The sequence below is a fragment of the Ovis canadensis genome, chromosome 10, assembly GCF_042477335.2.
Source record: "Ovis canadensis isolate MfBH-ARS-UI-01 breed Bighorn chromosome 10, ARS-UI_OviCan_v2, whole genome shotgun sequence".
Taxonomy (NCBI): domain Eukaryota; kingdom Metazoa; phylum Chordata; class Mammalia; order Artiodactyla; family Bovidae; genus Ovis; species Ovis canadensis.
Genome location: NC_091254.1, coordinates 27563480 through 27707658, shown reverse-complemented (window position 1 = coordinate 27707658; position 144179 = coordinate 27563480). Strand labels below are relative to the sequence as shown.

Here is a 144179-nt window from a genome sequence, read left to right as displayed (position 1 = left end):
CCAGTCATTTGCTAATCCATGTGACTGTACCAACATGCATTACTCCATGAGGCTATCATGAGCAACATAGCCAAATGTCAGACTGATCTCCATAAGCACTTGTGAGGCATTCTCCCAATCTAGCTAATACATTAACTTTTTCCAAGAACAAATCGAAACAAAAGCCACATCACAAAACCTTAAAAGAGGAAGAAAAAAAAACAAACCCTGATATGTCTTTCATACAATCTTGGGAAAATCTTTTCCATCGCTATTAGCTCAATGGGAAGCAGCAGGAAGCAGCGGATAAAGGCCTGTATTTGGAGTCAGGAGACAGACCTGGGCTCTTCCTCGTATCCTGGTCGACCTTGGAAAAGTCCTTTAATTCTTCTCTCTCCTTATCTCTAAATGCTAAGAATAATGCTTTCCTTCTAATTAGGATCTAATTAGGAAAACATAATCCCCTTCAAATATTTACAACCAAGGGAATTGAATGCAAGGAGTTACTTAGTCAGGTGATGGAGGCTCTGAGACCCAGGAAAAGATGGTTAAGGTAACCAGAGATTTGCAACACAGGAAGCAGAAAGCAGAAGGAGGCAGGACTCTGGAGTCCAGGCACCGAGGCCTGTCTGGTGGGAGGTAGGGCCCAGAAAAGACACAGCCCCTCACAGCTTAACGGAGCAGCTCCCGCCTCCCACCAGTGCTCCCATTAACTGAACCCTATGAGAAACCAGCTGATAAGGAGGGGGGCCTGGCCTGCAGGAGGGGCTTCCCAGGTGGCACCAGCAGTAAAGAACCCGCCTGATGATGCAGGAGACCTAAGAGATGCTGGTTGGATCCCTGGGTGGGGAAGATCCCCTGGAGGAGGGCAGGGCAGCCCAATCCAGTAATCTTGCCTGGAGAACCCCGTGGACAGAGGAGCCTGGCAGGATATACGCTATATAGGTTCGCAAAGAGTTGGACACAACTGAGTGACTGAGGGCTCACCTGGCCTGCAGGGTCAGGGCCCTGGGGATCCAGGGCAGAGCAGAAAACCAGCGAGGAATAAATCTGAGGACAAGTAAGCACCTCTACAGGTTATCGTGAGAATGAACATAGACCAGAAATTTCACAGGAAAGACCTTTGTAAACTGTTAAGCTCTGTAAACACGATCGGGTATTGATTCGGAAGATGCATTTCACTGAAAACACCAAACACGTCTCTCCGCCTGATCTCCTCTAACATGACTTTTACTCGCCTTCCGCTTATTATTTTCTGCCCAGTCCTCTTGTTTCTAAGCACATGTCGTCTCTCTTCTCGCATGACTCTGCTCCCTGAGGCCAAGTTCCTGGCTGATTCATCTTCATAGCCTTCCATATAGATTTCTTGTAGTAGATGTTTAATAAGTTTTGGAAGAAGGAATGGGAGGTGGGAAGAAAGAAAATACATTTTTTAAAAAAAAGGAAGAGGGAGTTCTTTGGTGGTCCAGGGGCTACATCTCCGCTCTTGCAATGCAGGGAGGCCAGGTTTAATCCCTGGTCAGAGAACTAGATCCCTGCATGTTATAGTGAAGACCTGGCACAGTCAAATAAAAATACAGATTTTTTTCAAAAAGAAGAAAAAGGAAGAAAAGTGTGAAGGAAAGAAATGTCATATCCTGAAATTAAACTTACAACATAAAAGATGACTCCCTGTTATGGCACGAAGGGCACTGGGACAAATTCTTCCTTACAGGGACCAACCCAAATGTTAGAGGATGTTTAGCATCCTTGAGCCCCACCCATTAAGGGCTGCTCGTTCTCTCTCCTCCTGACAAACACATTTCAAACTGCCCCTGGGAGCTGGCTGTGCATACACTCCATCAGGCCTGGCCTCAGGATGAGCTTAGGCGTCTCTTCTCCCAAGGTCCCAATCCCTCATGCCTCCCTTTGACTTCGTTTTTTTTTTTTTTTTAAACTTCTTATATTATACTGGAGTATAGCTGATTGGCTATTAATCGATGATTATTAGTTGACAACATCACTGACTCAATCAACATGAGTTTGAGCAAACTCTGGGAGATACTGAAGAACAGAGAAGCCTGGCATGCCAGCAGTCCATGGGGTCCACACAACTTAGCAACTGAACAAAAACAACAACATTGTTGATTAACAATGTTGTGTTAGTTTCAAGTGTACAACAAAGTGATTTAGTTATACACATCTATGCAGAGTATCTATTCATTTTCAATTTCTTTTCCCAATTAAGTTGTTACAGAATATTAAGAGTTTCCTGTGCTATACAGTAGGTCCTTGTTGGTTATTAATTTTAAATAGAGCAGTGTGTACATGTCCACCCCAAACTCCCTAACTCTCTCTTTCCTCCCTCCTCGCCCCTGCACCCCCAACCCTAAGTTCATTTCTCCAAGTCTGAGTCTGTTTCTGTTTCATAAATAAGTTCATTTGTATCCTTCTTTTTTTTTTAAGATTCTGCGTATAAGCAATATCACATGATATTTCTCTTTCTCTGTCTGACTTACTTCACGCAGTATGTCACCCTAGGTTTGATCTTGCATTTGATTTTATGACAAAATTATTCATTATCATGTCAGTTGAGGGAGAGAGTGAATAAGTAAAGTGTAAGTGTTCTCAATCAATATTCATTACCTATGTGCAGCTGTCAACTGAAAAAAAAAAAAAAACATGAGAGCTGTGAGCCAAGTTTTATTTGGGGCCTAATGAGGACTGTAGCCTGGGAGACAGCCTCTCAGAGAGCTCTGGGGCACTGCTCTGAAGAGGCGTCGGGGAGGCCAGTATATACATATATATGTGAGTTTAATGAAGGGGGGATACATGCAATCACGCACACACTTTAGCAGAAAATTGCTGCTAGTCACAAGGAGGTTGTATTAATCACATGGAGCAGATGCCTCCAGTAATGCCTTTGGTGCTTTTCTAGATAGAAGATGCAAGAAATTGGGTTCATAAAACTTTCTCCTAGAAATATCTAACTACCTGAAGTCCTGTCCTGCAAGTTTTTCCAGAGCACTGTGTGCCTCCTTTCTGACTTCTGCCCTGAACTCTTTTCAGAGTGCGCTCATGGTCACTGGCTGCGGTGACTAGAAAGAGACTTAATCCTTGTAGAACCAGATGGCAACTGACAACTTCTAGTTGGCACAAGAGACATAAAGTGATCCAAAGGAAACTAGGAGAAGTGAGCACTGTCATAGCAGAATCATTCAATTCAGAGAAAACTAATTTCACTGTCCTCTTGGCATAGGGCCATTCATTTATTCAATCAACAAACCTGTTAATCCATTACTCTAATAAGGTAATTATGTTAGATGCTGGATTATTATTGTTGTTCAGTCACTCAGTCATGTCCAACTCTCTGCAGCCCCAAGGACTGCAGTACACCAGGCTCTCCTGTCCTTCACTACCTGGAGTCTGCTGAAACTCATGTCCATTGATTGAGTCAGTGATGCCATCTAACCATCTCATCCTCTTTTACTCCTTTCTCCTCCTGCCCTCAATCTTTCCCAGCATCAGGGTCTTTTCCAGTGAGTCAGCTCTTTGCATCAGGTGGCCAAAGTATTGGAGCTTCAGTATCAGTTCTTCCAATGAACATTCAGAGTTGATTTCCTTTAGGATTGAAACTGGTTTGATTTCTTTGCAATCCAAGGGACTCTCAAGAGTCTTCTCCAGCTTCACAATTTGAAAGCATCAATTCTTTGGTGCTCAGCCTTCTTTATTGTCCAACTCTCACATGCGCATATGATTACTGGAAAAAACCAAAGCTTTGACTATACGGACCTTTGTCAGCAAAGTGATGTTTGCTTTTTAGATGCTCGATATATGGAGATAAATAGGATACAGTCTCTGCCTGGAGCTTTTGATCCAGTGATGGAGACTGAAAACTGATCAGTCAACTACAACATTAGATGTATGTTAAAAGCTCTGATGGTAGCAAAGGGCCTTAAGGACATTCCAGACCAGTCATTGTGCTCCATTTCTGCAACTATTCAGGGATGCTCTGAAAAGGGCTGGCAATGACTGATCCAAGCTGTAGGCTTCTAGAAGCTTTCCATCCCATCCACGCAGCGACACTGGGGTAGGGACAGAGAGAAGCTTCTAAGTTGCCTGAGGTCACGAGATACCTTAAGTCACAGGTTAAATTCAAGTCCTGGAACTGCGAAACCCAGAAATAAGCAGGCAGATCACTCCAGAGCACAGTCCATCTCATGACTTGACAAGATGATCTCTGTCTTCTCCACGCGGCCAGCTGAAACATTAGCCTCTCTGTGGCTTAATGACGCAGTTGTTATTGTTGCTTTCCAAAATGAGGCATCACAGATACACAAACATGTGTGCCGAAAGTATTTATGGCCTCTGCCAATGAAATACATGTCAAAGCAGGCTCCCTCACTGAGTGAAGATACTTACAAGTGTCACGCCACCCACCAATTATTAAGAAATAAGGGTCCAGGAAAGGCAACCTGACCCTACAGAGATGTATAAAATACACACTGTGAATTAGTCCTTGAAGATGAAAGGGTATGTGCTCGGAAGTACTTAAATTTCCACTCGAATTTCAGATTTCTCCTGCTTGAACTGTGGATGTCGAGTGTGATTCATCAAGGCCTCGCTCTTGTTTCAGGCTGCAGACATGCTGAGCAATGACCCAATAATCCCAGAGGAAGATGGGCCCATCCGTCCTCTGAATTCTCAGAAACTCAGTACGTGTATCCACCAGGAGAGCAAGGTTGTAATAGCTCCTCATGGTGGCCCGCGGCGTCAGGAGTTTCCAGCCCAGGACTTGGGATGAAACAACACTGTGTCAATGACTTTGTCTATTAATTGATCTGGGGCCTTGCCCCTTACGGAGCTTTATGTGAGCATCCCAGAGTCCACACAGAACAGGGAGCTGGGCACACATGTGCGTGTGTCTTCAAGGGAAATTTTGGGATTCCCTCCTCTGCTACGAAGCCTGTATTTATAAACCCTTCAGGCATAAACAGAAAAGAAACTTCATCCAAGTGAGACAATGTGAAATTTGAACTTATTCTGTAAATTGTAAAATGCGTGCTAATGATGGTTGTTAGTTACCATTTTCTTATTAGTGCCCATTAAAAATATCTCTGCTTGTCACCATCAGTTATTATGATCAACATATAAACAGCATAATATTTTTTTTAGTTAAGAAGCTGCAACTTGAGTTCCTCTAAGGGCAAAAGAGCTATCTTTGTTCAAGAAAAAACAAAAAAAAAACTTACTGGGAATATTCAGGGCAGAGGTAAAGCCTCAAGGACTTTGTCATAAGCAGACAGAGGGATAAAGGTAAGGGAAAAGGCAATCAGAAATGAGAGACGAGGAGGGGGCTGGAGGCTAGGGACTGCAGAGTTCAAAGAACTTTTAAGAACTGGACGTATTATATTTTGATCTAAGTTGTGCAGCACTGTATTACAAATCCCGCTCCTTGGCCTACAACTTCAGAAAGCTGTCTACCTACCCAACCTTAGAGATCAGAGGTATTTGGAGAGCAAACAAAGCAGGGCTGAGAACTTCCACGGTGGTCTAGTGGTTAAGCCTCTGCATTTCCAGTGCAGATGGCATGAGGTCAATCGTTGGTCGTGGACCCTGCATGCCAGATGGAGCAGCCAAAAAGAAAACAGGGAAGAACAAACGAAAAGTGGGTGGCACCCAGCATGGGGTGGCTCTGTATCGAAAACCACCAGGGAGCACGAGGCAGCAAGACGGCCCCGGAACAGGCCCCTGAGCCACAGCAGAGCTGCAGGCCATGGCTGCCAGGGGAAAGGGGCGGAGCTAATGGCGACCCCGGAGGTCTGGCCCGGTTCTGCAGGCTTTGCTTGCAACAGCTCCTTGAATCGTCCCATCAACTGTAAAAAGAGCATGATTATGCCTAGTCTACAGATGAAGGAACAGAGGGGTTCAGTCACCTGCCCAGGATCACACAGGGAGTCCCAGAGGACCCAGATGCGGAATCTGGGCACATGGACTCCTGGGTCCCTGCCTTTGTTCACTGTGCCCTGAAGCCAATGTCAATCACGACTCAAAAAGTCAATAGGATTCCAGCTGACATCTGGGCTGCAAATTCCTTGTGACTGTTTTCAAACTGATGCAATCAGAGGCCAGCCCACGCTTAAATGTTGTCCTGAGTCTGCTGGCACTTCTGGAAACCAGATGCCAAGTCAGGCCTCCCCAACAAGCCCCAGGAGCCTGTGGGGGTGGCAGTCCATTGGGATGACCTTTACATGAAGACCACGCAGCACTGCCATTTCCGGGAGCCAGAGCAGAGTATGAGGGGCAACAGACGAACAGATCGTGGCGCAGGAAAAAGGCAGACCAGACACAGAAAACTCTCGGGGAAGCCTGTTCACGTCTAACCTCCAAGGTGCAGGCCGTGTTTATAGTCAGCTTCTCTTTTCTTGGCTTGGAACGATGGACCTGGGAAACCTAAGTAGGCCAGCTGGAGCAGGGTGGGTCCCCAGGGGCCTGGAGTGGTCAGTGCAGGCCTCTGCCTGTGCCCCCCAAACACCAGGGAGCAGGAAACAGATTCTGTCAGAGAGAGAAAGCAGAGTCAGGTCCGCAAAGCAGTGAGGCTCTGAGGAGGGAAAATAAAGACAGGAGTGTGCGTGAGCCTCGGGAGAGAGACCTGCAGAGGGCAAGGGCTGTCTGTGTTTGTGGCTCGAGCCCTGTGGCATAGGAAGCCTGGGCCAGCTTAAGAGGCTCAGGCCCACAGTGAGAGTGGAGATTCTATGGCTATAGGTGATTCTTCAGGAAGCTTGCCTTGCTCGGCCTCTGGGACGCTCAAGCTCTCCAGGGGAGACCTGTGGGTCTACACTGCTGCTTCCAGAGCAAATGTCCTCTGGAAATGACACTTTCTTAAAGCCCCTTTAAGAATCCTGAGATGAAGAGACTTGGGAAGATGAAATCAGAGTGCATGGGAGGCAGGGAGGTGACTTGACACACGTTATTTCAGGGCCGTGTGAAGGCCTAGGGCTCCCCAACACTTCCAACTTCCTTGCTGGCGCCTGAAGCTGCTCTCTCAGCAATGTCTCCTCTCCCCAGTGGCCTTCTCCAGGGTCTAGCACAGTTTCTGGAACGTATCAATCCCCCTACTATGAACCTGTAGCCTTAGCTCCCTGGTTAACCAGACATGGCTGGAATACCTGGAGTCTAATGTGTATTCAGCACTGGGGAGAGGGGCTGGAACACTGGATGTGAGGGACAGTTCTTCCCTTCTCCTCCACTGCCAATCCTTCCCATCCTAGGGAGCAATCAGAAGCCATCAAATGAGCAACACAAACTAATATGGGTTTAATGAAATGAGGACCTTGGATTGACAGTATTTTGCTTTAAGGACTCTCTGGGCTCTGGCAGCATAATTTATTCATAACTTGCTACTCCCCAGGAAGGGAAAACAGATGGTTTATCTGTTTCCAAGTCGGAGGTTGAAGGACTAAGATCAACAAGCATGATCATGGCAAACACCGCTGTAGGGTTCCACTCCAAATCCCACTTCCCTTTTGCCTGCCTCCCACTATGAAGAGTGAAAATGCTAGAGACTCATGTCCCAAGCCTCCTGTGCAATGGAAGGTGGTGCTAAACGGAACTATGCTTGGAGGTATCTGGGAAGTATTTTCCCTTCCTGATCAAAGGAGGGAGGCACACAAGGAGAACACTCTCATGTGACCCTACTTTCCACCTTTTGTCCAGGATCAGGTGAGCAGGTAGTGCCTAGAGATGTGGCAGCTATGTTGTGGCCATGAGGAGGAGAAGGCCAGAGAAACATACGAGATGACAATCTGATGTCTTTATGTCACGGAAATTCTAAACTTAGCCAGAAATCACCTACCTCCAGATTTCTTGGTGAGTAAATTAAAAACATACTTATTGCTTAAGCCCCTGGTATTTAGGTTTACTTTTACTTGTAACAAAATATATCCTTTTTAAATTTAGTGGCAGTATATAGAGCAGCACAAATAATATATTCAGTTCAGTTCAGTTCAGTCCCTCAGTCGTGTCCGACTCCCTGCGACCCCATGAATCGCAGCATGACAGGCCTCCCTGTCCATTGAGTCGGTGATGCCACCCAGCTATCTCATCCTCTGTTGTCCCCTTCTCCTCCTGACCCCAATCCCTCACAGCATCAGAGTCTTTTCCAATGAGTCAACTCTTTGCATCAGGTGGCCAAAGTACTGGAGTTTCAGCTTTAGCATCATTTCTTCCAAAGAAATCCCAGGGTTGATCTCCTTCAGAATGGACTGGTTGGATCTCCTTGCAGTCCAAGGGACTCTCAAGTCTTCTCCAACATCACAGTGCAAAAGCATCCATTCTTTGGCACTCATGTTTCTTCACAGTCCAACTCTCACATCCATATATGACCACTGGAAAAACCATAGCCTTGCCTAGACGGACTTTTGTTGGCAAAGTAATGCCTCTGCTTTTGAATATGCTATCTAGGTTGGTCATAATTTTCCTTCCAAGGAGTAAGCGTCTTTTAATTTCATGGCTGCAATCACCATCTGCAGTGATTCTGGAGCCCAAAAAAATAAAGTCTGACACTGCTTCCACTGTTTCCCCATCTATTTCCCATGAAGTGATGGGACTGGATGCCATGATCTTCATTTTCTGAATGTTGAGATTTAAGCCAACTTTTTCACTCTCCTCTTTCACTTTCATCAAGAGGCTTTTTAGTTCCTCTTCACTTTCTGCCAGAATGGTGGTGTCATCTGCGCATCTGATGTTATTGATATTTCTCCCAGAAATCTTGATTCCAGCTTGTACTTCCTCCAGCCCAGCGTTTCTCATGATGTACTCTGCATATAAGTTAAATAAGCAGGGTGACAATATACAGCCTTGACATACTCCTTTTCCTATTTGTAACCAGTCTGTTGTTCCATGTCCAGTTCTAACTTTTGCTTCCTGACCTGCATATAGCTTTCTCAAGAGCAGGTCAGGTGGTCTGGTATTCCCATCTCTTTCAGAATTTTCCACAGTTTCTTGTGACCCACACAGTCAAAGGCTTTGGCATAGTCAATAAAGCAGAAATAGATATTTTTCTGGAATTCTCTTGCTTTTTCAATGATCCAGCAGGAAGAAAATAAAAATAAGACTGTGAGTTTTAGTTCCACAAAGTTTCATAACTACTAGTTAAGAAATATAGTATCTATTCACTCTCAAGCCAAACCCCAAATCACTGGTCTACTTGAAAATGCTAAATGTCCAGTCCTATGCATTAGATCCTTAAGAGTGTGCTAGGCTTTGAGATGTTTTTCCAGCCTGAAAGGTGCTGAAGGCAAACATGGATGGATCTAGAGATTGTCATATTGAGTGAGTTAAGTCAGACAGAGAAGGAGAAATATCGTAGGACCTCCCTTATATGTGGAATCGAAAAAGAAATGATACAAATGAGTTTACTTATGAAACAGAAATTGACTCACAGACTGAGAGAATGAACTTATGGCTATGGAGGTGGGGGGCAGGGCTAGTTAGGGAGTTCGGGATGGTCATGCATACACTGCTGTATTTAAATGGACAGCCAACAAGGAGCTACTGTAGAGCACAGGGAACTCTGCTCCCTGTTATCTGGCAGCCTGGATGGGAGAGGAGTCCAGGTGAGAATGGATACCTGTATATGTATGGCTAAGTCCCTTCGATGTTAATTGGCTATACTCCAATAGAAGAGAAAAAACTGTAGAGAAAAAAGAAAAGAGGTGCAAAGCCATTTAAAAATTTAAATTAAATGGTGCTTTAACAAGGGGTGTTTTCATTCTGGTCTTGCGCCCTCTGCAGTGAAAGCTCAAAGTCCTAACCACTGAACTGCCAGGGAACTCCCTTTTCTGTGTATCTTAAAATGCTTGGTATTGACTTAAGGCTGAGATTATTTAACTGCCTTGGCAAGCTAGCAGTAGAATTGGGAGACTGGTGACAGACTCTGAGATCTCTTCTAGAAAAGGATTCCTTCCCCAGATCTGATGGTTGTGAAAAATTCCCCAGGCCCCTGTGCTGTGTATCATCCACAAACACTTGAGGATCCCTGACAGTGATCTGGATGTGGATCTGGGCTGGAAAGCAGTCTAGTGCTGTGCTTGTATCATAACAGATGTAATATATGCTGACTCACAGCATCAGCGCTTTATCAGAGGAATAAATGGAAGGTGATTCTGGGATGAGAGGGTAAAGGGATCAGTTTATGGAAAAGAGAGCCTGCTTAGGCACATATTCTGAAAACTACAGACCAAGAGCCAGAAGAGGAGTGCCTGCTACTGCTGCTAAGTCGCTTCAGTCATGTCTGACTCTGCGACCGCATAGACAGCAGCCCACCAGGCTCCCCCATCCCTGGGATTCTCCAAGCAAGAACACCGGAGTGGGTTGCCATTTCCTTCTCCAATGCATGAAAGTGAAAAGTGAAACTGAAGTCACTCAGTCGTGTCCGACTCTTGGCGACCCCATGGACTGCAGCCTACCAGGCTCCTCCGTCCATGGGATTTTCCAGGCAAGAGTACTGGAGTGGGGTGCCATCGCCTTCTCCAAGAGGAGTGCCAACCATGAACAATGAGATCACACATCCAGACGTCTGGATGGAATCAGACATTCTGATGATTTCCTTTTAAGGAAAATCAAGGTTTCTGCCTGGTGCTGAATACTTTGAAGATAAGTGTTCTGAAGGCAGAGCGAGGTAGCGGTCCTATTCAGTGGAATTAGGTGAACTTTCAAAACTGGGTTCATTTAAAAAGCATGCCCCAGAGTTTCCCACCAGCCAAGGAGGGTTGAGTGGCTTTCCCTGCCTTTGAGGAACATTTTGATCTCCCATAACTTGGTTGTTCCATGATGTCAGGTGGTTATAGAGACTGAAATGGCCTTACCTGAAGACTTCATTGGGGACTAAACATCCCAGTCCACATTCTAACCAAGAAAATTCCCACTGTGGCAAAAATTCTCTGAAAAACAAAACTCAGCCACCATCAGGGCCACAACCACCCCCTAGGAAGTACACATCTGAGTTCCCACTCACTTCCCAATTCATTAGGCTGCATCCCTGCCTTCTCTGCACCCTCAGCTCTAAATAATGGCAGGTGGTGAGTGGGTGGGGAAGCAGGGAGACTCCCTGTCCAGGTGGGCCTGGTTCCATCCACATTTAGCAAAGCAAGTCCTACATCCAAGGCAGCTCTGCCAGTCAGGGGTAAACTGGGATGGCTGGTCCCCCACTGAGGTTCCCAGTACCCTCTGATGGATACTTGCCCTCTCGGCAGCGCTGGATGTGAGTTAGCCCCTGTGCTTCGAGAAGACTCTCTGCCCCCTTGGCTTCCATTTATTGCATTTAATTTGGGGCTGTGCTGGGTCTTCACTGCTGCGTGCAGGCTTTCTCGAGTTGCACCAAGCGGGGGCTACTCTCTAGCTGCGGTGTGTGGCCTTCTCAGTGTGCTGGCTCCTCTGGTTTGGAGCACAGGCTTAGTTGCCCAAAGCATGTGGGATCTTCCAAGGCCAGGGATTAAACCAGCATCCCTGCATTGTCAGGTGGGATTCCCAACCACTGGACCACAGAGAAACGCCACCTTGGCTTTCTTTCCACTTTTATCTCCTTTCTTCACCTCTCATTTCTCTGCTGACACCTTCCTTCCAGCCTCTACAGTGTCAGCGCTTCTCACAGTTCTGTCCTTAGCTTGCCTTTTCTCTTCCTAACATGCTGGGTTGAATAGTGTCCCCCTAAATTTATATCCTCCCAGAACCTCAGAATGTGACCTTTTATGGAACTAGAGTTTTGGCAGATATAACTGGTTAAGTTAAAATTTTAGTTGCTCAGTCGTATCCGACTCTCTGTGACCTCATGGACTGCAGCCTGCCAGACTCCTCTGTCCATGGAATTCACCAGGCAGGTGGGTTGCCACTGGCTTCTGCAAAGGAAGTTAAGATAAGGTTGTGGGCAAAGAATGTTGCCTGCCATCAAGCCATCAGCCACTGCTGACAGCCAGATGGTGCACCCTGAGGGGGATTCAGGATGGAGAAAAACAGGATACTGGCCCTAGAGAGTTAAGATACATATCAAAGGAATAACTTCAATGAACACAGACTCTTGCATCTTCCCACACTCAGGAAAGCACTCAAACCATTAACTTGAGGTGTCTATTTTTTGCAACTAGCATCAATCTGCATCAATCTTTTAATGTCCAACTGCATGTTTGTTTTTTTTTTTTCCGGCAAATATTCCTATATATTGTGGCTCCTTCCTTACCTCTGGGGAGCAGTTCCTCAGAGCTGTCTGAGAGGCTGTCTCCCAAGCTATAGTCCTCAGTATGGTCCCCAAATAACATATAATTTGCAGCTTTTAGGTTGTACATTTTTTTTCAGTTGATTAGGAAAGATCTTAAATTCAGTATGATTAATGTCCTTAAATGTTGGAGAAGACTCTTGAGAGTCCCTTGGACTCAAGGAGATCCAACCAGTCCATTCTGAAGGAGATCAGCCCTGGGATTTCTTTGGAAGGAATGATGCTAAAGCTGAAACTCCAGTACTTTGGCCACCTCATGTGAAGAGTTGACTCATTGGAAAAGACTCTGATGCTGGGAGGGATTGGGGCAGAAGGAGAAGGGGACGACAGAGGATGAGATGGCTGGATGGCATCACTGACTCTATGGACATGGGTCTGAGTGAACTCCCGGAGTTGGTGATAGACAGGGAGGCCTGGTGTGCTGCGATTCATGGGGTCGCAAAGAGTCGTACACGACTGAGCGACTGAACTGAACTGAACTGAATATCCTTATAGTCAAGGAGACAACCCACAAAGACACAAAAGGAAGAAGGCCACATGACAAATAGAGGCAGGGATTGCAGCAATGTCATTGCAAGCCAAGGAACACCAACATTGCCAGTGTTAAAACAACAGGCCTAAAATGGAGTCACTTATGCTCAACTCCATGTCGCTAAACTAAGATCTAATAATTATAGTTGCAGCCTCTTCCAGAGAAGGAATTTTAAACCAGTCAATCAGGAATCAGCTGTTCACTCTAGTGAGGTCTTCTGTTACGCAGACACGTGCCTTCCCCTAAAGGACAGCAACCTTGCAACAACCCGCTGCTTCTTTTGTCTAGTATAACCTCCTTGTTCCCACATCCTTCTGCCTATGAGTCTTCTATTTTATGCAGCTCCTCAGAGCTCCTTTCTGAGGCACTGCTCAATTCATGAATCATTGACTACAGTCAATAAAGGTCTTTAAACTTTAGTTTGAGAGGTTTTTTTTTTTCTTTTAAGTACAGCAGCTATCAGAAGGTAGGGAGCAGCATGGAAGAATTCAGGAGTTCTCAGAGGGAACATGGCCCTGGTAACAGCTTGATTTCAGACTTCTAGCCTCCTGAACTGGGGAGGTTGGGCGGGGGGAGTTTCTACCTCTTTATGCCACCGAGTCTGTGATAATTTGTTACAGTAAACCTAGGAGTCATCACAACCATCATCTTAAGTAACGTAATTTAGTCGCTAAGGTTTCAAGTCCGTCTATAGGTCTGTGACCTTTAGCTCTTAAGTGCCAGCTGGGAGCTCTCTCTCCCTTGAGTTCTAGGTCTGGTTTCCAAGCACCAGCTTCAGCAGCAGACACCCTGGATCTCTGTGTCCTGCCTGCTCTGCCCTTGCAATGTGTCCAACTTTGAATTGATCTCTGCCATGTACCTGGTCTCCCTCGACATTTTTTTTAACATTGGCCATGCTGGGTCTTAGTTGTAGCATGCAGGGTCTTAGTGGTTGCAGGCAAACTCTTAGTTGCAGCAAGTGGGATCTAGTCCCCTGACCAGGCATCTAACCCAGGCCCCCTGCAATGGGAGTGAGAAGTCTTACCCACTGGACCACCAGGAAGTCCCCAGCCCCCAATAAGTTTTTAAATCTAGGTTAGTGGCATCACCAAAACCTGCCTCCCCAACCTTAAACCTTGACATTACCCTTGATTATTCCTCCTCCTCCTCTCTCTCCTGGCGGAGGAACTGGTACCCTCTCCAGGATTCTTGCCTGGAAAATCCCATGACAGGGGAGTCTGGAGGGCTGGAGTCCGTGGGGTCTCCAGAGTCGGACATGACTAAGTGACTACCACCTCCTCTCTCTACATTGTTGTTGTTTAGTTGCTCAGTTGTATCTGACTCTTTGTGATCCCATGACCTGAAGCCTGCCAGGCTCCTCTGTCCATGGTGTTTCCCAGACAAAAATACTAGAGTGGGTTGCCATGCCCTTCTCCAGGGGATCTTCTCAACTTAGGGTTCGAAACCATGTCTCCTGCATTTGCAGGCAAATTCTTTACCAATGAGCACCTCTTTACACCAATCTTACCATTAAAACCTCACAATTCTACCTTGAAAGTCCCTCTCTGAAGACTGTTGAGTGAAACAGAGGGTGTCCAGTCAGAACCCAAGTGACCACCACAGCTACATTTCAGATTTGTGTCTGATCTTGTCTGAGATCCTAGAGCACCAGGCAGGTGGCAAAGATCCAGCATGCACCAGTTTGGCTAAGAGGTTTGCATGACTTTGTGAGGGTATTCTTGGCTTCCTTAGCCTGTGGGGCTTCCCAGGAGGCACAGTGGTAAAGAATCTGCCTGCCAATGCAAGAGGCACAGGTTTGATCCCTGGGTCAGGCAGATCCCCTGGAGAAGGGCATGGCAGCCCAATCCAGTATTCTTGCCTGGAAAATTCCATGCACAGAGGAGCCTGGCGGGCCACAGTCCACGGGGTCACAAAGAGTCAGACATGACTGAGCATGCGTGCATGCACAACAGCCTGCGATTACAGAGCAAGGTCATATTTCCTTTTCAGAATCCAAATTCTTACTGCAGGAGACCTCATCCTGCTTGCCTGCAGGAAATGGTTCTTGCTCAAAGTGTCCTCCTGCTATTTCCAGAAGTCCCTAGAGGGTGTCTCATCTGCATTCACAAATCAAGCTGGCACCTGCTGGCACCAGGATGTGCACTAGCCAGGGCCAGCCTGTCCACGTGTGTCAGAGGCCATCAAAAACGAGCCTCTACAAGAGAATAATAGACTCCCATGGCTAAGAAGGAGACGGAGGCTCCAAGCCTTAGCACCACCTTCTGAGAAACCGCCGCATCATGAGAGCGAAGCAGAGGAAGAAGCAAACACACAAGCTGAAGTGCAAAAGAAGAAAGATGAGGCAGAGGGCCAAGGAGACTTTATACCCACGGAAGCCACAGGAGCAGAAACAAGGGGAGCCAGAGGCCAGGAATGCTGGTACAAACTGTTGGACTATGGGGCTTCCCTGATGTCTCAGACAGTGAAGAATCTGCCTGCAATGCAGGAGACCTGGGTTCAATCCCTGGGTCGGGAAGATCCCCTGGAGAAGGAAATGGCTACCCACTCCAGTATTCTTGCCTGGAGAATCCTATGGACAGAGGAGTCTGATGGACTACAGTCCATGAGGTCCCAAAGAGCTGGAAAAGACTGAAGCGACTTGGCATGCATACATGCATGTCTATAGTCTAGAACTTGTCTCAATGGGTTTGGAACATCTAGAGCTGTTGTGATGGCCTCAACTGCCTTTGAGAGACCTACTTTGCTCATATCAAAGCAGTCCCTTTTGGTCCTTTACCCTGGAACTATGACATTCTAGACCGTTCTCAGCTGTGGCTGCATGTAACACACGTACAATGAACCATCTCTCTTGCCAGTCAGGCAGAAACGAGGAGGATGCTGTGGATTTTCATGTAACTGAAGTAGTAGTGGAGGCGGCCGGACCTAAAGGACTAAAACCAATGCTCAGCGCCTCCACAACACTTCTCTTTACTGCTCTCTCTCATTCTCTCATTTCCGCTGTCTTTGCTCTCCTTTATGTACAGCCTCATTTTTCTCTTCATCTGCATGGCCCAGAGCATAGCTATGTGAGTCAACCCCACGGATGTATGTTCAGTTCAGTCGCTCAGTCGTGTCCAACTCTTTGCGACCCTGCAGCACGCCAGGCCTCCCTGTCCACCACCAACTCCCGAACTTCACTCAGACTCACGTCCATCGAGTCTGTGATGCCATCCAGCCATCTCATCCTCAGTTGTCCCCTTCTCCTCCTGCCCCCAATCCCTCCCAGCATCAGACTCCTTTACAATGAGTCAACTCTTCACATGAGGCGGCCAAAGTACTGGAGTTTCAGCCTGAGCATCATTCCCTCTAAAGAAATCCCAGGGTTGGTCTCCTTCAGAATGGACTGGTTGGATCTCCTTGCAGTCCAAGGGACTTTCAAGAGTCTTCTCCAACACCACAGTTCAAAAGCATCAATTCTTTGGCACTCAGCTTTCTTCACAGTCCAACTCTCACATCCATACATGACTACTGGAAAAACTGTAGCCTTGACTAGACGGACCTTTGTTGGCAAAGTAATGTCTCTGCTTTTGAATATGCTATCTAGGTTGGTCATAACTTTTCTTCCAAGGAGTAAGCGTCTTTTAATTTCATGGCTGCAGTCACCATCTGCAGTGATTTTGGAGCCCCAAAAAATAAAGTCTGACACTGTTTCCACTGTTTCCCCATCTATTTCCCGTGAAGTGATGGGACCAGATGCCATGATCTTAGTTTTCTGAATGTTGAGCTTTAAGCCAACTTTTTCACTCTCCTCTTTCACTTTCATCAAGAGGCTTTTTAGTTCCTCTTCACTTTCTGCCATAGGGTGGTGTCATCTGCATATGTGAGGTTATTGATATTTCTCCCGGCAATCTTGATTCCAGCTTGTGTTTCTTCCAGTCCAGCATTTCTCATGATGTACTCTGCATAGAAGTTAAATAAGAAGGGTGACAATATACAGCCTTGACGTACTCCTTTCCCTATTTGGAACCAGTCTGTTGTTCCATGTCCAGTTCTAACTGTTGCTTCCTGACCTGCATATAGGTTTCTCAAGAACAGGTCAGGTGGTCTGGTATTCCCATCTTTCAGAATTTTCCACAGTTTCTTGTGATCCACACAGTCAAAGGCTTTGGCATAGTCAATAAAATAGAAATAGATGTTTTTCTGGAATTCTCTTGCTTTTTCCATGATCCAATGGATGTTGGCAATTTGATCTCTGGTTCCTCTGCCTTTTCTAAAACCAGCTTGAACATCAGGAAGTTCACGGTTCACGTATTGCTGAAGCCTGGCTTGGAGAATTTTGAGCATTACTGTACTAGCATGTGAGATGAGTGCAATCGTGCGGTAGTTTGAGCCTTCTTTGGCATTGCCTTTCTTTGAGATTGGAATGAAAACTGACCTTTTCCAGTCCTGTGGCCACTGCTGAGTTTTCCAAATGTGCTGGCATATTGAGTGCAGCACTTTCACAGCATCATCTTTCAGGATTTGAAACAGCTCAACTGGAATTCCATCACCTTCACTAGCTTTGTTCATAGTGATGCTTCCTAAGGCCCACTTGACTTCACATTCCAGGATGTCTGGCTCTAGGTGAGTGATCACACCATCATGATTATCCAGGTCATGAAGATCTTTTTTGTACAGTTCTTCTCTGTATTCTTGCCACCTCTTCTTAATATCTTCTGCTTCTGTTAGGTCCATATGATTTCTGTCCCTTATCGAGCCCATCTTTGCATGAAATGTTCCCTTGGTATCTCTAATTTTCTTGAAGAGATCTCGAGTGTTTCCTATTCTGTTCTTTTCCTCTATTTCTGTGCACTGATCACTGAAGAAGGCTTTCTTATCTCTTCTTGCTATTTTTTGGAACTCTGCATTCAAATGCTTATATCTTTCCTTTTCTCCTGTGCTTTTCACTTCTCTTCTTTTCACAGCTATTTGTAAGGCCTCCTCAGACAGCCATTTTGCTTTTTTGCATATCTTTTCCATGGGGATGGTCTTGATCCCTGTCTCCTGTACAATGTCACGAATCTCAGTCCATAGTTCATTAGGCACTCTATCTATCAGATCTAGGCCCTTAAATCTATTTCTCACTTCCACTGTATAATCATAAGGGATTTGATTTAGGTCATACCTGAATGGTCTAGCAGTTTTCCCTACTTTCTTCAATTTGAGTCTGAATTTGGTAATAAGGAGTTCATGATCTGAGCCACAGTCAGCTTCTGGTCTTGTTTTTGTTGACTGTTGATGGATAGAGCTTCTCCATCTTTGGCAAAGAATATAATCTATCTGATTTTGGTGTTGACTATCTGGTGATGTCCATGTGTAGAGTCTTCTCTTGTGTTGTTGGAAGAGGGTGTTTGCTGTGACCAGTGCATTTTCTTGGCAAAACTCTATTAGTCTTTGCCCTGCTTCATTCTGCATTCCAAGGCCAAATTTGCCTGTTACTCCAGGTGTTTCTTGACTCCCTACTTTTGCATTCCAGTCCCCTATAACAAAAAGGACATCTTTTGGGGGTATTAGTTCTAAAAGGTCTTGTAGGTCTTCACAGAACCGTTCAACTTCAGCTTCTTCAGTGTTACTGGTTGGGGCATAGACTTGGATTACCATGATATTGAATGGTTTGCCTTGGAAACAAACAGAGATCATTCTGTCATTTTTGAGACTGCATCCAAGTACTGCATTTTGGACTCTTTTGTTGACCATGATGGCTACTCCATTTCTTCTGAGGGATTCCTGCCCACAGTAGTAGCTATAATGGTCATCTGAGTTAAATTCACCCATTCCAGTCCATTTTAGTTTGCTGATTCCTAGAATGACAATGTTCACTCATGCCATCTCTTATTTAACCACTTCCAATTTGCCTTGATTCATGGACCTGACATTCCAGGTTCCTATGCAATATTGCTCTTTACAGCATCAGACCTTGCTTCTATCACCAGTCACATCCACAGCTGGGTGCTGTTTTTGCTTTGGCTCCATCCCTTCATTCTCTCTGGAGTTATTTCTCCACTGATCTCCAGTAGTATATTGGGCACCTACTGACCTGGGGAGTTCCTCTTTCAGTATCCTATCATTTTACCTTTTCATACTGTTCATGGGGTTCTCAAGGCAAGAATACTGAAGTGGTTTGCCATTACCTTCTTCAGTGGACCACATTCTGTCAGACCTCTCCACAATGACCTGCCCGTCTTGGGTTGCCCCACGGGCATGGCTTAGTTTCATTGAGTTAGACAAGGCTGTGGTCCTAGTGTGATTAGATTGACTAGTTTTCTGTGAGTATGGTTTCAGTGTGTCTGCCCTCTGATGCCCTCTTGCAACACCTACCATCTTACTTGGGTTTCTCTTACCTTGGGCGTGGGGTATCTCTTCACGGCTGCTCCAGCAAAGCACAGCCGCTGCTCCTTACCTTGGATGCGGGGTATCTCCTCGCCACCGCCCCTCCTGACCTTCAATGTGAGATAGTTCCCACGCCCAAGGTAACAGAAACCCAAGTAAGATGGTAGGTGTTGCAAGAGGGCATCAGAGGGCAGAGACAATGAAACCATACTCGCAGAAAACTAGTCAATCTAATCACACTAGGACCACAGCCTACATACGGCTGTACGTATGTGTGCTTATTTGTTCAATCATGTCTGACTCTGTGACCCTGTGGACTGTAGCCCATCAGGCGCCTCTATACATGGGATTCTCCAGGCAAGAAGACTGGAGTGGGTTGCCATGCCCTCCTCCGGGGGATCTTCCCCACCCAGAGATAGAACCCAGGTCTCCCAACCCCAGGGATAGCCTCTGATTAACTCTGTATGGGTCTCAGATCCAAGCCTAGGCTGAGTGCTGGGTCCAGGAAGGGGGCGGGGGGCACATGGCCATTTTTGCAGCTTGGACGCAAAGTCTGTACTGGGAGAAAGCGAGTGACAGCCGAATCCAACAGCTACCATGAGGCACCACGTGTCTGCCTTTGTCGTCCTCTCTTGTGTGTTTTTCTCCACCACCTCTAAAGCCACAGGGAGGTAAAGCCGCATCACTGCCAATACCACTGGAAGACGCAGGGCATACGCAGCACCGCTTAAGGTCCAGGGGACTAAGCGCAGCACCGAGAAGAGGGCATTCTTTTATGTGACAATTCAGTCTGCTCTCCAAGGACACCACAGTGAAGACGGCAGTCACATACAGCACAGGATGTGGGAGGAAGTAAGACGTTGCCAGTGTCCAGGGTGTGGATCTATGGCAGGAGGAGGAGGTGGAAGTTATTAGAACAAGGTCAAAGACCATGGGCCAAGGCTGTCCTTAAAAACAGCTGTTCAGGCAACACTATATGAGACAGAGAATTGGCTGAATCCTATTGGCCCACGAGTTCTTCTAAGGAGTTGGACTCGTGTGTGTGTGTGTGTGTGTGTGTGTGTGTGTGTATGTGTGTACTTAAAGGAGTGGATAATCCAAGTAAGTAGGCCCATCAGCTCCGGGTGGATTCAAGATTCTGTAACGTTAGAATCTCTGGCTCTGGCTGTCCTCACAGCACCGCTGTGATGACTCCCCAGAAACACACTGTAATTGTATCACGCCGTCCAGATACGCTGGGATGAGCATTTATGTGTCTGGACAGAAGTCAAGGCAGATTAAGAAGGGCTTATGCCAGAGGCAGCTTCCCTGACCAGCACAAGGAGGCAAGACATGAGAGGAACTAGAAGGGGCTGGTCAAGTAAATAAATCCACAGCCAGACAATAGAACATGATACATAATTAGGAGATACACTGCAGGAGAACATATAATGATACAGGACATGTCAACAATATAACATGAAAAGAGCAGGACATGAAAACGGAAGCAGCAGCATAATCTTAGGACTCTCAATATTTATTATCTTTTTGCATGCTTTTTTGTATTTATAGAATTTTTCTTTGGGGATTTCCCTGGCTGTCCAGTGGTTAGGGGGGCCTTCCAGGTGGCACAGTGGTAAAGAACCTGCCTGCTAATGCAGGTGGAGAAGGCAATGGCACCCCATTCCAGTACTCTTGCCTGGAAAATCCCATGGATGGAGGAGCCTGGTGGGCTGCAGTCCATGGGGTCGCTAAGAGTAGGACACGACTGAGGGACTTCACTTTGACTTTTCACTTTTATGCACTGGAGAAGGAAATGGCAACCCACTCTGGTGTTCTTGCCTGGAGAATCCCAGGGCCGGAGAAGCCTGGTGGGCTGCCGTCTATGGGGTCGCACAGAGTCAGACACGACTGAAGTGACTTAGCAGCAGCAGCTAATGCAGGAGACGCAGGAGATGTGGGTTTGATCCCTGACTCAGGAAGATCCCCTGGAGGAGGAAATGGCAACCCACTCCAGTACTCCTGCCTGGAAAACTTCATGGACAGAGAGCCTGGCAGGCTACAATCCATGGGGTTGTAAAGAGTCAGACACGACTGAGTGACTGAACACACACACACACACACTAGTGGTTAGGACTCCATGTGCCTAGGGATCAGGTTCAATCCCTGGTCCGGGAACTAAGATCCTGTAACCTGGATGGCACAGCCAAAAAATAAACCAAAAAAATTAATAAAAATTTTCTTTGGACCTGGTTACTTGAAAAAGGAAGAAATCTTGATTGGCACTATTTAGGAAAAAAAAAAACACTAAAGGTCAGAAAGATGTTTCTCAAGCTGGGAAATATTTTTAAAAATTATTCCTGCCCTTCCCATCCCCTGGCACTAAATCCAGTCCAAGAGTTATGCCAGAAAAGTCAAGTCCTTTTTCCCTTTCCTGCCGCTACTAATAGGGCCACCACGGACAGAAAGTCCCAGGGTGGAATGGGATATGGGACGGACACACACACACACACACACACACACACACATTGTAAAGAGAGAGGCATTTTCACGGGGACTTGAAAAACAAACTCCTTACCTTAATGGTGTTCTATAAAAACTGATTACTGAAGAAAATAAATCATAACAAAAGCAACATGACAAAGGATGGCCATCTGTTGTGAACATCATAAAGGAGATTTCTGCGTGGGGAAGGAGGTTGAGCCTAATTATCTCTAAAGACTCTTCTGAAACTCAAATTCTCTGAAATAGTGAGCCCATAAAAAAAGGAAGCACAGAGGGGGAAGGGAAGAAAAACACTCCACTCTGCTTTAGCATACATTCTGTGACTTCTGACACCCCTGTCTCTCAGGTTGGTAAACCGGCCCCCTTTAAGTTCCAAAATACATATGCGGTTATGTAGTCTGTTTCTCCTTGAAGAAAAACTGGTCATCACCCTGCTTCAGTCCCCTTCTCTCTCTCTCTCTCAGTCCCTTGGACAGTTCTGATGGCAAATCCCGCCTCCCTTCCCTCTGCCCGGCAACCCAGCCTGATTTGCTGTGTTGTTATTCTTCAGTCACTAAGCTGTGTCTGACTCTGTGACGCCATGGACTGCAGCACACCAGGCTTCCCTGTCCTTCGCCATCTCCCGGAGTTTGCTCAAACTCATGTCCATTGAGTTGATGATGTCATCCAACCATCTCGTCCTCCGTCTCCTCCTTCTCCTCTTGCCCTCAATCTTTACCAGCATCAGGGTCTTTCCCAATGAGCTGGCTCTTCTCATCAGGTGGCCAAAACACCAGTCCTTCCATTCACCATGACCAAGCTGTGGTCCATGGAGGGGGTTTTTAGTATGAAGCTTCTATTAACCACCAGATGCCCAAAGGAGCACGTTCCCTGAGCCTTTGAAAAGGGCTCAGCTTCACTCCTTCTCACTCCTGGACCCTGGTCCCCTGGAAAGTGAAAGTAGTGAAAAAGTTGCTCACTCGTGTCTGACTCTTTGTGACCCCATGGTATACAGTCAGTGGAATTCTCCAGGCCAGAACACTGGAGTGGGTAGCCGTTCCCTTCTCCAGAGGATCTTCCCAACCCAGGGATTGAACCCAAGTCTGCCTCATCACAGGCAGATTCTTTACCAGCTGAACTACAAGGGGAGCCCAAACCAACAAGGCAGTCAGGAGCTCTGGTCCCCCGAGGGAGGCGTCAAGTTCCATGGAGCAGCTAGGGGCATCATCTCAGTGTACAGCACAACACGAAAGTCACAGAGCACAGCTCACGCTGGGATGGTCAGGACTTCATGCAGTGTGCACCACCTATCTATTTTAACCCAATATGTTTACATACGGTAGTGTGGGTTTGAAGAGTTATCAGATCTAAGATATTTTTTTCTGGCTTGTTTGCATAAAAGGATGGAGGAAGAGGGAGCTGGTACCCGCTGACAGTGAACAGGCATATTTGAGGTGCTTATCTTACCTCATCTCAGGCTTCTCAAGAGCTGCCTTTTGTAGAGTGGGATCTGAGTATCTTAGCTGCTTGAATATCTTGCCCAGGGTTATGCAGCCTATAAGTGGCAAAGCAAGGGTGAGAACCAGCGTTGTCCATTCCTTGCAGTTTCTTTAAGCAACTGAAAAACTAAGATTTTGTTAACTGTTTCTCAGTGTCTCATCATTTGGAAAAAAACAGGAATGAGTGGAAGTGAAGGTCAGGCTTATGCCTCAACAATGTTTCAGTTTAAATTTCAAGTTACATGTAATTAAATTGTATAATTCAGAATATAATGATGCCACTGTATTAGCAAGATAGACACACTTAGTGATGCTTACTACTGAACACAAAAGAGCCATTTAATTTAAACAAGATAATTCAAACGTTTGCTTGCCTAAAGCTCATAAAATGCCATTTCATTAAATCATGTTTTCATTTATGTGACTGTTATATCAAAGCTATTTTATTGTTACAGAAGTTGGAATCGTATGGTGGGTTATTTTTAAATGATGAACATATAATGAAAAATACTTTTAAGAATAAAATACATTTGGCTATATTAATTTATTGATTTAATGAATGATGATTGGGCACCTGCTATGTTCTAGGTATGTAGGATACAATAGATTTCTTCCACTGAGCAAGGGGAGGTAAACCGAAATTGTAGGAGGTTGAACAATGGCCCCCCAAAGATATCAGTTCCTAATCCCTAGACCAAAATATATGGCAAAGCAGAGTGGAGTGTCTTTCCTCATTTCCCTCTCTGTACGTTCCTTGTTTAATGGGCTCATTCTTTCATAGAATGTTCCGAGCAATCCTTAGAGATAATTAGGCTCAACCTCCTTCCCCATGCAGAATTCTCCATGTAAAGGTCACCTAATGTGGAAAGAATACCTTTGTGGATGTGATTAAGTTAATGGTGTTGACATGGGGAGATGATGTTGGATTATTAGAGTGGATCCCAAGTGCATTCGCATGTTTTCTTCTAAGACAGAAGGAGAGGGAGATTCTGACGCTGTCACACAAAAGAGGAAGTGATATGATGGCACAGAGAGACGTCGGCCTTGAAGACTGGAGTGATATGGCCACAAGCCAAGGGATGCCAGCAGCCATCAGGAAGTGGAGAGATAAGAAGAGAGCCTCCTAGAATGAAACACTGCCGTTTGCAGCAACATGAGTGGGCCTAGAGATTACCCTGCTAAGTGAAGACAGGCAGGTCATGGTGGAGCGTTCTGACAAAACGTGGTCCACTGGAGAAGGGAATGGCAAACCACCTCAGGATTCTTGCCTTGAGGACCCCCAAAAAGTATGAAGTAAGTAGGAAAGAAAGAGACGAATACCACGTGACATCACTTATACATAGAATCTAAAATATGACACAAATGAGCTTACCGATGAAACAGAAACACACTCAGAGACACAGAGAACAGACTTGTGGCTGCCAACGGGAGAGGCGGGTGGAGGAGGGATGGGCTGCAGTTTGGGATCAGCAGATGCAAAGCATTATACACAGAACAGATAAACAACAGGGTCCTACTGTACAGCACAGGGAACTACATTTAATATCCTGTGATAAAGCTAGTGGAAAAGAAGATGGAAAAGAATGTATATATAACCGAATCCCTTTGCTGAAAGCAGAAATTAACATGTAAATCAACTATACTTCCCTTGCCTTTGGGCTTCGTTGGTGGCTCATCAAATATATTTAAAAAAAAATAAATTAAAAAAAAATAAGAAGAACACAAATGGAAAAGTGATCAATAATACCTGTTTTAAAATTTTTTTCCAGGGACTTCCCTGGTGGTCCAATGGCTGAGACTCTGCGCTCCCAATGCAGGGCGCCCGGGGTTAATCCCTGGTCAGGGAACTAGATCCCACAGGCTGCGACTAAAGGATCCGGCATGCCGCAACTAAGACCTGGGGCAGCAAAAGAAAAAAAGAGAGAGTGAGAAAGTTTTCCAAATAAACAAAAACAATGCATTTTTTTTTTTTTTAAAGAACAAGATTCTCCTCTAGAACCTCCAGAGGAATGTAGCCCTGTCGACTGACACCTTGACTCTGGCCCCAGGATGCTTTTCCCGGATCTCTGCTCTGCATAACCGTGAGAGAACATATTTCTGTGTCACCAAGAGTGTGGTCACTTGTTTCCATAGCATTGGGAAGCCAATACATTCACGCGCACGTGAACGTGATGACATTGGTGGCGATCGATGAGACTGAGAAATGTGATAAACGGAGGAATCCCTTCAGAGGACACAGCCCAGGCAGGCGGCTCCGCGGTGAGGACTGCAGCACGGGCCTCCGCGCCTGGAACAAGGTGGAGGAAGCCGGCGGCCACGCGGAGGCTCAAGGTGGGCGGGGCTCCAGGGGCGTGGGGGGCACGTGGGGAGCCAGCGAGCTGGAAGCCAGGCGGCCGGGGCGCAGGGCTGTGGAGACTGCGGCCACCCGGACAGGGTAAGGAACCTGGGGTTTAGACTGATGAGCTGTGAAGACTGGAAGATTTCAGTAGAGCGATGCGACCTGCTTTCCATAGTGTAGACATCACCGTGTAGAGTGGATGGTGAGGACAAGCAGAAAGGAGAGACAGCGGTGGGATGACTGTTGCAGGATTTCCGGGGCTGGGGGCAGAAACGCGAGCGGCGACCGCAGTGCCCCATCTAGCTCTGGAAGCCAGCCCCGCCCCTGGGGGCCCCTAGCTCAGCGGCATTAGCCGTTTCCAGAGACTGTGGCGCCTCCTGTGTCACTACGTCAGGTGGCCTCTGATTCCGTGGCAGCCCAACTCTCTCTGCCTTTCTGGTGACCCCACTTTTGCTCTGGCTCCCCTTGTGGTTTGTCTAAATGAACAGATGACAGCCCCTGGCTGTATCTAGGGCTCCCTTTTTGTTGTTGTTCCATATTTCTGTAATTTTGTAGTTTCGTGAATCCATATTTTGAAAATTGCCTTTAACTGGAGTATAGTTGCCTTACAAAGCTGTGTTAGTTTCTGCTGTGCAGCAAAGTGAGTCAGCTATATATACACATATATCCCCTCTTTTGTGGATTTCCTTCCCATTTAAGTCACAGCAGAGCACTGAGTAGAGTTCCCTGTGTTGTACAGTCAGTTCTCATTAGCAGGTCTCTCCCTTATTAGCTGGGTGACCTGGTAAATTACCAAACTTACCTGTTCCTTACTTTCACTATCTGTAAAATAGAGAAAACAGTCATCTCTTTTCACAGGAGTGTTGAGGGGATTACAGAAGGTAATGGACACAAAGTGCTGAAAACCATGACTGTCTTCATAAATGTTACTATTAACGTCTTCTTCATTACCACCATCAGCATCCTCATCTGACCTCCAGGTCCGCCTCCACACCGCTGCGGGATTAATCTCTAAAGGTCTGCTTGGATCCGCGTGCTCTCTTCAGTCATCTTCCATTGCCGCGGGATGCCTTCCACATGAGCCTGGAGCTGCACAGCCTGCCTTTCAGCCCTGGTTCTCTGTCGGTCTTCCCACCTCCCTACACCCAGCCAAACGGTAAACCTCGCGTTCCCCCTCCCTTTCACTAAACCACACAGGCTGGATTTGCTTTTTCTCTTCCGAGCCTCTGCTCCTGGGGTTTCTTCCAACCCTACTTCCCTCCCCGGGGCGCGTCCTCTGGTGCCTGCCTACACTTAAGCTTTTCAACCACTGAAAGCTTCAAAACTCAATAATGTTTGTGCGGTTCTCAACCTTCTCTCCCCTGAATAAGCTCACTGATTTACATCTCTGTCATTGTTGCCCAATCACATCCGACTCTTTGGGACCCCACGGCCGCAGCACGCCAGGCTTCCCTGTCTGTACGTGAGAGTTCACCTGGAGAGCCTCCTTCCTACAAGCTCTCATTAGGAGAAAACCTGGATCAGAACACTTTAACCTGAGGCAGTGCACTGGGCCTGCCGCCACATCTTACGCCACGACAGTGAGCATCTCCCCATGGCCTCTTGAAGGTCTCAGGGTCTTGGAGGGACAGGACAGTGAGTGTTCACTCTTCCTAAGAGTCAAGGCCCAAAGCCAGCGATGGGAAACACGCCCCTCTCTCCATGCAGGGTTCTAGAATGAGGCCGTGTGCTCTCTGTGGAAAATCCGGGCTAGTCTCACCAAGCAAACTTCATGTATGACCTGCTGAGGTGGTCAGCCCACCGGCAGCTCCTCTGGGGCCACAGCGTGGAGTCCTTGGCCCACCCCATGCAGCAGTTGTGATGAAGAAGGAAACTTCGTCACACACCTAGGCTAAGATGTACGTTACCAGATTCTCAAAGAAACCCTCAGGCACAGTGTGGGCGTGGGGTCCCTGTGCTGACACCTGGGAGTATCACTGTAAGGATGGTTGCAGGGGGGATTCAAGGCCAGAGCTAGGCGAGTGGGGGTGGGGAGGTGTGACGGGACAGTTCTCTCATGCAGGTCTGAAAGGTGTAGGAGAAAGGAATGTCTACCTGGAGTTTCAGCTCTAATCTTCTTTCTGTTGTTTTTCAGTCACTAAATCATGTCTGACTCTTTGCAGCCCCATGGACTGCAGCACACCAGGCTTCTCTGACCTTCACTATCTCCTGGAGTTTGCTCAGACTCACGTCTACTGAGTCGGTGATGCCATCCAACTCAGAATATTCTGGAGGGTCTGTCTGGTCATTGTTTGTCTTGCCTCTCTTCCAGGAGTGTTTTCAGTTGTGCCGTCTATGGGGTCGCACAGAGTCGAACACGACTGAAGCGACTTAGCAGCAGCAGCAGCACCCAAAACATGTGCTCATTTTCATGGAGGGAAGGAAATTTCCACCCCAAGATCAGAAGGAAGGATTGGAATGCAGAGTTTAGTTCCCTTTCTCATCATCTGGGCCCTTTGACCAAAGGAGGGGGGACTGACCTGATGGATGAGCAGAGAAAGAAATTCCTGGGTGCACATCCCACATGCCAATGGGTGGGGGTGCTTCCCTTGAAAGTAGGGGACAGGTTCAGTCCCTCTCCTTCTCTCAGGCCAGTGGTCCATCGTGTTCCCAGGGGCTGGAGATGGGGGTCATAGACAGGCTTGCATTTGGGGAGGGCCAGCCAGCTATCTGTCCTCTGAGTCCCCTCTCCTCCTTCTGTGAATCACTAGGGAGGCTGGTCTGACCCTAGTTCTAGGGGAGGGCACAAAAGGGCACATTTTGGTCCTGGACACACACTGCTGCTGTCCAGAGTGACCCAGGAGCCCTGGATTTGTCACTGAGCCCTTGCTGGGCCCACAGACAAGTAGATCTCACCTTCTGTATCCCCGGGTAGCAATCTGTACCATCTCTGGAAAGGTTAGAACCCAAACGAGACCTCCACACTGTTAACCATTCAGGACAGAACTCCACATTGTCACCTGAGTTACTGGACTTAGTGGGGGCCGAAGCATCGAGTGGTCCAGGGAGAGGTGGATCTCGTCCAGCCCTTTGAGTAGGTGGCTTCTGAGTTTACCTGTTGACACAGCTGCAGAAAAGAGACTCACGAATAGGAGGTGGCAGGGAAAACTCCAGATCTGGGCGACAGTGTGACTCAACTTCCTGATTGCCCTCCAAGGGTTGGCCAAGATGACCCTTAAGAACAGAAAACGAAGGGACACTTTCATATCTACACGATGCATCTAATCCCTTCTCTAGATCATAAACTCTTCATAATCTGGAGCTCTGTTTGACTTATCTTTGCATTCAACTGTCAAGCACTGAGCCTGGCATAAGGCAGGAAGTTAAAACCTAGATTGAGTAAGATGTGTCTGTGGATGATAAACTTAAGGATGAGGCTGATGGTGTGCGCTCTCTCAGGGTCTAAAAAAAAGGAAATATCCCAAAATGTCACTGCTGATCTCCTTTGAATAAGAAATAAATGACAGCACCCAATGGAACCAGAATCTTTAAGTACAAAGAACAGATTAACTGAAAAGGACAAAGTCAGTAAAGGATTCGGGACCCTTTCTAATTCGTTTGTTTTTCTTTCTCTTATCTCCCATATATTTTCTTGTACATCTTCAATAAGTGATTGCAATATGGATCCTTACTAACCCTTTACCCTGCTGGTTTTGGCTCATTTAGGGACACACCTGCAAACATATATGTGCAATGGTCCCCCTCAACCGAGTACTGGAGAAGGCAATGGCACCCCACTCTAGTACTCTTGCCTGGAAAATCCCATGGACGGAGGAGCCTAGTAGGCTGCAGCCCATGGGGTCGCGAAGAGTTGGACATGACTGAAGCGACTTAGCAGCAGCAGCAGCAGCAGCAACTGAGTATCTGCTAAATTGCTACTGAGAAACAAAGATCCAATGAGATTAATATCATACATCTCTTCCAAGGCACAGGGTCCCTCCTGTTGTGGCCTCCTAGGTACCCAGGGGTTAACCAGATGTCAGCTGTTTCCCAGCCATTAAGAACCAGGTAAGTTAAATTGACGATCTGAGATTCTGCCTCGGGGCATTAACCTCAGTCAATTATTGAAGTTACTGCTAGTTTTGAAGTAGTGTTTGCTTTAAATCTTCACTAATGTAAATCTCACAGGCAGGGAGGGTCCCTCAGCAGCCATTCTAGCTCCAGTGAGAAACCAGAAAAGATGCTAAGAATTTAAAGAGGTGGTAAAGACCAAGGTCTCTTGTTTGACTAACACAGCAGTCATCTGCAGCCTCAGAGACAAGACACAGACTTTTGTTTCACTCATGTTGTGGAGGAAAGCCACTATTTAGGGTTTCAAAGTATGGCATAATATTCATTTCTGCAAATTGTAAATGAGATTATATAGTGTTATAAATAAAATACATACATCAATCTAGGCAGTCATGTCTCCCGTGTTAATTCTAACATTTTATTTGTATTTAATATACCACTGAGATCTAAACTCCTAAAATGTATTCATTCAACCCATATTTACTAGCGTGCACTGTGGTCTGTGTTAGGCAGTGGGCTCTAGGGATGCTTATGAGCTCCTAGACTCTTGAATGAGATCAACTTTGCTCACAAGTAAATGCAGTTGTGATTCTGCTGTACGGGTCATAAGGTCCAACCATTAGTTTGCTAGGGCTGCTGTAACAAGTACCACAAACTGGGAGGCTTAAAACAACAGAGGTTTGTTCTCTTAGAATTCTGCAGGCTACAGTCTAAACCCAAGGTTCCAGCAGGTCCATGCTCTCTCTGAAGCCCCTGGGGAGGGTCCATTTCTTTTTCTCCCTAATTTCTGTTTGCTGTGGGCAGTCCTCAGCACTCCTTAGCGTGGAGGTGCGTCGCTCCAGTCTCTGCCTTTATCATCACCTGGGGTTCTCCCTGCGTGTTTCTCTCTATACATGCCCTTTTTGGAAGAACATCAGTCGTATTACATTAGGGCCCACCCTACTCCAGTGAGACTCCATCTTAACTGATTTCATCTGCAATGACGCTTGTTTCCAAACAAGGTCACATCTGCGCCGGGGGGTTGGGACTTCAACACCCCTTTTGTGGGGGACACAGTTCAACCTGTAACACAGGGATCTTTAAAGCCTGATGCACTCATGTGAATGAGGAAAAAGCATTAACACCTTACTGTGTGTGTGTGAATCAGGGCATGAAGGCAATCTGGCCCATCTTGCCAACAGGTCAGGATTCCCCGCTGATTCTGGTGAGACCTCTGTCCTCTGAGCAGCAGGGAAGCCCTTCTAGAAAGCACTGGGGTCCACCCACTGGGACCATGGACCCCTCTCCTCTCTCTCTCTCCTTTTTTTCTACAATGACATCTTATTTCAAACCCTTGAATGTACTCTTTCAACATTAACCAATCCTTTCCCAGGGGCCTTGAAACGTTCCAATTCCAGTAACTACTAATTTGAACAAAACTGTGGGAGGAAGCCTGTTGTGGGCAGGCTCCTCAGACAGGTGACTGGAGACAAGGAGGTTTCCTGTGTGAACTAAAAGGCCACCCAGAGGGACCTGGCACTCACCCCCGCTCTTGAGCACACCAAAATCACAAATACCCGCCAAACAACCACTGACACAAAAGACTGGAAGCTGTCCCAAAAAAGATATATCCAAAGACATAATGCATACATCACAACAAGCTGGTGGGAGGGGTGCACGTGCCACCTAATCAGATTCTACGCCCCCCGGGTGGGTGACCCACAAACTAGAAAACAGTAATATCACAGAAGCTCTCCCACACAAGTGGGAATGCCGAGCCCCTCACAAGGCTCCCCAGCTGAGGGCTCTGGCCTTGGGAGTATGAGCCCCCGGAGCACTCGGCTCACAAGGTCAGTGGGGTTTGTGCGCAGGAGCACCGCGAGGCTGGGGGAAACAGACTTCACTCCTGGAGGTGCACCCCAGGCGCACTGGGCCAGCGAGAAGCAGTGGCCTCACGGGAGCCGGGCAGACACCTCTGCTGGCCTCAGGGGCTCCTGGTGGGGGAGCGGGGCACAGCTGTGCCTCTTCCCGGGGACACGGACACAGCTGATGGAGATACCAGGGAGCATCTGTCTACGTGAACTCTGGCCAAGGGCGTATGTCTTGCTTGGGTCCTGGACACTTTTTGGAGACCTGGCCCACCCAACAGCCTGTAGGCTCCAGTTCTGAGAAAACTCAGGTCAAACCACCAATGCAGTGGGAACCCAGCCCCACCCATGAGCAGACAGGCTGCTTAAAGACTTGCTAAACCCACAGCTGAGTCTAGACACAGACTTGCCCACCAGAAGGCCAAGAGTCAGCTCCACCCACAAGGCAGACACCAGAAGCAAGAGAACTACAGTCCAGTGGCACGCGGAACTGAGTCAGCAAACGCAGACCAGAACCTCCCCTGGGACCAGCTGGTCCCTGTCTCTTGGGTGATAAGAGGGCACAAGAGAGGAGTGCACTGCTAGGACACATAGGGCATCCCCTACAGAGAGTCACCTCTCCAAGGTCAAGAGACACAACTAACCTATTACATTCATAAAAATACACATAGACGTTGAAGCAAAATGAGATGGCAAAGGAATATGTTCCAAATGAAAGAACAAGATAAAACCCCAGAAGAACAACTAAATGAAGTGAACACAGTCAATCTACTCAAGAAAGAGTTTAGAGCAAAGATGATCTAAAACCTCAGGAAAAATTTGAATGGACGCACTGAGCAAGAAGTTACAAGGAGCCTTCAGCGAAGAGGGCTATCTGGACCTTCTAGCGGAGGGCCACCTTCAGGCTCAGAACTAGAGTTCTCCTTGAGGGAGAAGAGTTCATGAGATCAAGAATGAGGAAAGCCCTTTGCAAACTCTGATAACTGACAATGGGTTATTTTGATGATCTTCACGTCCTGTAGCACCTAGAACAGTGTGGTCATTACCAGCTAAAAGCTCCTGTTGAAATTCCCCACAAGGAACCAGGGGACAGTGAAGTTAGGACTCTGGCCACAGAGAGGGCCCTAAGAGCAAAGACCAAGAGCTCTCTAGCCTGCTGTCTGCTTCTGTCCCCACTCTCAGTCCAGCCTAATTCATCACATGTTTATGAATCTAACACATTAGTGTTTGAGAAGCAAAAACCAAAAAAGTGTTGACATCGGGATGACGATGTCCACGACTCCAGAGAGGAACACCAGGGCAGACGCCACTTCCTACAGCCCTTATGCTGAGTGTGAGACGGCATCTTCATGATAACCTCGTAGTCACTCTCTGAATAGCAGCTTCTCAAAATCTATGTGATGAGATATATGTATAAATATCCACAGATAATAAACATATACAGCTATAGATAGAATTATAGAATATAGTTATACAGTAACAATTATATGCAATTGTTGTTACAGTATGTATTATATATATATTTAATATATAGTTTAATCTAATTTTATTATGTTATTACAATACACAATTTAATAGAAATGTTAGTATGATATATATAATATATATTTATGGACATTATATATTATACTTTAAGGTACTATAAAAGTTAATACAATTTTATAATATGAACTTTTAATTTAAAACTACCTGGAGAAGGGAACGGGTACCCACTCCAGTGTTCTGGCCTGGAGAATTCCATGGACTGTATAGTCCATGTGGTCATAAATAGTCAGACATGACCGAGCGATTTTCACTCACTACAATTTTATATATATATATATATATTTTTTTTTTTTTTCAATTACTTTTTTTTCCTTTGGCCATGTTGAGTGGCTTGCAGGATCCTAGTTCCCTGACCAGGGATCAAACCTGGGCCCCAGTAGTGGAAGTATGGAGTCCTAACCACCAGACCACCAGGGAATTCCCTCTTCTTCTTCAATTTATAAAGATTTTGCAGTGTGCATGGCCAAGCACATGGCAGTAACAGACTCATAACCAAGTTCTGCCCAGGGCCTGAAGCCCCCATGACTGCACAGCAAGGCTGTCCCAAAGCTTTCTCTAGTAAGGTGCTCAAACCACACTCAGCTGCCTGCCAAGCTCAGGCCTTCAGAAACGGCAGGTTGTGGAAAACAAAGTCTGGGGCAGGATTAGCATCCCTGGTCTTGACTGGAAGTTTCTTCAACATTACTTAGAAACTTCTTGAAGTTTCTCCACTATTCCTTAGCCATATTTCACAGGCTAGCTTAAAAAATAAATTCAAACCTCTGGAGGAAAACATAACATTCTCCCAAATACAAAACATGTACAAAATATTAATCTCTGACTTTAATTGTTAGAAGTTCTTTTTCCCCCAGTAACTATCCATTAAGCTCTCAAGATGGGAATTAAGAACCCTTCTCCATTTCTTCCCAGCAGATTCCAGCACTTTATTTTAAAATTCTGAACTTTGCAGGGCCTTCTCCCTAGCAAGATACAGCATTAAACCAACAGCAGCAGCAGTTCAAGCGTCAAACCCCTCACGCGGGATGTGGAGACAAATACATCCAAAGCCTTTTCCATGACGGATCCTGCACAAGACCCCCGGAATGATCCATGCTCTCCTTCTCAAGGTGGCCTCTAACTAAATTTATGTCCAGGCATAACAAGCTCGTATTTTCTAATCCAAATTGCAGTGCAAGTCCAAAGAATGTATTCGTTTGCATGAAATATTCTTTCCAAGAAGTTCCTCCCAGGTGTGGAATTTTAACTGTGCTTCTCTCAACAGGCAAGGCAGACAAATGGCTTTGGCTGGTCAAGGGTTATATTTCACACAACCAAGATATTTCAAATGGTTTCTTATTTCATGGGATCAATAAACAGCCCGGCTCATATGCATAAACCTGTCTGAGCCTCACCAATGCTAACACAGGCCATTTCTTGAGCTTCTCCCAAGGTGGAGCCTTAAAAAATCCTGACACCATTGAAATATATACTGTAACGAAAACAATAAAAGGATGAAGATGAGAGAGACACACTCAGTGCTGGACATGCCCTCAAGACAGTTGTTCGGTGCAGTTCAGGCTCTGCTTCTTGTGCAGCAGAAACACAGACCAAATTTAACTCTGTCAGCAAGAGCAAGCCCCGATTTTTAACACAGTCATCTTTGCCCCAGATAGGACCTGAAAGAAAAATAGCCTGTGGGAGATTAATTAATGTGACAGGGCAATCATACTCATAAAACCCCTTGAAGGACCTCAGATCTGCAGAAGAGCACAAACGCCAGGAGCGTTTAAAGGCTGAATCTCCATATACACACTTCTTTCGTGTCTGAGCTCCTGGTGGCTAGGCTGGGAACGCATTCAACCCTCTTAGCCAATACCTGTCCAAGAATACCAGTTACCGGCTTCATGGCCTGTTCATCCCCGAAGGGACAGAGGACACGGGGACTCCCACATTTCCCTTGATCCGACATTTCCTTCTGGAAGCAGAATCATGGGACAATGCACCATCTACTTCCTGAAACAGGTTTTCTGGAAACATGTACTCTTTTCAAAAACAGGGTGACTTTCTAAGAAGTTTTTGTTGAGAAGACAGGATCAGAGCCAGTCTGCCATCCTCTTTCATTGGCATCTTTTTCGTTCTTCTCTTGACACTCCGTCCCTGTATGGCTGTGACTGAAAACATTGAGTTGGCCAATAAGGTGTTGTGGAAAGACCCAAACTTTTGGCCAACCCAATACATCAGCCTTAAGACCCTAAATCTGGGAAGTGAGGCCTTCCATTGGGCTCACTCTGCCTACTACCTTTCCATCAGAACACAAGGAAGAGCAGCTGAGAAGACCAGCTTGGACTTTTGCAAATATACGCATCCTGGCATCCCTGCTGCTCCAACCTTTTGACCCCAGAAGATTCCTTTATGAGTACCATGCTGTGCTTAGTCACTTAGTCATGTCCGAGTCTTTGTGACCCCATGGATTGTAGCCTGCCAGGCTCCTCTGTCCACAGAATTCTCCAGGCAAAAACACTGGAGTGGGTTGCCATGCTCTCTTCCAGGAGATCTTCCCAACCCAGGGATTGAACCCAGGTCGCCTGCATTACAGGCAGATTCTTTACCATTTGAGCCACCAGGGAAGCCGTTATCAGTATTGGTGTTGGCCAGTTAGTTGAGTGACCAGTGAAGATAGGAAAATAGAAAACTCAGTGTAAGAAAATAGATAGGAGTGCAGAAGGCCAGCGGTGACAAATGCCGCACACACACAACAGCATTCTTGGACTCCCTAAACAAATGGGAAAAGAGAATTGGAAATAAAAGTATCCAACAGCAGATACTTACTGAGAGTCTACTGTGTGCCAAACAAACAACACTCTGGGCCCTGAATGTAGAGAGACGCACACTTGATAGAAAGAAGGCTTTGACCTTGAGGACTTCGAGGATACGTAGACACCCAGCAGCTTGCAGGATCTTTGTTCCCTGACCAGGGATCAAACCCAGGCCCACCTCGAGGAGAGCACCAAGTCCTAACCACTGAACTACCAGGTAATTCAGAATTTTCAAGGACAAGCTGGCCTGATAAACCAGCTGTGTGCGTATGCAGCTTAACCAGCTCCTTAAGCCAACAGGAGTGTTACAAGTCAAACTGATCTGGGTTTAAACCAAGGCTCACTGGCAGGTTTCCCTGGTGGCTCAGATGGTAAAAAAAAAATCTGCCTGCAATGCAGGAGACATGGGTTCAGTCCCTTGGTTGGGACGATTCCCCTGGAGAAAGGAATAACTGCCCACTCCAGTGTTCTTACCTAGAAATTCTATGGACAGAGGAGCCTGGTGGGCTACAGTCCACCGGGTCACAAAGAGTCAGGACAGGACTGGGTAACGCTTAACACACTGGCAGGCTGTGTGGTCCTGAGCAAATCACTGAGCCTCAGTGGGTCCCTAGTTCTAAGTCTGCAGAATGAGGAGAATAATACCTTTCTCATAGAATTCTTCTAAGGATATGACCTCACAAAATGTACAAAATGCTCACTACAGAGTCCAACACATCCGAGGCTTTCAATGCACATTCTATTCTTTTTTCTGTCTTTGTGCTTTGGTTCTTGAACTGAATGGATCGCATTTAAAAGAGAGAGTCCCAAAGGAGAGAAGACCGCTAGAGATTTTTCCCCCCCTCTCAATTTTGCATTAAACACACACACACACACACACACACACACACACACACAGACCATGATGCTGCTCCCCAAGGCATTGCATTGGTGAAACGAAAGAACTCAAACTCAGTCTGAGGGGTGTTTGAAGAGTTCCCCCTGAAGAGGCAGGCTGCCACCAACATCTCATTTCAGTATGCCTGATTGGGTGATGACAGCCCGCTTGCACGATCAATACTGACTGAGGATGGTAGACTGTGTATTCCCCACTCTGCACATCAGGACCCGTATTGATTCTCAGGGCTACCACTGTTTTGCTGGCAAAATCAGGATTCCTATTCTATGCCTGGAGAGGCAGGTTTGGGGAAGCAGACGGGGGCCTGCTGGTAGTTCTCTGGGGCAACTCAGAGGCTGGAGCTATTAGCTGAGCCGGCACCGGGGGAGGCTAAGGAATCAGCTCCCTGGGGGCAGAGCTGCCCAGGCCAATTAGTGTAACAGGAAGGGATTCTGGCCTGGCGTCCATAGCATCGCAGAGCAGCATTGATTCAGCTTCACATCCTAGGCTTGACAGACTTAAATAAAAAGATACCTGATGTCAAGTTAAAATTTAATTTAATATAAAAAATGAATTTTCTAAAGTGTAAGTATATCCCCAACATTGCATGAGACATAACACTGCATTATACTAAAAACTGTCCATTGTCTATCTGAAATTTAAATGTACCTGTATTTAAGTCTCAAATATTTCGTGGGGCATATTTATATTGAAAATATTCACTGTTTATCTGAAATCCAAATTTAAGTGGGTCTCCTGTTATGTTACATCTGGCAAGGCTACCACCTGCACATACTCAAGCATGAAGGAAACTGACAGGGTTCTGTCTGAAGCACCCTGCCATCGAAAGCAGCGAAGCACCCTCAGGAAAACGTCCACACTTCTCCAGCTGGCACGCCAGGGGTTCCACGGTCTGGCTCACTCTTTGCCACCCTTTCCTCACTCTTTCCCAACAAGGTCCCTCCATTCCAGCTGAGATGGTCCTATTTCTGACCTCCGAATGGGTCCAAAATGTCTTACCATCCCTCACTCAGGGACACAGACTTGCAACGCCCTCCCAGCTCCCGTTCATAGACCCACATGGCCCCCCAGGTTTCAGGACCCGCTCCGATTTCCCCTCTTCTCTAAGGATTCTAACCACACACACCCTGCCCCCCATAACCCCAAGGCAACCACTTCCTTCTTGGAACTTGATGCTTTCTCCTTCATCACGTGGCCTTGGGTCACATGGTGAGTAAGTTTCCTGTTTCCTGGCAAATGTGAAAGGATGGCTGTAATCTATAAGGTAAGACATGACTCAAGCCTTTCTTCTTCCACGTCTGTTCTGCGCTCCCACGTGCCTGGCTGGTGGATCAAGTAATCCCAGATTCCGTGGGGGCTCCCAAGATGCGACCACATGTGACTCCCAGGCTTGCAGCACGTGGGGGTCAGGGTGGGGCAGGGAGTCACGCTCAGCCCTCAAGTCTGAAAATGCCCACCCATCACCGAGTCCCACCGTAGGAACGTGGATGAACACATTCATGTCGAGCTTTCACCGCCCTGCCCCAAAGCACCACCTTGGAGGAGCCTCCATCTTCAGAAAGAAACCAGAGCCCTTCCCAGTGCCCGTGGACCCTCCCTGGTCCCCCTCCTTCCCCTCTTTCTTGGGGCGTCTCCATTGCCAATCTTCACTCACTGCGGCGCCCCCAGTGCTTCCAACAACATGGCATGCACGGCCCTCGCCGCGGTCTGCACCGTCTCTCTCCCTCTGCCTGAGCCTTTCTCCACTCTGGTACCCGCACAGCTCAGTCTCCCCACTTTCAGGTCCTCACGTAGTATCACTTCAGTGAGGTCTGCGCTGACCGCCTTGTTTATAACCGCAGGATCCTCCCCAGAAACCTCCATCTCGGCTTCTTTCTCCTTGGCACTTATCATCAGGGAAAGTGAAGTCGCTCGGTCGTGTCCGACTCTGCGATCCCATGGACTGTAGTCTACCAGGCTTCTCTGTCCATGGGATTCTCCAGGCAAGAACACTGGAGTGGGTTGCCATTTCCTTCTCCAATGCATGAAAGTGAAAAGCGAAAGTGAAGTTGCTCAGTCGTGCCCGACTCTTCGCTACTCCATGGACTGCAGCCCACCAGGCTCCTCCGTCCATGGATTTTCCAGGCAAGAGTACTGGAGTGGGGTGCCACCGCCTTCTCTGGCCCCTCCCTCTAGGGGACTGTATTCTAGTGAATGAAGAACGGATGATCAAACAGACAAAGGGAGTGCCTCACCGTCCTAAATACATAACAGGTGCTTGGTGAGTACTCGCTGATGGCGTGAAAAAGGCAAATTCTGAAAACACATACATCCTTAGAGAGGAGAGAATCCTAGAGAAAATCGTGCTGACCTCTGCAGCAGTGAAGACACCACGGGGAGTAACTTCCTCCCAGAGAGGTCACCCACCCCCTTTGCCACGTGCCCTTGACTAGAAGTGAACACGGAGCTTCAGCCTCTGGCCGCAGAGCAGAGTGAACTGGTCCCGATGGGGATTGAACCCAGACGGTGGCCTTCTTAGCACCAGCTGCAAGCAACCAGCCCCACAGCGACTCTGCAACACAGAGAGAAAATCCTAGGATGCGGGGCCAGGAGCATGGCTCAACCAGCACGCCTGTAAACTGAAAACTTCACAGGGGCCGCAGGGTTTCGCGAGACTGCAAGAGGAGGGCACGGAGTGCGGGCGGGGCTTCGGCCTGCCTTCCTTGGTGCCCTGCGGCCCCGCCTCTGCGTGTGTTCAAGGTGGGCCTGAGGGCTCCCTGGCTGAGGACCATGCAATCTGCAGTTTCGCTGCTGTTGCTGTTGTTCTGTTGACTATTAAAAGAAAGTTCTGTTTTAGGAGAAACACCTTGCAAACACCTTGGACGCTAGAAGACTTAATTTTCTCCCTGTTTGACCCTTAGCTGATGTATCAAAGGCTCTTTATTTCTTTTTGGTCTTTTTGGCCAAGCCTCACAGCATTGGGGATCTTAGTGCCCGGAAGAGGAATGGAAGCTGGCCCCCTGCAGTGGAAGTGGGCATCTTAACCACTGGACCACCAGGGAAGCCTCCCCATTACCCTATTTCTAAAAAGTGGTTAAGGCAACCTTCTTCAGACCTCAACCTTGGCAGCTTCCCCAGGTGGCTGTAAAGTCAGGGATCATTTAGCAAGTGAAGGGGAGTCTTCAGATTCCCTCAGAGAGAAGGGCCATGCCCTTCACCACCCACTCCTTTGCCTATAAAGTGTTCAGAGAACCTTGCCCAACCCTGAATCTGATTAATCCAGGCGGTTTTCTTGGTACCCCACTCCATACAGATCCAGAGGCGAGGATGACATTGCAGCTACTTTGTTTGGAAAATGAAATCCTGGAGAGGTGGGTGTGAGAGGGCTAAAGGGGGACAAGGCAGGGAAGACAAGAAGCAGCGTGACACCGGGGTGCTGCCCTGCACACCGTTTCTCGGTGAGGGGCCGACTCTGGCTGCATCTTTGGAAATAAGGTGGTCACCAAGAGGGTCTTAGGAGGCCTGCAGTGTTTGTGTCCAGTACAGTGGGGATCTCAGAATTCTTTCTACTTCCAAACTTAGGATAAAACTGCTATACAGAATACTTTTTGGCATCCGTTTGTCATGCCTTCTGGCTATGAGTTTCATTTAACTGCAAATCAGGTCTGAGGTTCACCTGGAGTGATTCTGCTGGATGGCCACCCTCGCCCCCTTACGCCTCACATGATTTAGCTCTTTTAAGAAACCATTTTCCCAGATCCCTCTTCCTTTGACCCAAGAAGCACGTTTTTCCCTTCCCTCCTACTTGCTCTTCAGCAGAGGACCGAAGGTCTCCCAGGTTCCAGTGAGGTCCTGGTTTCAACACCGAGGCTCTGAGTCATACACAAGTGTGGAGAAAGACCACTCAGCCTCTCAAGGGAGGAACTGCAATCGAGGTGGCTCCAGTGGGAAATGGATCCCAGCTGGGACGGGAGATCGGGAGAATTTGGCAGTGGCCCATCTAGGGCTGTGGTCTGTCTGTCTTCATCACAGCCTCCATGTTCCCCGAGGCTTGAGTGCCATGATTTTCACCAAAGTCTCTGACTAGAAGTCCAGTTCAGGGATTTCCCTGGTGGTCTAGTGGCTAAGACTGTGCTCCCAGTGCAGAGGGCCCAGGTTCAGTCCCTGGTAGGGGAACTAGACCCCACATGCTGCAACTAAAGAGCCCACAATCCACAGCTAAGACCTGGGGCAGCCAAATAAATAAATATTAAAAAGAAAAAAGTCCAGTCCAGAAGGTTATCACAGCATCCCTGTGAGGGGCTGGTGAGATACTTCAGTGACATGGCAAGTCATTGATATCCATGGTTCTCTAGAAGAACACTAGATACAAGACAGGGGAGGTGGTTGCAGATCTATTTAGCAATTCCCTTTCAAAAAGATGATGGAATATGCATGTTTTTCTGGAGAGAATATATATTTTCCTACCATTTTCTACAACCATTCATTGCTTTGCACTGGATCACACCTAAGTAGGGATGTGTCTGTATGGTGTGTGTGTGTTATTAGGGATTATGAGCTCAAATAATGAAGTGTTAAAGTGAAAGTGTTGTGTTTGACTCTTTGCGACCCCATGGATTGTAGCCTTCCAGGCTCCTCTGTCCATGGAATTCTCCAGGCAAGAATACTGGAGTGGGTTGACATTCCCTTCTCCAGGGGATCTTCCCAACCCAGGGACTAAACCTGGGTCTCCCACATTGCAGGTAGAGTCTCTACCAGCTGAGCCACCAGGGAAGCCCCTCAAATAATGAAGCAGGAATAAAATCTAAAAAAAAAAAAAATTCTTTACCCTGGTCCCATGACAGCACAAAGCAAATCAATGCTGTAGGGTTATTTCAGAGGCAGCAGGTGAATAGAAATCTCTCTGCCATCACCCTGTGCTCAGAAGACACGGGGACCCTTCCTGCCCTTTAACTCTTCTGCCTACAAGACCCATTATAATGCTTTTTTCAGGAGGAATGTGAAATTAATTTGGTTTCCCTGCATCTTGTTCTATTTTTATCTAAGTTTGAACTGTTCATTCAAAAATAGAAACAAAGGATTACACAAGATGCATGCAACTGGCTCTTAAACTTACCGGTGAAAAACTGGTTATGAAAGAGGTTAATGTTGTTATTCCAGAGAGAGAACCCTGGTTGCTATGGCGAGGAATCTTCTGTCAATCATCCAGATGAAGTTGGCTCCTCTCACAAGAACAGCCTGTATTAGAGCTGCAGTTTGAATATATTTGCCACTGAGCTTTGACTCAAATGTTTAACTTAGTGGACAGGTCTGTATTTTATCAATTGGAATATTGTAGACTTTAAGTGTAGGGCTTGTAGAATGCAGCTAAGTGAAACTGTAAGCTCTCAGAATGGGCAAGTTTAACTACCAAGCTAGGTATCATTTTTAGGGAGGGGAATAGGTTCGATCACTAGTGGGGGAACTAAGATCCCACAAGGCACCAACATGACCAAAAAGAAAAAAAGCATTCTTTAATTCTGAAAATATATGGAAGGATTTGGACAAGTGTCAAACTAATCATGACCAGCAAAGGAGAAGCTCCAAAGAGAACACTAGAATGTGTGATGTGATTTGGTTTGTAAAATGGGAGTTCTTGATGGATTCCTTGATTGACTGATTTTTTGAAAAACTTTCTATGGTTTTGATCTGTAGTGTTTACAGCGTAATGATCTGCCATTCTTGTTGAAATTTATTCAGGCAATAATCCACAAGAAATTGGTTGTTTTCAACCGTTTATGACTTGTTATTTAACATTTAACAGAATGGCTATTTATTTTGGAAACAACCAATTGTGAGAGGTTTATTGCTATTGTAAACCATAATCAACTGCTTGTATCATTACTAGTTTCACAAGAGATAAAATGGGCAGCTGCAAGCGGAAAATTGTCAAGTAGCTTTAAACATTTGCATTTGTGATTGTACACGGGAGCTCCTTCACCTTGAAGTTCGCCTGCGTTTACAGCAACACTGCAGTTGCCTTCAGTAGGAAATGTTCCGCGTTCTGCTTAAAATCGGATCCAAATAAGATAACGCTCCTGAAGCTCTCTGCAATTTTTTTTCAATTACTTACATGAAAAAGGAAGACACGATTTGGATGAGCTAGGACAATGCTGTAGATTACTTTTTGTTTATCCCAGTATCACAGCAGGAATTGCGTTTCACTGCTTTTAGAGAAATCCAGCCGGTGGAGTCACTTATTCCACTGAAAACTCGGAGCTCATTCTGGCACCAGGGTTTACTGTGTAAGCTCTGCTGTAAGACTCACGGGCGGTGGACTAAGATCCAGAATGTGATTCGAGCTCTGAATGGCCCTTCAGCCCAGAGTCCCCAGGAGCATCTCATGGTGACCGTGATTTATAGAGGACACCACGTGCATCAGAGCCATACAGATTCTCTTGGGCAAGCTTGATCTGTGGTTTGGAATTTCTGGTGGTAACTGTAGAGTCCTAGGGTTGACAGGGCCGTGGAGGGAATGACAGGGGCTGAAAATCCATCCCTAGTAGATGAGTATCTCGGCCCTGGGGCAGTAAAAGCAAGTTTGCGACAGTGTGCCAATCACGATGGCTCTCTGAGCCCCAGTTCCCACTTTTAAAGATGGAGATAATAGGGCTGCCCTGTGGCTCAGTGGCAAACAATCCACCTGCCAATGCCGGAGACACAGGGTAGATCCCTGATCCAGGAAGATCCCGCATACCTTGGAGCAACTAAGCCATGAGCCACGACTACTGAGCCTGTGCTCTAGACCCCAGGAGCGGCAAGCACTGAAGCCCTCATGCTGGAGAGGCCATGCTCTGGGACAAGAAAAGCCACTGCCATCAGAAGCCCGTGCACCACAATTAGAGAGTAGCCTCTGCTGCTGCAACTCGAGAAAAGCCATGAAGACCCAGCAGAGCCAAAAGAAATAAATATATTTTTAAATGGAGATGATAATAGGACAGCCTCCCCTACTGTGGAAAGGTTATCCCGAGAAACAAAGAGGGAAAGATTATATACCAAAAAAAAGGATAATGAGTGGGTTCAGATAAAGTGCAGTGCTTTCATTATAATCATTTTATTCTTAGTTATTTCGCATGCTTAGAAGCAGACTGCATCTGTTAGACAGCTGCTGAGATTTTATTTCATTACCCTGGCTGTTCCAAAGTTTGTCTTGCAAGACTTGCCAGGTGACTTCCTCACCACCAGTTTTTTCAGGCGGGACCCCATATACGGTATTTGCTCTGTAGGAAAAAAGAGCTGGTAGAAGGGAGATGCAGTTTTATCTTGGGCCCAGGAACGAAGAATCCATTTACTGATGGGTGGCCCCGCCCTACGTCACCAACCAATGTCTGGTGACGCTGTGGTGGAGGCCTGGGGGGCATGATCCTTGGTAGTGGCTGCACTCCAGACCACAGCCCCTGGAGGGGTGGAGAGGATTCTAGGGACACAGAGAGCCCAAGACGAGGGAGAAGGGAGGGGCAGAAACACATGCACAGAAAGACAGAGACCTACAGAGAGAGCGGGGGATGGAGAAAAAGCAGCTCTTCGGGTTTTCCCAGGAATCTGAGAGAGGCCCTGGTTCCTGGCTGCAGGACTCACCAGAAGGAAGGAGGGGGAGCCACAGAAAGACAGCTGGAGGGTGTCTTTGTTTTGGGTAAAATTGCTGCAAAGGGCAAAGATGACAAGCCTGAAATTCTTTTTTTTTAATCCCTCCAAACCCGTAAGGCTTAAAGCCGAGAGACCTAAAAGAGCCTGAGAAGGTTGGCAGCATCCTCAGGCAGGGAGCATGCAGTGGAGGCTTAGCACAGCTCCCTGTGGGTAGAGGGCTGGGGGCTCTCAGGTGCCAGATGGGTCCCCAGGTCCAGAGCCTTCCCTGCCCTGCCCCACAGGAAAGGAGACCAAAGCCACAACATGAAGGGATGCCCAGGGTCCCTGATCTTTTATTATCCTACAGATTTCCAGGAGAATAAATAACAGCAAAAAATAACAGTAATCGCCACTTCATACTTAGTATTTAGCTGCCAAAGTGAAATGCAGGTTGTTCAGTCATGCCCAACTCTTTGCAACCCCATGGACTATACACATTCCATGGAATTCTTCAGGCCAGCATACTGGAGTGGGTAGCCTATCCCTTCTCCAGAGGATCTGCCCAACTGAGGGATCAAACCCAGGTCTCCTGCATTGCAGGAGGATTTTTCACCAGCTGAGCTACTGGGGAAGCCCATATTTAGGTGCCAAAGACCATCCCAAATGTTTTTCTTGCATTATCTCACTTAGTCCTTACACAATCCGTGAAAAGTGAAAGTGTTAGATGCTCAGTTGGGTCTGACTCTTTGCAACCCTATGGACCATAGCTGGCCAGGCTCCTCGGTCCATGGCATCTTCCAGGCAAGAATACAGGAGTGGATTGCCATTGTCTCCTCCAGGGGATTTTCCCTACCCAGGGATTGCACCTGGGTCTCCCGCACTGCAGGCAGATTCTTTACCATCTGAGCCACCAGGGTGGATAGTGGATAGTGAAAGTCGCTCAGTTTTGTCTACCTCTTTGCAACCCCATTGCCTATACAGTCCATGGAATTCTCCAGGCCGGAATACTGAATTCTCCGGCTGTTGTGTTCTCCAAGGGGATCTTCCCAACTCAGGGATTGAACCCAGGTCTCCTGCATTGCAGGTGGATTCTTTACCAGCTGAGCCATCAGGGAAACCCCTACTATATCCATGAGTAGGTACTAGTACTGCCGTTTCACAGAAGGAATCACCTCTATCTGAACATTCTTAACCCCTCTGATATCTATAACAATATTTAAGGAATTTTAAAAGAAAAACATTCCCATAGCACCAAACATATGTACCCTATTTTGCATAATTCCAGTTATAATGAGCTTGTATACTTTAGTCCCATCTTTTTCACACCTGCACCATCATATCATCATTATCTGTGTCTCCTTCACCCCTTGGGTGAAAGATGTCTGGGATGAAAATAATCTGACTGTCCTACATCAGGTCCCTTGGAGTTTGCATTAGATCCATGTCAACCCAGTGCATTTTGCTGGGTGCTTCCAGTACGCCGAGCACTACGCTAGGTCCTGGGTGAGCACATAGCCCCTGCCGCTAACACACACCCTGCATCCCTTAGGCAGACTCTGTCCTGGCCTGGGCTGCAGAGCATGGTCCAGGTCCCAGAAAGATGAGGATGATGGTGAGGACTAGATGCAAACACTGGACACAAAAGCCTTTACTTCTGTTTCCCCTGGGTCAACCTAAAAAAGCAGTATCAGTTCAGTTCAGTTCAGTCGCTCAGTCGTATCCGACTCTTTGCGACCCCATGAATCGCAGCACGCCAGGCCTCCCTGTTCATCACCATCTCCCAGAGTTCACTCAGACTCACGTCCATCGAGTCCGTGATGCCATCCAGCCATCTCATCCTCTGTCGTCCCCTTCTCTTCCTGCCCCCCAATCCCTCCCAGCATCAGAGTCTTTTCCAGTGAGTCAACTCTTCGCATGAGGTGGCCAAAGTACTGGAGTTTCAGCTTTAGCATTATTCCTTCCAAAGAAATCCCAGGGTTGATCTCCTTCAGAATGGACTGGTTGGATCTCCTTGCAGTCCAAGGGACTCTCAAGAGTCTTCTCCAACACCACAGTTCAAAAGCATCAATTCCTTAGCACTCAGCCTTCTTCACAGTTCAACTCTCACAAGCATGCATGACCACAGGAAAAACCATAGCCTTGATTAGAGGGACCTTAATCGGCAAAATAGTGTCTATGCTTTTGAATATGCTATCTAGGTTGGTCATAACTTTTCTTCCAAGGAGTAAGCGTCTTTTAATTTCATGGCTGCAGTCACCATCTGCAGTGATTTTGGAGCCCCCCAAAATAAAGCAGTATAAAGGGGCACAAAATGAAGACACAGGAGAGTAAAGGGGGCTCCCCGTGTCGCCGAGGCTTCTCACAGGGCACACCCAGGGCTTCCCGGTCCTGCCAGCTGGTGTGGATTTGAGGTCCATCAGGATGGAGAAGCATATGACTGCTGCTCCACTGTCTTTGTACTCTGACCATCAGCCACCAGAAAGGACGGGTGTGACCAAAGAAGGCAGCAGTCCTGCCACTGAGCCTGGAATTTCAAGGTTTTCAGCCAGTGTGGCCCAATGGAACTTTCTCTAATGATGAAAATTTTCTATCTCTTTGCTGTACAAAATGCTAGCCATGAGGTGAATGTGGCTATTGAATATTTGATACGTGGGTAGTACACCTGTGTGGATCACAACAAACTGGAAAGTTCTTAAAGAGATGGGAATACCAGATTACCTTACCTGTCTTCTGAGAAACCTGGATGTGAAGCAACAGTTGGAACCAGACATGGAACAACAGACTGGTTCAAAATTGGGAAAGGAGTACATCGAGGCTGTATATTGTCACCCTGCTTATTTAACTTTTTTGCAGAGTATATCATGCGAAATGCCAGGATGGATGAAGCACAAGCTGGGCTCACGAGTGCCAGGAGAAATATCAACAACCTCAGATATGCACATGCCACCACTTTAATGGCAGAAAGTGAAGAGGAACTAAAGAGCCTCCTGGTGAGGGTGAAAGAGGAGAGTGAAAAAGCTAGCTTGAAAATTAACATTGGAAAAATAAGACCATGGCATCCGGTCCCATCATTTCATGGCAAATAGCTGGGGAAAAATTGGAAACAGTGACAGATTTTATTTTCTTGGGCTCCAAAATCACTGCAGATGGTGACTGCAGCCATGGAATTAAAAGATGCTTGCTCCTTGGGAAGAAATGCTATGACAAACCTACACAGTGTATTAAAAAGCAGAGACATTACTTTGCTGACAAAGGTCTGTATAGTCAAAGCCATGGTTTTTCCAATAGTCATGTATGGATGTGAGAGTTGGACCATAAAGAAAGCTGAGCACCAAAGAATTGATGATTTCGACTCGTGGTGTTGGAGAAGACTCTTGAGAGTCCCTTGGACTGTAAGGAGATCCAACCAGTCCATCCTGAAGGAAATCAGCCCTGAATATTCATTGGAAGCACTGTTGCTGAAGCTGAAGCTCTAATATTTTGGCCACCTGATGCAAAGAGCTGACTCATTAGAAAAGACCCTGATGCTGGGAAAGATTGAGGGCAGGAAGAGAAGGCGGTGACGGAGGATGAGATGGTTAGAGAGCATCACTGACTCAACGCACATGAGTTTCAACAAACTCCGGGAGTTGGTGATGAACAGGGAAGCCTGGTGTGCTGCAGTCCAGGGTGGGTCTCAAAGAGTCAGACACTACTTAGCGACTGAACAACAATAACAACTTTTAATTTAATTGCATATAACTTAAGTTTCTATTTAAACGGCCACATGTAGCCACTGCCTACCATATTGGACGGCACTTTCCAGGCTTTGAGATTCCTGGAGGCCAGCACTAGAATAGCCTCCCTTTGTCCCATTTGCCCGGCTGTGCCTCTCGGTCTCTGTCTGTGGACAGACCTGGACTGTGTCCTTACGTGCTTGTGCAGCCCTGATTTTTGCAGCAGTTTGACTTCCCTTCCCTCTGTGTGTAGGTGGCGGGAGGCAGAGTAGAAAAGCTCTGTATGTCAGGCAGGTTCTTTCTTTAATGACTAGAACCAACTCAGGCTGATCTAAGCAGAAAAGGAACTCATTACAGGGATGTTGACAGGCGCACAGAATCAGAGAAGGCAGAAGAGCCAGGTTCAGCATCCTGCAGCAAGCACCGTGACTTGGATGGACTTGGAGGGGCGGGGGGTATGGTGGGGGATGGGGTGAGGTGGTCACAGCCTCCATTACTGATGTTTCTGACATTAACCACCAGCTAGCAGAGGCCAGGGTGCCAGTGCTGCCCTCGGAAAGTTAGCTGCTGCCAGTGCGCTCATCTGGGGGCGGGCTGGTGGAGGCTGGGTCATTTGCCCATCTGCTGGCTACAGAGGAGTCTGGCAAAGCAAGGGGTTGCCACTTGCAGTTTCTACAAGGGGAGGCAGGATCCACCTTAGGTCAGGGAAGTCCACAAAGCTAAGAAGGGGCTCAGATGCTTGATGATGAAAAGAAATGAATATTCCTTCACAAACACCATGCGCCACTACAAGATGTATCCAGATTATCAAGATCTGCAATTACCCCGATTCAGTGGATGAAGCCCATCTGTGAATCTAACCAAGCCAACACTTACTGGCCGCCCTGCAGAACTGCTTTCTCCAAAGGGCACTCCAGGGTGACGCCATGACTGAACAGGAAAGGATGCTTTATGACACTGCCCCGTGCAGTGTATGATGTCTTCTCTAAAGATATTGTTGAGGACATTGCTCACAACCCCTGAACAGAGCTGAGCTGGCTGCCAGAAAGCTTAGGGTAGACGCAATGGTCCACCTGAAACCTGAGTAGAAGAATGCACAGCATGGAATTTATGCACAAACTTCATTCTTTGTTTTTTCTTACCTGTCTAATCCCTATTTTCCTTTGATTTTGTCATCTGAAGTAAATGGTTTATTTTACATTTTAATTACACGTTTGTATCTCCTTTTTGGAACATGTCAAAATATAATATGCACCCACACAGTTGCACCAAGAGGTCATCTCACTGTGCTAAGGATGCACGAAGAAGGGCCAGTGGGCTCTGCCTGCAAAGCCAGAGGGGAGGCAGAGCTGGGAGGCCCCCAAAGCTGGGAGGCAGAGCTGGGAGGCCCCCAAAGGGGGTGCCCTTTGAAGGATGGAGAGGTACATTTATTGTTGTTTAGTGGCTCAGTTGTGTCCAGCTCTTCTTTGACCCCATGAACTGTAGCCTTTCAGGCTCCTCTGTCCATGGGATTTCTCAGGCAAGAATACTGGAATGGATTGCTATTTCCATCTCCAGGGAATCTTCCTGACCCAGGGATGGAACCCACGTCCCTTCCGTCTCCTGTGTCGCCTGCATAGGCAGGCGGACTCTTTACTGCTGAGCCACTGGGAAAGCCCTAGAGAGACAGACATTTACTCACAAAAAGGACAAGGCAAGGAAGAGCCTTTCAGGCCGCAAGAGAAAAACCAGTATTGAATTCTGGTTTTCAGCTCAACAAACGCTGGTGCAATCTGGAGGTGAACCTTTCACACACAGGCTCCTGGGCGGTTTCTCTGACTCGTATTCTTGTCTTCCAAAGCTTTCCTATTTCCCAGAGCGGGCTGGGAAAGGACTCTGAGGCTAAATGGAGAGGCTCTCTGCTGGCCCTGCGTGGATCCCATCTGCACATTTGGCCGCCATCCTCTTGACAGAGGTCTGGCACAGCAGCTCATGCCTTTCCACCAACTCCGGGTGGCTCTTTTTTCTTTTTTTCCCACTAACTCCCAAAGGAAACACCCAAATAAATCCGCCCTCTTTGGTAGATTGAGCAGCCAAAGGAGCTTTCTGGAGAGCCAGTGGTGCCAGAAACCAATTTAATATCCTTGTTTGATAGGATGAAAGGGCACACAGATAAGGAAACAATAACAGATGTGGCCTTCAGGGGGCTTCGGGAGAGCTTTTGACTCTGCCCATGTGATGTTCCCACAGCAGAGCAAAGTGGCAGGGTTGGGGTGGAGTGAAATACAGAGGGAAGTCCGACTTCTTAGAATCTTGCTGTTTCCTACCGAGGCGCCATCAAACGGTAACATTCTCTCTTGCCCCCAGACCTGATGCTGTCCCCTTTTAACACACGGTGTTTATCCTCTTTGCTGTGATACGCGCTTAAAAAATACTGTGGATCTGGAAATCCATCAAATACGCCTAAAGAATGCCTGAAGATCTATAGGGTCTTTTCTGGTGCCAGCGCCAGCTTTTGGAGTCAATTTGTCACCATGCCTCCTGTTCATTTCACTGGATGTGTCCTCTGGTGTCCTAAATACATGACAAGTGACTACTGTCCTAGAGGTGAGGCAGGTCCTTGGACTGTGATCAGGTTGGAATGGATGACCACCCTGAGGAGACTTAATAAAATTTCCAGCATCCAAGTTCTGGCCAGGACCTAAGGTTTTGGGAACTCAGGCTAAGAATTTTAAGGGCAAGTTTTGGGTTCAGCTGGGAATATGCCCTGGGAGGCAGCAGGGTAAGGGTAAAGAGATCCAATTTCAAGGTTAAAACGCTGAGAAAGGTGCTTCAGCTCTTGAGTGCCCTCTTCCTGGATGAAATGGGGATAAAAATACCTAGCTCCCAGTTGCTGTAAGGACTGAAGGGATAATAAATATAGAAAGTGTTTGGCACAACTATCAGGCCAGTAACTGACAGCTGTTAGTATTGTTGCCAAAATCTTGGCTCCCTGTCCACAAGTACCAAACAGAAATAGGGAGTCAGGATTTGGAGGAAATAGAGAGAGTGGCTTTATTGTTTTTGCCAGGCAAAAGGGAAACACAGCAGGCCAGTGCCTCAAGAACTGTGCCCCCCGCCAACTTTCTTGGGAATAGGGAGAGGTTTTATACCCTATTGAAGGTCTAGCACTTGTTTTCTCTTGCAAAGTTTCAAAATGGTCACAACTGGCATCAGATGAATCAGCAACTGGATCTCGTGTCCCTGAAGTTGCGAGCCCATGACCTTCTTTTGGAAATGCAGAATGCCACAAGAGAGTGTAGGGGGAAAAGAGTGCCTGGTGCAGTGTCATCTATATGGGTCAGAGAGTAATTAGCTTTGTGAAGGACATGTCCAGCTACAAGTGTTTGTTAGTAACAGCTGAAGAATAGCCAAGATTGCGTAACGCTTGTAGGCCTTTTTGGCTGTTATGTGCCAAAGGCTGTTCACTCATTTCTGGCTTTGCTGCAACAAAGTCCTCCATGTTAGTTACTCCCTCCGTATCAGTGGAGGAAAGGAAATAGGCATTGTTCTTGTCTGGCTGAAAACCAAATCTTCAGTTTTGCTCCTCTCGACAAACATCAGCTGCATGCTCCAGGTGCCCATCTATCTCCCACATCAGCATTGTACTTTGCTTTGCCGTAAACCTGGTCATAGGACTGTTTTTTTTTCTTCTCTAAATTCTCTTGGATTGATTTTTCAGCTATTTCTCAGTATTGATAATCATTTATTTTAGTAAAGCAATTCTAATTTTCATTATAATCTCATTATAAAATAGTATCATTTTTCTGATTTCCAGTTGAGAGATCTATATATTTCTCCATAGGCATCTCCTGTACTATTTCTGCATATTTCTCCTTAGGCAAATTCCTAAGGCTCTATATTAACATGTACAGGAAGGAGCCTCAGAAAAAAATGAAAACAGTTGATATCAGGATGTTGGAATTACAGCTGACCTTTGAACAACATGGGTTTGAACTGCATGGATCAACTGTACATGGAATTTTTTCAATAGTAAGTATATGTGATCTGCGGTTGATTGAATTCAGAAATGCAGAACCGCTGACAGAGTGCTGACTATAAAGCTGTACAAGGATTTTCCACAGGTGTGGTGGTGGATGGGGATTGGTGCCCAAGACCCTCATATTTTCAGTGGCCAACTGCATTGGTAATTTGTTAATCATTCTTTAAAAAAAAAAAAATCCATTTAGGGACTTCCTCGGTGGTCCAGTGGTTACGAATCTGCCTTGCAATGCAGGGGACACAGGCTGGATCCCTAGTCTGGGAACTAAGATCCCGCACGTAGCAGAGGAACTGAGCCCGCACGACCGCCGCACTGCTGAGCCCTGCTCTGGAGCCCGTGGGCCTCAACTCGAGAGCTCCCCTAGTGCAACTACCGCAGCCCACGTGACGCCAGCTAGAGTCTCTGTGCCGCAACAAAAGCTCCCACATGATGTAACGAAGATCCTGAGTGCCGTAACTAAGATCTGATGCAGCCAAAGGGAAAAAGAAATCCATTTACTGTTGTTGTAATGTTTTGAAATAATAAAAGAGCAAAGCCAAAGAGAAAGGACAAAGAAAAATGGACATTTGGGGAAAAGCTAGTGTAGACACTAGGCTGATGTATCACTATCTATGAAATCGTTAAACTCCCCAAATAACTCTTAGAAGTACATATTATACCCATTTTATGGGTCAGAAAACCAAAAGAGAGGCGACAAAGCTTCCACCAGGTCACTCTGCTAACAGAATGTGGATCAGGGGTTTACACGTAGGTCTCTGTGCTGCTTCTACATATTCTGTGCTCCTCAGAGAACAGCGAGTCCGAAGGGCCGCAGAAAAGGCTGCGTCTTGCCCAGATACACAGCTCATTAGCTGCAGAGCTATAGGACCAGAACCCATGTCTCCAGCCCCCAGATAACAGGAACTCAGGTGTGTTCTTTGAGGAAAGATTGCCACCTTTAAATATATTTTTAAAGAAGAGAGCACAAAATCCTCAAATAAATCTTGATGGGATAAGTTAGGTTAGGCATGCAGTTATATCAGAAAATGCCCTGATAATAACAAAGATTTGTTGTCCTCGCCCCTCTGAAAGCACTCTGGATGGGTGAATGCAGTTTCCCAGGAGGCAGCACCATAAATATCAGCAGCAGGAATAGCAACACCAGGTACGGTCATCCTCCGAACTCGGATCAAATTGGTAATACATGTGGGTGTGTCTGACTAATGGAGTGGGTGAAGAACCAGACCACCGATGACTCCCCGTCAAGTGAAAACAAGACATCTTCACACAGAGCCCAACTTGTTGCAGATCCCATTAGAGCAGTGCAGCTGGCTTGCAGCTGTTACCTAGCAGCTCCACACCTGGCTCTGTGAAACACACTAATTGGCATCAAGGTTTAGCCGGACACCTGATTGGCTGGGCTGCAAAGGAAAATTTTAAACTCATCAGCGTGGTAGATTTGCAGCCTGGAACACACGCAGAGCATTCTATGCACAACAGAGTCTGAGCTTAACATCAGCGAACTCATCCACCGAGCCCCAGAGAGAAAACTTAAAAATAATGCAGTATTACCCAAGACAGATTTCGGTGAATAGAAGAGCTCCCAGCCCACCTGCAAAATGGAGCAAAGACTCATGCCTGGAGCTGGAAATAAAAAAATACCAGCCTCAAAGTCCATGCTATTAGGCCATGGGTGAGGCACCTTGCCGATTTACAAAAGAGAAAGGTTCAATGCTCTAGTGACTCTGTGCAAAGGCAGAATGGTTCTTGGGTGAAAAATCAATGTTGCTGTTCCCTGCAAAAATATTACTAATGCCTTGAACAAACATGTCTCTCCAAAGAGTCCCAAACAGTCACTGCATTTCTCCTCCTCAGTTCTCATCCCTTTCTCATTAGTCTCACCATCTCCCTCCATGGGCAGGTGGGCAGGAGGTCTTCCAGGAGAAAGCAGGTGAGGCAGGCTGGGCTGCCAGGCTGGGCTCACGGATGGACCAGAAGGAATGTCACCTGGGTGCCCCAAGGTGGCAAGGGTCCTGAGGCATAACTGGTGAGAGAGTGAAAAAGAAAAAAGGCCAAGACTAGGAGAGGACAAAGCCGATGGGCTCATTAGGAGAGAGAGGGATGCTCGCTGCCATTGTGGATGTGTAACTCCCAGACAGCAAAGACCAAAAGCTGTCTTGGGCTGAGGCAGCCTTGGGAATGAGAAATGGTGTTGCTGGGGGGTCAGATGGGGGACACACAGCCTAAAATTAAGCAGAGTCAACTGCCACACATCCCCTCACTGAATCCAGAAAGTCGAACCCTTATTGTAACTGAACACTAAAAATCATTAAACCTCTTTCGGTTGATCGATTTGTCCCCTGAAGCCAATTTATACTATGGTAATTCCATCGCTGGCCCTGAATGGAGCTCTGAGCAATTACCACCTGACCTGCTGACCTCTGCTAACAAGGTATTCACAGCTCCAGATATTTCCAGCCAGTTTAGCCCAACTGTTCTTCTTTCCCCAGGAGTAACTGTCAGCCAGGCTATAGGAGGAAAACACCCTACTCCCTTGATATTAAGAAATACAAAAGGGAGGACTTCCCTGGTGGTCCAGTGGTTAAGACTTTGCCTTCCAATGCACTTGGTGCAGGTTCGATCCCTGGTTGGGAAGCTAAGATCCCACATGCCTCATGGCCAAAAAACCAAAACATAAGCAATATTGTAAAAATTTAATAAAGACTTTAAATTTCAAAAAAAAAAGAAATACAAGAGGCCATCAGACCTCCTGACACTGGACACCACTCAGAGCCCTAAGAGAAGAACCTGTAACCAACAGCACATTCTCCAACCACAAGCCAGACCCTGGGAATCCATCCTTTAGGTATTATTGCTCTGTTTAAACGGAGAAGATGCAGGCAACCAACTCCAGTACTCTTGCCTGGAAAATCCCAGGGATGGAGGAGCCTGGTGGGCTGCCGTCTATGGGGTTGCACAGAGTCGGACACGACTGACATAACTTAGCAGCAGCAGCTCTGTTTAAAAAAATCAATCCAAAAAGGAAGATGGTGACACATTAAGATCTAATTTGTATCTCCACAGAGTATATGGAGGAGGTGCTGCTTCACATATATCTTGAGCAAAAATTCAAATTAATAATTTCATTATTTGCATATTTTCAGATTTTCTGATTTTTCTCATCGTTACATTTCTTAACGTCGAATATCCCACACACCCTCAATATGCTTACAGTTATCATATCATGGTACTATGTACTCAATTATGTCTGTACAGGAAACTGATGTTCCATACATAAATCCCATCAGCACAGTCCAATATAAAATGCTCACTGATTCTGCATATTGTGCTTAAATCACAGACTGCTGTGAAAACATATTCCTCCCTGACAAGACAGGTCCAAGGTTGCATTTGATGGCAGGCACTCTCTTCGCGTTATGTTGGCCCAGCACGGTCCGTCCTCTTTCCTCCACTAATTTGAAAACATGTCACAGGACCGTGTCTCAAGACAACGCAAGACTCTCCCGGGGGTGTGTGTTAAGTGATGGCAACATGCTCCAAAGGTCTAACTGGACTTGGAAGAGAAGATAATTAAGCTGTGGCCATCCCCTGGGGTGCGGGGTGTTTGTGTGTGTGTGTGTGTGTGTGTCTGTGTGTGCGTGCGTGCGTGTGTGTGTGTCGGGGCAGGGGGCAGATGATGAAAGGGAGGGAGAGGAGAAATAGGGGGCACACCTGTCTTGGACTCTCCCCGTTAGATGCTGGAAATGGCCTCATCCTCCACTCACGTCAAGTACGGGATCCCAGCATGTGTGCAGACATATTCAGTAACATGTTCCAGGGGTCGTGTCAGCATTTCTATTACCAATGCCTATGTTTAGAGCTCTTGACGCAGTCCAAAGTGCTGCAGGCCAAAGACTGACATGAGGATGTACCGTGTCTGCCGTGTGCTCAGTCGCATCCGACTGTGACCCCATGGACAGCAGCCCACCAGGCTCCTCTGTCCATGTGGATTCTCCAGGCAAGAATACTGCAGTGGGTTGCCATGCCCTTCTCCAGAGGATCTTCCTGACCCAGGGATAGAACCTGCATCTTGTGTCTCCTGCATTGGCAGGTGGATTCTTTGCCACTGCACCACCTGGGAAGCCTCAGACCAAACAAACAAACAAACAAACAAAAAAAACAAGCAGAAACCACGAGGGAAGCCCATTTGCCTTATGAGATAAATACTAAAATTAGTTTTAAAGTACTGTTGGGCTGATTTCTGTGTTTTTCCTTGCCTGTTTCGGTATGAGAGGTGAAAATCCAAGTTTCATTCATGGGTTCTGAGAGAGTTCACACGTCTATGACTTTGGTTTCCGATAGCTGCCTTTAGAAGTGAACCCATCAATACTGTGTCCTGAGAGACGATGGGGCCCAGCATCTCCTGCAGCAGGGAGAGCTGGAAAGAAACTAAAGCAGGGTCTGTATGAGGGCTCACAGGGCAGATGAAGTTACATAATACATAGGTCAGTGTCTTTTCTTCAAGAGTTGTACAACAGAAAAATTGAGTGTAAATTCAATTTTAGCAAGTCAGATTTAATTTTGATTGTATTCAGAAAACAAAATAGACGAAAGCATCTTACAGTTTATTCTTTACAATTTTAAAGCAAAACAAACATGGTAGTATTTATTATTAATTTACTTTCATATATCGGATTAAAAAAAAATCTCCTTACAAAGAGGAAAAAAGCCAACAAAAATGCAGTATATGAGTACAAAATGCAGTGAAATGGAATGCAGACTGAATAGCTAAGTACCAAGAAGCCGAGGGACAAAGCATAGATCAGATCTGAGGGGGTCAATGAGAGAAGGTTGCCCTTCTCTGTGTACGCACTGCTCTTTCTGAACACTGCCATCCAACATTCCAGGCCAGATGGGAGATGCAGACTGTGCAAACAGAGGCCAACAGCTCACCACAGGAAAAAAAATATTAGATATTTTCATCCTACTCCAGAGGCATGGAAGCCAAAATGTAAACAGTTTTAAAGTCAACTGTTGGTTATCCACATTCATAGAAGGAAAGAGCAAAGGCACTGATAATCTAAGAGTAGATAAATAGGAAAATGAGTTGGCTTTGGAATGCTCTTATTTTTTGAATGTAGGAATACCCATGTTCATGGAACTCACAAAGCTGCTGCGAGTATTATAGTAATGAGGTGGTAGAAATCTCCCCTAGAAATTAAAACTTTTTTGCCATTTGATTAGAGCAGGTGAAAGGATAGAAAGTTAAGTGACAACCTTAAAGACCCAGTCAGATTGGTGATTCAAGCTCTATGGGTCAACTCAACTCTGTGCAAAGTGTAATTCTGGAATTTGGCATAAATGCATGGCATGAACCAATAACCCAGTCCACACTTGGGAATACAGGAAAGTAATTTGAAAAGTTCTACTGAGCACTCAATTCCCTTTCAAGGTGTAAGTTATCTCCTTTTAGTTCAGTTGCCTCTTTTTAATCTTTTTTTCATTGCCTCGCTACGTCTTTCGATAAATGCAGGCTTCTTCTTCTCATCTGTATTACACCAAGAAATCTCTCCATTTCTCTTCTCTCCCCAAGTTCTGCTGCTTCACTTTCATAAGCTGTTTTCTGAACCTTGCTCTAGACATTCTCCTTGAAAGCTTTTGCCCATGAATGTTTCAAATAAAATCTCAACAAAGTTTCCTCCGGCCCCACTTTAAGTTAGAGAAGCACACACTGCTAAACTCTACAACTGAACTTTTGCTGTGAGCGGCTGGATGGACACCACAAGCTTCCAGGTCAGAATGAAGGACATTAACTACTCCCTTCTCATGCCAAGTGACGCTGGATCCATCCATAAACCTATTTCCCAAACTATAGCCCAAGGTCACAACCATCAAAAAATGAGCCAAGAGCTTCTCCAGGCCCTTCCTTCTATCATGATTCCCATGTACCTACAATTAGTACAATGAACCCTTGGACAGCAAGGTCAATCCAGTCCATCCTAAAGGAAATCTACTCTGAATATTCACTGGAAAGACTGATGCTGAAGCTGAAGCTCCAATACTTTGGCCACCTGATGCAAAGGAAAAAGAAAAGACCCTGATGTTGGGAAAGATTGAGGGCAGGAGGAGAAGGGGGCGACAGAGGATGAGATGGTTGGATGGCATCATTGCTCAATGGACATGAGTTTGAACAAACTCAGGGAGATAGTAAAGGACAGGGAAGCCTGGTGTGCTGCAGGTCACGAGGTTGCAGAGTAGGACACGACTGAGCGACTGAACAACACATGCTTCAGAGTTAAGCCAAACCGGATCTGGATCCCAGTCTTACCACTTACTGGCTATGGATTCTTGGCAAAGCTCTTAAATGCCTCTGAGCCTTTGTTTCTTCATCTCTTAAATGAGGATAATAAAAGTACCTATCTCTTAAAAGGTGCTGTGAAAACAGAGAGACAACGTAGGCAGGCTGCTTGGCACAACAGTTTCTGACTGTTGATTTAATTTTCCACGGGCATTCCCCAGCCTCTAAGTTGAGGTGAAGATTTGAAATTTATGGTCAACATCTAGCCTGAGTGATCCTATTCTGTCCATGTGAAATTAAACTTCCTCTTGATGTTGGATATTGCATATCTATATCTATATAATAGTCTGTTCAGACTTAAAATGTTGACCAGTGCTGCCAGGCACTGCTGAATAGAGCAGAGCGGGGTAGGGCTATTATGACAGGAAGAGAAATGAACAGTACTTAATGAACTTTCATTTCAATTGAGCAGGGTTTTTAATAAAAAAAAAAAAAAAAGGAAAGCTCTTTATAAATTCTTTGCTCAGCAACAATAAAAAAAGGAAAAGAGCACTCAGCTGGGAACAATAGCTACTCAGCTCATAAAAATCATTAGAAGGAACATTTTCTTTGTCTACCAAGTCCAGCAATTTCACTGGTGGGCAGTGATCCAGATCACTAAGATTCCACCTAAAAAATGAGCCCAGAGAATCTTCTCGTTTTCCAGCTAGTATATTAACTAATCTCCTAATGTGTCTAACTACAATAAGAATGATTCTGTCTCATACTTCATGGCCTATTTTTGACAAGAGGATGATACTGACCTGGTGCTAACAGACCATGCCCTTTGGGCTGCCTTTCCATCAAGAGGGATGCTTGGTGCTGACACGTCTCGACTCTGCTGCCAGCAAACCCTCCCTGCAGCCAGAGGCCTTTGTTCAGGAGGTGCTGGGCGAGGTGCAGAGGGCTTGTGGATGGCGCGGTTCCCACTGTGCGAAATGAGCTGGCCTCCTTAGGTACTTCACTTCTCACTGCAGCCTCTGGAGTTCATCCTAAGTGGGTGGAGTCATAGAAACTGTATTTTTGACATTAACAGCCTGGCTGATTCATCTTCCCCCACAATGTCATGAAGCTACCTTAAGCTAATCACCAAATGTGTTGCAGATTCATCATTGCAAGCTCTTTCAAGGTCCCCCATGACAACCAGAGGATTTCTATGCTTGGGATAAAGTACGTTATTTCTTATGACCCTGCTGGGTAATCGCAAACATACCCAATCATACAAGTCTTGGTATTTCTTAATTCAAAAGCATCGGGGAGAGGGGAGAACTTCTCTAAGAACCTGTTCTTCCTTCTGTTTGAGAATCCAACACATTTTAAAAATGAGCCAACTTTTTATTTTCATTGCCTGATATAGTAAATATTCTATTTCCTGAATAACCAAAATGCACTTCAAACCAAAAGAAGGAAATGATTGGAAAATTAAATAAAACAATGTCTCCCACAATGAACACACTTTTGTCCTTATTAAACTTCTACCTTTGACTTCAAGCTGGAGACTGGCACCATCAACCATACTATAAATGGCACTCTGTGCCCCCCTTTAGTTAACTGTCCACATGACTTACACTTTCTCTGGAATATGGGAAGTAACTGCTTTGTTTTCAAAAGGTCTTTCCTGCTCCCTCAGACCGCATCTAAGATGTAAGAGTAAACAAAAACTGCAACATCAACAAAGAACTTAATTAAGAAGAATCTGCAATAACAGCAAATATATAAAGGCAATACCTACTGAAGATAGGTAACCATTCAAATAACCTTTCTACAGATAATGAGCTGAGGATGGGTAGCTACTTGGCCAATTTCATAAGTATTCTGGCATTTATAAGTATTCTGAGACTGACTACTGAATTAATATCTACCTAAAATAATAGTTGTTTATCACCTGAAACTACACCAGTTGGTTGAACTTAAATTCTATATTCTTGGAGAATTTTTTAAAGGCAAAGCCTTAGCTGATTTGATTAAGGTGGTGGGGGGGTGGTGAAAATGCAGACCTGCTACATATTAAAAGTGATAACCGCTTGATGGTCACTAATTCACAATTCTCTGTATGTCTTCTCCTTTTGAATCTTGGGGGGCTCCATGAGTTTTCCATCAAAACTGCCAGTTTTCAGACTCAGGCTGAGTGTGAAGCTTCTGCTTCCTGTCTCAGATCCCACCTGCTGTGATGTGATAACACCTCTGTACAGGAGTGCAGAGGCTCCAGGGTGACATCCCCAGTTAACCTCCAAGGCAACAGTTCAAGTTGATGCTTCTTGAATGGAGATGAACTGTCTCCACCATGTACTACTTAAACGGCAAATTCAAGAGTAAAATCAGTGATTACTGAAACATACACCAAATCTTATTTCAAGGTATTCTCACAGAGGGGATACTGAAAGAAGCAATAATTGCATTTTCTGAGCACTTGCTATATGACTAAATGCTTTATAACAACCTTATTCCATATAACAACCTTTTTCAGTTCAGTTCAGTCGCTCAGTCGTATCCGACTCTTTGCAACCCCATGTATCACAGCACGCCAGGCCTCCCTGTCCATCACCAACTCCCGGAGTTCACCCAAACTCATGTTCATCGAGTTAGTGATGCCATCCAGCCATCTCATCCTCTGTCATACCCTTCTCCTCCTGCCCCCAATCCCTCCCAGCATCAGGGTCTTTTCCAATGAGTTAGCTCTTCGCATGAGGTGGCCAAAGTATTGGAGTTTCAGCTTCAGCATCAGTCCTTCCGATGAACACCCAGGACTGATCTCCTTTAGGATCTCCTTGCAGTCCAAGGGACTCTCAAGAGTCTTCCCCAACACCACAGTTCAAAAGCATCAATTATTCGGCGCTCAGCTTTCTTCACAGTCCAACTCTCATATCCATACATGAGCACTGGAAAAACCATAGCCTTGACTAGACGGACCTTTTTAGATAGGGTTATTATTTTCTCTGTTTTATAATGAGGCAATTAAAGCCTTACAGATTAATTGCCCCAGATCATACAACAGGAGGATAGTACTTAAAACCAGATGCCTGATTTTGGGGCACACACTCAGCAGATAAACGAGAACAGAATGAAGGAAATTTCAAGCTAATGCTGGGGACTTAAATTTTCATGAACACAGTGTGGACTAGAAAATGATGTCAATTAACAGGTATGTTCTGAGGGTACCCCAATATTGCATAGCATAACTTTCAAAACTAGTGGTAACATTTTTTGAAGCATAGTATTCAAAAACCATTTTTTTTAGTACTTACAACTTTATGATGTCTACAAATTCCTGAGTGCCCCACACTTAAGGAGGTTACAAAGACAAATGACAAGATTCTTGCTCTAAAGGTTCTTGTACTTTTGTAGAAGAAATAAGTCACGTTACATAAAGAGTTGTTTCACAAGGTACCAAATGTGAGGAATAAAGTGCTACGGGAATGTATTCGTTCATTTAACAAATATTTATTGAATGTCAATGTAGCAGTGACCAAGACAGATACAGCGCGTGTTTGCTGAGAGCTGACAATTCATGGGATTACTTTTGCTGGAAGCACCAGAAAAGGAGGGACAGACATTTCAGCTTGGCCTTCAACTATCCCCAGGCTTTGAACACGTGGAGATCTGGGTATCAGCAGGGCATTCAAGGTACAGAGGCAGCAGTGGACCGGAAAACATACTAAAGCACAAAAAACCTGTGACACACATGGGGATTTTAAAGCAAGAACCATATTTTAGTGACTCTAAGAATCAATTTTAAGTCAGGTCATCCATTATTTTATGTACCAAAGGAAAACACGGTTAACATTTAGAGCAGTGGCTCTCTACCTGGGGCAGTTTTGCCCTCCAAGGAACATCTGGCAATATCTAGACACATTTTCAGTTGTCGCAACGGAGGGGGCGCTCCTGGCCTTTCGTAGATACAGGCAGGGATGCTGCTAATCATCCTACCATACAAAGGAGAGCACCCCACAAGGAGGAATTAGCAGCTCAATGAGTCAATATCACCAATGCTGAGGACTCCCAACTACAGGATGTCATAAAGTGAAAGATGCGTCTAGACTATTACAAAAGCATTTTAAGATAGATGAAATGCAGTAGTTCTGTTTACCTGGGATGAACCCAGCGTTGCAAAGGAGTACAGGAAAATAATGCTGGTATTCTGACTCTCTCTTTTCTCCCTTTTAGAACAGTAAAGTGATGATGACCAGGGGCTGTGTTGAGGAAAAAAAAAAAAAAAAAACTTGAATGCACTGTACAAGGGCAGCCCTTCCAGACTGTGTGTTCATCCGTTGCGTTGGAGAAACCCTGCACTCCAATCGAACTAATAGACTCTATTTCTGCTAATTCTGACTCATCTCAGAAGAGCTGCCTCACCCATCATATGGTATATCTCATTGTTTTTAAAGCCCAGATCTACACTACTGATTCTATGACACGGCCCCCTGACGCCCAGTGTAAAACAGTCTTTTATTTTGAACTTCTTTGGCATATCATCTGTGCCTCTCTAACAGTACTCCTGTGGTTTATCTTTCCTTTAAATTCAAGTTCCTTTGGGTCAGGATCCATGCCTGGTTCACACCTGGAACTCTTGAGGACCCCTACAGGCCTCACACGCTACAGGTGGTAAACAAATATTTGTAGAATGCATAATTGAATAAATACACAGCACCAGAAGACTATATAATTAAGTATGAATCCCTCAGACTTCTCCCGGCAATTTCCGGGCTTTCCTCACAGGGCTCATTCTGTAAACCTTTAATCATTTTAGCAGCTCTCAAGTTCTCAAGCTACAGCCGTGGGATCTCTGGGAGAGCAGCGTTCTCTTTTTCCTAACCACTGCTTTACAAAACACCCTTTAGGAAATTCCATCAAGCTTCAGTTCACTTTCCTGGGGTGGCAGTCAGGGTTTCGTCTCACAACATTTAAAGCACCTCACATAGGCAGAGTGCTAAATTCCTTTGAAGAAACAAGGGACAATACGAGCATAAATATAAGAGCAAGAAATTCTACACTCTTGCTCACAAATTCCAATTATATTACTGATAATTATACAGCTGCAGGGGCTGGGGTGAGGGGAACTTAGTAACAGAAGCCTTCAAACGTATGACTATTAGAGAGAGGAAGAAAATAAGGGGGAAAGATCAGTGCTAGAATCTTCATGTGCTCCTTTGAAAGATAATACAAAGCCAGACTGTTCCTCTTTTATTATTACACAGCTTAGACATGGAAGAAGTGACTGTGGTCAGTACACATATGAAGATTATGAAGGCCATGGTTTAGATTAATTTGCAGGGCAACTGTTATAAGGTCCCCCCTTTTCTCCTTCAGGGTGGTCCCTGAGCATCCATCAGTGTTTGGTGGCTGCTTCTAGCAAGTCTTTTGCTTCATTAATTTTGGTTGCTAAGTAAGGAGATCCACCTGAGAGGACAAAGAAAAGAAAATGGATTAATAGACACTTCACTATTGACATTTTTTAAAGTCTCAAGTGAAGAAAAGCACTCAATTAGACTTCTCTGGTATTTTCCCACACATTCATGCCCTGACAAATTATTTTATAAGCTCTCTAGAAATCACAACAGTATAAATTAAACTCGTTCAATGAAGCACTACAGACACCTAACAGTCAACAATAATCTCTGAGAAAAATAAACTTATGATCAGGAGTAATTTAAAACACACTCAAACATTTCACTGGTCAGACATTACCTTTCAAATGCCGAATATCTGACCAGAGAGTTTTCTGAAGTGGATGGTTACGTAAATAAAATAACGGTCCTTCTCCAAGACTGTATTTTTTTTGTTTGTTTGTTTTTAAGGAAAGAATATGCTTCTATGAAGGAAGTTATCTTTCTGAAGGAGGTGAAGCAATCCAAGGGTGCCTTCAAAGTTTTATCAAACCATATTATTTTCATAAAAATAAGTTAAAAAGGCAACTATATACTACCCAGCTCTAAAAGTATTTTACTAATATTGGTCAATATTAGTAAATAATATGATAAGTAATAAATCAGTATAATAAAAGTAACATTAAAGGGTATGCCCCCTGCTCTCTGACACGGTGCCATTAGAATTCTTATGGAGCACAGAGTCGCTGCGCCTTAAATAAAACTTAGTCAGTTTTCAGAGTTCTTCACAATGAATTATTGTGAAGAGGAAAATTGAGGTGAATTTCAAATTCAGAATCGTTATAAATGACAAACAGGACTCTCTTACATATGAAAATACTGGCCCCAAACTGTCACACTAAAAATATTTAAGCGTCATACGCCTTCTAACTTCTAGTCCTGAACACTTTCATGCTTAACGCTCAAGCTAACAGTCCAGCTCACCCGTCTCTTTGTGTTTATTTTTATTTTTTTATTCTCCCCCTTGAGTACAAATGATCTGCAGCTGTTGAAAACATCTTAAGACCTGAGTGGCTCACAACAAACCACACACACACACAAAAACATCTAGACAGCAGTGGTGTGTGTACGGTCCTGACTTTATCCCGGCCTTTTACTGATATCACACCATCCATTTTATAAGGAAAAAGGAAGCAGGAGACAAATCAGCAACGGAAGGGCGACACTCAAGCTCAAGGAGCTAAATTTAGCTTTCTACCCTTGAGGAGATCACTGACATTTTCACATCAAGATCTGAATCGCTATAAACACTTAAGGAACGAATATATCAGAGTGTCCTTGAGTACACAATAAGAATCAGAAATGAAACTGATGCAAGTTTCCATATGTGCTTGGTTATGAAATAAACTGATAGCAGGATATCTTTGAAAATGATCTCAGAATTAGGTAATGTCACTCTTGGTGATAAGCTGTTACAATTTTTAGAGTTACCAAGGTAATGCCAGGCATCTTGCATACCCTCCACAAATATTAAAATATTAATTGAACTCAAACATAACCTTTAATTGATTGAAATGCATTCTGGATATTTCAATCATCGGCCATAATATGCTCAGTTAGCAGAAAGGGGAAAAAAAAAGCACAGAAGATCGAAAGTCTCATTAAACATTATATTTATTGATGGGAATGCTACAGGAAACAACTGACAGTTAATTCAGAACACTGAATTACCCTTCACCCTCTTAGTGAGAGGGACACTGGACTTTTCACTTATGTGCACAGCTGAAACTTTGGGTTCAGTTCTCATTCTACCCTTATTCTATCTTCCTAAAACTTGGGGAAGTTCTTAAGCCAAAAATTACAATTGCTATACTCCCTTTGGGGGCCTCCCTGGTGGCTCAGTGGTAGAGTCCACCTGCAATGCAGGAGACCTGGGTTTGATCCCCGAGTTGAGAAGATCCCCTGGAGAGGGGAATGGCGGCCCACTCCAGTATTCTTGCCTGGAGAACTCCATGGACAGAGAGGAGCCCGGTGGGCCACAGTCTATGGGGTCGCAGAGTCGGGCATGACTGAGCAAGCAACAGGTGTGCACGCACACACACATACATATCCCCATTGGACAGTGCTTGGTTCAAATTAGGGTCTATCAGTGGGAGGCACTCTTGTGAAATCTGGAAAGTGGAAAAGAGAAAGGCTTTCTTGCTGGGCGTCTTTTTACTGCTGCTAGCAAGTGAGATCATGGTGTTGTGATGGCAGCAACTAAGCTTTTTGTGCAGTTCTAGTGGTGGTCCCTGAGGTAGTCAATAAGTAGCTCCTCTGACAGAGCAGCTCTCTAATTGCCAGCGGAGCCGTTCTTGCAAGCCAAGTCTAAAATTTACTCCTTTAGACCTCCCAACAACTTGTAACCATTCATTTCCTGCACTAAATGCTCTTCTGCTTAAAACACCTTGTTTCTGGCACTAAATCTCGACTGACAGAAAATATATAGGATACATATCCTTTATTTAATGGAAAAAATACACCTTTGAATCTTTCAGTCCTGCTCAGATTTCTTGGATTCCACTTAATTAGAATACTCACCCTCAAACTTGATCTCTGAACCTTTGTACTTTCACTATATGACTACTAGAGCTCTTCAGCTTTGGGCTATCAAGGACTATTAGGTTTTAGGCCACCCCTCCCACTGATACCAACTAGAAGACGTCAAAAAAATTCACACACATCAGTACGAAGGCACTGGAGGCCTACCAAGTCAGCCAGGACTGAGGGTCAAGTTCCTGGAGATAAGAAAATGTGCTATGATTAGTCTAACATTCTGCATTGCTTCTTGTCTTCAAAGGAATCAGACACAAAATAGTACATATGATACAATTCCACTTACATGAAACATATCTACAGCAGGAGAAAGCAGCATGGTGATTGCTTAAAATGGAGCAGAAGCTAGCAATGAGAAAGAACACCAAGGAACCTTTTGAGCTTTGAAATGTTCTATGTCTTCATTGTGCTAGTATTACATGGGTATATCTATTTGTCAAATCTCATCAAAAACCATGCATTTAAATACATATTTTATTGTATGCAAATTATATCTCAATACGGTTGATGAATAAATTAACCAGCAAATTATATGTTGGTTACAAGATACCATATTTTTTTTTTTTGAGACGATCTTTCTAAAAGAATATAAAAAGGCATACACCAATGAAAGTAAAGTTGGCAATGGTATGCTAATTATCAGATAAAGTACACTTTAAGGCAAAATCCAACACTAGCAATAAAAGGGAGAAATATCAAAGTGCTAAAAGGGCCAATCTTAAATTTGAATATATCTGATAACATATGATATGCAGATGACACCATCCTTATGGCAGAAAGTGAAGAAGAACTAAAGAGCCTCTTGATGAAAGTGAAAGAGGAGAGTGAAAAAGTTGGCTTGAAGCTCAGCATTCAGAAAACTAAGACCACAGCATCTGGTCCCATCACTTCATGGCAAATAGATGGGGAAACAGTGGAAACAGTGGCTGACTATTTTCAGGGGCTCCAAAATCACTGCAGATGGTGACTGCAGCCATGAAATGAAAAGATGCTTACTCCTTGGAAGCAAGGTTATGACCAACCTAGACAGCATATTAAAAAGCAGAGACATTACTTTGCCAACAAAGGTCCGTCTAGTCAAGGCTATGGTTTATCCAGTGGTCATGTATGGATGTGAGAGTTGTACTATAAAGAAAGCTGAGTGTTGAAGAATTGATGCTTTTGAACCGTGGTGTTGGAGAGGACTCTTGAGAGTCCCTTGGACTGCAAGGAGATCCAACCAGTCCATCCTAAAGGAGATCAGTCCTAGGTGTTCATTGGAAGGACTGATGTTGAAGCTGAAACTCCAATATTTTGGCCACCTGATGCGAAGAGCTGACTCATTTGAAAAGATCCTGATGCTGGAAAAGATTGAAGGCAGGAAGAGAAGGGGACAACAGAGGACGATATGGTTAGATGGCATCACTGACTCAATGGACATGGGTTTGGGTGGACTCCGGGAGTTGGTGACGGACAGGGAGGCCTGGCGTGCTGCGATACGTGGGGTCATAAAGAGTCGGACACGACTGAGCAACTGAAGCGAACTGATAACATAGGTTCAAGATATATAAGAAAAACAAGGACAGAACTAAAGGGGGAAACACATGAATCCATAATCAATGAGAGATTTAATATACCTCTCTCAGTAATCCATGGGAGGGTTAGATAAAAAGAAATACTGAACACACCTGATCTAAATGACATACGTAAAGCACTCCACCCTACAACTGCAGAGTAACTGCCTTTTAAACAGCACACAGAACATTTATTGAAGTTCACATGTGCTGAGCTCTAAAGCAAGTTTCAACAAACTTCAAAGACTCAAGTCACAATAAGCAGTGCTACTTGAATTGTGTTCCATGGACCAGTGCTGGGGTACAGGTGTTACTGAACCACAGTGAGTTACTGAACTAAACTAGGCTTAGAAACTGAGAGCAAGTGTTCAGAAACCACTACAGCCAAGCATAATACCATGTATCTGTAGACTCTAATGATGAAAAATTAGGGCTTAGATCTTATATATCTTTTTATTTCAATTTTCTAATAAAATCATTTTTGTTATATTTTACAAAAGTTACCAGCCCAACAGAGATTGGGGGGGAAAAAAAAAACAAAAAACAAGTCCTCTATGAAGACAGTTTGAGAAGTACCAATACATGAATTAACAATGGTAGAATTAAGCTGAAAATCAGTTAATACAGATAGGGAATTACAATGTTTGGAAATTGATCAATATACTTGTAAATAACCCGAACATCAAGGAAAATATCACAATAGAAATTAGCATTCAAGATAATTAACCAAGCCAAAGGTTGGATTTCTGAGAAAAACTAATCAAGTTCCTAGCAATGCATTTCAAATTTAAATGAAATAAATTCTAAGAAAAATAATGTATCAAGATAAAATGATACAAGAAGAAATGGAAAAATCAAGAGAATCGTACCTATTTAAGAAACTGAATCTGTAACTAAAAACCTTCCCACAGACAGAAATTCTGGCCAGGATAGCTGTATCAGTAAATTTTTCTTAAAAAATAGAAGAAAAGGAAAATACATTTTAATTCTTTCTATGAGTAGCATTCTTTGAGACAAACTCTGATAAAAAAATATATCACAAGATAAACACAGATGCAAAAGCAAATATCAGCTTATCAAATCAGACTAAATTCATAACCAAGTTAGGTTTATATCAGAAATCTAAGACTGGCTTTAACATTAGAAAATTAATCAATTTAATTCATTACATCAACATAAGGAAGAATACATGTATAATCACTTAAACAAATGCAGAAAACGTACACTCACAATAAAAACTTTAAGTAAGCTAAGAATAGAGGGAAACTTCTTTTATGTGAGAGGGAGTTATGAAAAGAAATATAGCAAATTTCATACTTAGTAGTAAAATGCTGAAACCTTTGGCTCTGAGATAAGCAACAAGGAAAAGATATCTACTATCATTTCTATTTAACACTTTATTGGAGTTTCTGGCCATTATAATCAGTGCCCCCCTCGATTCCCTCCCCCAAAGGACTAAACAGAAAGAAACTGTCATTCTTCATAAATTGAATGACTGAGTAAGCAAAAAAATCAAAGGCTCTAAAGACAAAATCACAGAATTAATAACCGAATTTAACAAAATGGTAGATATGACAGCAATATAAACAAAAATTAACTTTTTAGGTCTAGAAATAAATAACTATATAGTATACACTTTTAAAACAACACAATACATTATAGCATTTGAATAATCAACACCTAGGAAAAAATCTAACAAATTATGCAAAACTACAAACTGAAAAATCTCATTGAAATAAAGTTAACCTAAATAAACTTAACACCCAACAAAATGTCCTTTTCACTATAGGGGACTGGAATGCAAAAGTAGGAAGTCAAGAAACACCTGGAGTAACAGGCAAATTTGGCCTTGGAGTACAGAATGAAGTAGGGCAAAGGCTAATAAAGTTTTGCCAACAGAATGCACTGTTCAGGTATGACCTAAATCAAATCCCTTATGATTATACAGTGGAAGTGAGAAATAGACTCAAGGGATTAGCTCTGAGACAGAGTGCCTGAAGAACTATGGACGGAGGTTCATGACATTGTACAGGAGATAGGGAACAAGATCATCCCCATGGAAAAGAAATGCAAAAAGGCAAAATGCTTGGCTGAGGACGCCTTACAAATAGCTGTGAAAAGAAGAGAAGTGAAAGGCAAAGGAGAAAAGGAAAGATATACCCATTTGAATGCAGAGTTCTAAAGAATAGCAAGGAGAGATAAAAAGCCTTCCTCAGTGATCAGTGCAAAGAAATAGAGAACAACAGAATGGGAAAGACTAGAGATCTCTTCAAGAAAATCAGAGATACCAAGGGGACATTTCATGCAAAGATGGGCTCAATAAAAGACAGAAATGGTATGGACGTAACAGAAGCAGAAGATATTAAGAAGAGGTGGCAAGAATACACAGAAGAGCTATACAAAAAAGATCTTTACAACCCAAGTCATCATGATGGTATGATCACTCACCTAGAGCCAGACATCCTAGAATGCGAAGTCAAGTGGGCCTTAGGAAGCATCACTACAAACAACGTAGTGGAGGTTACAGAATCATAGTTGAGCTGTTTCCAATACTAAAAGAGGATGCTGTGAAAGTGCTGCACTCAATATGTCAGCAAATTTGGAAAACTCAGCAGTGGCCATAGGACTGGTAAAGGTCAGTTTTCATTCCAATCCCAAAGAAAGGCAATGCCAAAGAATGCTCAAACTACCTTACAACTGCACTCATCTCCTACGCTAGCAGTGTAACGTTCAAAATTCTCCAGGTGAGGCTTCAACAGTACGTGAACCGTGAACTTCCAGATGTTAAAGCTGTATTTGGAAAACGCAGAGGAACCAGAGATCAAACTGCCAACATCCTCTGGATCTTCAAAAAAGCAACAGAGTTCCAGAAAAACATTGACTTCTGCTTTATTGACTATGCCAAAGCCTTTGACTGTGTGGATCACAATAAACTGTGGAAAATTCTTAAAGAGATGGGAATACCAGACCACCTGATCTGCCTCTTGAGAAATCTGTATGCAGGTCAGGAAGCAACAGTTAGAATTGGACATGGAACAACAGAATGGTTCCAAATCAGGAAAGGAGTTCATCAAGGCTGTATACTGTCACCCTACTTATTTAACTTATATGCGGAGTATACCATGAGAAATGCTGGGCTGGATGAAGCACAAACTGGAATTAAGATTGCTGGGAGAAACATCAATAACCCCAGATATGCAGATGACACCACCCTTATGGCAGAAAGCGAAGAAGACCTAAAGAGCCTCTTGATGAAAGTGAAAAGAAGAGTGAAAAGTTGGCTTAACATTCAACATTGAGAAAACTAAGATCATGGCATCTGGTCCCATTACTTCAAGGCAAATAGATGGGGAAACAGTAGAAACAGTGAGAGACCTTATTTTGGGGGGCTCCAAAATCACTGCAGATGGTGACTGTAGCCATGAAATTAAAGAAGCTTACTCGTTGGAAGAAAAGTTATGACCAGCCTAGGGAGCATATTAAAAAGCAGAGACATTACTTTGCTAACAAAGATCTGTCAAGTCAAAGCTATTGTTTTTCCAGTAGTCATGTATGGATGTGAGAGTTGGACTACAAAGAAAGCTGAGTGCCTAAGAACTGATGCTTTTGAACTGTGGTGTTGGAGAAGACTCTTGAGAGTCCCTTGGACTGCAAGGAGATCCAACCAGTCCATTCTGAAGGAGATCAGCCCTGGGATTTCTTTGGAAGGACTGATGCTGAAGTTGAGAGTCCAATACTTTGGCCACCTGATGCAAAGAACTGACTCATTCAAAAAGGCCCTGACTCTGGGAAAGATTGAAGGCGGGAGGAAAAGGGGACTACCGAGGATGAGATGGCTAGATGGCATCACTGATTCGATGGACATGAGTTTCAGTAAGCTCTGGGAGTTGATGATGGACAGGGAAGCCTGGTGTGCTGCAGTCAATGGGGTCACAAAGAGTCAGACATGACTGAGTGAATGAAACTGAAATAAATGAAAGGATGTCTTGTTCATGGATTTGAAAAATCACTATTATAAAGATGTCAATTTGCTCCATACTGACTTACAGATTTATAGCAACCCCAATCATATATTGTCACCCTGCTTATTTAACTTATATGCAGAGTACATCATGAGAAATGTGGGGCTGGAAGAAGCACAAGCTGGAATCAAGATTGCCGGGAGAAATAGCAATAACTTCATATATGCAGATGACACCATCCTTATGGCAGAAAGTGAAGAGGAACTAAAAAGCCTCTTGATGAAAGTGAGAGAGAAGAGTGAAAAAGTTGGCTTAAAGCTCAACATTCAGAAAAAGAAGATCATGGCATCTGGTCCCATCACTTCATGGGAAATAGATGGGGAAACAGTGCAAACAGTGTCAGACTTTATTTTTTGGGGGGCTCCAAAATCACTGCAGATGGTGACTGCAGCCATGAAATTAAAAGATGCTTACTCCTTGGAAGGAAAGTTATGCCCAACCTAGACAGCATATTAAAAAGCAGAGACACTACCTTGCCAACAAAGGTCCATCTAGTTAAGGCTATGGTTTTTCCAGGGTCATATATGGATGTGAGAGTTGGACTGTGAAGAAAGCTGAGCGCCAAATAATTGATGCTTTTGAACTGTGGTGTTGGGGAAGACTCTTGAGAGTCCCTTGGACTGCAAGGAGATCCTAAAGGAGATCAGTCCTGGGTGTTCATTGGAAGGACTGATACCGAAGCTGAAACTCCAATACTTTGGCCACCTCATGTGAAGAGTTGACTCATTGGAAAAGACTCTGATGCTGGGAGCGATTGGGGGCAGGAGGAGAAGGGGACGACAGAGGATGAGAGGGCTAGATGGTATCACCGACTTCAAGGGCATGAGTCTGAGTGAACTCCAGGACTTGGTGATGGACAAGGAGGCCTGGCATGCTGTGATTCATGGGGTCGCAAAGAGTTGACAGGACTGAGTAACTGCACTGAACTGGAGTGAACTGAATCATATCCTAGGAGGTCTGTGTGTGACTTTGTGAATGTGCATATGCAAATTGATGAGATAGTTCCTAACTTACATTAAAATGTAAAGGGCCAAACATAACCCACCCCTCACAAATCTTAAATAACAAAAAATGTAAAGAGTTTATATACCAGAAGTGAAGATTTGTTATAAAGCTAGATAATTAAAACGTTATGGTATTGGGACAAGAAATTAATCAAGGGAAGATGAAAGAAAATAGAGAAATAATTCCAACAAACAGTGCCAGACCACTTGGATATCTATATAAAAATAACTGAAACTTTACCCTTATCTCACACCATATACAAAATTCCATTCTAAGATGTAACTAGGTAAGATAATAAAGTTTCTAGAAATTGACTTCATGACTTTAAGCAAAAATTTCCTAAACAATAAAAGCAATAATTATAAAGGTAAAGTTTCAACTATAACTGATCTGTAACAGTATTAAGAATTTCTATTAATGAATGAACATCAGTAAAGGTAGGCAAAAACAAGCCAAAGAGAAAAGATATATGTAATACAATGGACTCATATATGGAACACAAGAGTATAGGATGTTCCCAAAAGTCAGGTAACAAAAGAGAGGAAAAAAAACTGCAAAGAAAAAATGGATAAACCGCAGGATATTCATGCAATGAAATACTATGCAGCAAAAAGAATGAATGAATGACTACAGGATTCACTGCGGCATGAATGACTTTCACAAAGATAATAAAATGAGAAGAGACAAAGCATAGAAGACTACACGCTTAGATGATATATAAAGTTCAAGAACAGGCAAAGCTTATCTATGGCAATAAAAACTAAAACAGTGGTCATCTTTGGTGAGTGGGGAATGACCGGAAATGTACATGAGGAGAAAGCTTTGTGCAATTTTCTTTTTTTTTTTTTTCATTAATATATTTTTTAAGTGAAGGATAACTGCTTCACAGAATTTTGTTGTTTTCTGTCATAATCTGGGTACTGGCTACGTAAATGGATTCGCTTCATGATAATGCATTGAACTGTATATTTAATGAGCTGTGTACTTTTATAAAGATATATTTAAGTTTTTAAAACTTTAACACTGGAGATATGTTGACCTCTGTCAAGTCTGATGACACTACCAATTAATACTATCCAAAAATCGCTGGGGCTCAGAAAACCTGTAATCAAGACCATGGTGATGAGGATAGTAACTAGGCATTATTCTAATATATTATTTCATTTGGTTCATCCAACTACCCTTTGTAGTTGCTCAGTTCTTATTTTCCTTACCTAAAGAGACTGAATCACAAAGTTTAGTTACTTGCCCAACCCTAGCCACAGAGTTAAAATGAGGTAGGGTGAGGACTCCCAGGAAGGTTACCATACCATGCTATCTCTCACTTTGTTTACGTAATTCTTTGTTTATTAAATTTCTACCATGTTAAACATTTGGTTGTTGTAAACCTCTTCTACTTTCTTCAAGCCTGTAACCCGATCCTGGGTCCTCTTCCTTCTTGAGTGTGCTAAGTCACTTTGAGACTGACCCTATGGACAATAGCCCACCAGGCCCCTCAGTCCATGGGATTCCCCAGGCAAGAATAGTGGAGTGGGTTGCCATGCCCTCCTCCAGGGGATCTTCCCAACCCAGGGATCAAACTCGCATCTCTTTCGTCTCCCGCATCAGCAGGTGGGTTCTTTACCACTGTGCCACCTGAGCAGCCCTTTCCTTCTTGGGAAGATTGTAAAATCACACCTTGTGGTTTACTTTTAAAGTATTAATATATGCTTATCTACACACTAGATAATAAATACCTTGAAGAGCAATCATGCCTTAGATCTCGCTGAGTGCACAGCAGGGACTTGAGACATGTGTCCCTGATGGGGAGAAGGAAGTGGTGAATCACCATTCCCTTATCTTCTTGCATCAAGGACCAGTCTCACTAAAGTAAAATCACTCCAGAGAGACAGAAAATAGAACAAACAAATGTGTTAGGAGTGGATAAACATCTTTAGAAAGAAACATCTGCAAAAAATCTGGGTAAAAAAAATCCTAACCAGCACGAGAGAAAATAAGCAAATAGCCCACAATTAGCAGCTGCTGCAAGGCCAGGCACAGGCACACCTTGTCCGATCAGACTTCGCTTTACTGCACTTTGCAGATGCTGAGTTGTTCACAAATTGAAGGTTTGTGTCAACCCTGTGTCAAGTAAGTCTATTGGTGCCATGTTTATAGCAGGTTTATTTTTTAATTACAATATGTATATACACTGTTTTTTACAATTTATTTATTTTAATTGGAGGCTAATTACTTTATTGTGGTGGTTTTCGCCATGTATTCAATCAGCCACGGGTGTACATGTATCCCCCATCCCAAACCCCCCTCCCACCTCCCTCCCCACCCCATCCCTCTGGGTTGTCCCAGTGCACCAGCCCTGAGCGCCCTGTTTCATGCATCGAACTTGGACTGGTCATCTGTTTCACAAATGGTAATATACATGTTTCAAAGCTATTCTCTCAAATCATCCAACCTTCGCCTTCTCCCACAGAGTCCAAAAGTCTGTTCTTTACATCTGTGTCTCTTTTGCTGTCTCGCATATAGGGTTGTCATTATCATCTTTCTAAATATGATATATATGCATTAATATACTGTATTGGTGCTTTTCTTTCTGACTTACTTCACTCTGTATAATAGGCTCCAGTTTCATCCACCTCATTAGAACTGACTCAAATGTGTTCTTTTTTATAACTGAGTAAATTATTCCATTGTGTACACTGTTTTTTAAGCATAATGCTATTTCACACTTAACAGACAACAGTATAGTAAAAACATAATTTTTCTATGTGTTTGGAAACCAAAATATCTGTGTGACTTGCTTTATTGCAGTATTTGTTTTATTGGGGTGGTTTGGAACTGAATCCAGTATCTTTGAGATATGCCTGTATAATTTATTACTAATGTGAGTTTCACAGAAACTACACAAATGTGAAGATTAAGTTCCCTTTTATCCCTGGGTCTTCTTTATACAGATTTACATATTCCTTAGGCTTCCCTTGTAGCTCAGTTGGTAAAGAATCTGCCTGCAGTGCAGGAAACCCGGGTTCGATCCCTGGGTTGGGAAGATCCCCTGGAGAAGGAAATGGCAACCCCCTCCAGTATCCTTGCCTGGAAAATCTCATGGGCAGAGGGGCCTGGTGGGCTGCAGTCCATGGAGTCGCAAAGAGTCAGGCACGACTGAGCGACTAACACTTACTTACACTTAACTCTGATTAAAACACTAATTTCTACATTCCAAGTCTGTAAGAGTGAAGTAAGAAGCATTGCCATCTGCTGATTTGAAGGGTTCTTAAAGTTCACCCACCCTTCTTAAAAGAAAGATGTTAAAATCACAAAGCAGCATATAGGAGACTGACTTCCAGAATTAGGAGTTCCACTGACCCACTTTGCAGTACAACTGGTCAATACTATATAATAAACTCCCAACCACTGGAAGCCTCTAGAAACGGTCTTCAAAACAAAAATAAAAAAGAATTAAAGTATGAAAATTCAGTGAGAGAGGCAGGAGTCTGTGGGAAATGGCTCGTTCCTTTCCCCCTCTCCACTCAGCAAGGCAGAGGCTCCACACTGGACTGCTGCAGCCAGAACACAGGGCTCCCTCCCTCCCCAGCTCCTGCACAGAGGACTCTTTCTGGGGAGGGCTGGGTGGACCTGTGTATTTCTCTTCCGGCCCCCAGATGCCCGGTGCTGAGGCACAGGAAAGTGGATCAGAAGCTCTACCCTGGGCCTAGCTCCCTTAGAATAAGTACTGGGACCTTGAAAACTCTTCCTAGTCCTCAAGGCATGGTGGTTCCATATAGGAGAGACATTCTGAGAAGGCCTTAGTCTACTTTACTAAAAGAATCCAGCCAGTTACTAAAAAAATAAACAACAATAACAAGCCTTCATCATCAGTGAAAGGGTGGAGGACAAGAGCTGCTATAATATATAATCTAATATATTCAGCTTCTAAAAAAGTATTTTAAGGCATGTGGAGGAACAGGCAAGTATGACAGTACGACCCAGGTATACATCATGAAAAAAGCCACAAAACTACCCGTGAGAGTGACCAAACATTGGATTTATGGGAAACGATTCCAAAGCATCCATTATACATTCACAGAACTAAAAGTTTACATTATACATTCACAGAACTGAAAGTTTACATTATACATTTACAGAACTAAAATTTTACATTATACATTCACAGAACTAAAAGTTTTTAAAAAAAATTACTAGAAGGGCTCAAGAGTAGATCTGAACTGGCATGAGACAGAACTAGTGAACTTGAAGATCCAGTGACTGATAGTATGTAAGCTGACATCAGAGAGAAAAGGGAATGAAGGAGAAAACCACCAGAGCCTCAGGGAAATGTAGGACATCGTGAAATCCATAAATCACATGAAATGGGAGTGCCAGGAGAGGAAAGGAGAGAAAAAAGTCTTTAAAGAAACAGTAGCTAAAAACTTTCCAAGGTTATTGAAAAACAATAACCTATACACCCAAGAACCTCAAACTCCAAGTAGGATGAATCTAATAAGACCTAATATACACACCATAAAAAAAATGCTGAAAGTCGAAGACGAGGAGAAAATTGGAAAGTGAAAGTGAAGTTGCTCAGTCCTGTCCGACTCTTTGTGACCCATGGACTGTAGCCCACCAAGCTCCTCCGTCCATGGGATTCTCCAGGCAAGAATACTGGAGTGGGTTGCCATTTCCTGCTCCAGGGGATCTTCCCGACCCAGGGATCGAACCCAGGTCTCCCACATTGCAGGCAGATGCTTTAACCTCTGCACCACCAGGGAAGCCCTTGAATACAAGAATACCATCTCTCAGAAAACCTTCTATAGAGAACAGAACTTCAGATCCAAGTACTAACATCAAAGATTTCAAGAGGGGAAAGGAAGCCAGGTTGAAAGAAGAAGGGGGAAGAGGTGGGGGATGGGTAAAAGGGGTGGCCTTACAGACGTCTCCTGCCACCTACAGATACCCGGGCATTATGGGACTTTTCCCCGGGCATCCAGAGAAGGGAGGACTGGAACTCGGCCCTACCAGAAATCAGACCAGACCAGAACCAGAATACAATTTAAGTAGTGCTAAGAAGGCAATTAGAGCTGTAAATGTCTGTATTAAAAAAGAAAAAAATCTCAATAACCTAAACTACAAAATTAGACAAAGTCCTCAAAGGACATAAATTACTAAAACTGTCTCAAGAAAAAACAAATAATCTGGTAGACCTGTTACAAGTAAAGAAATTGAATCATTAATCAAAAATTTATGCAAAGAAAACCCAGGTGCAGATGGATTATGGAAGGGGAAGGAACAATTTTCTAACTCGTTTTATAAGACTCATATTATGTTGATACCAAGCCAAGCAAAGACATCCCAAGAAAACTACAGATCAATATTTCTTATGAACGTGAATGTAAAAGACTCAACAGAATGCTAGCAAACTAAATCCAACAACATGTTAAAAATATCTGTGCACCATGACTAAGTGGTATTTTTCTCAGGGATGAGAGGTTGGTTTAACAGCCAAAAATCAATTAATGTAATTCATTACATCAATAGAATAAAAAACAGAAATCTCATAATAATCTGAATAGATGCAGAAAAAGCACTTGACAAAGGCTAACGTCATTTCATGATAAAAAGGCTCAATAACTTGAAAGGAACTTCCTAATCTGATAAAGGTTATCTATGAAAACCCCACAGCTAATACCACACTTCACCTAATACCCATTATTAGGCAACTGGATGCTTTTCCATAAGATCAGAAACAAGACAAGAATGCCCCCTCTTACAACTTTTCAATACTGTACTGGAGATTCTAGTCAGGGAAAAATAGGTAAGAAAAAGAAGTGAATTGCATCCATATTGGTAAGGAAGAAATAAAACTATTCACAGATGACATAGTCTTATAGTTAGAAAATCCGAATGAACCTACCGAAAAAACAAAACCTACTGGAATAAACAAGTGCAGCAAGACTGAAGGATATAAACAAATATTTAAAAATGAATGATATTCCTATACATTCACATTAAACAATCCAAAAATAAAGAACATAATTTTATTCACAACAGCATCAAAAAGAATAAAACACTTTGGAGCTACAAAATATTATTGAAAGAAATTAAAGATCTAAGTAAATGAAAAATCATCCCATGTCCTTGGATAAGGAGATTTAACATTAAGACCTTAGGCAATATTCCCTAAGCTGACTGACAGATTCAACAAAATCTCTATCATAATTCCAGTCAACTTTGCCAAAATTGACAAGCTGATTCTAAAATTCACCTACAATTGCAGTGAACCCAGAATACCCAAAACAATCCTACAAAAGAAGAATAAAGTAAGAGGACTCACACTTCAAAGAATGAAAATGTATTATAACGCAAAGGGTGTCAGTGTGGCGGCGCCGGCACGTGGACAAGCGCATGCGCCTCTTACTGAGGAGAGGGGGGCGGGGTGAGGGCGGGGCTAAAGGGTGCCCTGTGCACACCTCCATAAATACACGCCAGACTAGTGAACGAGAAGCACAGGCTGGAATCAAAACTGCCGGGAGAAAAGTCAATAACCTCGGACACCACCCTTACCGCAGAAAGCGAAGAGGAACTAAAAAGCCTCTTGATGGAAGTGAAAGAGGAGAGTGAAAAAGTTGGCTTAAAACTCAACATTCAGAAAACGAAGATCATGGCATCTGGTCCCATCACTTCATGGGAAGTAGGTAGGGAAACAGTGAGAGACTTTATTTTCTCAGGCTCCAAAATCACTGCAGATGGTGACTGCAGCCATGAAATTAAAAGACGCTTGCTCCTTGGAAGAAAAGCTATGACCAACCTAGGCAGCATATTAAAAAGCAGAGACATTACTTTGCCAACAAAGGTCCATCTAGTCAAGGCTATGGTTTGTCCAGTAGTCACGTATGGATGTGAGAGTTGGACTATAAAGCAAGCTGAGTGTTGCAGAATTGATGCTTTTGAACTGTGGTGTTGGAGAAGACCTGAGAGTCCCTTGGACTGCAAGGAGATCCAACCAGTCCATCCTAAAGGAGATCAGCCCTGAATATTCATTGGAAGGACTGTTGCTGAAGCGAAACTCCAATACTTTGGCCACCTGATGCGAAGACCTGATTCATTTGAGAAGACCCTGATGCCGGGAAATATTGAGGGCAGGAGGAGAAGGGGACGACAGAGGATGAGATGGCTGGATGGCATCACCGACTCGATGGACATGGGTTTGGGTAAACTAAGGGAATTGATGAAGGACAGGGAGGCCTGGCGTGCTGCGGTTCATGGGGTCACAAAGAGTCGAACACAAGTGAGCAACTGACTGATGAGTGAACTGTACACTTTAAGTAGATGAATCATATGGTACTTGAATTATACTGCAATATAATTTAAAAAAATAAACAGAGACAGAAGGCTCTGAAGAATATGTTGAGTCTGATTCAGTTTATCAGATCATTAGAGAATCACAGAAACCTAGAGTTGGAAGTCCTGAAGGGTTCTACCTATTACACAATACAAGAATACCTCCTGAGAAGGCGATGGCACCCCACTCCAATACTCTTGCCTGGAAAATCCCATGGACGGAGGAGCCTGGTGGGCTGCAGTCCATGGGGTCGCGAAGAGTCGTAAAAGACTGAGGGAATTCCCTTTCACTTTTCACTTTCATGCATTGGAGAAGGAAATGGCAACCCACTCCAGTGTTCTTGCCTGGAGAATCCCAGGGACGGGGGAGCCTGGTGGGCTGCCGTCTCTGGGGTCGCACAGAGTCGGGCATGACTGAAGCGACTTAGCGGCAGCAGCGTACCTCTGAGAAGAAACTGTAGTCCAACAGTTTTTTTTATCTCAGATTACCTTTACTGCTTTGCCTGAACATCACTTTTTCCACTGCTAAGTGCCAGTGCCTAGAACACTGCCTAGGTCCCAATTTATTGTTCAGTTGCTCGGGCATGTCTGACTCTGTGCAACCCATGTACTGCAGCACACCAGGCTTCCCTGTTCATCACCATATCCTGAAGTTTACTCAAACTCGTGTCCACTGAGTCAGTGATCTCCCTGGAGAGAATTTTTAGGATGACTGTCACTAATACTGCAACTCTCTCCTCTCCAAATGCCGATCTCTATCCGTCTGCCTACTATGTTTTATTTTATTAAAAGCCCTTATCATGTGGCATTTTCCATACTAGCCTTTACTGCCTAACTACCCCCCAAAACTTACTGGCTAGTAATACTAGAATAAATGAGTGACAAGTACAGAAGGCTGTGGTAATATTCAGTCTTATAATATAGATACTGTATGCCCTTTAATGCAGCTTAAGAACACACTGACTTATTTTTAGTGACTTTTACATTGTTAAATATTTGAGATAAAAAATACCCATTGACTCTCTTTCATGTGAAACACTGCCACATCTCTTTCCTATATTTATACAGTTGATTTTGGGGACCTAAAAGAATACTGTATTTATCTTTTTTGAATTTAAATTTTGTTGTTGTTCAGTCCTGTCCAACTCTTTGTGACCCCAAGGACTGCAGCATACCAGGCTTCTCTGTCCTTCACCATCTCTCAGAGCTTGCTCAAATTCGTATCCACTGAGTTGGTGATGTCATCCAACCATCTCATCCTCTGTCGTCCCCTTCTCCTCCTGCCTTCTATCTTTCCCAGCATCAGGGTCTTTTCCAATGAGTTGGCTTTTCCCATCAGGTGGCCAAAGTACTGGAGTTTCAGCTTCAGCATCGGTCCTTCCAATAAATACTAAGAGTTGATTTACTTTAGGAATGACGTTTTTTCCTCGGTGCAGTCCAAGGGACTCTCAAGAGTCTTCTCCAATACCACAGTTTGAAAGCATCAGTTCTTCAGTGCTCAACCTTCTTTATGGTCCAACTCTCACATCCAAACATGACTATTGGAAAAACCATAGCTTTGACTATACAGACCTTTGTTGGCAAAGTAATGTCTCTGCATTTTAATATGCTGTCTAGGTTTGTCATAGATTTTCTTCCAAGGAGCAAGCGTCTTTTAATTTCATGGTTGCAGTCACCATCTGCAGTGATTTTGGAGCTGAAGAAAATGAATCTCTTCTAATTCACAGATCTCTCTGCTGCTGCTGCTGCTGCTAGGATGCTTCAGTTGTGTCCAACTCTGTGCGACCCCATAGATGGCAGCCCATCAGGCTCCCCTGACCCTGGGATTCTCCAGGCAAGAACACTAGAGTGGGTCACCATTTCCTCCTCCAATGCATGAAAGGGAAAGTGAAGTCTCTCAGTCCTGTCTGACTCGTAGTGACCCCATCGACTGCAGCCTCTGCAGGCTCCTCTGTCCATGGGATTTTCCAGGCAAGCGTACTGGAATGGGCTGCCACTGCTTTCTCTGATAGATCTCTCTAGTTGATCATTTTTATTGATATACTTTTTGATTTGAGACCAAAGAGTTTGAAAATTGTTACTTTCCTACAAAATACATGTGTGTGTGTGTGATAGTTCTCAGTTGGGTCCGACTTTGAGATGCCATGGACTGTAGCCTACCAGGATCCTCTGTCCATGGAATTCTCCAGGTAAGAATACTGGAATGGGTTGCCATTTCCTTCTCCAGGGGATCCTGCCAACCCAGGTCTCCTGCATTGCAGGCAGATTCTTTACCATCTCAGCCACCACATGGAATTCAAAAAATAATTACTTTGTATACCCAAAGGAGGCCTGAAAAACAAAAGGGGAAGAATAAATTCCTAAAAGAGTAATCCTGGGGGTCCACAGTACATACCTTGCTAAGGCTGCTACATTAATGAGGATGAACAAACAACTGCCCCACATTACAATAGGGATGAATCCCATAGGGACAATGTTGATCGAAAGCAGCCAGATGCACATAGTAAAGTAAGTGAAGTCGCTCAGTCGTGTCCGACTCTTTGCGACCCCATGGACTGCAGCCTACCAGACTCCTCCATCCATGGGATTTTCCAGGCAAGAGTGGTGGAGTGGATTGCCATTTCCTTCTCCAGGGGATCTTCCCGACCCAGGAAACGAACCCGGGTCTCCCGCGTTGCAGGCAGACGCTTTACCATCTGAGCCACCAGGGAAGCCCAACTAGATATTAAAGAGACAAAGCTAACCTATGATATTATACATTAAGATAGTGATCTCTTTAAGGTTGAGGCAGACAAAGTGATGTTGCATGGTGAAGCACTTTAAAAAATTGTCTTCTACTCTGTGGTGGACCAATATTTTACAAAACACAAAGCTATCCCATACTTGATGTCATAACAATGTCAAATGGGTAAGATGTCTGAAGGCTTACTTTTGGTTTTAGTTTTTTATTTCTTGCACACAGCTAACAAACTGGCCTGGAACAAACAGGCAAACTACACTTTGAGAAGCATGGATTAGGTAGTCTATGAGAGGTTCCAAAGTTTTTCAAAGTTAACTTAGTCTGTTTTCCTTTGTACTTTTGTTAGGCATTAATGTCAAACTACTGATTTCAAGTTACCTGGGGCTTCCCTGGTAGCTCAGCTGGTAAAGAATCTGCCTGCAGTGCAGGAGACCCTGCTTCGGGAAGATGCCCTAGAGAAGGGATAGGCTACTTACTCCAGTTGTCTTGGGCTTCCCGATGCCTCAAGACAGTAAAGAATCTGCCTGCAATGTGGAAGACCTGGGTTCAGTCCCTGGGTTGGGAAGATCCCTTGGAGAATGGAATGGCTACCAACTCCAGTATTCTTGCCTGCAGAATTCCATGGACAGAGGAGCCTGGGAGGTTACAGTCCATGAGGTCGTAAAGAGTCGGATGTGACTTTCACTTTCACCAACTTCATATGGGCTTCCTTAGTGGCTCAAATGGTAAAGAGTCTGCCTGCAATGGAGGAGACCGGGTTTGATCTCTGGGTCAGGAAGATTCCCTGGAAGAGGGTATGGCTACCCACTCTAGTATTCTTGCCTGGAGAATTTCATGGACAGAGGAGCCTGGTGGGCTACAGTCCATGGGGTCACAAAGAGTTGGACACAACTTAGCGACGAACACTACTACTACTGACTTCGTAACAACTAATCTTTTTCTCCAGTAATTTTTAAAACTATAATCTAATTAAAAGGTATTCTAAAGGTATTAGATCAAAGATCTGAGACATTTTTACTGCATTAACTTTTTTTCACTCAAAGAAAAGGCAAAATTTACTTTTTACCAAAGTACATCTGAATGCTCACTTAAAACTGGTTACAAAAAATTTACTTCATTTCCACACCTATTTTTTTCTGGTGTCACTTTCTCTGCCCAAGGTGATAATGAAATATGTAACAAATTATCATTGATCACACATTTGAAGTTCTAGCTTTTGTTTTACCAGCTGGTGGCAAAACCAAGAGAAAAGTCATTTGGGGGGTAGGGAGAAGATTCATGAATTTCAGAAGCATTGGGTAGAGAAGTCAAATTTTTTTAACCACCTATATAACACTCAAGGGTGACCTGGCCAAAGCAAATATGGTGAAGAGTTGTAAACAGAGGAGGCAAATTGAGAGTTGCAGATTCTCACATGCTTAGTTGCTCAGTTTATCAAACTCTTTGAGACCCCATGGACTGTAGCCTACCAGGCTCCTCTGTCCATGTGATTCTCTAGGCAAGAATACTGGAGTGGGAAGCCATTCCCTCCTCCAGAGGATCTACAAGAAACGGGGATCAAACCCGGGTCTCCTGCACTGTAGGCAGATTCTTTACGGTCTCAGCCACCAGGAAAAGCCTGCCCATTCTCACACTTCCCTGGTCAGGGAATTGTGATCCATATGCCACAACTGAGATTCTGTGCAGACTAATAAATAAATAAATATTCCTTGGAAAAAAACAAAAAACTACTGTAGAGTTAGAAATCAGAATATGTAAACCATTGTAAAAATAAACAACAACAAAATTCATTATCTTCTTCCCTTTAAAAATGAAACAAAACAACATTTCCTATGAAGGGACAGTTTCCAGATTTATGATTATCTCCCAGCTCCAACATACATAAATTATTTTCCCTCAAGTAGCTGCAATATTCCTTAAAATCATCATACTTTTTACTAGAGCAGGAATTCTTAACTATGAATATATGGATGGGTTTTAAGAAGTCTAAGAACTCTCTGAAACTCAAATGTTGTAAAATGTTGGATGAATGAGCAACTGTATAGACAAGATGTCTCCAGTTGTCAACACATCTGTTATTGACAACTGTTGATTAAAAGCATCTTTCATTAGTTAAAAGTGTGATCCAAATAGAGAGATAGGGTTCTTCATTAATTGAACAGGTATATAAAAACACTAGGAGAAGGCAATGGCAGCCCACTCCAGTACTCTTGCCTGGAAAATCCCATGGACAGAGGAGCCTGGTAGGCTGCAGTCCATGGGGTCGTGAAGAGTTGGACACGACTGAGTGACTTCACTTTCACTTTTCACTTTCATGCACTGGAGAAGGAAATGGCAACCCACTCCAGTGTTCTTTCCTGGAGAATCCCAGAGACGGGGGAGCCTGGTGGGCTGCCATCTATTGGGTCGCACAGAGTCGGACACGACTGAAGCAATTTAGTAGCAACAGCATAAAAACATTACATCATGTACCCAAAAAAGGCATGGGAAAAATCCATTCATTTTGTAGATGATAACACTGACATTTAGAGAGATTAAGGGATGTTCAAGCCTATGCTGCTAGCTAGAAGGCAAAAGTCGGGGAATAATACTTCTGCATCCATTTCCTCCCACAATGCCACCATACTGGAGGATATTAGTAAGCACATTATGGGGAGCCAATAGCCCCACTTCTCATAAATATACAATCTCAGAATAAATAAAATAATTCTTTAACCACTACTGGCTCATAACAAACATAAACATTCTTTTTTTTTTTTAACTGAAAGTATCTTAAAATACATATTCTTTTAGAAACATTTTAGAGCTTAATTCTTTGCCAGTAGACACAATCAATAACTTGTCAATCATCTGAAAGACATAAGTGCTTGATCCCCCTGCAATCAATCAGAGAATGCCATACTCTTGACCTGGAAGGGATGGAAGATGTTTAGGAGACAGAAAGCTTCAAGTAGGCCCTTAAAACACATTCGTTTCTGAGTCAATTACTCTGAATGCCCACAATGCAAAGTAAATTAGTTGAATGGATCTTTGAGTAACTGTTGAAGCTGTTTAGAAATTTTAAGCAAAACCTCTTTTCAAAGTTTAGTTTCTGGTTTATTCACATGAAATACCAAGTGCAAAAACCAAAGGAGATGATATTTAGTGAAAAGAATTTTTATAGTTAGCAATTAAGTGAGAAAGCTAAAAAAGAATGCCTTATTTTGGAGTCAGTTAGGGTGGAGAGGAACCCAAAATTTGCTTTTAACTTTTGTCAAAATAATTCAAAAATTAAAAGTCTGTAAGGATACAAGAAACCCTGCACTCTCTGCCCCCCTCACCTGCCACCCCCACTTTTGACTCCTAAAATACAGTGTAACTTTCCACCATCTGTTATTGTAGAGCAGAAACAGTAATGAACATATGGGCTTTCTCTCTCAAGCAGCTGTAGTGTAGTTAAAGTTATAATAATTGTCTTTCTGTAAGATAAATTTACATTAAAAACCTGGCCAGTGAAAAACAAATGGCTCAGCCTCTGAGCCTTCCAAAATAAAATTAAGAAACTCAGCATCATGTGTGATATACATGCAGAGATTTAGAGAATATCCTCTAAATCTTGTGCTTTTATGTGTAAGGTTAAACAAATACAATTCATTATGCCCAAATCAGTTTATACAATCAGAGAGTCCACAATTCATCTTTTCTCTTTTCCATCAAAATGCTAGGAGACTTAAACAGGGGTTAGATAAGTTACATATAGAAATCAGGAACTAAGTTCTCAAAAGCTGATAACTATAAATCTATCACTTCTGTGAGTCACTGAACTCCAATCTAAAGGCTCATTTATTTATAAGAAAAATCACAACACGTGTGACACATAAGTTTCCATTTCAACTACCATCATTTATAATGAGTTTAAGTAAACAAAGAAATTCAGACCATATTCTGATTCACATATTGTGAAAAACAGGAATTTTACCTACCTTTATCTGGGTGATTCAAAATCATGATTCTCCTGTGAGCTGCTCTAATCTTGGCCTTACTGGCAGATGGGCTGTAAAAAGAAAGTGCTTATAACAAATAGCGTCAAGTGCAGATTATAAATTAACAGTTCATATGAGTTTTAAGAAATTAAAAACTAATGAGACTTTCACCATCTTGTGGATAAATATAAAATTACAGCTTGTCATTTCATTCTACGAACCATCAAAATAAATCAGATTCAGTGCTGCATGTACCTTTCTTCAGTCCTTTGTCTCAATTTAAAAAACACATCCACAAGAAATAGGACAGGGAAGTCATAGTCTATATACTATTACTTTGAGTGTGAAAACTTGTGCTTCAAGCTCTTTTAGGGGGAGGCAGTACGTATGAGTAACAAACAGGTATCTGAACTCTAGAGCTCCCAGACAGCAGGATTTTAATCCCAGCATTGCCATGAAGGATGGGGTGTGTGTGCTCACACAGTCAGTCAGCTCTGACTCTTTGTGACCCCATGGACTGTAGCTTGCCAGGCTCCTCTGTCCATGGGATTTTCCAGGCAAGAATACTGGAGTGGGTTGCCTTTTCCTACTCCAAGAAGGACGGGGTACCCTTGGCCAAATTTTATACCCTCTCTGTGCTTCAGTTTCTTCATTGTAAAACAGTGCCAGAACAACATAGTCCTCATAAAGTAATTGCAAGGGATTAAATTAGTTAATGCCAACGAAGTGCTACAACAAGGTCTGGTGTGTGTAGCGAATGTTCCATAATAGTTTTTACTATTATTATCTTTCAACAGAACATCTCAAAACTCTTCATAGCTCATTAATTTATTTAGTTTTGTGAGAAATCTATGGGAAAAGCTTGGCTGTGAGAGCCTAAACTCTAAACAAAAACTGAAGGAGAAAGTTAAATAAGCCTAAAATTATCCATGTAAAACCTAATTTATTCAAGTACTGGAAATCCTTCTTTCTAGTACATTTTCCAGGCAAGGAAAAAAATTTACACTAATAGTAACAAAATCCTGGTGTTGCTACTTAATATTTACACTAGCGTATCTGAACTATTTTTCTGGGCCTCAAACAGAAATAACAGTGGGTAACTCAAAGCACATGGTGGTTGCTATGGAACTCAAAATAATCTGTATGGATGAACCACACATATTACAGGGACTAATAGCAGGTACTTTTAGAGATATTCTAAGACACAGGTTTAAATCCATTGCTCATTACCTATAAAACTGTGTATTGCTTACTTAACTCTCTGAGCTATAATTTTCTCATAAGTAAAAATGTACATTAAAAAAGTGAAGTATAAATAATCTAATCTAACATTTCTTGAATGACTCAAAAAACATTACCACGAGTATCAGTTAAGAGGAAAGAAATTCTCAAGGTCTGCAGAGGCTTGCTTGCCCTTCTACTAACTGGTCAGAAAATGTTTACATTCTGTTTTCAACACCTCATTCCTTGCTGTCAGCTGCCAGTCCTCCATTCTGGCAGGATCCTAGTCTCAAGCTGTTACTTGCCAGTTACTCGCTGCTTCTAATCTCCTGGGGTTAAATAACAGACCATCAAACATGCTAAAAATACACTATCAATTGCTACATAAGCATATAAATTATTCTTCTATAAAGAAAAAAAATAAGTCTTAAGTTAAAGGAGAAACCAAAAATAAAAATAAAACTATATCCTGAGACAAAGAAACAACCTACTAAAACTTCTGGGATGCAGCCAAAGCAGTTCTTAGAGGAAAGTTTATAGTATTAAAATCCTACATTAAGGGGAAAGAAAAGAACTCAAACAACCTAACTTTATACCTCAGGGAAGTATAGGAAGAACAAACTAAGCCTAAAATTAGTAGAAGGACAGTGAAAATAAATGAAATAAGAGACTAAAAGACCAAAAAAGAAAAAAAAAAGAAATCAATGAAACCAAAAGCTTTTTTTTTTTTTTGGAGAATGTAAAGAAAACAGACAAACCAGAAGGTACATTCACCAAGAAAAAAGAGAATTCAGGTAAAATCAGAAATGAAAATGGAGAGATTACAACTGATATAATAGAAATACAAAGCATAAGAGTATAAGAGGCTGTACTCTACAATAAGAAACTGGAAACCCTAGAAGAAATAGATACATTCCTAGAAACAAAGCACCTACCTAAATGAGAGAATCTTAGTTCTTAAACAAAGCATTAAAAATTAAATGTAGCTCTGATATATCTCCAGCCTAGATAATTTCACTATGAACTGAAAATGGAACTTGAAATATAATTTTGCCCAGATCAGGGATTTCAAACTGCTCCCTGGAATGTATTTGACTGAGAGTAGGGGATTAGGGTATGTAGAACAGAGCAGTGTTCCCTGATCCTGAAGCAAATAAAGCAGCTTTGGTTTCACCTTTTTCTACTACTAGTCTATTAAATAACATTTAAAGAGAGTTCCACAGAAGTTTTTAGAAAGTCTGAATATCACAAATGTATGTATAATTTCAGAAAATAGCAGGTTAAGTTTTCCCAAGCAACTCAGTAAAATATTTTAGGCTTTATTCAATATGGTAAGAAAACATAGAATCATCTAGTAACAAAGAGAATTTGTTTTTAAACAGGGTGTTAACAGAGTCAGCTCCATTTTATCTTTACCTACTTGTCATACAGTCTAAATCATCTGGATTCCAAGACCAAGGAAAATGGAACCACAGCAATGTAGTCACATCTTAAAAGAATCTCCTCAAAACAACACTGCCTGACTGAAAGAAAGGGCTAGAGGAAAGCAAATAAATTTTACCTTTCTATTTAATGCATTAAAGGCAGATATTTAGACTTTGCACTCATGAGAGAGACAGGAAGAGAGGGGACCAACCTTTATTCAGCACCTGTTCTTTGGTAAGCACTTCAAAAAAGGACTTCCCTGGTGGCTCAGACGGTAAAACGTCTGTCTACAATGCGGGAGACCCAGGTTCGATCCCTTAGGGAAGATCCCCTGGAGAAGGAAATGGCACCCCACTACAGTACTATTGCCGGGAAAATCCCATGGACAGAGGACCCTGGTAGGCTACAGTCCATGGGGTCGCAAAGAATCAGACATGACTGAGCGACTCCACTTTCTTTCTTTGATAAAAAAGGTACCACTCAGGGTATTTCACATTATTCCAACAAGACAAAGTAGTATTAGTTGCAAATCAAAAATGAAGAAGCTGAAGTGCATAAAAGCTAAAAATCAGTGCCTCCGTGGTAGACTCAGAATCTGTTTGCTTAGCTGGTATCTCCTGAGTAGTTACTAGGTGCTAGGTTTATGCTAAAAAAACCTCCTATGTGTTAATTTTTGCAGCAGTCCTATGCAGTAGAAACTAATGAGGAGACTTAAGGCCACGCAGCTAACAAGTGGTAAAACTGATATTTGTACCCAGATTCACTGTTATCAGAGTCTGTGCTGTTAGTCACTCAATTTTCCTTGTGAAATTCTGTACAGCTTCCTGCTCAATGGAATAAAACTTAATAACCATGTATCTTAAGTCAACTCCAAATTATCTATCCGAAAAACAGGAGTACCTTGGATGATATTAAATGATATCCTCAAAAACTTTTGTTTGGATTAGTAAATCTATCCGAAAAACAGGAGCACCTTGGATGATATTAAATGATATCCTCAAAAACTTTTGTTTGGATTAGTAAATCTATCCGAAAAACAGGAGCACCTTGGATATTAAATGATATCCTCAAAAACTTTTGTTTGGATTAGTAATGTACTGTGCATACACATATCCAGAATGGGATGATATGGGACCTCAGAAAAATAACAGTGGCATCCAGAACAATATTAAACCAAAGAATAGTTAACAACATAGCTAATTTAATAGTGTGGTTCCCCTGCTTAAAATCATTTCTTTTTTCTGTATTCCTGGTGAGAAAGCTCATTTCTTTTTATATTTAAATGAAGCACCAAGCTAAACTGATCTGTTTCTCCCCTACCCACCTTTTGTGTGTGTGTTTTTTTGATTAGTCATAAGAAATAACAAAATCTTTTGGCTTTAAATATCTGCTAACCTACAAGAGATTTAAAAATTCTCTCAATATAGGACTTTATGATCTATTCTGCTTAATTATGTTGACTAAGTCACCGTAAGATTTGTTGTAGGTAACATACTATAACCAATGCAAATAAAAGTTTGAGTGAGCTCTAGGGAACATAAACAAATATAGATACTGGTAAATCTATGCTGCTGCTGCTGCTGCTAAGTTGCTTTAGTCGTGTCCAACTCTGTGTGACCCCATAGAAGGCAGCCCACCAGGCTCCCCCGTCCCTGGGATTCTCCCGGCAAGAATACTGGAGTGGGTTGCCATTTCGATGTATTCTTAAATCTCACGGTTAAATGATATCATACAGTAATCACAAAGGATCATTAACTATCTCCTACACTGTCCAAAGTCAGACAATAAATGGCTGCTAAGGTGAAATAAGTATAATAAAACATCAGTTCAGTTCAGTCACTCAGTCGTGTCCGACTCTTTGCAACCCCATGAATCGCAGCACACCAGGCCTCCCTGTCCATCACCAACTCCCAGAGTCCACTCAAACTCATGTGCATCGAGTCGGTGATGCCATCCAGCCATCTCATCCTCTGTCGTCCCCTTCTCCTCCTGCCCCCAATCCCTCCCAGGATCAGGGTCTTTTCCAATGAATCAACTCTTCGCATGAGGTAGCCAAAGTATTGGAGTTTCAGCTTTAGCATCAGGCCTTCCAATGAACACCCAGGACTGATTCCCTTTAGAATGGACTGGCTTTGAGAGTCCAAGGGACTCATCTAGGTTGGTCATAACTTTCCCTCCAAGGAGTAAGCGTCTTTTAATTTCATGGCTGCAGTCACCATCTGCAGTGATTTTGGAGCCCCCCAAAATAAAGTCTGACACTGTTTCCCCATCTATTTCCCGTGAAGTGATGGGACCAGATACCATGATCTCAGTTTTCTGAATGTTGAGCTTTAGGCCAACTTTTTCACTCTCCTCTTTCACTTTCATCAAGAGGCTTTTTAGTTCCTCTTCACTTTCTGCCATAAGGGCGGTGTCATCTGCATATCTGAGGTTATTGATATTTCTCCTGGCAATCTTGATTCCAGCTTGTGCTTCTTTCAGCCCAGCATTTCCCATGATGTACTCTGCATATAAGTTAAATAAGAAGGGTGACAATATACAGCCTTGATGTCCTTTTCCTATTTGGAACCAGTCTGTTGTTCCATGTCCAGTTCTAACTACTGCTTCCTGACCTGTATATAGGTTTCTCAAGAGGCAGGTCAGGTGGTCTGGTATTCCCATCTCTTTCAGAATTTTCCACAGTTTCTTGAAATCCACACAGTCAAAGGCTTTGGCATAGTCAAGAAAGCAGAAGTCGATGTTTCTTCTGGAACTCTCTTGCTTTTTTGATGATCCAGAGGATGTTGGCAATTTGATCTCTGGTTCCTCTGCCTTTCCTAAAACCAGCCTGAACATCTGGAAGTTCACGGTTCACGTACTGTTGAAGCCTGGCTTGGAGAATTTTGAGCATTACGTTACTAGCATGTGAGATGAGTACAATTGTGTGGTAGTTTGAGCATTCTTTGGCATTGCCTTTCTTTGGGATTGGAATGAAAACTGACCTTTTCCAGTTCTGTGGCCACTGCTGAGTTTCCCAAATGTGCTGGCATATTGAGTGCAGCACTTTCACAGCATCATCTTTCAGGATTTGAAATAGCTCAACTGGAATTCCATTACCTCCACTTGCTTTATTCATAGTGATGCTTCCTAAGGCCCACTTGACTTCACATTCCAGGATGTCTGGCTCTAGGTGAGTGATCACCTAGATTATCTGGGTCATGAAGCTCTTTTTTGTACAGTTCTTCTGTGTATTCTTGCCACCTCTTCTTAATATCTTCTGCCAACAGAATGGTAAAGACTAGAGATCTCTTCGAGAAAATTAGAGATACCAAGGGAACATTTCATGCAAAGATGGGCTCGATAAAGGACAGAAATAATATAATATGCTAGGTGTCAAATTCTGGAACTAGAGAAGAATTGTGAAACAGATTCCATGTTATAATTGAAAATACGATTCAGATCAAATTAGAAAACTGAATTCAGGAAGAATTTAATGTCACAATAAGGGATTTTGATAATTGCATTGAAATTTTAGTGTTCAAATACAACAGCTCCTTGTTAAGGAATAAAGGCACATCAGAACTATGATTTTTTTTTTTTTAGAAGTAGTAGGATAATCTCTTAGACTCAAGGTTTGAGATGTAAAACTTCGCTATTTTCTCCTCTGCCTCCTATTCATAATTTAAAATATAAGGATAATTTTACTGTCACATTTTCTCCTTTTTCAAGACAAACTCAGCCACAGAACAAAATAACACTTACGCAGCACACCTACCTTATACCCAAAATGAGACTTGCTTCTCGCCTACTCATTTTCTGTTCAAATCCTCCTTTATAGTAGGATGAAAAGCTCTGTGCAGGGAACAAAGAGCGAGAAATGATTAGTTCCACGTATGAAGGGACAGGACCTCGACCCCACCACACAGCTGCAGTGGGAGTAATGGGTTTTCCAGAAGTCAACCTGGAATCGTGGGAGGTGGGGCGGGAGAGCACTGGACAACGAACCTGGGCATCAACAATGGTTTCCACATCCCAATACGCTAATGCTCCTACACTGAAGGAATAAAGGAGACAGGCAGAAACAAACGGCTTCAGCTTTTTCTAAGCTCTACAGGGATTTTCTCATTGGATAACCTTGACCAAGTTACTGCTGAGATGACAGACATCTTTTTAACCTACAAGACTGGCTGACTGAGAAAGAGGAGAAACTGACGAAATAGAGAGGACATCAGGAGAGCAGACAGGAAGGCCAAAGAGGGGTCAGAAGACTGGACTGCAGGGTCAGCATGGCTGGAGAGGCCCGAGCAAGGAGGAGAGGAGTGGCAGGGGAGGGGCTGAGGCCACGGGGAGGGCCCTGGAGGTCGGGAACGACAGGTGACTTTACTCTCAGGGGCAGGACGGCCAGAGCACGGGGCACCCAGATTTGACTTGGACTACTCCAGGGCATCCCTGGCGGCTCAGTGAATAAGAATCTGCTTGCCAATGCAGGAGACAGGGCTTTGATCTCTGATCTGGGAAGATCCCACAGGCCATGGAACAACCAAGTCCACACGCCACAACTACTGAGGCTGTGCTCTAGGGCCCGGGAGCCGGAACTGCTGAGCACACGGGCCACCACCAGTGAAGCCTGTGCGCTAGAAGCTGCTGCAATGAGAAGCCCACGCAGCAACCAGAGAGCAGTCCCCACTTGCTGCATCTACAGAGAAGCCCATGCAGCGAAGAAGCCCCAGCACAGCCACAAATACGCACACAAATGGGATTAATTAAGAGGATTACTCTGCTGTGCGGAGACAGGTACAGAGTGGAGGCAGGAGACCAGTAAGAGGACACAACCATAATCTAGGCAGGAGACAGGGGTGGTTTGGGCCAAACTGGTAGAAGAGGAAGAAGCCAGAGCCGTCAGATTTGGGATGGATATGGAGAACAGAAATGACCTTTGCTTGGACTGAACGTGGAATATGAGAAAAAGCAGGGAGAGATGGGGCAGTGAACACTGGCGTGCTCAGCACAGGGCCCCCTCAGAAGTAAGGCACTTACTCCTCAGACCCCAGGGCTGCTACTGGCAGACAGCACTGTGCTGTCAAACTCCAGCAATGGCCTCGGCTGAAGAATGCCAAGCCCATGCCCCCTTCCCAGGGCAGCCTCTGGCTGACGACCGGCTGACGTCATGGTGCAAACCCTGGAGTTCCCCAGGACTCAGTCCTTGAGCTTCTTATTTACTTTCCAGGTGATGTCATTTAGTTTCATAGCCCTTGCCACAACCTAGGACAACCACGATGAGTCACCTGAGAGTCAGAGGCCCCCCGTGCCCACACCGGCTGCCTCAGGCCTTGCTAAGACTGCACTGCAGCCTAAATTATCCCTCCATCCTTCTTCCCTCTCTTGCCTTCTGGAGCTGTTGATCCTCAGAGCATTCTCTAATAAACTAACAGCTTGCTAATCTGGGTCTCATTCTGCTTTCCAGAGAACTTCAACTGCAAATGACTGCAAGGTTTCTGGCCTAAATTGCCAATTATTGACTTAGAGGAGGAGTGGTTATTTGTTTTTTTGTGGGTAATAGATATCAGGAGATTGGTTTTGGTTATATTAAGTTTCAGAAGTCTACTATGCATGTAAGTGGAGGAAATGTCTGACCTGGAGATAACACTGGGGAATTATGAGTACACAGATGGAATTTAAAGCCATGAGACTAAAGGAGATCACCTGGAGCCGGAGTGTAGCTAAGAAGTGGGAAGACTGAGCCCTAGAGACGGCAACATTCAGTGGCAGAGAAACGGAGAGGGGTCAGCAACAGACACTGCCAAGGCCCAGCAGTGCGGGGGGAGGAGAGGCAGGCCCAAAGTGACGAAGCGGAAAACAGTTTCAAGTGCTTCCGACAGGTCAAATAGGAGCAGAGCTGAGCCTAAACCTCTGGATTTAACCTTTGCTAACCCTAAGGCCCTGCGGAGAAAGCAATGGCAACCCACTCCACTACTCTTGCCTGGAAAATCCCATGGACAGAGGAGCCTGGTGGGCTGCAGTCCATGGAGTTGCTAAGAGTCAGACACGACTGAATGACTTCACTTTCACTTTTCACTTTCATGCACTGGAGAAGGAAATGGCAATTGACTCCAGTGTTCTTGCCTGGAGAATCCCAGGGACGGGGGAGCCTTGTGGGCTGCCATCTATGGGGTAGCACAGAGTCGGACACGATTGAAGCGACTTAGCAGCAGCAAACCTAAGGCTAATTGAAGGGACTGGGCATGAAGGTTTGATTAGAGTGAGTTTAGGAGAGAACAGGAAGAAAGGAATGGGAGACAGCAGAGAGACAACTGTTTGCAGGAGCTCTTAGAGCAAACTGCATGCATGAACTCAACTTTACCAAGGAAAAATATACATACGTGATTGAATGAGCACATGTTTCTAAAATGTGAACCCTTTCCTAAGGAATGATAAATAAGTATGTGCTTGCATAAAACAAAATCTGAAAGTATATAACCCCTCAATGATATTTTGGGGTGGTGGAATTATGAATATTATTTTCTTCATGTTCATTTATACTTTCTAAATTTTCAATAATGAACATGGTTACTTATACAATTTTTTTTTTAAAGGACTAAATAAAGGAAACCAAGGAAATTACTAGAGTGTAAAAAGAGTCCCAGGGAGCCAGATCTGGTCATTTATATAACTTGTTTTGACCAGCTTGTCATAAATTTCCATTGGTAATAATCCCCTGACAATTAATCCTTCAACAAATACTTCAGCACCTAATATGTGCCAGGAACTTTTCAAATGAGACAAGTGAAATTCTGTCCTTCATCACACAGTTGTTCCTCTGCCAGTGTGCCAGTGCTGTGAGGACTATAAGGTCCCACTCCAAATTCCAAGTAATTAACAATCTAGTGAGAAAACAAAGAACAATCTCCGCCTCCAAACTGGAAGGGAACCAAACTGTTTCAGTACACATATTAATATGGACAAATTATGTATATCTACACAAGCGCGCACACACAGGAATATGTAAAAGAATAAGAGCTGTATAGTGAATACACATACAGGAGCAGGGCTTTAACAGAGGAAAAACAGCTGGCTTTAAGGTTTCTCGCAAGCAGCTAAAATTTTTACTAGATGCATACCTTACTCCCTAATATTTCTATGAGTATCTACCTTTGGGAGTTCCAAATTCTGAAGTGTTCAGCATACAATAAACATAAATTGATGATATTTCGTAAACTGTCATTTCCACTATATTCACCAAGTTCATTAACCCTAAAAGCGGCTATTATATCCAAGCAAATTTTTTACTTCGTTTTTTTTCCAGGTAGAAAAGGTTAAAGAAAACTAAGACAAGGTTAAAGTTTAGCATCTGGATGAGGCTCAGACCATAAATACTGACCTGCTTTCAAGTAAGTCAATCTGTAAGCATACCATCATCACTATCCTTCTGAAGGAACTATATCGTTTTTGAGGACAGATATTTAATATTTGGGGCTATATATAGAATAGTAGACAGAAGACAAAATCATGCCTTCTAAACTCATATGGAGTTTAGGTTTTTATTACATAAATTTTAATTGAAATTGTAAGCCCTTTGAAGCTTACAAATATAACATACCAATACTGCATTATATTATTAGCTTATATAGAAACAGGCAATGCAGAACTGTTTTCTGACAACACTGGTGGGTCAACAAAATGGTAAGATTCACAAAAAATGTGATTACAATAAGGAATAACTATATCAAACAGATGGAGTAGATAGTTACATTTTTCTAATAGAATTTCCAAGAACAGAGAGTGGGATTTATTCTGTTGTCTATTTGAAAGATACTCTGATCCTTACAAATTATTATTTGTATTATTTTAGTCATAAAATATATAAATATATAAACAAAAGTCAAAATAATTTTCCTACTAAAATTTAACATCGAATGCTGTAGTGCTATATATTATCAAAAATGATGTGAAATGAACCAAGTTAAATGAAAGTCTTCATTAGCTAATTTACTCAATCACTTGAAACATAACAGCCCTCCAAACAACCAGAAAAATACATCGTTCCATAGTCTTAAGAGAAGAAATACATTTTACATTTAACATAAAGTATAAACTTTAATTATGTAGAATCATCTATTTGATTTATAGATCCACAGAGGGATAGTTTTAATTAGTGTTATTTCCATGAATTTCACCTAACCATAAAAACAATTTAAGTCCAATTTAAAAAACTTGTATTCAAGTAAAAAGGCAAATTCACAAATAGAAAAATAAGAGCCTCAACAGAAGATGAACGACTTGGGTTTTTCCTCCAGAAAAAAATTAGGGGTAATTAGACAATAGCTGAGTCAATAAACACACATGAGCACTTTAAAAAATTAAGTAAAAGGCTCTGATTCAAAACAGCAGACTGAAAATTAGTCTTTTACTTTCCAAAGGCTCTTTGAAATGAGAAATGAGATATTTTAAACAAGAAAAATCCATAATAGGCCTAGAAAACAAGAAATGGAACAAGTACCAAAGCAGAAAGTTCAAAGAAATCCTGAAAGGTTGAAAACAGGGAAGACTGCACATACAGAAAAATCACAGCAACCCAATCACCAGAGGAAAGAAAGACGAAAACACTAAATCCAGGCTCAACAAACACAAAACATAACATCAGGGTAATTAAACCAGGACGGCAGACGGACCATTCCTAACTCCATTAGTACAGGGCATAAGGGCTGCCACCTGCCACCTCAGCCCTCAGGCCAAAAAAGAGAATCGTATGCCTGGAATGCATCTTGGTGTACAGAGCAGGTCTCAAGGGAAGCCGAGTGGCTTAACAATAGATAACATTTCAGAACCCAGAGGGCTGAGGAGAGGGGGCATTTATACCAAGGAGTAAAATACACACAGTACTCAACACTGGGTTCTGCAGGTTCCCAGACAGCCTCTGGGCTCCTTGCTTCCAACGAGAGACATGACTGTGGGCATAACCCACCTCCATGCTCACAGCACACTGCCAATCCTCTCATTCAATTAAACTTAAAGCAAATCTACCAAACTGCTGAAAGAGGCCACGAATATGAGTTCCAGGAGCAGAGACGCATTGGAAGGAAAAAATCTAAGAGGATCTTACAGAACAAACAGCTATACATGTAAAGAGGGAAAGAAACAAACTCTCCATACATTCCATGTAAAAGAAACTATCCTAGGCAACAGTCCAGAAAAATGGGGCAGAGGGAAGCATGAGAAAAAGAAAGATGAGATATAAGAACAAACTGATGTTAAAGAATAGAAGCAGCAAATATGCTTCGAGAAAAAATGAGGAGAGAGCCCACAGGAACCTGAGTCGAACCTTCTCCTTTGAGTGACAGGCATTTGACGCGTGACTACAGTCCCTATCTGTTAGTAACTGGTTAATAATGAACAGAGTTATAAAATCAAAACACTGGAAATGCCGAGCTTATGAATTTGGCTTTTTGAGATCAATGTCAAGGGAAAGTATGCATATTTTTCATTCTTCAATTTCCCTGAAACAATTAATGTTTAAAGAGTTATTTTTAAAAACTAATATCTTCACTGAGGTTTAATCACGATGATGATAGATACTCCAAGAGGCTTCATTGCAAACTAGATGAGTAGTACTTTGTGAAAAAGAGGGCAGATGAAAGCCACTTGTCTTAACTTGAAGCCCAGAGGGAAGGGGAAAGGTTGGGGTGGGGGGGGGGGCGTGAGTGTGTATGCATCCCTTTCCTCTTATTAAGAAATGCTGGGGCCGCCTTTCAGGATACCCATGACGGTCTCTTAAACTACGCCACTTTATCTGTGAGCCTTCACAGAGCAGTGAAACGTTTCTCATTTTCTTTCTCTCCCTTCCGTTACAACGTTAAATAATGTAATTCTACAAAACGTGAGTCTATTTATAAGTCTGTCTACTAAAGATCATCAAGCAGGAGAGAAATGATTTCTAAAAGTTTCCCAATTTACTATACGTAAACATGTATCAGTAAAGGATGAGATGGTTAGAGAGCATCACTGACTCAATGGACATGAATTTGACAGCTCTTCGGGAAATAGTGGAGGACACAGGAGCCTGGCGTGCTGCAGTCCCTGGGGCTGCAAAGAGTCGGATACCACTTAGGGACTGAATAACCACAAACGTGGAAAAACCCTTGGACATTTATGTCACTATTTCCAGGCATATGCTCTATTTCCACTGACCATCACCTAGTCCCTGGACTGTCTCAATGCCCTTTCAACACATTCCACAGTTTCTCCTCTGGCTTATTCTAGTCTGCTGCCCGCCTTCTCATAACCTTCCAAAGGCTTTCCGTCAGACTTAAACTCTGCAGTCCTTGTCATAGTTGATTTGGCTCTAAGTGATGTGGGCCTAAACGACCACTATTCCTTCCACACACTCATACTGGAGTTACTCCTACTGCTAAACTCATTCCCACCTCAGATCTCTGCAGCATTCCCACCACCTAGGAAGCTCTTCAGATGGCCACATGGTCTGTTCCCTTCTCAGAGAGACCTTCCCTAACCTACCTAACACAGACTCTTCTCTGCTGTTAAAAAATCAATCTCTTACTCTGATTTGGGTGGTCCAGTGGTAAAGATGAGACAGGAGACACAGGAGGCCACAGGTTTGATTCCTGAGTTAGGAAGATCCCCTGGAGGAGGAAACAGCAACTCACTCCAGTATTTCTGCCTGGAAAATTCCATGGACAAAAAGGAGCCTGGTAGGCTACAGTTCATGGGGTTGCAAAGAGTCGGACACAACTGGAGTGACTAGGACGCATGCACCCTGATTAGTTTTTTAAAGAAAACTAAACTTCTAACTTCAATACCTCTACATATTATATATCTTACTTATCTGTTAATTGTCTCCACTGAAAAGTAAACTCCTACAGGGCAGTGTCTGTATCCGGTTCATGACTACCCCACAACTGTGTCTAGTATGGAGCAGATGCTTCCCTGCGGCTCAGCTGGTAAAGAATCTGCCTGCATTGCGGGAAACCTGCGTTCGATCTTGGACTGGGAAGATCCCCTGGAGAAGGGAAAGGCTACCCACTCCAGTATTCTGGCCTGGAGAATTCCATGGACTGTATAGTCCATGGGGTTGCAAAGAGTCAGACACGATTGAGCAACTTTCACTTTGACGTAGTAGGTGCTTAATGAACATTTGTTGTATGAATGCTATTAGTAAATACCTATTAATACTTAAGATGAAATATAAACAGGAAAGCAGAAAATAAATACACGTTCCCTCTAATCACAGACATGCATTTTCAATCGGCAAAGTCACTTGTAGTTCTTTTGTCCTTCAGTTTAATTATCCGTCCGTTTGTCATCCTTTCAAAGTATGGTCATTGTTCATAACTAAGCCTCCGGGGCCTATAAAGCCTTTACTGAAACAGGTCAGTCATTCTCAAACTGCTGTAAGCCAAGCCGACGCAACCTAGATCTTCTGTCTCCCAGAAGTCAGTGTTAATGCTGCACTGCTTCTGTGAGCTTTCTGGGCATGCTCTCCAGGGGTCACAAACCCCAGCTCACCACACTACAGCTTCTTAGACACCTACTCCCATTCAATCTTCACTTAGATTCCCCTCAGCAGAGTAGCCGTGACGCTGGTAGATGGATGTATAAGCCCTATAGGGTTTCAAAGTTGGAATCATATAATTTCAAGTTTGAGAGAGCCAGGTGTGGTGGTACAAGGAAGCTAGTTTCAAATTTCAAGATGAAACTAATTTGGGGGTATACTCCATCTGGACAGGGACCATATCTGTTTTGTTCACCAGCTATGCCCAGCCCCTGGCACAGGACAATCACTGAATGAATAAATGAACACTAATTAAACAAGGAAAGTAAATTATCTCAAAGTTGATGTAATACTACTAAAAGCAATATAGTAACTAGCAAAGTCAGAAATAAGCATAGATATAATATGCCCAAGAAACTTCAAAGTAAGTTTAGATTTCTAACTAAACTCATTTTTTTTTAAACTTACAGGAGTTGAAATCTTCTTCGCAGTTTCTGTGATTACTTGTCCTAGAGGTTTCCAGATCTGAAATGCGTAGCGACCTATATATAATAGTAACAGGAATAAAGGCAAATACATTTTCTGTAATGAAAGCCAATACCCACAAGGTGCTCACCATAGCAGTTATAGTTTACTTTATATATGTTAGCTTAATAACAATTTCAAAACCTACCAGAAAGACAGTAATTTTTTCAAACTTCTAATTTGTTAAATGGAGGACAGATTTCATTTTAATTACTCCAATTAAAAAAAAACAATTCTATTGCTCTCACAATGATAATCACTTTGAAATATATAGAAAACAAGTCATGTTTATGATCTATACAACACAGGACTGCTTTTAATGAAGTTACCACTAAAGTAATAAAGCAATCACATGGGAAATATTTACAAAGAATGTGTTTACTATCAATTTCTCACAGAGGATGACGAAAAGCTTCTTTATTTTAGTACTTTCCTTTCTTAGTCACCCTAATTATCAAAACCCCTCTGAGACTAGACAACTAAGTATCAATAGCAAAAAAGGTCCTAACCTGTTTTGAGGGCATAGAACAAGAATCAAATAGCATCAGGCCAGTCAGAATGTGTGTCCTAACTAGACTGTGTGTCTGCTATACTAGTGTCTCTTTTCTAAAAGTTATGATCCTCCGAAGTTTCTAACCACGTTATTTGCAAATTAAGATTACTACTGGGAAAATTCAACTACATAGATCTTTTATAATAAGTTATCTGTCTAAATATACTGTTATTCCTGTTCAGACAACATGCTACAGCGAAAAATAAAGGATGCTAGTTAGACCTAGGAAGATGTGAAGTAGTCAACCTAAGTGAAGTCACTCAGTCGTGTCCGACTCTTTGCGACCCCATGGACTGTAGCCTACCAGGCTCCTCTGCCCATGGGATTTTTCAGGCAATAGTACTGGAGTGGATTTCCATTTCCTTCTCCAGGGGATCTTCCCGACCCAGGATCGAACCTAGGTCTCCAACATTGTAGACAGACGCTTTACCGTCTGAGCCATCAGGGAAGTCCTAGTCAACCTAAGTAGGAGACAAAAAGCTCTTGAAACCAAGGAGAATGTTAAAGTAAAATTAAATAAAGCTGAAACCCTAACTCATCTAAATCTCTTATCACATAGAGATCAACTTTCATTTGATTTTCCAACAGCATAAAATATGGCTTTTCAATTCAGTTCAGTTGCTCAGTCGTGTCCAACTCTTTGGAACCCCACGGACTGCAGCACACCAGGCTTCCCTGTCCATCACCAACTTCCAGAGCTTACTCAAACTCATGTCTCCATGGCTTTTAAAGTGTCTCAAAATTCCTTCAAAACCACAGTCATGCAATCTCGATGTAAAAAAGCAATCAAAGGCTTTAAGAACTGACATTTGGACATTTACTTTAACCATAAAAGAGAAGACAAAGTTCTAACAGTCCAGGAATACTTTGCTTCTAAATTCTACACTTTAGTTGTAGTTGACTATGAAAGAGAAATGCCTGCTATTTAATATTCTACTCAGTAAAATGAATTTGGCAACAGCGTAATATGTATGCAGTACATATACCAATTCTTCTCATTTTAGAAAGAAGACCTTGGCAAAAGCATATCTTTCTCTAATTTCAAATAAAAATCTTACATTTGAATTTGAAGTAACTATGCCTATTCTTATTTCAAATTCAAATGTAAGATTTTTATTTGAAATGAGAAAGACATGCTTTCAGAAAACTAAGATCATGGCATCCAGTCCTATCACTTCATGGCAAATAGATGGGGAAATAATGGAAACAGCGAGAGACTTTATTCTTTTGGGCTCCAAAATCACTGCAGATGGTGACTGCAGCCATGAAATTAAAAGATGCTTGCTCCTTGGAAGAAAAGCTATGACCAACCTAGACATATTAAAAAGCAAAGACATTACTTTGCCAACAAAGGTCCGTCTAGTTAAGGCTATGGTTTCTCCAGTAGTCATGCATGGATATGAGAATTGGACTATGAAGAAAGCTAATTGCCGAAGAAATGATGCTTTTGAACTGTGGTGTTGGAGAAGACTCTTGAGAGTCCCTTGGACTGCAAGGAGATCCAACCAGTCAATCCTAAAGGAAATTAGTCCTGAATATTCATTGGCAGGACTGATGCTGAAGCTGAAACTCCAATACTTTGGCTACCTGTTGTGAAGAACTGACTCATTGGAAAAGACCCTGATGCTGAGAAAGATTGAAGGTGCAAGGAGAAGGGGATGACAGAAGATGAGATGGCTGGATGGTATCACCGACTTGATGGACATGAGTTTGAGCAAGCTCTGGGAGTTGGTGATGGACAGGGAAGACTGGCGTGCTGCAGTCTATGGGGTTACAAAGAGTCAGACACAACTGAGCAACTGAACTGATGCCTATTCTGCTATAGCAATTAATACTAAAATTATTTTATGTTTATGGGCAAGTCTGTCAGAATTCCTTTTCAGACATGATACTCTTCACATGAAACCTCCATAAGTAGTTAACTATAGTTACATAATGAGACATAAGACTCTGATGGTATAAGAACCAAGAAAAACTGAACCACCGATTGTCCTGATTTTAAAGTTCTCACTGGTAAGGTGCTTTAAATAGAGTTGTGTGGAATTAAACATTATGCAAAACAAAATAAAATCTTTTAAGTCTCTTTTCCTATTTGATGTCATTGTATATAACCACAATAGAATGTATTAATAGCTCCACCTACAAAGAAGATTCAATTAATAAGATCAAACCCATGGCCCTTAGGAGACACAAAAGCTAACTGAAAAATGTAAATCTTTATCAACAAAGAAATGCTCTCAGATGAACATTTAATTAGAGAATAACTATGTAATTTAAAATTATAAATTAATGACTGGAAGCAATAGCAATTTTACTTTAAATCTTTATAACTATTCTTTCTAAAAAGATTTTGGCAGTAAAAGAAATCCTCCTGGGTTTCCAAAGAAATTACACCAATATATTAAATTGAGTAATACACTACCAAGACTAACTAGCTCATCAGAAAGAACTGACAGAAAATGTATAAACTTATCTGCAAGAAAAAAATAAATATGGGCGTACAGAAGAGCCCCATATCACTTATACTGCTTCACATTAAAGTTTATTTTTAAACAGTATACTATAGCTCACACTAAAAAAAACGTCAGGAAGATCAGTTATTACAGGGGCTAGTTTCCCAAACTTTGGTAGCATTAATTTCTTTCACTACAAAGTTTATCTATACTGACAAATGTTCACGGACTATGAACGCTGTAAAGAATGGGAATGTATGTCTTAAAATAAAAAACCTCAGAAAACTGAGAATCTTCTCAAAATTCACTCTAAAAGCTATTTGGAAATATTTCTCCTACAACATTTATTGATATGTATCCGTTATTTATCTTACCTGCAAAGCCAAGAGCTGCAATACCCAGCCCCACAGCTATCAAACTTCTTGCCTACAAGAGGAAAAAAGTGATTATCATTTACAGTGCTACATATGAGTTTTTAAAGTAAATCATTTAAAATAATAAGAACAATTATGTTAAATATCACATTTTCTTCAAGCTCTGCTGTGTAGAAGTTTTAAATATCTGCAGTGCTTATGAGATTATATCTCCTACACACTATATTGGCTGATTTTCAGTGAACTAATTTTAGACTTCATTCAGTTTCCATGTATTTGACTTCATTCTGACCAAAAGCCTTTATGTTACTTATTGCTAAAATGTTTTCTATAGACTATTCTTAACAGTGGGTCTAGTGTATTCATCTTCCATAAATATAAAAGGCAAATATTTCTTCCTCCTTTACATATATGATGCTCAAATGGACTCTGCTCTATTTAAAAATTTGATAAAATATGATACCCAAGTGTAGCCAAGAAGCCAAACTGTGGAAAATTAGTAAACGTGATGAAAAGCTTAAGAACTAGCTTATTTCTAGCTTTCTAGACCAAGGTAAAAAATTTAAAATAAGAGCGAAAAATCCAGAGTCTAAAAATATGAGCTCATCCAGATAAATTTTGAATTAGGTATATACTCCATATTATTCTCTGCTTTTCTCCTTAACCACCTGGGGAAAATATTTAAGTCACAACAGAAAAAGGTTTTAGGTAGCAAAGATCAATGGACGCCCCCAAGATCCATTCTCCCTTTCTTCTACAGGATCAAAAATTCCTATTTTTAGCCAGACACATATTTCCAAGCCTCCCTTAGGCTTAGGTACAGCATTGTTTAGTAAATGTTGGCTCATAGGATATAAGCAGAGCAGTGCGTGCAGCATCTGTGAAGTCTTTCGGGGGCGGGGGAATGTCCCTTCCCTGCTCCATTCCTCCTTCCCGCTGGCTGCGACGTGAGACCAGGAGCCGCTGTGTCCGAGGAAGGAGGAACAATGAGGTGGAAGGACGCTGGTCTGGATGATCATGGAGCTGCCACAGTGCCCCTGGATAGCCTCTATTTACATGAGACAAAAATAAAACTCTGGCTTCCTAAGATACTACCCATATTTTTGGTTTTCAGGTATTTGCAGCCAAATCAAAATTTTGATGGGGTCATAATTGAAGAGAGATACTATAGAAATGGTTTTTGGCTGATTAGTGGTGAGAGAGGCAAATCCGTCACATCCAGCAAAGACTAAGAATAGCTGCAACAGTCTCACCAGGGGATAGGAATGGATTCATTTCACATCAGTGCGGCAGAAGTCAAAAAATGGAGGTTGAGACTGGAAGGACAGTAAAACCAAAAAGCCCTACAGTCACTAGTTTTCAAGTTCTGTAAGGGAATGCAAGTTTTAGGAAATTAAAACCCCAAATATTCAACAAGAGACTCCACAAGGATAAGCATCAGGACACAAAGGCCAACCGTATGAAGGTGCTCTAACTTTAACAACCAGTAAGGCTCTCTTTGGAGAAGGGCAAAGCAAACCCACTCCAGTATTCTTGACCGAAGAATCCCATGGACAGAGGAGGCTGGTGGGCTACAATCCACAGGCTTGCAAAGAGTCGGACACGACTAAAGCAACTGAGCACTCAGGCACGCAACACCCTCTGAGAAATCTAGAGCTCTTCATAGACGAGACAAAGAAGGTTAATCTAGGCTTCTTCAGGTCCAGTGTTAAGATGCACCTTCTCACCAGGCAGAGCACTGGGACAATCTCAGGGAAGGAAGATTCTTTCTCCAGCAGAGGGCAAGCCTAGAGCTAGCTAGCCAGAGGGGCCAAACAGTCTTCAAGGTTCCCTTTGCTACTGCTGCTAAGTCACTTCAGTCATGTCCGACTCTGTGCGAACCCCTTAGATGGCAGCCCATCAGGCTCCCCCGTCCCTGGGATTCCCCAGGCAAGAACACTGGGGTGGGTAGCCTTTCCCTTCTCCAGGGGATCTTCCCCACCCAGGATCAAACCCAGGTCCCCCGCATTGCAGGCAGATTCTTAACCAGCTGAGCCACAAGGGAACCCCTCCCTTCAGGTTGCCTAGACTTATTTACTCCTGAAACTGAAGGGAGATGTGTATTGGTTTAAAGATGTTCTGGGTTGGCTGAATCCCTTTGCTGTTCACCTGAAACAGCACACAATGTACCACACTGTCAACTAGCTATACTCAAAATAAAAAGTTTAAAGAAGAAAGAAAAGGAAGTTCTGTTGAGGTGTATTTTTGCCATTTTCCAGAGCTTCCCAGGGACTACATATTTTGACTTTTCCAGTCTTATTTTCCATTGGTTCACTTTAAAAATCCTCAGTTTAACCAAAGTACTCAACTGACTCATGTGTGAATTTATTTTCCTTCCTTATAAACTCTATTTACTCTTTTATCTGACTAGAAATATCTATCTGTGCCTGTCAAGATCTGACATATTCTCAATATTTCAGCTTGAACCAGCCACAGAATGGGAGAACTCATTTGCAACACATAAAAGAAAATTTAAGCACATATTCAAAAATACAGAAAATTCTTCCCCATTAATAAGACAGACAATCCAATAGAAATGGACAAAAGAATAGGTCAGGAACTTCATAGAAAACAAAAATCTAAATGGCTGATAAACATAACTAATGATAACAACCACCAAAACAAAATGGTGTGGAAATATTAATATTAGAATATAAAGATCTCTGCCCTTTGTGGCATTTGTTCTGTTCACCAATGAATCAAGCACCAAGCAGTAGTATCTACACTTCTAGGGTGATTCTTCCAGGATATTCCTCTAGGATTCATGTCTAGGATAACAGTGATAATGTACATAAAGGACTTAGCACAGTGGCTTGGCACATGTACTTTTAAATGTGTCTGAGTAAAAGAAGACTCACAGAAGTGGTTTTTGAGGTAGGCTCTTTTTTATAGATTATTATATGATTTTTACTATTCTGACTATTCAAATATATATGAGATAAAATAGCTGCCTTACTAAAAAGATTTTTATGTCAAGATATTTATATCAAAAACATTAAACCATTAGGCATTTGGTCATTTTTCACTTTAATCTAACAATATGTAAGGCTCAACTGTGTTTAACAATTAAAAATTCAATTTAATTTTCAATAAGTAAGTATTGAATACGCTGATGATTACTGTCCATTTGTCCCCCCAGGTTCATTTTCCGCTCTTCCCTGACCTGCTCTGTACCTCTGTCTCCACTTGCCTCAAAAGTCTACATTATCCAGTCTGCATTTGCCCTCCTGCTACTGGTTGGGTTTTGCCAATGAGGAGGTTTCACAGAACACCAAGCACTAGCTACCAATCGCAGAAAAGGACTCTAACATCTCTGCCCAGTATATTTTGGTGCCAAAGTTTGGAAGCCAACCACAATGCTCAAGCACTGGACAGAATAAGATTTCTTACCCAGGGAAGGGGCAGAGTAAGATCAGCTCTAGCCCGGCCGTGTGCACCAGTCTCATGAGGCTGGGGGATGACAGCTGACAAGAGGAAATCAGCCCGGTGCTCCCTTCGCCTCTTTAGCCCACACCATCCCTGGAGTCTGAGATACTGAAAGCTGGGGGCAAGACTGAAACAGGAAAAGATCATCCCACAAAACTCAGGCTGTGTGAGCTCCTCACCTTTTGCTAAAAAAGTGCTCCAAGTCCAAGACCTCTTCTCATGAGGCCGAGCAGGGCTGAAAGCCTGTGCACATGAAACTGCTTTTCTCAAAAGGAAGAATCAGCAGAAAAGCAGCAGTGGAAGGAGACGGAAAAACAGCACCACTGATTCCCTGCTATGTTACCTCTGCGGCCGCAGCTCTTGTTCAGCAGCTCTTCCTCCACGCCTCTAGCTCTCACTGGGTTCTGGAGCATGGTTCCCAACTCCTTGCCTCTTTGTCAGAGTAGGTAACTGTTTCCAACTGTCACTAGTCCGTGGGTGACTGATCATCCTGTCTTGTTTACCTTAAACTATGCCCACAACTCTGCAAAGAGTCCCTTCATAAAACTATGTGCCCAAAACCCACCCATTACTACCAGTATCCTCACTGACGCAAGCATGAGTATACACGAGTCACTATATTATGCATGAGAGATGCAGTGTAGAATAAGGCAAAGGCTTGTACCAAACGGGTCCTCTATAGGATGCTGAACATGGTGACCCTCCAGTGCTAATGCTAACCTGCCAAAGGTATTTATCTTTAACCTTCAGTTCACTTCAGGTCAGTCGCTCAGTCATGTCCGACTCTTTGCGACCCCATGGACTGCAGCATGCCAGGCTTCCCTGGCCATCACCAACCCCTGCAGTTTATTCAGACTAATGTCCATTGAGTTGGTGATGCCATCCAACCATCTCATCCTCTGTCGTTGCCTGCTCCTCACACCTTCAATCTTTCCCAGCATCAGCATCTTTGCAAATGAGTCAGTTCTTCACATCAGGTGGCCAAAGTATTAAGTTTCAGCTGCAACATCAGCCTTTTCAATGAATATTCAGGACTAATTTCCTTTAGGATGGACTGGTTGGATCTCCTTGCAGTCTAAGACACTCTCAAGAGTCTTCTCCGACACCACAGTTCAAAAGCATCACTTCTCTGGCGTTCAGCTTTCTTTATAATCCAACTCTCACATCCATACATGACTACTGGAAAAATATAGCTTTGACTAGACGACTTTGTTGGCAAAGTAATGTCTCTGCTTTTTAATATGTTGTCTAGGTTGGTCATAACTTGTCTTCCAAGGAGTAAGCGTCTTTTAATTTCATGGCTGCAGTCAGCATCTGCAGTGATTCTGGAGCCCCCAGAAATAAACTGTGCCACTCATTCCACTGTTTCCCCATGTATGTCCCATGAAGTGATGGGACAAGATGCCATGATCTTTGCTTTCTGAATGTTGAGCTTTAAGCCAACTTTTTTACTCTCTACTTTCACTTTCATCAAGAGGCTCTTTAGTTCTTCTTCACTTTCTGCCACCAGGGTGGTGTCATCTGCATATCTGAGGTTATTGATATTTCTCCTGGCAATCTTGATTCCAGCTTGTGCTTCTTCCAGCCCAGTGTTTCTCAAAATGTATTCTACATATAAGTTAAATAAGCAGGTGACAATACATAGTCTTGAACTCCTTTCCCTACTTGGAACCAGTTTGTTGTTCCAAGTCCAGTTCTAACTGTTGCTTCCTGACATGCATACAGGTTTCTTAAGAGGCAGGTCAGGTGGTCTGGTATTCCCATCTCTTTCAGAATTTTCCACAGTTTCTTGTGATCCTCAAAGCCTTTGGTGTAGTCAATAAAGCAGATATAGATGTTTTCCTGGAACTCTCTTGCTTTTCCATGATCCAGTAGATGTTGGCATTTTGATCTCTGGTTCCTCTGCCTTTTCAAAATCCAGCTTGAACATCTGGAAGTTCATGGTTCACGTGCTGTTGAAGCCTGGCTTGGAGAATTTTGAGCATTACTTTACTAGTGTGTGAGATGAGTACAATTGTGTGGTAGTTTGAGCATTCTTTGGCATTGCCTTTCTTTGGGATTGGAATGAAAACTGACCTTTTCCAGTCCTGTGGTCACTGCTGAGTTTTCCAAATGTGCTGGCATGTTGAGTGCAACACTCTCACAGCATTATCTTTCAGGATTTAAATAGCTCAACTGGAATTTCATCACCTCCACTAGCTTTGTTCATAATGATGCTTTCTAAGGCCCACTTGACTTCAAATTCCAAAATGTCTGGCTCTAGGTGAGTGATCATACCATCGTGATGATCTGGGTTGTGAAGATCTTTTTCGTATAGTTTTTCTGTGTATTCTTGCCACCTCTTCTTAATATCGTCTGCTTCTGTTAGGTCCATACCATTTCTGTCTTTTATTGTGCCCATCTCTGCATGAAATGTTCCCTTGGTATATCTAATTTTCTTGAAGAGATCTCTATTCTTTCCCATTCTGTTGTTTTCCTCTATTTCTTTGCACTGATCACAGAAAAAAAGACTTTCTTATCTCTCCTTGCTATTCTTTGGAACTCTGAGTTCAAATTGAGTATCTCTTTCCTTTTCTCCTTTGCCTTTCACTTCTCTTCTTTCCACAGCTATTTGTAAGGCATTCTCAGACAACCATTTTGCCTTTTTGCATTTCCTTTTCTTGGGGATGGTCTTGAGCCCTGCTCCTGTACAATGTCATGAACCTCCATCCATAGTTCTTCAGGCACTCTGTCTATGAGATCTAATCCCTTGGATCTATTTGTTACTTTCATTGTATAAATGTAAGGGATTTGATTCAGGTCATACCTAAACGGTTTAGTCATTTTCCCTACTTTCTTCAATGTAAGTCTGAATTTGGTAAAAGGAGTTCATGATCTGAGCCACAGTCAGCTTCTGGTCTTGCTTTTGCTGACTGTATAAAGCTTCTCCATCTTTGGCTGCAAAGCATATAATCAACCTGATTTCGGTACTGACCATCTGGTGATGTCCATGTGTACAATCGTCTTCTGTGTTGTTGGAATAGCAGGTTTGCTATGACCAGTGCATTCTCTTGGCAAAACTCTTTTAGCCTTTGACCTGCTTCATTCTGTACTCCAAGGCCAAATCTGTCTGTTACTCCAGGTATTTCTTGACTTCCTAATTTTGCATTCCAGTACTGTATAATGAAAAGGACATCTTTTCTGGGAGTTAGTTCTAGCAGGTCTTGTAGGTCTTCAGAGAACCGTTCAACTTCAGCTTCTTCAGCATTACTGGTTGGGGCATAGACTTGGATTACTGTGATATTGAATGGTTTGCCTAGGAAACGAAGAGAAATCATTCTGCCGTTTTTGAGACTGCATCAAAATATTGCATTTTGGACTCTTGTTGACTATGATGGCTACTCCATTTCTTCTAAGGGATTCTTGCCCACAGTAGTAGCTATAATGGTCATCTGAGTTAAATTCACCCATTCAAGTCCATTTTAGTTCACTGATTCCTAAAACGTCGATGTTCACTCTTGCTATCTCCTGTTTGACTACAACCAACTTGCCTTGATTCATGGACCTAATATTCCAAGTTTCTATGCAATATTGCTCTTTACAGCACTGAACTTTACTTCCATCACCAGTCACATCCACAACTGGTGGTTGTTTTAGCTTTGGCTCCGTCTCTTCAGTCTCTCTGGAGCTATTTCCCCACTGATCTCCAGCAGCATGTTGGGCACCTACCAACCTGGGGAGTTCATCTTTCAGTGTTTTTGCCTTTTCATAGTGTTCATGGGTTCTCAAGGCAAGAATACTGGAGTGGTTTGCCATTCCCTTCTCCAGTGGACTACGTTTTGTCAGACCTCTCCACCATGACCCGTCCATCTTGGGTGGCCCTACAGGGCATGGCTTGTAGTTTCATTGAATTACACAAGGCTGTGGCCCATATGATCAGATTGGTTCAGTTTAGTACAGTCGCTCAGTCGTGTCTGACTCTTTCTGACCCCATGAATCGCAGCACGCCAGGCCTCCCTGTTCATCACCAACTCCCGAACTTCACTCAGACTCACGTCCATCGAGTCCGTGATGCCATCTAGCCATCTCATCCTTGGTCGTCCCCTTCTCCTCCTGCCCCCAATCCCTCCCAGCATCAGAGTCTTTTCCAATGAGTCAGCTCTTCGCATAAGGTGGCCAAAGTACTGCAGCTTCAGCTTTAGCATCATTCCTTCCAAAGAAACCCCAGGGCTTATCTCCTTGCAGTCCAAGGGACTCTCAAGAGTCTTCTCCAACACCACAGTTCAAAAGCATCAATTCTTCGGTGCTCAGTCTTCTTCACAGTCCAACTCTCACATCCATACATGACCACAGGAAAAACCACAGCCTTGACTAGACGGACCTTAGTCGGCAAAGTAATGTCTCTGCTTTGGAATATACTATCTAGGTTGCTCATAACTTTTCTTCCAAGGAGTAAGTGTCTTTTAATTTCATGGCTGCAGTCACCATCCGCAGTGATTTTGGAGCCCCCCAAAATAAAGTCTGACACTGCTTCTACTGTTTCCCCATCTATTTCCCATGAAGTGATGGAACCAGATGCCATGATCTTAGTTTTCTGAATGTTGAGCTTTAAGCCAACTTTTTCACTCTCCTCTTTCACTTTCATCAAGAGGCTTTTTAGCTCCTCTTCACTTTCTACAATAAGGGTTATGTTATCTGCGTATCTGAGGTTATTGATATTTCTCCCAGTAATCTTGATTCCAGCTTGTGTTTCTTCCAGTCCAGTGTTTCTCATGATGTACTCTGCATATAAGTTAAATAAGCAGGGTGACAATATACAGCCTTGATGTCCTCCTTTTCCTATTTGGAACCAGTCTGTTGTTCCATGTCCAGTTCTAACTGTTGCTTCCTGACCTGCATACGGATTTCTCAAGAGGCAGGTTAGGTGGTCTGGTATGCCCATCTCTTTCAGAATTTTCCAGTTTCTTGTGATCCACACAGTCAAAGGCTTTGGCATAGTCAAGAAAGCAGAACTCGATGTTTTTCTGGAACTCTCTTGCTTTTTCCATGATTCAGTAGATGTTGGCAATTTGATCTCTGGTTCCTCTGCCTTTTCTAAAACCAGCCTGAACATCAGGGAGTTCACGATTCACGTATTGCTGAAGCCTGGCTTGGAGAATTTTGAGCATTACTTTACTAGCGTGGGAGATGAGTGCAACTGTGTGGTAGTTTGAGCATTCTTTGGCATTTCCTTTCTTTGGAAGTGGAATGAAAACTGACCTTTTCCAGTCCTGTGGCCACTGCTGAGTTTTCCAAATTTGCTGGCATATTGAGTGCAGCACTTTCACAGCATTATCTTTCAGGATTTAAAATAGCTCAACTGGAATTCCATCACCTCCACTAGCTTTGTTTGTAGTGATGCTTTCTAAGTCCCACTTGACATTCTAACTTCACATTCCAAGATATCTGGCTCTAGATTAGTGATCACATCATCATGATTATCTGGGTCATGAAGATCTTTTTTGTACAGTTCTTCCATGTATTCTTGCCACCTCTTCTTAATATCTTCTGCTTCTGTTAGGTCCATACCATTTCTGTCCTTTATTGAGCCCACCTTTGCATGAAATGTTCCCTTGGTATCTCTAATTTTCTTGAAGAGATCTCTAGTCTTTCCCATTCTGTTCTTTCCCTCTATTTCTTTGCATTGATTGCTGAAGAAGGCTTTCTTATCTCTTCTTGCTATTCTTTGGAACTCTGCATTCAGATGCTTATATCTTTGCTTTTCTCCTCTCTTATTTTCACAGCTATTTGTAAGGCCTCCCCAGACAGCCATTTTGCTTTTTTGCATTTCATTTCCATGGGGATGGTCTTGGTCCCTGTCTCCTGTACAATGTCACGAACCTCTGTCCATAGTTCATCAGGCACTCTATCTATCAGATCTAGGCCCTTAAATCTATTTCTCACTTCCACTGTATAATCATAAGGGATTTGATTTAGGTCATACCTGAATGGTCTAGCGGTTTTCCCTACTTTCTTCAATTTGAGTCTGAATTTGGCAATAAGGAGATCATGATCTGAGCCAAAGTCAGCTCCTGGTCTTGTTTTTGTTGACTGTATAGAGCTTCTTTGGCTGCAAAGAATATAATCAATCTGATTTCAGTGTTGACCATCTGGTGATGTCCATGTGTAGAATCTTCTCTTGTGTTGTTGGAAGAGGGTGTTTGCTGTGACCAGTGCATTTTCTTGGAAAAACTCTATTAGTCTTTGCCCTGCTTCATTCTGCATTCCAAGGCCAAATTTGCCTGTTACTCCAGGTGTTTTCTGACTTCAGATTGGTTAGTTTTCTGTGATTGTGGTTTTCAGTGTGTCTGCCCTCTGATGGAGAAGGATAAGAGGCTTATGGAAGCTTCCTGATGGGAGACTGACTGAGGGGGAACTGGGTCTTGTTCTGATGGGGAGGGCCCTGCTCAGTAAATCTTTAATCCAATTTTCTATTGATGGGCAGGGCTGTGTTCCCTCCCTGTTATTTGACCTGAGGCCAAACTATGGTGGAGGCAATGAAGATAGTGGTGACCTTCTTCAAAAGGTCCCATGCACTCACTGCTACACTCAGTGCCCCCAACCCTGCAGCAGGCCACCACTGACCCACGCCTCTGCTGGAGACTCCTGGACACTCATGGGCAAGATCTTTAATCTTGAGCGGCAGCTGCCATGGCGTAGGAGGGCTGAGAGGAGCTACTCCACATTCAAGGTCAGGAGGGGTGACCTCGTCCAAGATAAGGAGCAGTGGCTGCGCTTTGCTGGAGCAGCGTTGAAGAGATACCCCACGTCCAAGGTAAGAGAAACCCAAGTGAGATGGAAGGTGTTGTGAGAGGGCATCAGAGTGCAGACACACTGAAACCATAATCACAGAAAACTAGCCAATCTGATCACATGGACAACAGCCTTATCTAACTCAATGAATGGAAGCCATGCCACACCCAAGATGGATGTGTCATGGTGGAGAGGACTGACAGAATGTGGTCCACTGGAGAAGGGAATGGCAAACCACTTCACTATTCTTGCCTTGAGAACCCCAGGAAGAGTACGAAAAAGCAAAATGATAGGATACTAAACGAGGAACTCCCCAGGTCGGTGAGTGCCCAATATGCCACTGGAGATCAGTGGAGAAATAACTCCAGAAAGAATGAAGGGAGAGAGCCAAAGCAAAAACAATACCCAGTTGCAGATGTGACTGGTGATAGAAGCAAGGTCTGATGCTATAAAGAGCAATATTGCATAGGAACCTGGAATGTTAGGTCCATGAATCAAGGCAAATTGGAAGTGGTCAAACAGGAGATGGCAAGAGTGAATGTCAACATTCTAGGAATCAGCGAACTAAAATGGACTGGAATGGGTGAATTTAACTCAGATGACCATTATATCTACTACTGCAGACAGGAATCCCTTAGAAGAAATGGAGTAGCCATCATGGTCAACAAAAGAGTCTGAAGTGCAATACTTGGTTGCAATCTCAAAAATGACAGAATGATCTCTGTTTGTTTCCAAGGCAAACCATTCAATATCACGGTAATCCAAGCCTATGCCCCAACCGGTAACACTGCAGATGCTGAAGTTGAGTGGTTCTATGAAGACCTACAAGACCTTTTAGAACTAACACCCAAAAAAGATATCCTTTTCATTAGAGGGGACTGGAATGCAAAAGTAGGAAGTCAAGAAACACCTGGAGTAACAGGCAAATTTGGCCTTGGAGTACAGAATGAAGCAGGGCAAAGGCTAATAGAGTTTTGCCAAGAGAACACACTGGTCATAGCAAACACCTTCTTCCAGCAACACAAGAGAAGACTCTACACGTGGACATCACCAGATGGTCAACACTGAAATCAGATAGTTTATATTCTTTGCAGCCAAAGATGGAGAAGCTCTATACAGTCAGCAAAAACAAGACCAGGAGCTGACTGTGGCTCAGATCATGATCTCCTTATTGCCAAATTCAGACTCAAATTGAAGAAAGTAGGGAAAACCACCAGACCATTCAGGTATGACCTAAATCAAATCCCTTATGATTATACAGTGGAAGTGAGAAATAGATTTAAGGGACGAGATCTGATAGATACAGTGCCTGATGGAAGTTCCTGACGTTGTACAGGAGACCAAGACCATCCCCATGGAAAAGAAATGCAAAAAGGCAAAATAGCTGACTGAGGAGGCCTTACAAATAGCTGTGAAAAGAAGAGAAGCAAAAGACAAAGGAAAAAGGAAAGATATACCCATTTGAGCGCAGAATTCCAAAGAATAGAAAAGAGGTAAAAAAGCCTTCCTCAGCGATCAGTGCAAAGAAATAGACGAAAACAACAGAACAGACTAGAGATCTCTTCAAGAAAATTAGAGATACCAAGGGAACATTTCATGCAAAGATGGGCTCGATAAAGGACAGAAATGGTCTGGACCTAACAGAAGCAGAAGATATTAAGAAAAGGTGGCAAGAATACAAGGAAGAATTGTACAAAAAAGATCTTCACGACCCAGGTAATCATGATGGTGTGATCACTCACCTAGAACCAGACACCCTGGAATGTGAAGTCAAGTGGGCCTTAGCATCACTACAAACAAAGCTAGTGGAGGTGATGGAATTCCAGTTGAGCTATTTTAAATCCTGAAAGATGATGCTGTGAAAGTGCCGCACTCAATACTCCAGTAAATTTGGAAAACTCAGCAGTGGCCATAGGACTGAAAAGGTCAGTCTTCATTCCAATCTCAAAGAAAGGCAATGCCAAAGAATGCTCAAACTACTGCACAATTGCACTTATCTCACATGCTAGTAAAGTAATGCTCAAAATTCTCCAAGCCAGGCTTCAGCAATACGTGAACTGTGAACTTCCAGATGTTCAAGCTGGTTTTAGAAAAGGCAGAGGAACCAGAGATCAAAATGCCAACATCCACTGGATCATGGAAAAAGCAAGAGAGTTCCAGAAAAACATCGACTTCTGTTTTCTTGACTATGCCAAAGCCTTTGACTGTGTGGATCACAATAAACTGTGGAAAATTCTGAAAGAGATGGGCATACCAGACCACCTGACCTGCCTCTTGAGAAACCTATATGCAGGTCAGGAAGCAACAGTTAGAACTGGACATGGAACAACAGACTGGTTCCAAATAGGAAAAGGAGGACATCAAGGCTGTATATTGTCACCCTGCTTATTTAACTTATATGCAGAGTACATCATGAGAAACGCTGGGCTGAAAGAAGCACAAGCTGGAATCAAGATCGCCAGGAGAAATATCAATAACCTCAGATATGCAGATGACACCGCCCTTATGGCAGAAAGTGAAGAGGAACTAAAGAGCCTCTTGATGAAAGTGAAAGGAGAGTGAAAAGTTGGCTTAAAGCTCAACATTCAGAAAACGAAGATCATGACATCCGGTCCCATCACTTCATGACAAATAGATGGGGAAACAGTGTCAGACTTTATTCTTTTGGGCTCCAAAATCACTGCAGATGGTGACTGCAACCATGAAATTAAAAGATGCTTGCTCCTTGGGAAGAAATGCTATGACAAACCTACACAGTATATTAAAAAGCAGAGACATTACTTTGCTGACAAAGGTCTGTACAGTCAAAGCTATGGTTTTTCCAATAGTCATGTATGGTTGTGAGAGTTGGACCATAAAGAAAGCTGAGCACAGAAGAATTGATGCTCTTGGACCGTGGTATTGGAGAAGACTCTTGGGAATCCGTTGGACTGCAAGGAGATCCAACCAGTCCAACCTAAAGAAAATCAGTCTTAAATATTCATTGGAAGGACTGATGTTGAAGCTGAAACTTTAATACTTTGGCCACCTGATGTGAAGAACTGACTCACTTGTAAAGTCCCTGATGGTGGGAAAGATTGAGGGCAGAAGGAGAAGGTGACGACAGAGAATGTGATGGTTGGATGGCATCACTGACTCAATGGACATGCATTTGGGTGGACTCCAGGAGTTGTTGATGGACAGGGAGGCCTGGCATGCTGCAGTTCATGGGGTCACAAAGAGTTGGACACGGCTGAGCTACTGAACTGAACCTCAAATGGTCCAGAATAAGAATATCATTTGTTTCCTAGGAAAGAATATTTATTTACTACCTAACAGTTTTTCATTCACTAAAAAGTCACTGGAATTTCTTTTCCAGACATGAATTTAGATAGCTCTCCCCAGGTGGCTCAGTAGTAAAGAATCTGCCTGCCAAGCAGGAGACGGGGTTTTGACCCCTGGGTCTAGAAAATCCTTTGGAGATGGAAACAGCAAGCCACTCCAGTATTTTTGCCTGGGAAATCCCATGGACAGAGGAGCCTGGCAGGCTACAGTCCACAGGGTCATAAAGAGTCGGACACAACTTAGGGACTAAACAACAATAACAAGTTCCCCCAACCCTTCACATATATGAGTGACCCAAGCAGAAAAAAGTAACCATCTAACTGCAAACACAGAGAGTAGGAAGCACAAGAGAGTCTATCTGAGATCTAAGCAAGCAGTTCACAGAGAACTCTCAACCATACCTGTATCTGACCTTAAATTTTTTAAAGTATAAAATTACCTCTAAGCTAACTGAGGCTTAGAAAAAGAAATAGCCTATGCTTCATTTGACATAACTGTGTAAATAATAGAGAATTCCATCAACATCTTCTCTACTTTACCACTGTTGAAAAAATTTTACATTTGCTTTAACACTATGCTATTTCACATTTATTTAAACTTTAGTATTGTACCGTCAGGCTAACAGGATCTATTTTTTTTTCTTTTATATACACAACACCATATTTGATCTAGTGTCAAGCACAATGATGTGCTTCAATTTCTCTTTTGAATGCTTTTTAAACAGTGATGCTTTAGAACTAAATTGTCAGTAACAGAACAAAAACAACGTTGAAAAGACCATTTAAAAGCAAAATGGAGACTGAGGCCTGGTATTAGTAACACTAGCACTATCATTTTCCACCAGCTAGGCAAGAGCCAGGTTAAATGTCCAAAGCTGCTCTCATGCGACCAGACTGCCATCATGCTACGCCTGTGTCTTTATAGAAACTACAGAAATGTTCCTATTTCTTTGACTTTGGAAAATTAGAATATGTGCTGAAAAGAAAAGAAATCAGGCAGTGTGATTTAAAAGGACAGATATGTACACACCTGTACTCTGGCCTGAGCTAAAACTGCCATAGGCGTCACACACACGTAGGAGATAGAAGATGGGAAATGTGGATGCCACAAGGTGTTTTCATTGTTATTTTAAATATCCACAAGACTGCCTTCAGCAAGTTTTAGTTTTGAAACATTTTCTTTGAAGATTCAGATGGCTGGAAAAGTAGGTAACATTTTCCAGGTAAAAGATCTAAATAAATTCTTAGATCCTGGTTTTTTTTTTCTACATAAAATTATGCTAGCACATATTTAGAACAACTTGATCTTTTTATAAAAAAGGTATGTATATCCAAAATGTACATCAGTTACAGTCAGTTAAAAATTCTACCAACTAATTCTTTTAAACTGGTCTAGGCCAGTGTTTTTGGAAAGTGGTCTATATAAGGAAAACAGAAAAATTCTATTCATGCCAAATTTGGAAATGCGTTTAACAATCTTATCATGGTCACCACAGAAAACAAAGATGATATGTATACGCATAACAAATGTATGTGTTATTGGCCAACGGTATTTAATTAAGAGTTTTAAAAATTCATGACAACTTCAGATATTTCTCAAAAGGCCAAACACCATAGTTTTCGCTGCATTCCCTATGACTACAAACAACACATGAATATTTTAGATTTTAAAATGTCCAAGCGTATGTATAACAGCACTGCAGAAATTAACAAACAGTACATTCCCAATGAAATTGCTGACTGATTTCAAAATGGCTGGAGAGTTACCATAAAGAATCCTTTGCCTAGACTGTTAAATCTGGCTGGAGAAAAGTCTTATGGCTACGCTAAAGAGCACCATTATAAAATTACGGTTTCTGCTGTTGGCTGGACTTTCACCCTCTCCCTCATCCTTGAGTCACAGCATTCCCCATTCCTCTTTGCCACTACTGTTACTTTACTTTTTTCAGTTTTCATCTGTGAAGCAAGCATGAACTTCCTCAGTCTTCCATCCCTTCACCCTTGAATGTACAGTCCATGGGCTTCAGAGTTAATCAGGTGTGGGCTCTAATTTCAACTCAATCTTTACCAAATCTGGGACCCTAAACTGATGTCTCTAGGCCCATTTCCTCATCTATAAAACGGGAATGTGAATATATGCATCACAGGAAGCTCAGAATGATTATGAGAAAAGATTATGAAGAACCACCGATGCCTTGTGTACACAATGGCAGGTGTCTGTCGGTCCTTTCTTCACGCTCACATTTTCACTCCTAATCCTTCCTGTTCTTCTATGCTCAGTCCTCCTGGAAAATCCCTGCTGATTTTTCAACAAACAGCTTTAAGGCCACCTCATTTCATCACCCGTCTCCTCACTCAAGTAAAACATTTCAGTGACCCCATGGTATTGGGTTGACCAAAAGGTTCATTTGCCAGAAAAACCCAAACGAACCTTTTAGTTTCAACTCAATACTTAGCAGTTCTATTACAGTACATAGCACGTTCTTTATTAATAATAATAGTTTGCCTATTTCTTTATTTTTGGAATTAGACGTATGTTTTATTTATTTAATGGAAAAGCATTTTATTTTAAATACAGCAGTTTGTACATACCACTCCCAAACTCCCGACCTATCCTTCCCCCAACCTTTCCCCTGATTTACCTATTTTAAACCCCTTCTAAAATGTGACCTTCTGGATGTAGGGACTGCTTATCTCTAGATTTCCAGTCTAACAAAGTACTTAGTCGGAGAAGGCAGTGGCACCCCACTCCAGTACTCTTGCCTGGAAAATCCCATAGACGGAGGAGCCTGGTAGGCTGCAGTCCATGGGGTCTCTAAGAGTTGGACACGACTGAGCAACTGACTTCACTTTCACTTTTCACTTTCATGCATTGGAGAAGGAAATGGCAACCCACTCCAGTATTCTTGCCTGGAGAATCCCAGAGATGGGGAAGCCTGGCAGGCTGCTGTCTATGGGGTTGCACAGGATCGGACACGACTGAAGCGACTTAGCAGCAGGGGCTTCCCAGGTAGTGCGAGGGGTGAAGAATCCACTTGCCAATGCAGGAGACACAAGAGCTGGGCGTTTGATCCCTGGGTCAGGAAGAACACCCTAGAGTAGGAAATGGCAACCCACTCCAGTGTTCTTGCCTGGGAAATTTCACAGGCAGAGGAGCCCGGCAGGCCACAGTCCATGGGGTCACAAAGAGGTGGATACAACTGAGCATACACACACAGTTTCTCAAAAATTAATACAAAGGGATGAAAATGATCTTAAGCAACATCCTCACTACCCAGATGCCTTTTGGAACTTGTATTATTTGTTCTGTGTATTGGTGTCTGCTAGTGAGTAGAATTATGATTGAAATGAGAAAATATAATGCAAAATGATAGTTAAATTTAATTAAGAAATTAACACATAATCATGTTTCAAAATATCCTGGACCAGGTAAATACATCTAAAAGTCTCACAGAAGACAAAGAAGATGAAATTAAGGGTCTATGCCAGGTAAATTTCATTACAAAAATTTAAATGAATACAATTCACATATCCACATAGAGAAATAAGGAGTAATTGAACTGCTAAACAAAGAAAAATACCAAAACTCCCAATAAAAAAAGTCAGGCATTTTTTCAAATAGCCATTTGGAGGCTTTCTCCTATCTCTGAGTATTTCAAAGAGACAGCAACAAACAATAGAAATCAGAAAAATATACACAGAAAGTGATACATGCAATGGAGAAAATGAAGCGACCAGAGAATTTACGTGTGTTTATACAATGAAAGCAACAAATTAGTGACCAGAGGAAGCCTGATTGAGAAGGTGACCTTTGAGTGGCGAAAAACAGGAAGAAAGTGTAGTCGTGTCAGTATTTAAAGAGGAACCATTGTGGGCAGAGGCAACAAATCTGAAGGCCCTAAGGCAAGCGTGTATAAACTACTGTGCCCACAAACACTCAGGAGGCCAGCACGCACAAAGAAAGGAGAGAAAAAGGAACAGAAAATGAGGGCAGAGAAGCGACGGGGACAGCAGATCATGTCAGGCCTTAGCGTCAGCATAAGGACGTCAGTTTTTCTGAGTGCGATAAGCCATGTCTGTTCTAAGAAGCCTAAGACTTCATACGTACAATTCTAAAATGGTCATTAGTTGTCGTGTTGAGAAAAGAGATGTCAAAGACAGAGGCACTGATGAGCTAGGAGTCATTTAAAATAATCCAGGAAGGAGATAATGGTAGCTTGGACCGAAGTGATTAGTGATGGAGTCGGGAGGAAGTGGTCAGATTCTGGATATATTCTGAAGATAAAGCCAGTAAGATTTGTTGAGAGACTGGATGTGAGGTATAAAGGAAAGAGCAGATGATGAATGAAGAAAATGTGGTATACATGTACAATGGAATATTATTCACCCATAAAGAGAAGGAAAGTCTAGCATTCATGACAACATGGATGAACCTGGAGGATGTGTTCAACTTTTTGTGATCCCATGGACTGTAGTTCACCAGGCTTCTCTGTCCATGGAATTTTCTAGGCAAGAATACTGGAATGGGTTGCCATTCCCTTCTCCAGGGGATCTTCCTGACCCAGGGATCAAACCCAGGTCTCCTGCATTGCAGGTGGATTCTTTACTGTCTGCGCCACCAGGGAAGCCATAACACAAAATGAAATAAAGTCAGACACAGAAGGACAAATTACTGATTGACCTCACATATATGTGGAATCTGAAAAAAAGTCAAACTCATAGAAGCAGAGAGTAGACCAGTGATTAGTGGGTGAAATGGGGTAATGTGGGTCAAAATTCCTGTTAGATGAATAAGTTTTACACTTGAAATTTGCTGAGCGAGTAAACTTAAGTGTTCTCACATATATACACAGAAAGTAACAATGTGATGGACATGATAGAGGCGTTAATCAGCTTGAACTATGGTAATCATTCCCACCCTAGTACTCTTGCCTGGAAAATCCCATGGACGGAGGAGGCTGGTGGGCTGCAGTCCATGGGGTCGCAAAGAGTCGGACACGACTGAGCGACTTCACTTTCACTTTTCACTTTCATGCATTGGAGAAGGAAATGGCAACCCACTCCAGTGTTCTTGCCTGGAGACTCCCAGGGACAGGGGAGCCTGGTGGGCTGCCGTCTATCGGGTCGCACAGAGTCGGACACGACTGAAGCGACTTAGCAGCAGCAGCAGCACTGTAATCGTTTCACAGTGTATTTGTCTATGAAATCACCATGTTGTAATCCATACATATACACAGTTTTTATTTGCCAATTATACATTAATAAAGCTGGGGGAAAGACATCAAGGTTATTGCCTTAAACAACTGGAAGAATGGAGTTGCCTTTTTCTGGAAAGTCTATAGGAAGAAGTGGGGCAGAGGGAAAGGCTGTCATAAGCTCCCTTTCGGTCTTGCTTTTCTAAAAACATGCCATCCCGAGTTTGATAAATAAAACCTGAGCAAAGCTGTACATGAATTCCTAACACCTGGGGAAGAAAGGGTCTCATCTACTAATGGAAAAGAAGAATGAGCAGGTTGTCTCAAACTACATTCTTCGTTATCTGGCAGTGGTTCAATTCTCAAGGGTTAATCACAAGCAAATCACTTTCTGCTGAACTCGGTGTTTTATGTGGCCTCATTACTTGGTTCAATTTCTCCAAAGAAAGCTCTTTGAATTTAAACAACAGTAAGTGGAAAGGAGAAAAGGGGAAGAAATAAGAAAGACTGCTGGCAAATCAGCAGAATTGGAGAAAGACAGGTATTGCACATGCAGATCAAAAGTAGGAGAGGAGAGGAATTTACATTCCAGAAAGAGGGGCAGACATGGTACAGAGACATTTAAGAAAAGAATTTTTTTTTTTACAATTATCCTTCCCTAAAATTTTTAAGCTGACACGAATTTCACAGATTTTCATATCTAAATTGGGCCAATCCACATTAATCTACCTGGCCCTTACCATTACATTGCCCAAAACAAATACACCTGCACTTTACTCGAAACACTAATTTTTTAACTAATTGAAGTGAAAAACTTAACCTAAGTAAAAAAGAGAAAAAACAATGCTAATGACATCTTACTTGCTCAACGTTAAGTCACTTAATTTATTTTAAACCAGAGGCAAGCATTAATTTCTACAGTATGACTAGAGAGGAAATAAAAAGGGGAAAACAGAAACAAATCAAAACAACAATATCCGGAAGCAAACTTGGTAAGAAACAAAACTTTAGGCTCAAGCCAAGCGAGTACTTCTCCATTCTCTAATGTAACTGACAAAAAGTTCTCCAGACTTAGATCTTTGTTATGACTTATGAGAAAGTACTGTTGCACATTTATTCAGTGACCTGATGATACGAACCTTGTCTCTAATAACACAAGCAGGTATTCTTTGCTCACATTAAATGTGACTAGTCAGAATGTCCTGTCCCAGTATCAACCTAGTCCTGGTGGCCTTGCAGAGCATCAGGAGCCCCGGGGCTCATCATAAGTTTGCCAACCAGGCTGCAAGTTCTCAAACCCAAGGACACTGTGATGATTCATTTTACGTGTCAGTTGGGCTAGGTCAGTCCATTAAATCCCAAGCCAGGTGTTGGCATGTTGGTATTTTGTACATCGGGCTGACATCTATATTCAGCTGACTTTATCAAGGAAAGGGGTTTCTTTGATCATGCAAGTGGGCCTCATCCAATCAGCTGAAAGGCCTTAAGATGGAAAACTGAGATTTCCCTGGGGAAGTAGAAATTCTACCTCAAGAATGAGCTGCCGTCTGAAGGCTTCCACCCTGTGGGCCTGCCCTACAGATTTTAGACTTGCCAGCCCCCACAACTAGGTAAGCTGATTCCTGGAAATAATACAAACTACTTAGCTCAGTTTCTTTGGAGAACCCTGAATGATACATATTTCCACTGTGTTTCAGGACCCGAAAATAATGCTTTTAGGCATAACCCTTGACTCATTCATTATTCACGAATTCAACATTTATTTAGACATTTAATCTGGGTGCTGACTACAAACCAGGCACTGTACTAGGGGTAGAGACAGAGATTAATAAGATCATCTCACAAAGGTTACAAACTGACTCACAATCTCAAAACAAAACATGTGAGTTCTCAAAAACTATTTCTTCATAAATTTATGTAATTTCTTTTAGAACTTATTGGACTTTTTTCACCACTGCTCATGTAAAGACAGTATTAGTGACCACACAACATCTCAGTTCAGTCACTCAGTCGTGTCCAACTCTGAGACCCCCATGAATCGCAGCACGCCAGGCCTCCCTGTCCATCACCAACTCCCAGAGTCCACGCACCCATGTCCATTGAGTTGGTGATGCCATCCAACCATCTCATCCTCTGTCGTCCCCTTCTCCTCCTGCTCTCAATCTTTCCCAGCATCAGGGTCTTTTCAAATGAGTCAGTTCTCCGCATCAGGTGGCCAAATTACTGGAGTTTCAGCTTTAACATCAGTCCTTCCAATGAACACCCAGGACTAATTTCCTTTAGGATGGACTGGTTGGATCTCCTTGCAGTCCAAGGAACTCTCAAGAGTCTTCTCCAACACCACAGTTCAAAAGCATCATTTCTTCTGTGCTTAGCTTTCTTTATAGTCCAACTCTCACATCCATACATGACTGGAAAAACCATAGCCTTGTCTAGACGGACCTTTGATGGCAAAGTAATGTCTCTGCTTTGTAATATGCTGTCTAGGTTGGTCATAACTTTCCTTCCAAGGAGTAAGCATCTTTTAATTTCATGGCTGCAGTCACCATCTGCAGTGATGTTGGAGCCCCCTCAAAAAAGTCTGACACTGTTTCCACATCTATTTCCTATGAAGTATTGGGGCCAGATGCCATGATCTTAGTTTTCTGAATGTTGAGCTTTAAGCCAACTTTTTCACTCTCCACTTTCACTTTCATCAAGAGGCTTTTGAGTTCCTCTTCACTTTTTGCCATAAGGGTGGTGGCATCTGCATATCTGAGGTTATTGATATTTCTCCTGGCAATCTTGATTCCAGCTTGTGCTTCATCCAGCTCAGCATTTCTCATGATGTACTCTGCATATAAGTTAAATAAGCAGGGTGACAATATACAGCCTGGACGTCCTCCTTTGCCTATTTGGAACCAGTCTGTTGTTTCATGTCCAGTTTTAACTGTTGCTTCCTGACCTGCATATAGATTTCTCAAGAGGCAGGTTAGGTGGTCTGGTATGCCCATCTCTTTCAGAATTTTCCAGTTTCTTGTGATCCACACAATCAAAGGCTTTGGCATAGTCAAGAAAGCAGAAATAGATGTTTTTCTGGAACTCTCTTGCTTTTTCCATGATCCAGAGGATGTTGGCAATTTGATCTCTGGTTCCTCTGCCTTTTCTAAAACCAGTTTGAATATCTGGAAGTTCATTGTTTGTGTATTATTGAAGCCTGGCTTGGAGAATTTTAAGCATCACTTTACTAGCGTGTGAGATGAGTGCAATTGTGCGGTAGTTTGAGCATTCTTTGGCATTGCCTTTCTTTGGGATTGGAATGAAAACGGACCTTTTGAGTCCTATGGCCACTGCTGAGTTTTCCAAATGTGCTGGCATATTGAGTGCAGCACTTTCATAGCACCACCTTTTAGGATTTAAAATAGCTCAACTGGAATTCCATCACCTCCATTAGCTTTGTTCATAGTGATGATTCCTAAGGCCTACTTGACTTCGCATTCCAGGATATCTGGCTCTAGGTGAGTGATCACACCATCGTGATGATCTGGGTCGTGAAGATCTTTTTTGTACAGTTCTTCTGTGTATTCTTGCCACTTCTTAATATCTTCTGCTTCTGTTAGGTCCATACCATTTCTGTCCTTTATCGAGCCCATCTTTGCATGAAATGTTCCCTTGGTATCTCTAATTTTCTTGAAGAGATCTCTAGTCTTTCCCATGTTGTTGTTTTCCTCTATTTCTTTGCACTGATTGCTGAGGAAGGCCTTCTTATCTCTCTTTATTATTCTTTGGAACTCTGCATTCAAATGGGTGTATCTTTCCTTTTCTCCTTTGCTTTTCGCTTCTCTTCTTTTCACAGCTATTTGTGAGGCCTCCTCAGACAGCCATTTTGCTTTTTTGCATTTCTTTTCAATGGGGATCATCTTGATTCCTGTCTCCTGTACAATGTCATGAACCTCCATAGTTCATCAGGCACTCTCTCAGATCAAGTCCCTTAAATCTATTTTTATATATCAGTTACTAAATAGCAAAAACAAATGGAACTACTCTAGACAGGCAGCAGCATCAAGTAAACTTCCAAAAATGAAAGAAATCAATGCCAGTGGCTGTTGAATCCCCTCCTCTATTCAAACTCCCACGTCTCTACATCCCAGTTTATTTGTCTACTGTGATTCCAGACTACAACTTTGTAACTTGTCTCCTTTACTGAACTGTGAGCCTCCAGAGAGCAGGAAGCAAGCGTTATTCATTTTTGTATTCCTAGAATATACGATGGGTTAAATAAAAATTAGTGTCAACTGATTGGATGGATGAACGTGTGGGTAGATGGCTCCCACACAGATGGCCAGTTGCTAAGGACTGTACTTGTGTATCATAGACGGCTTCAGAGAAGAGTCAAGATAAAACTGAGGGATAGGATACAGGCGAGGATAGGAAAAGGAAGGATACAGGTGAGAAGAAAGGTTAGAAGCTGGGAAACCTGAATCTTGATTCAGATTCTGCCCTAACTCGCTGTGACCTTGCTGCTGCTACTGCCACCGTTTAGTCATTAAGTCATGTCCAACTTAATGCGACCCCATGGACTCTATCAGGCTCCCCTATCCATGGGGTTTCCCAAGCAAGAATACTTGAGTAGGTTGCCCTTTCCTTCTCCAGGGGAAACTTCTTGACCCAGGAATCGAATCCACATTTCTTGCTTGGCAAGTGGATTCCTTACCACTGAGCCACATGAGAAGCCCCACCATGACCTTAGGTCTTTGCAACTGAATATACATGTGTGTTGGAGGGTAGGGGTCATCTACAGAATATGTTAAATACAGATTATACCAGTAACCTGTGAAATATTTCAAACATCAGAGCAGACAACTTGTAAAATATAAGGTCAATGTCCACCTATCTAACAACAGGAATCATCTCAAGATAATAACCCTAAGCAGACAGGCCAAAAAGGGACAAGATTTTCAAAAACCAAATTCTATAGAAAAATTAAATGCGAATGATACAGATGACTGCAGTGTTTGGAAGATGCGTTAGGAAGTAAGAACTCAGGCAGGCTTTGCATCCATGCTCCGTGGCTCCTGACACCAGACGCGTCAAGTCTATCAGTGAAACTTCTGGTAGGAGCTCTTTGGCCTGAAGCTTCAGATACACCCACTCTCAAGAGGTTGGTCTTCTGGGCACCTCAAGGTTCATTTAGTTCTAGGGCTTCCCTGATAGCTCAGTTGGTAAGGAATCTGCCTGCAATGCAGGAGACCCCGGTTTGATTCCTGGGTCGGAAAGATCCACTGGAGAAGGGATTAGCTACCCACTCCAGTATTCTTGGGCTTCCCTTGTGGGTCAGCAGGTAAAGAATCCACCTGCAATGCAGGAGACCTGAGTTCGATCCCTGGGTTGGGAAGATCCCCTGGAGAAGGGAAAGACTACTTACTCCAGTATTCTGGCCTGGAGAATTCAGTGGACTATACAGTCCATGGGGTCACACAGAGTTGGACATGACTGAGCGATTTTCACACACATACACACACACAGATACAGGAATTAGTTTAACTTGTTCATCAGTGCTATTTTATTCAATGGCCCTAAATTTAACTCTTTGAAGTTTAAGGAGTTTCCCTAATTCTACTTTCTAAAATTTGGAGAAAGGGGACTTTTTTAGCCAATTGATATCCTGTATCATTTTATTATTGTACTTTCATTAGATTACTTTTGTCCAGTAACTTCCTGAATTGAGTTCTACACTATTCCTAAATTCTAAACGAAGTTCTAAACTATTTTAGGCTATCTTCAAATGAGCCTTCCCTGTCTGTCTTCCTCACACAATCACACACTTCTGCCAATTCATCTATTTATTGTCTCTTTCTGGAAATGCTCCATTTCTATCTGACTTTTGAAAGGTATAAACAGAAGTACACATGGTATCCTAGGAACAGAGACATTATACTTTCATACAACAAAAAGTTAATAGTTTCCTTAAGATGTCCAATGTTTTGTTGGCGTTTCTAGAGTTCAAAGAAATAATAGAAAATATCTAGTTAAAACCCACTCCACTTCCTTCCTTTTACGCAGGAAGACACTGAGGTCCTGAATAGTCACATGGCATGTCTGAGTTGTAGCAATGATCATCAGTGTCTGCCCTGGGGCTGGAACACAGGTACCCTAATCCCAGACAGAGCCTAGGTCTTCAACAACAATTTAAAACTACTTCCACACTCTTTTAATAGATTATAAAAATCATTCAATTATGTTTACAGTGTGAGTTCATACTCAATGAAACAACCCTGTCTGACTTTAGTGCCCATTCACAAAAGTCTTAAAAAGTCTTGCACAACCACTTACTGGGTAGTTTTATAAACTACCTAAAGAAAATAGTGTCACTTAATTATCTAATGTCAAACTAGACCCTAGCACTGGTTCTTGATGTCCCCATTTCTTATAATTTCCTCCCCCCCAACCCCACAAAATGTTACCTTCCCTCATCCTCCAACAGGAAGTTGTATGTCCAGAAGTCCTACATTTAAAATAAAACCAACCAGTTTGTTAAGTATGAAAGTAGAATTACCAGTACCTCCTTCAACTTCTGGGTAGGGCCATGTGGCAATCTGTCACACTCCGGTATAAAGGCCATTAACAAAGAGAGGCATCCATTCAGCTAATAACTCAAAGCCTTACAGTTTGTCAAGGGAGTGGTTCAATGAACATTCTCAAACTGATTCTGCAAATTCAAGTTGGGACAGTCTGTTAATTTCGTCCTAGGAATCAATAGCCTTAAACATATTCATGTCATTAGGCTAAGAAAACAGAGAGGTGCATGAAAACTTCTACGTAAGAATATGCATCACTGCGTTATTTGTAATATATAAAACTGGAAACAATCTGAATACCCAACAATAGAAGAATAGTTAAATAAACAAAGGCATATCCAAAATCTGCGCCCACAATTAAATAATATATTGAGGAATGTTTACAGACCATGGTAGAGAATAAAAGCTACAAGACAGGAGGGTCAGCATATACACCAGGAAAAAAAATGGAATCCTATAAACCAAAACATTTAACAGCAGTTATATATTCTTATTATCTACCTTTTATCACTGAAACAAAGACTTTGGATCACAGACTTTGCAGTTCAGAGAAATGTGGTTTGAATTGCTCTCTACATGTCAGCAATGTAACCCTGAACAAGTTACTTAACCTCTATACTAGTGTTTCATGCTGCGTGCACAATCCTCTGTCATGTCAGACTCTCTGCAACTCCATGGACTATAGCTCACCAGACTCCTCTGTCCATGGGATTATCCTGGTAAGAGTACTGGAGTGGGCTGCCGTTTCCTTCTCCAGGGATACCAATGTTTCTTCATCTGTAAAATGAGGTTAATAATAACCTACTTCTCGGGCTGCTCTGAGTTTTTATGAATTAGGACATACATATACATCACCTCATATTTTTACATGTGGTAAACATTCAATAAATGGTAGCTATTTCAATTACTACATGATATTATACAATCGTTTCTTTTAAAATCACAGGAAAAAATAAAGTTTATTTAAAAAGAAAAATCTTGGGATGAGCCCACCAGTCAGTGTGCACTAAGTTGCTTCAGTCGTGTCCAACTCTTTGCGACCCCATGGACCAGAGCTTACCAGGCTCCTCCATCCATGGGATTCTCTAGGCAAGAATACTGGAGTGGTTGCCAAGGGGATTATTCATAATAACTAACTTCTCCAGTCAGAAAACCCTCTGACTGTCTACTTTAAAATAAACTTTAAAAAGAAATTCTTCAATAAAAACAAATACACCTGATCTTTGGGATCTCCTTTTTAATCCTTGAGAAATTAATCCCTTAATTTTATCCCTACCCTGATTGTAAAAGTGATGGCTGTGTCTCCTGCTAGTCCCATCCCTTATATACTCTTAGTCTTTTATTATACCCACTTCGAATTCCCTGGCCAGCATTCCTTAAACTCTTTCTTTCGGTTTACCTGCAACACCTTGCAATTTGCTTATTCTTTTTTCTTGGGAAATCAACATTTTCTGAAAGCTACTTTTACTCCTAAAATAGGGTCTTTAGTTTAAAGCCATAATTTCTTAAAGTAGCAATGCTTTTAGCTTAAGTTTCATTATACAGCAGTATTTTCTTCCTTTTTGAGTTGAGGTGAAATAAAATTAACTCTGTTTTGAAATATAAGAATTTTTAAACACATCTTGAAGCTTCTGAAGGCTCTAAAAATTACCCCCAAACCAAGACTGTATATCATTTTTTGGAACTGAATTTCATCAATTTCTGATATCCAAATGATGGAACAGTAAAACATTCGTACAGCAAAAAGTAAAAACAGTAAAAAATATGATAATATAAAAAAGTCAAGGACTCTTAAAGTCAAAGTTGGTTTCATGTCCTAGTCTGGTCACTTGCTAGCTCTATGACCTTGAGAGAGTTAATTGACCACTTTGATCCTTAGTTTTCTTATGAGTAAAATGACAAAAAGTAGTATCCAACTTCACTAGTAATAATGAGAAGCGGGAAAATATAACAGTGTTTGATTAATAGCATTCACTAAAAAGTTAGTTCATTTCCTTCCTATTTGTTTGCATATCATGAACTCAATACATTCACAGCATTAATTTTCATCTCAATTGTATATATTCAGTGATCAAAAATTAAAAATATTATTAACATATAGGGGGCAGGAGACAGGTATGAAAATTTACAGGTTGAAAAGATTGGGAAGCACTGTTTAAGGAGAAACAAACTCAGAAAAAGGTTTGTTAGTAACATTAATAAAGATTATTAATAAAGAAAAGACTTTAGAAGATCCCACATGGTCACACTTTTTCTGGCCAAAAGTGATTTTATACTACAAGTACCTGAGACAAATCCTCCACAAAATCTCAGTTAAAAAAACTTTATCATATTGACAGAATATAGATAATAAACAGTACCAGAAATAGATACACTGACACTTAACAATGAGAGTAAAGTAGTCAACAACTCTAAGCTGTTTCTAAACAGAATATCACAAGTTTTCTAAAACGGAAGGAAGGAATGAAAGAGTTATGCCAAGTGGGAATATAAAATTAGGTATCAACAAATTTGGTATCAACTCCAATACCTTGGCCACCTAATGAAAAGAGCCTACTCACCGGAAAAGACCCTGACACTGGGAAAAACTGAGGGCAGGAGGAGAAGGGGGTGACAGAGGATGAGATGATTGGATGGCACCATCGACTCAAAGGACATGAGTTTGAGTAAACTCTGGGAGACAGTGAAGGACAGGGAGGCCTGGCGTGACGCAGTCCATGGGGTTGCAAAGAGTCAGACACAACTTAGCAACTGAACAACAACATAGTGTTAGTTGCTCAGTTGTGTCCGACTCTTTGCAATTCCATGGACTGCAGCCCACCAAGCTCCTTTGTCCATGGGATTCTCCAGGCAAGAATACTGGAGTGGGTTGCCATTTCCTTCTCCAGGGGATCTTCCCAATCCAGGGATTGAATCCGGGTCTCCAGCACTGCAGGCAGATTCTTGACTGTTTGTGCCACCAGGGAAGTCCTTAACAACAACATGGCACTTACTAAAACTTCTACTTAAAATTCTCTGACAGAGGCCATAAGGTTCTCAAACCCAAACTACTACTCAGCCTTTTACAAGCGGTTTGCTGCCCTCCATCCTTGAGGGCGGCAGTGCTGGCTCACGCATCCCACACCCAGTGCACAGCTTTCACGCGCTGGGTGTTCAAAAGAACGAGTAAACTGAAGCGCATCGACAGATGTTAAAAACAGAGCGGGAGACTGACTATGTTATCAGAAGCATCAGGCGATACAGTTCCCTAAAGCTGAAAAGCAACACCAGAAGTCAGAAGTCAGAGTGTATGTGCACTCTGACTATACTTAACCTTTAATACATGGCCTCTTTACCATTAAAAAAAATAACCATCACAGAATCTCATTTATGATAGCCTTTTTAACTCCCTAAGGCTGTCAGTTCATCATGCTCTAAGATTAGGCCCTCTGGTCTTCCATTTTTCTTTCCTCTAGTTGTTTCATTCCTCTGTGAATCATTAGGTAGAAACTTACACGTTTAGAACTGAGAGAATAAAGATCTTTACAACTGTCTTTGCCTGTAAAGAATATCTAATTTTAGTTTAAAAGATACGTTTCAAAGAGAAGAAGCACTATTTAAATAATGCCAGCAAATCAACAGGTGGGACAAGTCAAGTAACTGTTATTATCACCTAGTTTTAAATATCCACCAAAACACACACACACTGAGAAAAACTACTTTAAATGTTCTGCTACCATGAATCAAAGAATTTCTGAGAACATGGAAAACAGCGCACTCCAGCAAAGCTGCTACTGCTTGTGGGCGAGGGGGTGGTGGTGGAGCATAAAAACTGTTTACAAATTCCCTGAGGCATTTTATTCTTCCAAAACAGCATAAGCAGTAAATAACCTTCTAGATAAATGTAAACTGCCTGAAAGTGTTATAAAATGCTAAAACTTCTATCCTAAGACTGCAACATTTAAGTTCAAGATAGATAATAGTTGTACCAGAGGGAAATAAAAGTAAAAAAATATTCGGCCTCAAAAAAGTAGTTGTGCTGGAGAAAGCAAAGATGGGAGACCAGTCACTCTCTCAACGTTCACTTAGCATTTATTTATAAATACACACTTATTTAGCATCTATGCCAGGCCATGTGCTAAATTCTGGGGAAAAGAGTAATGAGCAAAACATATACAGACTCTTGTTCTCCCTTAGAAACTAACATAAAGGAGAAATCCAACAGAAAAAGAACACACGCATCAATATGTTGAACCCAAGGACTTCCTGGGTGGCCCAGAGGTTAGGAACCCAGCTGCCAATGCAGGGGACATGACCCTGGGCTTGGTACGATTACAGGTGCCATGGGGCAACTGAGCCCACGCGCCAGAGCCCACGCTCGGCAACAACAGAAGCCACAGCAATGAGAAGCCAGCTTGCTGCAACCAGAGAAACCTGCTCGCCGCAACTAGAAAAGCCCGCTTGCTGTGACTATAGAGAAAGCCTGCATGCAGCAACCAAGATCTAGGGCAGACAAAAAATAAACTAAAATTTTTTAAAAGTATGTGGAACTAAACATCCCTGTTTATAAAGCTACTCAGTAGTAATAAAAGTTAATAGCTGTTCTTTAAATAAACAACTAAGTGACTACCATGGTCAACTGTAATGCCAATCACAGAAGCATGTGAGTTCTGACCCTTGAGACTTCACAACACAGGTGCTTATACATATACAAATAATTCTGATATAAGAAATAATGTAATAAAAAAACTGTATGGCTGGAGAGGGTGTGGAGAAAAGGGAACCCTCCTACACTGTTGGTGGGAATGCAAACTAGTACAGCCACTGGAGAACAGTGTGGAGATTCCTTAAAATATTGCAAATAGAACTACCTTATGACCCAGCAATCCCACTGCTGGGCATACACACCTAGGAAACCAGAATTGAAAGAGACACATGGACCCCAATGTTCATCGCAGCACTGTTTATAATAGCCAGGACATGGAAACAACCTAGATGTCCATCAGTAGATGAATGGATAAGAAAGCTGTGGTACATATACACAATGGAGTATTACTCAGCCGTTAAAAAGAATTCATTTGAATCAGTTCTGATGAGATGGATGAAACTGGAGCCAATTATACAGAGTGAAGTAAGCCAGAAAGAAAAACACCAATACAGTATACTAACACATATATATGGAATTTAGGAAGATGGCAATGACAACCCTGTATGCAAGACAGGAAAAAAGACACAGATGTGTATAACGGACTTTTGGACTCAGAGGGAGAGGGAGAGGGTGGGATGATTTGGGAGAATGGGAATTCTAACATGTATACTATCATGTAAGAATTGAATCGCCAGTCCATGTCTGACGTAGGGTGCAGCATGCTTGGGGCTGGTGCATGGGGATGACCCAGAGAGATGTTGTGGGGAGGGAGGTGGGAGGGGGGGTCATGTTTGGGAACACATGTAAGAATTGAAGATTTTAAAATTAAAAAATAAATAAATAAATAAATAAAAATTAAAATAAAATAAAAATTAAAATAAAATAAAAAATAAAAAAACTGTATGACTTTCTAAGGAAGTACTGAGGATAAGACAACTTTATCTACTAGGGGATTCGAGTCAGGCAAGGTGTCACATCAATAACCTGAGTCTTAAAAAATTAAAAGGAGTTTGCCAGGCAAAGAATTTCAGATGAGGAGAAAACTACAGTAGGTAAAGTCACAGCTCAGGGTACAGAACAGAGAATGGAAAATGGGGCTGGGTAACAGTTTATTTAGGGGTCAGTTCATGAAGACTCCTGTAGATCACAATGGTATATTTATACAATTTCAACAGTTACCATGGAAAGTTTGTTGTTGTTTAGTCGCTAAGTCGTGTCCGATTCTTTGCAACCTCATGGACTGTAGCCCACCAGGCTCCTCTGTCCATGGGATTTTCCAGGCAACAATACTGGAGTGGGCTGTCCTTTCCTCCTCCAGGGAGAGAACTCACGTCTCCTGCATTGGTAGGCGGGTCCTTCTTGCCACTGAGCCACCATGGAAGCCCATGGTAAGTTTGGACCTTGGTAAATTAATAACAAGGACCTTGTTAGAATAATTTTTAAAATTGATAGTCCTAAAATTAGGTCTGTAGTATAGAAAAATAACTGATAGCAGTGTGACTTTAAAAGTGTAAAGGACCAGAGCAAAAAGACCTGTTTTTAAAGGCTATTACAACAGACCAGGGTAGAGATGATAAAAACCAATAGTGAGAAGGGAGAAAAAGGAATCACAGAATAAGCATCTTGATGGACTGACGATCTAAGTGTCTTGATGGAGGTAAAGGAGAAAGAGTGATGATGGCATTATTCAAGGTAGGCGACAGACAAGAATTGCCATGTATGGAGAGGGTATATAATGAACTACACTTTAGATAAGCTGAATCTTGTATTTTTATCTGTAGGATAAAGTAAACTCCTTCCCATTCCACAATAACAACTATTCACTCAACAGTTTTTTTTTTGAAGTGCGTACCATGTACCAGATACCATTACAAATGCTGGAAATACAGCAAAATCCCTGTCCATGGAGCTTACATTTTACTTTAGCCTCCTCTTATGATACAGTGATGGAACACTATTCTACAGTAAAAGAACAGCGAGGAAAATAGGGCAAGGCTGAAAATATGAGCATATAATAGATAATCCATGTGATTTCTTCAAAGTGAAGCTTCAAGGTAAACGTTTTAAATTCAAATTGCAATTGAAAAAGAAAAGTGGTCTTTTTTTGGTAATGAATAAGCACCTGACAATTTTCATGTTTGATATGTTTTGATTTTCATGTATCAGTTTTGCTTACACAGAAACATACGTGGCTAATTTTCTTAAAAGGGTGTGTGTGTGTGTGTTCAGTCTTTTCTGACTCTTTGCAACCCCATGGACTATAGCCTGCCAGGCTCCTTTGTCCATGGAATTCTCCAGGTAAGAATACTGGAGTGGGTTGCCATTTCCTCCTCCAGGGGATCTTCCTGACCCAGGGCACCGAGGGCACCAAGGGATGGATCCCATGTCTCCTAGTAGCTCTTGCATCGGCAGGCAGATTCTTTACCATTGAGCCACCTGGGAAGCTAGCTACACTAACCCAATAACACTAGGAGGTATGCTCTTTGGGAAAGTACTAAAAATTAAAAGGCTACCACGTCATACAAACTGAGCATGGTTCAAACTGCTTCAAAAATTGTTAGTATTCTTCTCTAAACTCTAAAGTTTCTTTTCTACTTGTCCATGAGAAGCAGCTTTGCTAAAACAAAGTTGACTGTGACCTCTGATTATGAAATATTTAATTGTAAGATAATATTTTATTCAAAGTACTACACAGGTATTTCTGCCTATATGTTAATCTTTTAAATCTCTCAAACAGGCTGCTGCTGCTGCTAAGTCGCTTCAGTTGTGTCTGACTCTGTGCGACCCCATAGACGGCAGCCCACCACACTCCCCCATCCCCAGGATTCTCCAGGCAAGAACACTGGAGTGGGTTGCCATTTCCTTCTCCAACTTCAATTCCTTGACAAACACTTCATTTTCTACTATTTTCAATGAGATTAGTGAATACATCCCATACCTAAGTTATCTGTTCTTTGTTACACCACCTTTTGTCAACTTCCCATCACTCTCAGGACCTCTGAGTTCCCCTAAGGTTACTACTACTAACTTTCTTATCTTTTACTGTATCACTGGTCACTGCCTGCACCAATGATTCCTTACAAAAGCAGAAAAGACCTTTAGGGGCCTTCTGAAAATTTGTGAGGACATTTTTGGTTGTCACAGTGAGTGGGATAGGAGGGAGGGTATTTGATGGATGGGGACTATTGATCCTAGCAGTCCTAAAATGTATGAGACATCACTGGACAACAAACTGTCTGGATCCCTTAAGGCTTCAAAAGACTCCCCTGGACACTGAGTAGGTGAAAAGCCTGCGTATGACCATCTTAGTCTAGGACTTTACTACATATAACATTTGTGTTAGTTAAGACTGAATTTTCCAGAAGTGCAGCTATCATGTAGATTGAGGAAAGATTCCACTTTGTAACCAAAAATTGTTCACAACTTGGGAGAAATTAGTTTGTTGATGACAGTGGCACTTACGGTATCTGACTGCCAGTGTAGTACATCTGAAATTAGCCTGCACTTTTGCCATCAAACTCACAGTGATTTCTGTGGCCTGGTGCAATATGCCAGCAACTGATCAGTACTTCACTGTGTCTTCTAATGTAATCATACTTGAGCACTTACATATTTATATAGCAGACATGTCATTTTCTAATAAAATACTTATTGTACCTTTATGCTTCAACTAGAGCAGTAGACTGCTTTTAAAAATTATCTTTATGGGTATTTTTTATTGACTATAAATCTTTAGGATATTACAGGAGACTTTCATATTTGTTATAAAAAGGGGACACTTGGGGTGGAAAGGTTTAGAATCACTGGCCTACACATTAGCTTCCATGTGCCTGGACTACTGAAGAGGTCTCCTGACTGACAGCTTAGATTCTCTACACTGCCTTTTCCAAAGTATCTACAGATGTTAAATTAAAAAAAAAAAAAAATCACCAATATTATTTCTATCTTCAAAATACCACAGGGTTCCAATTGCCTTGCAAATCAGTCCAGGACTGAGATTTTTACAATTCTCCATAAAGAGATGAGCTCTACCCAACCTAATATCTTATCTGCTTTATATCGCAGACAGAACACTCCATTCTGAAAGGCTTATTTCTGGGAACTGTAATCAATATTTTGTAATAACCTATAAGGGGAAAGAATCTAAATATATATATATATCTGTATGAGTATATATACATATATTTATTTATCTGAATCACTTTGCTATATACCTGAAACCAGCACAACACTGTAAATCAACTACAATTTTCTTTTTAAAGTTGAACAATGAAAAGAAGAGAAAGAAAGAAAGCCTTATTTCTAAGGATTCAGCAAGTCACAGTAGAGTGCTAGGGGACTTCCCTGATGGTCCAGTGGCTAAGAGTTCATGCTCCCAATGTAGGGGACCCTGGTTCAATGCCTGGTCAGGGAACTAGATCCCTCATGCCACAACTAAGAGTCTGTTCGTTGCAACTAAAACCCAGCACAGCCAAATAAATAAATAATAAAGAGCATTAGGATTTAAAACCCTAGGTCTGCCACTTATTAGGTGAAGTATCCTGGATGAGTTACCACTTTCTGAGTCTCTGTCTCCTCATTCAAGTGACACCTGAAAAGGACCTTGCTCACAGGGTTGCGGTGTGGAATGAATCAGACACAGCAAGAACTCAAAGAGTTTGCTACTTCAAACCTTTATCTGTTTTGTTCATTTACTCATTCCAAGGTTGATACCTGGTAGGTATCCAGCAGTGGTCAAGAAATGTCTGTTGAATGAAAGCATATTGCTTTCTGAAACCTTTCCAGCCCATCTGACTCTGTTCCAGGAATTTATCAGTTAATCAGATAAGAGTAAGTTGAGTGGGTTGCCATGCGCTCCTGCAGGGGATCTTCCCAACCTAAGGATCTAACTGGTCTCTAGCGTCCTCTGCACTGGCAGATGGGTTCTTTACCACTAGCGCCACCTGGGAAGCCGCACAAATTGAGTGTTTACTAGAAGAAAAGGGCTTCCCTCAATTGGTAAAGAATCCCTCGGTTAGTAAAGAATCTGCCTGCAATGCAGGAGGCCCGGGTTCAATTCCTGGGTCGGGAAGATCCTCTGGAGAAGGAAATGGCAACCCACTCCACTATTCTTGCCTAGAGAATCCCATGGACAGAGAAGCCTGGCAGGCTACAGCCCATGGGATTGCAAGAGTCGGACACAACTTACTGACTAAACCACCACCACAGAAGAAAATACCCAGTCTCTGCTCTTAAGAAACAAAAAAACTCTGGAAAATGACAGGGCAACATAAAAGATGTCACAAGACTGTGTATGACTAATCAACAGTAAGGACATTAAGTGCAGTGTATCTAAGGGCAAGACGCATTACTGTGGGTGGAATCAGGATGGAATGTGATGTGAATAAGAGATATAAGAGCCAAGTTTCCAGATTTTTCTCCAATTAATCCATTCTTCTCAAACACAGCCTGAGAGAACTTTACAGCAGCCTAAACCTGTCTCTCCCCTAAAGCTCATCAAAATGGTACCAATGTCCTCAGCATTCGCCTGCCTGTTTATGTGTTGCTTACCAGAAGTTTCCATGTCCTGATCCCCACCATAGGAGGAGAGCATAGGTCGATAAGGTAGCCACTAACTACATGTGGCAACTGAGTACATGAAATGTGTCTAAACTGAAAGATCCTGTTAGTGTAAATTTCACTGGATTTCAGACTTGGTACCAAAAAAAAAAAAAGGTGAAACATCTCATTAATAATGTTTATTTGATTTCACGTCAAGACATCACTGTGGACATACAGGATTAAATAAAAACACACTTAAAATTAAACCCACCTACTAATTTTTCACTTTTTAATATGGCTATGAAAAATCCGTATATAATGGGCTTCCCTTGAAGCTCAGTCAGTAAAGAATCCGCCCGCAATGCAGGAGACCTGGGTTCGATTCCTAGGTCGGGAAGATCCCCTGGAGAAGGAAATGGCAACCCACTCCAGTATTCTTACCTGGAGAATCCCATGGACAGAGGAGCCTGGCAGTCTACAGTCCATGGGGTCGCAAGAGTCGGACAAGACTTAGAGACTTAACTACTACGGAAAATCTAAGAACACATATGCGGCGGACTTCCCAGGTAGTCCAGTGGCTGAGAATCTGAGCTCCCAATGCAGGGGACACAGGTTCCAGTCCCTGGTCGGGGGACTAGACCTCGAGTTCACACGCTGCAACTAAAACCCCGCGCGCCTCAACGTGCCACAACTAAGACCCGGACAAACCAAAACAAAAAAGAACAGAAACACATGTGGCTTGCAGTATGTTGATACCGGACAGTTTCTTTTCCCAGCTCTACAGTTCAGCCTGAAGAGACCCCTTGCTATGAGTCCTGTGGTCCCTGAGCTACGACTCTGTAGGTACTACTGCTAGCATCTGAAACTTTTTCCTCCTCACTGAGTTTGCTGCTACTCAATCTTCAGATCTTAGCTTCACACCGACGGTTACACCGCTCTCTCATAGAAGCCTCCCCTGGCTTCTCCCCTTCTCACCCTCGAGCCCCGACAGACTGGCCTGGGGTCTCCCGTCCTAGGTGATGGGAGCATCCATCCCACAGCTCGTTATCACACAGCAACTGCTTGCCTGGTGCTGGTCCGTCTCCCCGACAAGAGGGGAAGCTCCTTGAGGGACCAGAGAGTCTCCCAACACGCCTACTCGAAGGCGCGGGGCACAGAGCAGCACGAACGCTGAATGAACGAGGGGTAGGTCAGAGTGAATGAACACCCGGGCCGACCCCCGTCCGGAGGTAAAGGGGCGCAGAGGGGCGCGGGCAGGGCCTGCGGGGCTCAGGGGGGCGCCACTGGGCGGGCCCGGGCAGCTCGGAGGGGCAGGACGGCGGCAGCGCCGGCTAAGACTCACCAGCCCGCGGTCGAGGTCGGCGTCCGACGGCTGGGCGGGGGGCTGCGAGGACCCGGCGTAGCGCAGGCCTTCTCCGGCGGGCGCGACGCCGACCCGGGCAGCCATGGCGGCGCGGTTCGGGATACTCGGAGCACCGCGGTGCCTACGGGGCGGCCGCAGGGACAAACTAGTGAGGCCGGGACGCGCTCGCGGGTTTCACCTACGCCACGCCCGCCTCGCCGATGGAGGCCGCGGCCCCAGGGCATCTCGTTCACACTCAGCTTGTGCCATCAAGTCGTTCGTTTCCCATTTGCAGACCTAAAGCCCGCATCGAGACTCCGGGGGCAAAGCCCAAGGAGCTTCCTCCCCGCATCCTTACAATCTGATGTTATATCTGGTGTTGAGATCTCAGTGCAGTGACTGAAGTTCTCCAAAAGTCCCTAAGGCCCACACCATACTCGTCCCCCTACACACACACCCCAACTACTGATCATACTTCTGTTTAAAACCACAATTCTCCCATCCACGAGGGCAATCGAAGTGACCATCTGCTTATTCCACCCCTTCCCCCTGTAGGACTGGCTATATTTAAGGTGAAATTACAAAGAAACTTGTTTTATCTTCCACCCCACAAATGGTTTTGCGCTGACTTGAATATAGAGAGACCCACTTTGTTATTGTCCATCCTAAAGGAAATCAGTCCTGAGTGTTCATTGGAAGGACTGATGCTGAAGCTGAAACTCCAATACTTTGGCCACCTGATGTGAAGAGCTGACTCATTTGAAAAGACCCTGATACCCGGAAAGATTGAAGGCATGAGAAGGGGAGGACAGAGGATGAGATGGTTGGATGGCATCACTGACTCAATGGACATGAGTCTGGGTAAACTCCAGGAGTTGGTGATGGACAGGGAGGCCTAGTGTGCTGCAGTCCATGGGATCGCAAAGAGTTGGACACGACTGAGTAACTGAACTGAACTGAGAGTGTGGGCCATAGCAGAGGGTGAGTGAGACTGTGAAATGTGTGGTTAGTTTTTACAGCCTGGTTAATTTCATATGTTGATGAGTGGGAGGATTATTCCAACTATTTTTGAGAAGGGGTGGAGATTTCTAGGATTTGGGTCACCACCCACTCCTTGGTCTTGTAACAGTGCCTTGGAACTGTTTCACTTGCTGATTGAGGATCAAGGTCTAGTCTTGTCTGCCATCTTGGTCTCAAGTGATTCTAATCTGTTTATGTTGCATCCTTGGGCTATATCATTCTTTGAAAAGTTGTGCCCTGCCCCCTTCCCTCCTGTTACACAGCTACATTCAGTAGACTTTTGTCTACTAAAAAAGATACACAGTGTGAAAGTTGCCAGTTAAGTTTCACCTGGGACAAAATGAGAGCTGCAGCCTGGGAGACATTACCTCAGATAGCTCTGAGAGACTGCTCTGAAGAGGTAGTGGGGGAAGGTCAGTATATATGATTTTGGTGAAGGGGGAGCTCAGTGCAATCAAGCACCTAACTTTCAAAGGTTTTCTGCTAGTCAGGAGGAACTGATGTCACCATGAAAGGATTTAGTGCTTTTCTAGATATGAAGAGATGCAAGGATCATGAAATTTAGTTCCTGGAAACATCTATCTAAAGACCTGTCCCACCAGTTCTCCTGGAGCACAAAGTGCCTCTTTCTCCACCCTTAACTGCCTTTGGGGCGTGTTGACAGTCAAGAGCTGCAGCACAGGGTTCAATCTCAGAGGGTTCATTAGAGAGGCAGATGCTGAATATCTTGGCAAGAGTGAATTGGTAATTGACACTTTCTTAAAGAAAAGCAGATATAGGCAATTTATCTTAGATATATCTCAGTGAAAAAAGGTTTTCAACATTTTTTGTTTAAAAAGATTTTGGCAAAAAAAAAAAAAAATTAACTTCTGTGTGCCTCAGTTTCTCATCAGTAAGTGAAAGTCACTCAGTAGTGTCAGATTCCTTGTGACCCCATGGACTGTATAGTCCTGAATTCTCCAGTCCAGAATACTGGAGTGGGTAGCCTATTCCTTCTCCAGCAGATCTTCCTGACTCAGGAATTGAACCAGGGTCTCCCGCATTGCAAATGGATTCTTTACCAGCTGAACAACTAAAGTGAGGGGTAATAATAGCACCTCCTGTATGAGGATTAAATGAATTGACTTTTGTAAAGCTTTTAGAACTGTGCTGGATACCGAGTTAAATTCTATAAGTATTAACTACTATTTTCCTTATATTACCTCTTTCATCTGTTTGCTTCCTTGTATATTTTCTTCTTGCTTCCCAGCCCCAACTGTTATGGGAAGGGAAGGGGGCAAAGCACAATGTTTAAAAGAATGATACAGCCTAAGAATAGGACATAAACTGATTATAACCAAATAGGTCCAGGATAGCAAACTAGCTGACTTCCACTAGACCTTGCGCCTCAAGGGTTCTGAATAAAGGCACTTGAGCCTACCAGTCAGACAGAGGGGCTGAAGAAGGAAATGGCAACCCACTCCAATGTTCTTGCCTGGAGAATCCCATAGACAGAGGACCCTGGAGGGCTAGAGTCCATGGGGTCACAGTCAAATAAAACTGAGCACAGCACAGCACAGGCAGGGGAGCAGAATTCCCTGAGTCAGGA

At 43.1% G+C, this 144179-nt stretch overlaps 1 protein-coding gene across 3 annotated transcripts; it reads right to left on the bottom strand.

Moving 5' to 3' along the window:
• Positions 1-61606: 61606 nt before the first annotated feature.
• On the bottom strand, positions 61607-141890 carry DNAJC15 (DnaJ heat shock protein family (Hsp40) member C15). 3 transcript variants are annotated; one of them, XM_069601252.1, is made up of 7 exons: positions 141205-141348; positions 104751-104802; positions 101314-101387; positions 93115-93191; positions 86715-86785; positions 68523-68604; positions 61607-63578 (listed from the first exon to the last, which is right to left on the bottom strand). In XM_069601252.1, the coding sequence occupies exons 1-7, from the start codon at positions 141256-141258 to the stop codon at positions 63548-63550; spliced, it is 441 nt and encodes a 146-aa protein (XP_069457353.1). In that variant the 5' UTR covers positions 141259-141348; the 3' UTR covers positions 61607-63547. The 3 variants fall into 3 exon arrangements, with proteins under 3 accessions (XP_069457353.1, XP_069457352.1, XP_069457354.1); XM_069601251.1 differs by lacking the exons at positions 68523-68604; positions 141205-141348 and adding an exon at positions 141572-141890; XM_069601253.1 differs by lacking the exon at positions 68523-68604 and having other exon boundaries at positions 141205-141399.
• Between the last annotated feature and the right edge of the window lie 2289 nt (positions 141891-144179).

Coding starts and splice junctions, on each gene's coding strand:
- DNAJC15 (XM_069601251.1), bottom strand. CDS start 141,676: ATGGCTGCCCGGGTCGGCGTCGCGCCCGCCGGAGAAGGCCTGCGCTAC. Junction 101,388..104,750: donor TGCAGCTCTTGGCTTTGCAG/GTAAGATAAATA, acceptor TATTATATATAG/GTCGCTACGCATTTCAGATC. Junction 86,786..93,114: donor AGTCTCATTTTGGGTATAAG/GTAGGTGTGCTG, acceptor TTCTTTTTACAG/CCCATCTGCCAGTAAGGCCA.